General features: G+C 35.1%; 10 protein-coding genes and 2 long non-coding RNA genes across 20 annotated transcripts; 2 read left to right on the forward strand and 10 right to left on the reverse strand.

The window, feature by feature from the left end:
- On the reverse strand, window positions 1,029-5,202 carry LOC109716805 (tetraketide alpha-pyrone reductase 2-like). Its single transcript, XM_020242383.1, has 6 exons — window positions 5,013-5,202; window positions 3,496-3,668; window positions 2,650-2,838; window positions 1,846-2,008; window positions 1,408-1,597; window positions 1,029-1,315 (listed from the first exon to the last, which is right to left on the reverse strand). Exons 1-6 carry the CDS (start codon window positions 5,116-5,118, stop codon window positions 1,174-1,176), a joined length of 963 nt encoding a protein of 320 aa, XP_020097972.1. The 5' UTR covers window positions 5,119-5,202; the 3' UTR covers window positions 1,029-1,173.
- On the reverse strand, window positions 12,247-14,567 carry LOC109716158 (myb-related protein 308-like). Of its 2 annotated transcripts, none has more exons than XM_020241477.1 (3): window positions 14,216-14,567; window positions 13,197-13,326; window positions 12,247-12,765 (listed from the first exon to the last, which is right to left on the reverse strand). In XM_020241477.1, the coding sequence occupies exons 1-3, from the start codon at window positions 14,343-14,345 to the stop codon at window positions 12,336-12,338; spliced, it is 690 nt and encodes a 229-aa protein (XP_020097066.1). In that variant the 5' UTR covers window positions 14,346-14,567; the 3' UTR covers window positions 12,247-12,335. The 2 variants fall into 2 exon arrangements, with proteins under 2 accessions (XP_020097066.1, XP_020097067.1); XM_020241478.1 differs by having other exon boundaries at window positions 13,197-13,329; window positions 14,216-14,566.
- LOC109715977 (uncharacterized lipoprotein syc1174_c-like) lies at window positions 17,569-27,294 on the reverse strand. Its single transcript, XM_020241235.1, has 9 exons — window positions 27,124-27,294; window positions 26,907-27,044; window positions 24,412-24,528; window positions 22,986-23,114; window positions 22,147-22,326; window positions 19,533-19,673; window positions 18,708-18,896; window positions 18,011-18,082; window positions 17,569-17,927 (listed from the first exon to the last, which is right to left on the reverse strand). Exons 1-9 carry the CDS (start codon window positions 27,238-27,240, stop codon window positions 17,745-17,747), a joined length of 1,266 nt encoding a protein of 421 aa, XP_020096824.1. The 5' UTR covers window positions 27,241-27,294; the 3' UTR covers window positions 17,569-17,744.
- On the reverse strand, window positions 29,179-33,351 carry LOC109716200 (multicopper oxidase LPR1-like). 2 transcript variants are annotated; one of them, XM_020241530.1, is made up of 6 exons: window positions 33,281-33,351; window positions 32,543-32,813; window positions 31,590-31,939; window positions 30,839-31,510; window positions 30,302-30,746; window positions 29,179-29,264 (listed from the first exon to the last, which is right to left on the reverse strand). In XM_020241530.1, the coding sequence occupies exons 2-6, from the start codon at window positions 32,777-32,779 to the stop codon at window positions 29,211-29,213; spliced, it is 1,758 nt and encodes a 585-aa protein (XP_020097119.1). In that variant the 5' UTR covers window positions 32,780-32,813; window positions 33,281-33,351; the 3' UTR covers window positions 29,179-29,210. The 2 variants fall into 2 exon arrangements, with proteins under 2 accessions (XP_020097119.1, XP_020097120.1); XM_020241531.1 differs by having other exon boundaries at window positions 32,543-32,816; window positions 33,281-33,344.
- Window positions 36,193-38,506, reverse strand: LOC109716579. Of its 4 annotated transcripts, XR_002217972.1 has the most exons (7): window positions 38,446-38,506; window positions 38,244-38,348; window positions 38,073-38,168; window positions 37,901-37,984; window positions 37,682-37,815; window positions 37,543-37,603; window positions 36,193-36,495 (listed from the first exon to the last, which is right to left on the reverse strand). It is a non-coding gene; the product is annotated as an uncharacterized LOC109716579 (long non-coding RNA). The 4 variants fall into 4 exon arrangements; XR_002217973.1 differs by having other exon boundaries at window positions 38,073-38,162; window positions 38,244-38,489; XR_002217971.1 differs by having other exon boundaries at window positions 37,682-37,812; window positions 38,244-38,489.
- Window positions 46,025-54,165, reverse strand: LOC109715972 (multicopper oxidase LPR2-like). The gene is made up of 4 exons (XM_020241232.1): window positions 53,848-54,165; window positions 48,544-48,890; window positions 47,057-48,167; window positions 46,025-46,330 (listed from the first exon to the last, which is right to left on the reverse strand). The coding sequence occupies exons 1-4, from the start codon at window positions 54,127-54,129 to the stop codon at window positions 46,277-46,279; spliced, it is 1,794 nt and encodes a 597-aa protein (XP_020096821.1). The 5' UTR covers window positions 54,130-54,165; the 3' UTR covers window positions 46,025-46,276.
- On the reverse strand, window positions 61,098-80,508 carry LOC109715973 (protein AAR2 homolog). Its single transcript, XM_020241233.1, has 13 exons — window positions 80,292-80,508; window positions 76,124-76,206; window positions 75,821-75,878; window positions 74,733-74,792; window positions 74,444-74,573; window positions 73,027-73,253; window positions 72,330-72,422; window positions 72,186-72,257; window positions 70,953-70,985; window positions 69,299-69,439; window positions 68,945-69,001; window positions 61,554-61,643; window positions 61,098-61,431 (listed from the first exon to the last, which is right to left on the reverse strand). Exons 1-13 carry the CDS (start codon window positions 80,409-80,411, stop codon window positions 61,369-61,371), a joined length of 1,227 nt encoding a protein of 408 aa, XP_020096822.1. The 5' UTR covers window positions 80,412-80,508; the 3' UTR covers window positions 61,098-61,368.
- On the forward strand, window positions 77,602-79,657 carry LOC109715974. The gene is made up of 3 exons (XR_002217804.1): window positions 77,602-77,786; window positions 78,072-78,300; window positions 79,476-79,657. It is a non-coding gene; the product is annotated as an uncharacterized LOC109715974 (long non-coding RNA).
- LOC109716540 (heavy metal-associated isoprenylated plant protein 32-like) lies at window positions 98,661-101,397 on the forward strand. Its single transcript, XM_020242049.1, has 3 exons — window positions 98,661-98,891; window positions 99,011-99,086; window positions 99,832-101,397. The coding sequence occupies exons 1-3, from the start codon at window positions 98,853-98,855 to the stop codon at window positions 101,052-101,054; spliced, it is 1,338 nt and encodes a 445-aa protein (XP_020097638.1). The 5' UTR covers window positions 98,661-98,852; the 3' UTR covers window positions 101,055-101,397.
- Window positions 104,252-114,515, reverse strand: LOC109716004. 3 transcript variants are annotated; one of them, XR_002217812.1, is made up of 5 exons: window positions 114,307-114,515; window positions 114,142-114,212; window positions 112,323-113,119; window positions 111,819-111,919; window positions 104,252-105,395 (listed from the first exon to the last, which is right to left on the reverse strand). XR_002217812.1 is itself a non-coding variant. In XM_020241267.1 (4 exons), exons 1-3 carry the CDS (start codon window positions 114,384-114,386, stop codon window positions 112,329-112,331), a joined length of 942 nt encoding a protein of 313 aa, XP_020096856.1. In that variant the 5' UTR covers window positions 114,387-114,515; the 3' UTR covers window positions 104,254-105,395; window positions 112,323-112,328. The 3 variants fall into 3 exon arrangements, 2 of the variants coding, with proteins under 2 accessions (XP_020096856.1, XP_020096857.1); XM_020241267.1 differs by lacking the exon at window positions 111,819-111,919 and having other exon boundaries at window positions 104,254-105,395; XM_020241268.1 differs by lacking the exons at window positions 104,252-105,395; window positions 111,819-111,919 and having other exon boundaries at window positions 112,200-113,119.
- Window positions 116,480-122,728, reverse strand: LOC109716741 (exonuclease 1). The gene is made up of 12 exons (XM_020242296.1): window positions 122,621-122,728; window positions 122,456-122,492; window positions 121,849-122,023; window positions 120,695-120,773; window positions 120,437-120,481; window positions 120,205-120,354; window positions 119,994-120,108; window positions 118,876-118,976; window positions 118,173-118,270; window positions 117,996-118,088; window positions 117,461-117,660; window positions 116,480-117,045 (listed from the first exon to the last, which is right to left on the reverse strand). Exons 1-12 carry the CDS (start codon window positions 122,696-122,698, stop codon window positions 116,657-116,659), a joined length of 1,560 nt encoding a protein of 519 aa, XP_020097885.1. The 5' UTR covers window positions 122,699-122,728; the 3' UTR covers window positions 116,480-116,656.
- LOC109716455 (beta-glucuronosyltransferase GlcAT14A) lies at window positions 135,975-143,420 on the reverse strand. Of its 2 annotated transcripts, XR_002217927.1 has the most exons (5): window positions 142,574-143,420; window positions 139,110-139,185; window positions 138,906-139,021; window positions 136,640-137,675; window positions 135,975-136,425 (listed from the first exon to the last, which is right to left on the reverse strand). XR_002217927.1 is itself a non-coding variant. In XM_020241918.1 (4 exons), the coding sequence occupies exons 1-4, from the start codon at window positions 143,130-143,132 to the stop codon at window positions 137,158-137,160; spliced, it is 1,269 nt and encodes a 422-aa protein (XP_020097507.1). In that variant the 5' UTR covers window positions 143,133-143,420; the 3' UTR covers window positions 135,975-137,157. The 2 variants fall into 2 exon arrangements, 1 of the variants encoding a protein (XP_020097507.1); XM_020241918.1 differs by having other exon boundaries at window positions 135,975-137,675.

Consider the following 144,179-nt stretch of genomic DNA (forward strand, 5'->3'; position numbering starts at 1 on the left):
AGCACGATCGTGAAGGAGGTTGACGAAGATTCTCAACACCCAGTAGATAAGAAGAATATTCAAATAGTAAAAGATAAGAGATGAATAGATAAAGATTAATAAAATTATCTAAATCTCATTCTCTACTACTCTGTCAGTAACAGAGGAGAAGAAAGGAAGGGAATTTAACGCTCTTTCTCGTTACGAGAAAAAGACGTATTCCACGCAACGGAAGGGAATTCCGTTTGGCGTAAGAAACGGAACGGAAAAATATTCCGTTAGTTTCTTACGCATTAAGAAAGAGAATAAAAATAAATAAATAAATAAAATTAAATAAGTAAATAATAAAATAATAAATAATGATAAATAATAAATAAATAATTTAAAATTCAAATAGAATAAAATTCAAATTTTAAAATTTTGAGTTTTTTTTTTTAACTAACACTTAGGCCACCAGTAATGCATTATTCTTACTCAAAAGAGGACTCAAAAAAAAAAAAAAAAAGAAAACAAAAGAGGATTCAAACCTGGTTTCACCGCCACGAGTTGAGAGCACTAAACCAACAACATAAAATAGTGGTGGATCACCATATTTGAATTCGAGATGAAACTATCTTAACAATTCAATTTACTGATCGCTACAACAAGCTATGTTTATACGACGCTTTTTAGACAACGCTCTATTCTAGCGTTTTCAATATTTGGCATGTGCTGATAGTATGATTAAGCGTCGTCAATAAATATTATTTTTATTAAATACTAAATAAAAATTTTTCGACGTTATATTAAAGCACCGGTATATTTATTCCGACATGTTTATTTAACGATTTTTCGTGGAAGTTATTTCTTTGAAGCGTAGCTAGTTATTGTTTGAAATGTCTTTGGTGTAAGATTTTTTGTAGTGGATATATGCAACTTAAATAGTTTGTCAAAGTGATTTTACTTCATTTTCAAAGTTCAAGTGGTGAGTCACAACTTGCACTAAAATTCAAGAGAATCTGCATATTTTGCTCGCCTAAAAGTAACAGGCATGCAATGCATCATTCCAGTGAAATAGGAACTACTAAAATAAATCCATTATATTTTTTAGGTGGCCAAATTTGTTGGATGCAACATCTTTAACTAGGTCTTATACATGCTCTCTATATATATTTTGCCTCTCCATATACTTAATTGCTGTAACACCTTTGCATTCTACAAAAGCCCTTTGTCTTGGAAGCTCTTGATGCACTCATCAAACATTTGAGGGATTGAGATGAAAGGAGGGAACCCTAAGTTCCTGATCTTGGTTGTGTCCATGCTATGTGGATTGCTATCTCCCTTTTGATCCCCACACCTAGATATTCAAAAGTTGTCACTGAACCTCTAAAACAATAGGAAAAAAGAAGTTCAAAATATTGTAAAGGTTCAAAGGATTGAGAGAATTACTTTGTCGGAATCGGGTATACGGGGTATTTGGCCTTGATCATCTCCACAATTTCCGACCAATGCGCGACCGAGCCTGAGCAGATGAGCCGCCCCGAGGCTCTTCTGTCCTCCATGGCCAAAATGTGGGCTCGGACCACATCGTCGATATGGACGAACCCGATCGTCAAGTTAGGGTACTCAGTTAGGTCTCCTGCATGCACTCGAATCGAGCATCATAGTAAGGTTGGTACAAGTTTCGGAATACTATCTGTGTGATGCCTCAGGATTTAGAATAATTCTGTATATGAAATATAATAGGGCTAAATCTTTTAACCCGGTTATAACACTTTGAGCAATAGCTAGACCCAAGAAGTTAAGATAGTTAAGCGTACTAGAATTAGAATAGTTTTAAAATTAGTGATCTCCTGAGAAGCGGGGCGTCGCATGATGTGCTCATACCTTTCAATAAGGAGAGGATCATTAGGATTGTGCTTGTGGGCCGTGGTGCCAGTACTGGCCCGACGACGAACGATGGATTGACGACCACGAGATCGATGTTGTACTCCTTTGCCAGCCGCCATGCTTCTTGCTCAGCCAGTATTTTTGAGTACGCGTACCACAGCTGCCAATCGAAGAATTAAAAACGATTAGATTTGGTTCTCTATACAATTGAATAGTCCCAAATCAAAATATGTTGATGCTTGTTTAGCCTGACTAAAGCTTTTAGCTAGAATATTTTTTAGTAGAGCTGTTTGAAGAAGCACTAATAAATATTTTATATCAAAAAGTTCTACACTAAATAACTTTTGACTATAGATAGAATTAGAACAATCGAAGGGCCTTGTTGCTCTAAATATGGTTGCATTTTGGGACCTAAAGCTTATTTTAACCTTTTACAGTATACTTTTAAATTTGCAAAATGTTTGATCTTGTGTTTATCATGCAAAAAAGATACTCAATTAATTGATCCAAATAGCTATATATAACTTGAAATTAAGCAATTTGAATCATGTTAAAGTTACTAGTTACAACTTACGCGATTAAACATTTTCTCAATTTATAACACAACTATTGAAAAATGTTGAAAAATTGAACCACAATTATTATTTGTTGCCTCCGCTTGTAATCTTTGTGAAGAGAAAGATAGAGCTCTAAACTTAAACAACTAATATGCAACTACACAAATAATTTGCAAGTAATTAACATAATTGTAATTAGCTACAAAGATTAGAATACAACAAAGAGAATGATGAAAGAGCTTACATTGTATCTTTTGCAGTATTCAGTGTCACTCCAGTGTGACTCATTGAGTGGAGAGATTAGGGTTGCGTCGTCTCGGTATCGGATCGAAGAGCACGAAGAGGTGAGCACGACACGACGAACCGAGCTTGATCTCGAGCACGAGTCGAGCACATTTTTTGTGCCTTTTATGGCTGGATTGATCAGAGTTTCCTGCGATTTCGATTGATAATACAGTAATTAATTAACAAGACTAAATTTCCTCCAAAAATAACAAAATTAACAAGACTAAACAACAGTGAGTTTTCTCTCTTGTAGTGATCAGTAATGTGTTTTGTAAATTATGGATTGACATAATTGTTATATTTTTGTCATGAGATGAGGATATTTTTAGGAATTATCTTTTTCTAAATGGATGTTACTATTTTTATTTTTTTTCCAACTATTTGGGCATATTTATGCAGTAACTTTTGTAGAAGAATTTGTTTTTCTCAGAAATGAACTTTGAAACCCCAATTATTTCTTACAAAATAATTATTTTATCCCTTCTCCTATAAAATGATTCAGTTAACTAATGTTTAGGTTTACTTCAAATAGCACTAAAAGTTCATTATACTATAAAAGTAGATTTTTTTTTATTTGAATTAATTACACTATGCGACACCTTATCTTAAGAGTTTTTTTTAAAAAAAATTCCTACACTACTATTTTATTTTTTAAAAGGGCTAATTTCATACAGGTCCCTACAAACATAATGAATTACAAATATATTTCTGCATAACATGAGAAAATATTGATGTCCCAATTTTCTCGGAATTAATGTATAAGTAATTATTCCAAAAAAGAAAAAGAAAACATTGATGGAATGACCTGAACGTTTTGGTCATAGGTTAGGAACACCGGAGAGGCGGTGTGGAAGACGCCATCGACGCCGTCCACCGCCTCATCAAAGCTCCCCTCCACCGTCAGATCGGCTTTCACCAGTCTCAGCCTCTCCCTTGCTCCTTCCAGGCTCCAAAGAAACCCTACCTTACCTTCATCCTCTTCCAAAATGACAACCACAACATATATATATAACAAGGTTAAAATGTTGTTTAGATAGAGAGTTCAAATGAGATATGTCGGTCGAGACGTGCTAGGCATTGTCTTAAAAGTATGATTGCATCTCTACGGGCGAGACTCCGGCGATCACACTTCTCGCGGTACAATGATCACGAGCTAGTGTAGGTGCATCGACCTGGCTAGCCAAGATCGTGCCCGGCACGGCTTGGTTCATGCTCGTGCCGTGTGCGCGTGCTTGTGATAACTGGGTGACATAACAACTCTCTTTGTTACCTAAGAAAGTAATATAAAGATGTTGGAGAATATAAAATAATACTACAACTTATGAGTTTTCAGTGTGGGACTAAACTCATATATAGCAGTGTGACACCATTCGAATTTGGAATAATCTTATATACAATATATAATTAGGCTAAACTTCTTAATCTAATTATAGCATTTTGGGTGGTGATTAGACCTAAGAGATTAGAAAAATTAAGCATACTACAGTTAGAGTAGTTCTAGAATGGATGAACCCCCGTTTTCCCAGAAAGCAGAACGTCACAGTTATTAGTATCAATGTCAATCACCAGCCGGAAGTGTGAGATAAGTCTCGACTAAGTTAGGGCCATACAGCAGGTAGAGCGTGGCTCCTCAGCTGACGACCGTTGTGGGTCGATCAGCTAAAGCTAGCGAGACGGATTTCATATCGCCTAGCATCTGTGACTGTGTTTAAGCCTAACGAAGATATTAGGACTTAAAGAGAAGAGAAATACAACATTCTTAGAATTTAAAATAGCTCTATATATAAAATATAATAGCGCTAAACTTTTTAACCCGACTATAGTATTTTAGATGGTGATTAGATCCCAAAAAAATTAAGAGAGTTAAATAAGACTAAAGTAGTTTTAGAATGAGCGACCTCCTGCCGGGAAGCGTGCGGTCACAAGAAGATGATGCGCAACCACCGCTATAAAAGCCATTTAATTTTGCACCACCCAAAAGGCTCATAGGCGAAAATAAAACTTTTTAAATCAGATTTAAAATAAATACTAGCAAGTGGATTTCAAAATAGAAGCTCAAAATTATTGCTTTTCCTTCCCCAATATTATAGCTTGATCTTTAGCAAAAATTTTTGAGTTTGGACTATACACAGTATAAAGTAGAAGAAACAAGCTCAAAATGAGATCTTAATTACATTTCAATTTACTAAACCACACTTTACTGAAGATGATTATAGATGAAAGTGGAAGCAATAACTCATGAGTCCAAATGAACTCCTAAAAGATTCTGAGTTTAAACTTATTTTGAGGATAAAAAAGATACATGTATATACAAATATATACCTGGGTCTCTAACTGTGGCACGAACTTTGAAGCCCTTGGAGAGGAGGGCCTTAACAAGATAAGCTGCAATGAATCCCGTCCCTCCGGTCACGCAATATTCCGCCATTAATCTCCTTTCCCTTCTCTCTCTCTCTCTCTCTCTCTCTCTCTCTCTCTCTCTCTAACTCTTTACCATCCTCTTTAATTTGGGTCGACTATAGTGATGTGACATTTTATAGGAACATGTTGTATCATGGTTTGGTGATGATTTTGATTTTTATCAATTTTGTTGGGGCTGGTAAAAGTAATGATTAATTACATCCCAAGATGAGAGGTAGGTTTAGGTGTGGTGGGTCACGTGAAGAGACGCAGTGAGTTTGATATTTATCATTATCATTATTATTATTATTATTATTTTTTTTTTTTTTGAGAGAGAGGTAGCATACTAATCGCTTCGTTTATTTTATTTAGAAATAAATTTAGTTGGAAATGTGAATCAACTAGAATTCAAACTTGGGTCTCAGATACCAACCACCAAATCCTTTTGCCACTTGCACTAGAGATAGTCGGTTATATTATTATTTTATATTTTATAAAAGAAGTGGGTTTCACGGGTAAAAATTTCTTGGGCATCGTGCCCATAAAAAATAATTTGGGGTACTCCGGATGTCCGCCGCGTGGCACTGGACTTCCCGGATGGCTGCCACGTGGCACTCGGACACCCTCCAGGCGCGGAGGAATTCTACACTATCACACTTGCACAATGTCATCAATAACAAGTCAATCACATTCCTTCTTTTCAAACAAAAGTACAATAAAAATATTTTTTTATAATCATGATGGGACATATACCCCTAAAAGTAGACATTTGATTGATTTGTTACGCCATGACACCAATATACCCGTTGCATTCTAGAATTTTTCCCAGACGCGAAGCCCATCGCCCCGCTGCCCTTTTCGGAGAGTAGTGGGGTTTTTTTCGTTGCACCCGGTGTACTATTTTTTGTTTTAAAATTTTATTTTTTATTTTTAATTATAATTTAATATAATAGAGATATATTTTATGATATTTTAAAAAATAGATGTAGAAAAATTTTAACCCCTGAATTCTAAATTTTTTTTACAAATATTTTTAAAATGTCGTAATATATATATATGTTATATTAAATTATAATTAAAAAGTAGAAAAATAAAATTTTAAAGCAAAAAAACAGTGCACCGTGTGCACCCAAAAAAAACCCGGGGATCCCCAAATTGCTTTTTGTGGACACAGTGTCTATAAAATATTTGCCCGGGTTTCACTGCTCTCCAAAATCCAAACAAACACACCATTAATTAAAAAAAAAAAAAGGTAAATTTCAAATACCACTTCTGTAGTTTCGCGCGTTCTCATTTTAGTATCTTGTGTTTTAAAGTGTGTCAAGTTAGTATCCTGTGATTTCATTTCATTTTTATCTTTTCGTCAGCTTTTTCGTTAATATTTCGTTAAATTATATACAAAAACTTCAAACCTCTTATCTGGGTTTATCAAATATTCACTCAAATACTCTTTAATTTTAACTTTATCACTGATTTAACGAAAGAAGTTAGTAAAATCGATAATAAAAAGATAAAAATAAAATCACAGGACACTAAATTGATACACTTTAAACTATAAGCTACTAAAGTGAGAAAGTATGTAATCACAGGAATGGTATTTAAAATTTTCCCCCTAAAAAAAAAAAATACTATGCTTTTTAGACGATGCTTTCAGGCGTCTCTAAAATATAATAAATATTGACGTTTTGAAAAGTATCGTGGCTAAACCCTTTATTGTCTCAAAAAATAGAAAATTAAAAAATTTCTCGTCCAAATTAAAATTTTTTTTAAAGAAAATAATTTTTTACTATTTTCCAAGGGAGACAGTGTTAAATATAAAAATGTACACCGTTCTCTAATAGCTTAAGCTTTTAGAGTACAACGGTTGTTTCACATGGAATCAAAGCAGGAGGTCCTGAGTTCGAGTCACGCCAGGCTCCTAACATATTAATTTCCTCCCAATTAATTTAAGCCCACGTTATGGGCCGATTAAAAAGTCTCGAGCCCAGACGTCAGGGGGAGTGTTAAATATAAAAATGTATACCGTTCTCTAATAACTTAAGCTTTTAGAGTACAACGGTTGTTTCACAGACAGGTTGTTAGCTAACCCTAAAGTAAAATTGTTTGGAGACCTCCTCAACTTTGTGCCATTTTTGAAATGGGCCCTTCTACTTGTATTTTTTTTTTATTGACGTCCTATTAAATATTAAATTTAAAAAATTAAGTAATATTAGAAAATAAAAATTGACAATTTTATCAAATTTATTAATGATTCAACAAGTCTAATGACTTCATATTTTTTTTTTTAGCAAATAAATAACTATGTATAAAAGTTAAAGTAAAAAATTAAAATTTGAGAGGGTTTGGCGCAATGTTCCTTAAATCTTTATAAAGCTTAATAATTTGTTTTTAAACAAAATCATTCTTCATAATCTTATCTATACAATTACATAAAGCGACAATTTTACAAAGCTGACATGTTAAGCTTTCACTTAGTTTTGCCCCTCTCTCTCCATTATTGGGGCTCTCTCTTTCACTTCTCAACCATTCTAGAAGGTAATAATTATTTTCTTCCTATAACCCTTTCTTAGACAATAATTAATGAAGATGCTCGTGTTGGAAAAATACCGTACTGAAATCTGATTGTGATTATAAACTAACTAGTTTTGTGTGATAAAAATAAATAAATCAACTTACAGATAAACGCTAAAATTCAAATAAAGACTTTGATTGGTCTGGAAGCGAGCGAGGTACTGCCCTGAAATGTATTTCCATCCTTAATTCGTGCGGGATTTATCGAAAATACCGTCCCAAAGTACGACTATAATATCTCCTCCTACGAGTACGAACGCGGAAGAGATTGACAGGAACTCTTTCAACACTCGGTGATAAAATAAAAAAATTAAACAAAATAAAAATAAAATAGAAATTTTAATAAAGTTTCTTCTCTTTTTACTTCTCTCTCTACAACGTTCATGTACTATGAACAGTTGGAGAATTAGCCAGTTTATAAATAGAGAGTGGGTCCCTTGAAGGTGGAAATGAATGTTTCCACTTAATTAATCCACCTCATTAATTAAAATAAATAATAATAAACACTAATAAATGAGAATAAAAAATTAATAAATTAAAAATAAAATAATAATAATAATTAAAAAAATTTAGATTTTTTTTTCAACAGCCCAGGCAATAATTACTAAAGACCCTTCTACCCTACACAATAATAGTTCCTTCCAATCGCCTCATAGGCAATAATTACTTTAGAACCGATTGTCTCTAGAGCAAATGGCAAAAGGCTTGGTGCTTGGTTTTCAGGTCCCAAGTTCGAATCCTAGTTGATTCAAAATTTCAGCTAAATTTATTTCTAAATAAAATAAACGGAACAGATAGCATGCTATCTATCTCTCAAAAAAAAAAAAAAAAACTCTAGACCACACTTCTCTCTAGATTTCAACTTCCTTCTATTTATCTATCTATGAACGGACTCACAAATCTCCCACCCTGCAGCACCGTTCATTTTTGGAAAGCGTCGCTGCCGGAGTGGCGTCGCCAAGGTTGAGCTTTGGGAGCTCGGGAAAGGTCACTTCGACAAGCTTCTATCCTCCTCCAAGTTGTTGTCCTGCTCCGTGCGACTCTAGGCGCGCGATCCAAATTGGCTAGCTCCAGATATCAAAGGGCATTACCCTAGGTGCTTGCCTCGTGAGCTTCATCAACTCGATCTTCGCCGCATCGGCCGGAAACCCTTGAAGCGCCTTGCCTCTGTTGGTTGCTGGATCAGCAAGCTGCAACAAGTCGAACTTGGTGTTTCCATGGCATCATCCTACTTGCGATCGTGCCTCAATAAGATGTCGTTGACGTAGGGTCGACGCCCCTCTACATCTTTTTCTGCTATTGCACCCTCTCCCTCACTCTTTGCTGCAACTACCGCCTTGCCTAATACGCTCTCCCTCCCATTTGCCCTCAAATCTTTTGGCATCCCCGTTGTCGTCGCCATCCGCGACCATGCACTCTGCTTCAGTCTGACCTCTGCAATCTGTTGGATCATTAGCGCTAACCATTAATCCCAAAAACTTGAGCTGTTAGAAATATACAACTAATTCGCTTAAAACATACAAATACAGCGTCCGGGGGTCTCGATTGTGACTCGGCCCAACCAGCCTCACGCCACTTCGAACATGACTCGGCCCAATCCAGCCTTACGCCATTTCGAACATGGCTCGGCTCGTATAGCCTCCTGCCGCAGGGCTAGATCCTGGCCCATTTAAACCAACAATCTCTTCTCCAGCATTTGCACACATTTGCAGCATGCGGGAATCGAATCCGTGACCTCTCTGATACCACTTGTGAGATCGTTGGTGCTAATCATTAATCCCAAAAGCTCGAACTGTTAGAAATATACAACCAATTCACTTAAAGGATACAGATACAGTGCCCACAGGTCTCGACATGTGACTTGGCCCAACCAGCCTCACGCCACTTCGAACATGACTCGGCCCAACCCAGTCTCACGCCATTTCGAACATGACTCGGCCCATATGGCCTCTTGTCACAGGGCAGGATGCTGGCCCATTTAAGCCAACCCAATCTGTGCTATATTCAAGCCGGCGTCGGCGAATGTGTGGATGAGTTAAGAGAGCAGAGCGCACCGTCGATATGGGAGTGGTGGAGGAGGAGAAGAAAGAGAAAGCAGGATGAAAAAGAGAGGAAGAAACGATGAAGAGAAGAGAGACAAATAGGAAGCAAAAGTAGAAAAATGAACGAGAGAAAAAAAAAGAGAGAAAAGAAAAGGTATATTAGTTAGTTTTCTTCGGATCAAATCTGTAAAATTCAAAATAGTGGTCCTTTTTACAAAAACACAAAATAAGTGGACATTTAGTGCAAATTGGCCTAAATTTTATTTATTTTTAATTTAGTTGTACTGTAAATATTTATTTGAAGGAAGCGAGATGAGAAGGAGAAGAAGAAATGGCGAAGAGGAGGAAGACGAACCGAGAGCGAAAGGGGAAAAACATATCAGAAAATAAATAAGAGTATTTTAATTAATTTACTAAAAATTAGGACCAAATCTTTAAAATTTAAAATAGTGATCTAGTTTTACAAAATGCAAAATCGATAAATTTTTTATGCAAAGAGGCCAAAAATTACTTAGAAACAAATTAAAGTTAGAAAATAAATCAATTAACAAATAAACTCGTACCACCAACAATCATTCAAATTTAAATTTAATTTACATCCCTTCAATCACTAGGTAAATTATATTAAAAACTTACAAAATTTATTTTCAAAATATTTCAAATATTTCAGGCCAAATCTAATAAAGTCGATCGCTGATTCGAAAGTTCCAATATCGAAAAACGACTTTATAGTGCGGAGACCACCGTGCTTCTAAAAGCACGCATAAGTCTAATTGCATATATATAGAGAAAGAAAGTTGCGCTAGAATATTATTAATAGTATTTGTCCTCTTTTGCTATCAATTTTTTAGCATTTGCATCAATTCCTTTGATTATTTCTAACTATTAGATTAAATATTATAATCCAGTGGAGACCACTCAACCCCAGGATAACCACTCAATTCTAATAAAGGACTAATATCATTCTAACCCTACAATTTCTTCTCCAACGGTTAAAAACTTGATAGCAAAAAGAGTCAAATACTATCAATAGTATTCCAACCCAACTATATATATATATATATATATATATATATNTATATATATATATATATATATATATATATATATGAATTAAGCTAGAATACTTTTAGAACCACCAATCCCTTGGTGTTTCTAAGTTTCTAGCCCTTGAATCTACTCCTTAATTACTAATACCCATTGAATCAAACACTATTCCACCTACCACCACCTACAACCATCATCTCAACCTTACATCTCTCCATCCAATGGTTAAAAACTCAAAAGCACAACCCCCTTGGTGCTTTTGAGAGTATTCTAGCTCGACTCTCTCTCTCTCTCTCTCTCTCTATATATATAGAGTCCAGCTACTATACTTTTATGAGTATGATCGCCCTCGTACTCATAAGTTGTTTTCGATGATAGAACTTCCGAATTGACGATCCACACCGTTAAATGTTATCTAGAGCATTTAAAACTCCTAGAAATCAAATTTTATAAATTTTCGATATCATTTACCTTACAATCAAAAGGTCACAAAATTGATTAATTTTTAACGGCCAGTATAAGATATTTACTAGTTTAACGGTATAAAACAATCGGAATCGGTTGAATTTTTGATAGAAAATTATATTCATTACATAGATAAAGATCAATAACTCCGATCTTAAATTGAAGGATCCGAACATCCACTTTTAAGACGTCGTTCGATTTTGACCGTTTATTTTATACCTGCTTGATAAATTTTATTATGATTTCGAAAAATTACGAAATTTATTTTTTAAAAGTTTCAAATACTCTATATCATATTTAACGGAGTGGATCGTTGATTCGAAAGCTCCATAATTGAAAACAACTTATGAGTATGAAGGGCGCTCTATACTCATAATTGAAAACAACTTAATGGAGTGGATCGTTGATTTGAAATTTGATTTTTAAATACTTCAAGTGGTATCGATCATGTTCAACGGTACCGATCGTCGATTTGGAGGCTCTATCATCGAAAATAAATGGGTGGCAACGAAGCTCGTTTGCTATCAATAGTATTCTAGCTCAACTCTATATATATATATATATAGATTTTCTACTTTATTTATCCTATATGCTCATGGTATCCGTGGCCCTCTCTAATTAAGAAAGATCACCTCTCTTTTCATATTCCACTCCAGTATTATATTGCAACATAAGTTTGTTAGTTGGTTATTCTTCGGACCTCAAAAAATTTGGAATGAAAATAATATTCATTAGAATGATATTCATTGATTCTGATAATTGTTGTTTATTTTACAAGAATCATATTTCAATTCTCATTCTACTTTGGCATGAAAATGACTAAATTCTTTTATGCCCAATGTACGTAGCTTTGAATTTCATATTGATCTATTCCAAGTAAATCATTCAAAACTCTCTCTTACAAGAATCTCTCCCTCCTATCCCTTCATCACTCTCCTTTCTTTTTAATCGAAATATTTTCTCAAAAATCTTAAATGCTCATTTCGATTTTCATTCTACTATTGAACCAAATATTTTTAGATAATTCGTAATTTTATTTCTCATTCTGATGCAATCCAATTTTATTTTTATTTTTATTCCAATCATGAACCAAACATACCCTAACTGATGATCAGCAAATTTATCGAAACAAAAGCAGAGTTGGATTGGATACTTTTCCACCTTCTATGAACCCCTCCCACTCATTATTCTCCTCTACCTGCTGCTTCTCCTCAACTGCACTGCTATTAGAAGAAGGCATGGAGATCGTAAGATCAAGATTGATTTCCGGGGTCGCGCAAGCACCAATGTCTTCGAGGCAACTCTCGGCGTCGGAAATGCGATCACACTCGATGCATTCGCGTTCACGGTGTGTGGCGCGATCGTTGTTCGAAACGACCGTGTTGAGTGGTGGTCCATGGCGGGGGGAGGAATGGATCGGGCGCGTCGAGAGGCGGTGGTTGCTCGGGCCGATTCCCATGGTTATGATCTTCCTCTTTAGGTGAGAGTTCCAGTAGCTTTTCACCTCATCGTCCGTTCGCCCTGGAAGCCGCCCGGCTATCAACGACCAACTAGAACCAAAAGTCAAGTGTTAATTCGTCAAATTTTGATCAACTGAGAACTAAAAGTTAGGTGTTCGACAAATAAAATATCTAAATCTTTTGCCGAAATTTACAAGTATCGAGAAAAATCACTATAGGGTTTCGAAACGGAGAAACTCTAGTTCTCAATACAAAGTAGTTACTTAGATTTTAATGAAAGAGTCGTAAACACTTGTAAGAATAACACAATCAAATAACATTAAAATCGAAATCCCGCTAATAACTTTGTTTCATGGAACGCCTTCCTTCTGCTTCTTCAGTAGAAAAGCTACTCCCAAATCCTATGATTTCCAATTCTCGATAAAGAGTTTCGCTAATTACTAACGTCTCGATGCATTAAACGTGCGAATAATTGTTTCATTTAGTCCAAGATCGAAATCAAGTTAACATATATTAGTTACCGGTTTCCGAGCAATGCATGGAGCTTGATAATGAGGTCCTCTTCATCCTCATTGAAGTTTCTCCTCTTCTCATCGGGGCGAAGGTAATTTATCCACCGTATCCTACAACTTTTCCCGCACCAAAGCAATCCTACTAATCTCAATACATATATATTTAGCCAAATGATGAAACAATGTTAGTTGGTTAAGTAACCAAGACATATAAAATGCAAGAGAGTTATACACATTTATGATCATATGAGTAAATTATATGCACTGTTTGTCCCAAACCTTTACTCAAGTTTTAGTTTAGTTCTTATTCTTTTCATTAGATATTCATTACACTCTTAAATTTTCAACAGTGATTTACTTTAGTGTTACAAAGTTATTCTTTGCGTTTATACGCTCATGCAGTACCATAATCTATCAGCCCTCTATCTACCTCATACTTCCAAGATAACTGTTCAGTACGCTGTTACTCGATAAGTGGTATGGATTAAAAGATGTATGGTAAAATTAAGGGTTTCTAGCTAGATGCAAGTGCACGAATGTACAAATATTTGTCCTGTAATGCAAGTAAGTGCAAGGACTAATAAAAGTTTGACAATCAAAGTGAAACATGACTAAAGGTGTAATGTCCCGGTAGTCCCATATCAGATAGAAAATGAGATCGGATTGAAAATATAAGAAAATATAAGAGGTTACACATCCTAATAATAATAAGAAGGCTTATTTCAGTGGTTTGGGTCCAATAAATTATTTTATTAGAGGGTCAGATCATTACAGTTAGCATCCAGATCCCAAATCTCACATCCTAATGATAATTCTGGTTTATATGTCTGCGATCGAATTTGGATCTGATTTGGATCTGACGAACATGTCAGGATCTAAAAAAGAGAATTCTCATCAAATAACTGAGTTTATGCATTTTAAGCCGATGATTTGAGCTACATAAAGTTCGCAAACAATCTAATTTTCCATGAAAAGCCCTACAAGATTATGATGCTAGCATAACAAAATGCATGTTAATGGTGCAAAACCTGCTGCTCTAGGGAGTGATCTCCAGCAACCTTCCCCATGAACTCGGATACACTCCGCGAGCTTCTCATCCTCCGGCTTCGACGACACTCCCTTGTCCTTCTCTTGCTTATCACAAGAAGGTCTCCTCATGTTCTACAATAGAGCTGTTCATAGAGTTTAGAGAGAGAAAGAGAGGGGGAGTTGAGAGGTTATATATTGAGAGCTATGGAGCTCATGGGTATTTATATATATACATATATGTTGGAGACATGTAAAGAGATGTATATATATGTACATAAAGGTGTGAAAATGTCTAGGAAGAATGGTGGTTTGGGGCTGTTTTTGAAGGGAAGAGTGGTATGTTAGTTGTGTGTAGAACTAAACTTCCAAATCCTCTCCTTTTCTTTTGTGTGTGTGTGTGTGTGTGTGTGTGTGTGTGTGTGTGTGTGTGTAAAAAGGGAAGAGTGGTTTGTTAGTTGTGTGTAGAACTAAACTTCCAAGTCCTCTTCTTTTCTTTTGTGTGTGTGCATATATATATATATATATATATAGAACGAGGCTGGGATACTATCAATAGTACTAAATTATTTGTGCTATTAGGTTTTCGGCCTTTGGATTAAAAAATATGTAGTTAGGATGATGTGAGCCCCTTAGGGTTGAGTGAGTTATTGATTTAATAGTATAATCTAACGGATAAAAATGATCAGGGTTAAATATAACAGCGGAAAACTCGATAGCACCAAGCCCTTGGTGCTATATCGATAGTATCCCAGCAGGACACTCTCTCTCTCTATATATATATAGAGAGAGAGAGAGAGAGGCTAGGACTACTATATTTTTATGAGTTTAAGTCCCTTTGTATTCATAAGTTTTCAGCCGTTCGATAAAAAGATGTGTTGTTAGGATGATAGTGGTCCCCGATTAGGTTAATAATTGTCCCCTAGGGTTGAATAGGTGATTGGTTGAATAGTATGATGATCTAACGGGTGAAACTGATCAAAAGAGTAGATCTAACGATCGAAACCTTATAAGTACAAAGAGACCTATACTTATAAAAGTATAGTAGTCGAACACACACACACACTCTCTCTCTCTATATATATATAACTTTCCATGTAATGGACCCCCAACTCACTATTTTCGAAGATAGGTAGGTAGTTGGATAGATTAGGAATGCCAACAGGTAGGTTTTAGGGCAATTTTTTTACAAACTTCGATAAGAAATTGAAGTTCAAAACCGCATCCGAATCTGACCCGATAAAAAAATTCAAACCCAAAACTAAATCCAAATAAAATAAAAATAAAAGTTTGTATACGAAACCGAAAAACCGAGACTGACTATTTGATATACAAATGTCATATTGAATTATTGTTCACCGGAAAGAAGAAAAAACAGAAATTTTATTGCTCAAGAATGAGCAAGTTACAAAGACTAGAGACTCAAGCTTTTGTTTTTTTTTTTTTTTGAGAGATAAGTAGTACGCTACCCGCTTCATTTATTTCATTTAGAAATAAACTTAGCTAGAAATGTAAATCAACTAGGATTCGAACTTAGGTCTCGGATACCAACCACCATACCTTTTGCCACTTGCTCTGGGGACGGTCGATAGACTCAAGCTTTTGGCCCGGGTTTTTTTATTGTGACTTAACCATCTTAAAAGACACTGCGTTCGGCCGCTTGACTCGGGCCGCACTCGGACTAGACTCGGTTATCTCTCAGTTGTTATGTATATTAAGAACTAGAAAGAGGCAGGTGTGTGTGTGAGCGAGTGAGAGAGAGATCTATGTTTGAGAAGTAAATGAATTATTTACTTTCATGTTGTTATTGGTGAAGGGTATCTGAATCAACGATTGATATTATTAAATATGAACTAAATTATTTAAATTTTATAAAAATCAAATTTGACTATTTTACAATAATAATTACCTCGTGATTAAGAATGCAATCTGCACAGATCCGAAGGTGGGAGGGGGGAGGGGTCACCAACATCCAGCCCCATTTTTTAAGCTGGTCGCAACGGATTCGAGGCAAGTTGATTTTTATCTTATTTTTTATTCTCACTTACCACTCCATTCAGAGAGATCGGAATGTTTGACGGATCAAAGCGGATCAAGAAAAGTAAGAGGTCGTAGATTTGAGACAGGTTAGTTTCTTTTTCATTTTTGGCACGCATTTACTGCCCCACGAACTCAAGGACGGATCAGAGTGAGAGCTTTACCAACCCGGATCCATTTGCATCCCTACTTGTGATCAATTAATTTTAAATTCACTTACACAAAGGGGAAAATCAATCATATTTTTTCCAAAACGGGTAAGGGGTTTAAAGAAGTTTGTCGTGTAGTTACAAATTCACCTTATATTAATATTAAAAATTATAAATTTTGAAACTATTGAATAATAGACAAATAATGCTGAAAAATTACAATGTTCGATATCTAGAAAAATTAAAATGTCTAAATCAAGTTTAACACTACCGATTGTCCGAAATGATGCGAAAATACACTCTCAAGTTGTTGGATAAAGGAGATAGTGTAAGATAATGCAAAAGAAAAATCCTCAGTCAAGAATTTAAATGCTCATCGGTACGGGTTACAACCAATGTGCCGTATCGTGCTGATAAAATATTGGCAAGATACAATCCCGTGCTGATAAAACCCTCAAAACTATCTTTTCTTGAAATTAGCAAGTATTTATCATAATATATGAAGTGCACAAATATTCGACAAAAGAATATAATAAGCAATTGGAATATATCAGTTCTAATAAAAATAAATATTTCATGCTATAATGTGTCCATACACAAGTATTTTTATAACCAGTATATATCGGTATAGTGCAGTATATACTGTGACGTACCGTGCCAGTAAATTCTCAACACGATACCATACGACGACACCTAAAAAGGTTTTTTTTCTTATCTTACCTCACAGAAATTAAAAAAATGTGGATGTGGGGATAATGCCATCCACTAGTCCACTCCATGAGCCATAAGATACAAACAATGTTATTTATGTGGCAGCATTTGGATGATCAAAAAGCAGTTGTATGTCGCAGATTGATTTGCAAATAAATGCTAGTTTGATAAGCATTAATCTATATATATATATATATATGCTTGCACATCAACAATGCCATTTGAAGAGAAAAAACACATTTTTAGAGTCCAGCTTGTATGCTTTTAAGAGCACAGTGGACTTTGTACTATCAAGCCGTTTTCGACGATGAAACTTCTGAATCAATGATCGACTTCATTAGACTTGATTTAGAGTATTAAAAAATATTTAGAAAACAAATTTCATGATTTTTTGATATTATTTGATATTATTTATCTACGGTTGAAATAAAAATCTCACAAAAGGTGACGACACAATATTGAAATTTTAGATAGGAGATATGGCTCTTATTTTATATAATATAAAAAAATAATCAAAATTTCACATGATTTTAATATTTCTACATGATTAAAGTTGCAAACGGTTCACCTCTACCATTAAGCCACTTTGACAATCATGCAATTCAGAAAAGCTTAAAAACATAAATTCAGAGTTTCAAGAGTATGAACAAACCTTATCATGCACAGAGATATTAGTAGATGCCTTACAATTAGCTAAACACGATTGCGATTTGCGCCTGAGATTAGCAATCCCTTCTCTTCTGAGAGCTTTTGGGTCCACACCTGCTTTGTGAGCCGCGATAACCCCAATTGCTTCCCAATAATTCATCACCTTCACCTGAAAAAATCCAAACTTTAAGATATCTTTGTGTATGAACACCAAATTATTTTGACTATATGTACCAACAAGAGAATTCGCACCGCATTGATACTGAGCTTTTCAGGTGTGTCGTCGAGTACCGTTTCATTCTCTTGAACAGTTATTATCAGGGGCTGCAAATGTTCAGTAAGAACAATAATATAATTAAGGACCATAAAACACCGCGTATGTTTTAGAGGGATGAGATGTTCTAGTGATCTAATCCAATTACTCAATCCTTAATCTACAGAACAAGGTAGAGTTATCATCCTAATACAACTTTTTAACATGTAACAGTAATTCGAGAAACAAAAAACCCCTAATTAGGAAAGCTAATCTTGTTATGACTGGCCGACAGAGCGACTGATCGGTGAACTGCAATCTTAGATTCTTCAGAATCCAAAAAAGTTCATCAACCGGTCAACTGGATTCCTTTTGCTGGAGTTCACAATAGTCGGTCCCATCAACTGATTGTCAGAAAAAATATTTAAGAATGTACTGAACTTTTAGAGCTTGCTGCCCTTCCCACTACATTTTTCGCTGAGGGAAGTGCCAGCTGCTTTTAAACTATGAACTAAAACAACCATTCCCCGAATGGAAAATGCGACTTACGGTCTAAACACGAAGTAAGATGCAGGTTTTTATATCTCAGTAAAAGTCCAAATTGTGTTATTTGCAGTTGCAGTGGTATGAAGGACCCATTAAGACAAATCTCTTTAGAATTCATATTAGGCGAGGTGATAAATTACGACAGTTCACCTTGTTTTTATTTGCGCTTCGAGCAAAAGCAATAGCCGCGTCTCCTCCACAAGCATTGGCAGGAAGAATGACGCTATCGACATCACCAGCCACGACGCAGCCATTCGCAGAGGATCCCTGCCTCCTCATCACATACTGCGGGGCGTTGCTTAGCCCGGCGAGCACGCAGGGAAGAAATGTATATCCGATCTGTTACGAAAGAAAATTTGTGACGATAAATAAAAATTGCACGAATAAAAATACTAAAAAGCCCATCATGAAGCGTCGCATGCCTAAATGAGAAAATTTCGGTACCAACAGTTGACAATTAGCAGTTTTTACCAAAACACTATAAAGCTGTCATCAGAGAAATAAAATAATATAATCTGCAGTTTCAGGAAATTTAGCATATAAGATTAGATCGTACTTGATGTGCACAAAATGATACATGGACATGTAATCTTTGTCGGTTCGTCTATTTATTTTAGGATACTGACCGAGCATGGCTTTCATAGATTGACATCACCAACAAAAAGGAACAGCTCTTCAACATTAACCAACCAGTCAAGATAGAGCTCTATATAGCTCTTCATGACAGAATTGAGAATGAAATAAATAAATAATAACGAAAGGCGTAATCTCATTCTGAAAATCCAGGAAACTAATAGCTTCCTGTATGAAAATCCCAAATGACTAATGTTAGAAACATCAGTTTCTCTTTAGCTTAGTTATTCTCAAGAAATCTTCCCTCGTGTCATGGTTTATGATGAAGATCACGATTGTCAAACTTTCGGTTACTAATTTTGCATCGATAAACAAGTCATGTAGTGTAAAGATCTTACTGACCTCTTCAGCCGCAGATCTCGGGGACAGCGACGGACTCATAGGAAGAGGTAATAATGCAGGAGCATGGGCGCAGGGTATTCTGAATTCTTTCACAATAAGATGGCTTATAATTGCTTCGACTCCAGCCAACAAATCCACCCCCTACATTACATAAATACCATATGATGAAGCACTTCACAAATTTATCTTCATACCGCATTTCATTTTCAATTCAAATTAAAGTTCAATGCAACATAAGGCAAGTCCTATAAAGAAAATAAAAGTAGGAGCCCCTCTGAATGGACCCTTTAAATTTGTGCTTTGCCAAAGTTCTCGAATAGCTTCTCTACTGCAGAATGCAGAAGCTTCCAGAAGCCAAGCATTTGGCTAATATCTAGTTAGGAGATGTAGCTGTAGCAGGAGCTAAAATGAGATTTTTTTTTTTTTTTTTTGTCCCAAACTCACATATTACAATTTGGTGATTCTGCTCCTGTTGTTGTAGCGATAAGCTACCAAGGAGATTTCAATGAAAACCCTGTTAGTGCGTCTTCGAACACCACTATTTGAACAGTACTTCTACAAAAAGTTCCAACCAGAACAAAGAAACCTATTTAGGTCTATATATATAGCCCATGCCACATTGGTTGATTTTTGAACTGAAGATAAGTTCAGAACTAATTCAACTATTTTTTATCAACCTCTATATAATTGCTTTCCTACATATCTATCTAACTACATTAAAGGAGGGTTTGGGAGGACCACAGGGTGACACGTGTCCCCACAAACCCCCTACTCTCTTCCTCTAGGGTTTGAGGGGACCACAGGGTGACACGTATCCCCACAAACCCCCTACTCTCTTCCGATATATATATATATATATATATATATAGAGTCCGGCTACTATACTCTTATGAGTATGACTCTAATGAGTACAATCGTCCTCGTACTCATAAGTCGTTTGACTTATGATAGAGCTTCCGAATCAACGATCTATACCGTTAAACATTATTTACAGTATTTAAAACTTCTAAAAATCAAATTTTATAATTTTTCGACATCATTTACCTTACGATCAAAAAGTGACAAAATTGACAATTTTTAATGGCCGGTATGGGATACTTGCTAGTTTAACGGTGTGAAAGAATCAGAATTTGTTGAATTTTTGATAGAAAATTCAATTTGCTACCTAGATAAAGATCAATAACTTCGATCTTAAATTGAAGGATCCAATCATCCATTTTTAGGACGTCGTTCGATTTTGACCTTTCATTTTATGCTCGCTTGATGAACTTTATTATGATTTCGAAAATTTACGAAATTTATTTTCTAGAAGTTTCAAATACTCTAGATTATATTTAACGGAGTGGATTGTCGATTCGGAAGCTCTATCATCGAAAATAACTTATGAGTACGAAGGCTCCAATACTCATAAGAATATAGTAGCCCTACTCTCTCTCTCTCTCTCTCTCTCTCTCTCTATATATATATATATATGTATATATATAATTTCAAATTTTTTATATCAAAATTTAAAATTTTGATACTTTCAAATTTTAAAGTTTTAAATTTTAAATTTCATATTTTATATTTAAATTCTAAATTTCAATTTAACTTATAATATTTATTTCTAAATTTTAAACTTCAAAATTTAAAATTTTTAATTAATTAATTAATTAATTATATTAATAATTAGTTATATATAATATAATTAATTAATTTTATTACTAATACGCATAATAAATCACGTAATAAAATCTAACCCAATAGATGCAATTTTAATCACGTAAAATTTCGTTGTATAAAAAAAATACGAAATTTCAATTTCAGGAGTAAAATTTTAAAAATATAGTGTATGTGTGTATATATATAATTAATTTTATTAAACAATATCTTCTACAATTTTATTGTAAGTCTATTTATTGAATTTTTTAAAATTATTTTGATAAATTTATCTCAAATCCTTTTCATATAAATCTTTATAAAATGAATTGTTGTATAAATTTACTTTGCGCATATACCAATTTTAATGACTTTATTTAAATAGATTTAACTATTAAATTATTTTTATATAATTTTTATTTAATTAATAATTAGACTTACAAAATTATATAAAAATATTGAAAAAACTAAAATTTATTATAAAAATATTTTTATATCCGCAGCATCGGGCGGGTATTTCACTAGTGTTATTGATTAAAGGAAGATCATTTGCTTTCTACAAAGAAACTATTATGGTAATGTTATTCCTTTTAATAACATCGGAAGAATGTATTTAGATGTTTTCTTCTAAAGATCATCATACTAATTGGTCATGTCCCTACCAGATTCATGTCCAAATTTTTTTTTCAAAGTTGACAAAGTTGTGTCCAAGACATGCTGTGTATGTGTGCTAATTTTTGCACTGTCATGTTCATTTGGCATAACAAGCTCGTAACAAAATTGTGGCAAACAAAGTTTTACAACAAGGTGTGAAAATACATATCAATGTAAACGCTACCATATCTCATCACCAAGATCTATACAAAAACAACCATAAAAAAATTGTCCAAAGCAACTCTCTAAATTCAATAGATTGAATTTCAAAAGAAGATAAAAAGCTACTCACAAACTAGACCAGAAAACAATGAAAAATTACCTTCCCTTGTCGATAATTTTCCAAGTCCTCTGTATCATCATCATCTGGAAAGCGTGCCACTACTGCCACAGCGTTCACTTCTGAATGATTCACTAAAAAATCAACAGCTCTTAATAACGAATCAGAGTTCCCAATCCTCCCAGTTGATTTTCCACATTTCGGGTCAATCCACTTCTCAACCTATACAAGGTCGGCGTCACTTGCTTTCATTAAATAGTTCAATAAGTATTTATGTAGATGAATTTTAGTTACCATAAATGAGGTTTTAACATATATATGCAAATACCGAAGATTATATTCACCTGCGTGTAAGTTCTTCAAATAACGATTTTCATACATTCTTAACAAGTACTCTTGGAAACAAAGGTCTCCATACATATATCTATACCATGGACAGTACCAAGAGGTTACTCGGGCTTTCTAACAGACAAAAAATTAAAGAAACTGTTATTTCTGAGCTTGAACTAGTGTGAAATCGCCAATTGTCAATGATTAGCAAACAGTTGATAGATGTAGGGAAGGGGTATAGATAAGAGAGAGCAGGAATGTTACATAACTGAATGAATCTAGTATTATATGCCTCCTTCCCCTGCTCTTTCTAAGATAAGCTTTTACAGAAGTCCTTTTCAATACTGATAAATAACCAAGAAATTTCAGCAACCATACAAAGAAAAAAAAGACGAGAAAAAATGTATTCACATTTAGGCTTAACACACAAAAGTATAATATAATTTTAGTTACCATGACATCTTTACTTCTGAAATGAACATGTGAAAAAGTATAGAACAGGTAACTTAGGCTCATAGCCTCATAGTAGTTTCTTTAACAAGTTTGTGCACCTTCAGAGGAGTATCGGTAACGATATATTCAATGACAGGAAGGCCAAGTGCAGCTCTTGTGGCATCTGCAACCTGTAAATGGCGAACTCTAAGTTCTTCTTCAATTCCAGCATCCAGTACCAAACCTACCTAGGTGTGAGAGAGCAATTATGTTAGTTATGTACATGCCATAATATATAAATGAGCTCCGGCATTCACATTACAACAAATTTGCAGCATCGCATGTACGAAGAATCAACAGAACTTCATATCTGGAATTTTTGCTAAAAGCTGTTAAAGACTACATACTTTGGAGATTCTTTTTGTTGACAGAAGGATACTTTGGCGATTCTCAAATATCATTATAATTTGATTTGTGTTCAAAGATTTCGAGAAAACCTGCTATTATTGACCCATCATCATTTTCTGTTTTTAGTTGAGGGATAGACCTCAACAGATCATACATGCAACACTATCTTACCACTTGTGTCAAGTTATTACCAAGTTTGTATCAATTTTGTTGTTGCTTAAGAAGGCAACTATCAGCAAAGAGGTGCAATTTTTAGTGTATAGACAATAAGGTTGGTATTTGGGGAAAATGAAAATGTCACATGCATTATTTTTAAATGCTGGTGATACATATTTAGATCTTTGGCGAGTTTTGGAACAAATCAATAGTGTTAATTCCAAAGAAATAATTTTCTTTTTAAAGAATCTCTTTCAACAGTTGACACGATGCTAAACTGCTCTTAGATGTATTGAATACATCAAAAAAAAAAAAGTAACGATGCAGAAAGATATTAACTTCTAGAAGATACAAAAAAAATAGAAAAAATATTCTATTGTTGTAGCGGTTGATTCATCTTATTATCTCGCTAGCCTTTTCCTATTATGCTCTTGATAAACAAGTGTTTTTGTTTACTTCCTATTAGATATCTTCATTTATTTTAGTGGCATTATACTAGTTGTTGACGCTGTATCTTTCTCATGTAAACTAAGATGATAAAATATATGAAGGTCAAATTCCTGACTACTAGCCAAAGAGAATCAGGTTAATACAAATTTACTTGAAAGTTTCAACTTTAACGATTGTCCCTAAAGTTTGTCCTCGGAAACAGTAAATACTTCCATTAGTCTTCAGTCTGAAAAAAGATGCCACGTCATGTTCATCATCAGAGTTTGCTAAAGTAACAGTTCTTCAAGGACTCAAATTAATGAGGATGTGGATGTGGCATTGTATTGTTGTATGAATTACAAGCTAAGAAATGCAAATGTCCCAAATCTAAGAGTATTAGTGAAATTGAGGTCAAACTTCAGGGTGAAATTAGCCAAAGAGGAATCTACATATCTGTTGTGTACAACAATTTGTGAAGGTGAAATTTGAAAATCACAGCGTAAACAAATGGAAACATCTGAAGGAGTTGGTAGTCAAATGAGAATAAATTACCTTGTTTTGGTGAACAGGTTGAAGAGCCCAGTATCCTTCTGCAAATCTATCAAGAGCATATCCCTCTACATAAAGTGCATTTGGAATCGGCCAATACAGCATTGCCGCATTCAAGACCTGCCACGATAACAATTTGCGTTAGAAACATTCACAAGAATAAGAACTTCATTGTCAGTAACAGAAATTTGAATAGGAAACTTGTTAGTGTCTTCTATAGGTAATGAAACCTGCACCAACAGCAAAAATACTACAACAGAAGCAGGACAAATAACAACAGAACCTTTTCATAAGCAGGAACAGATTCTGTAGATGAAGGACGTCATAAATTTCGTGCAAAAAAAAAAAAAAAAAAAAAACACACGAAACTCTTGAGCGTATATGCTCTTTTTCAGATTGATACATACATAAAAAACATCCTTACATCAAACTTAACATAAAGAAGACAAATAAAAGAAGTTACAAGGTAACCACCCACTACCCTATGATGGCTCCTACAAAATAGGAAGTAACCCAAATCAAACTGAACAACAACAGCAAAGCATTAAAAAAAACATCTACCACAACAGCCTTGAACCAATCCAACAAAACTGAAGCTTTTTAAATGAAGTTCTAAACAACATTTTATTGCCTCGCTATCTTATGAAAGAAATTTGGCACAAAAAGATGTATATAAGTCGTAAATGATCGCAATTATTCCCTAACTAAAACCATGAGTTAGTAAAACCTGTACCTACCATTTGATTCCTTAACATGTCAACAATCCAATAATCAGCTTGCATCAAAATTCATAAATATATTCGTCAGCATTAACTTAAAAAGAAGTTTCGATTTTACTATCTGACCTTCCAAGATTGTACCATCCAGCATCACAGTATTATAACATTTTGCAAGAATGTTATGTGATATAAAAGAATATTCCATTACTCGATGGGATATACGATACAAAATCTACGAAACTAACTATGTCACTAAAAAGTTTAAGTTATTAGAGGACGGTGTTTTCATAGTCCTATATTCAACCGTTCCGGCCTTCTCTCATAGATTGGCTCATGATTTTTATAGGCCTATGATATGGATTTTGGATAAGGGCCCATTTGGTACTGAGGGTCGCCTAACGCTATTAGGCCAAAAGAAGCTGGAGCAAAAGCATGTAAACATATCACTTTTCGTTTTTTGATGGTACCGCAAAAATCATATCTAAACAAAACTAGTCCGACTTGCACGTGCATTACAATTTACAAAAACAAATGAAATATTCTCCTATCACACTTTCTCACCGAACATAACCCATCTACCCCCCGCCCCCCATCCGAAATGAAGCCTAAAGGGGAGAAAATCAAATGAAACTAGAAGTTTAGGTAGTAGACCCTAAACCCTGTGTCTCTAAAAGCTTAAGCTGCTAAAGTACGGTATTTTAATCCCTTTTACACTTAACAGAATCAAAACATTTAAACTTCAGGCCTCAATGGTTGTCTTTGCCGTCTTTTTATTTTCTTATATAGAATTTCTAAATGAAATAGAGCATAAGACAATGGCGGTTTGCTTGCAATCTTTATATTCAAGGTATTTATTTCGCAACAAAACCAAAAATTGGAAGTAACTTCTCTTTTACTTTCGAAATTTTTATTAACAAGATGTTATCCATCGAAGCGAAGACCCACCATGCATTGCAAACAATCCAATCATGACAACAAGAAGAAAGTCATTCTGCTTATATATAAAATTATATAGAATTAAGGAGCAATCGCCTATATCTAACAAATTAAATTTTGAGCACCAAAGTCTCACGCGCCTCATAGTTCGAGGACCAAAAGTGTAACTTATCCAAAAAGTAAAGAAAAAAAAAGACAGCAGTACCGAACGAGTCCTCTACTAGGGCTTTCAACGAGCCGAGCACGAGTGAGCTGGGGCTAGCTCCTGTTCCGCTCGTTTAATAAATGAGCAGAACACGAGCTGGCTCGTTAAATTATCCAGCTCGCGTTCGGTATGTTTATTAACGAGCCAAACAAGAACTAGCTCGCGAACAACAAGCTAGATTGTCAGCCCTACTACGGGGTGAAAAGTTGGAAGAACATTACAAAATTAGAATCTTAATTTAATAATTAAAATCCACAAAACATAGGTCTCTTTATATTTGGGCTGCCCTAAAATCCAAATAGTAAAAATTTATAATTATATAATATTCAATATTATAAATTTGAGCTATAGCCCCAGCTCGTGTTCAGCTCGTTAAGATTTCAAGCTAAAAAATTCAGTTCATATTCGGCTCGTTTATTAAATCAACGATTGATCTCGAGCACATTTTGAGCCGAACAGGAGTTCACTCGCGAACAGTGAGCTGAATTGCGAACCCTATCCTCTGCTATCCAGTACAAAAATACTGGCAGATAAAAAGGTTAGACAGTAAAATCAAAACATTTTTAAATTCTCGCGACTTCGCGAAAAAAAGGTGAGAGAGAGAGAGAGAGAGAGAGAGAGAGAGAGAGAGAGATTACGTTGGGATGGGAGATGAGGCAGTCGGCGACGGCGGCGACGGTGCGGGCGACCGGCAGCGCGTCGCCGGCGAACCCCCCGACGGCGGCGCCCACGCCGGTGGGGACGATCAGCACCGTCGTGTACGGCCTCTTCGGCCACTGTGGACGGCCAGGATGAGTCCACGTCAATTATTTAGTATTATTTATTATTATAGGAAATAATTTGAATCGCATATACCGTAGGAGAGGGAGCGAGGGCGCAAGAGAAGCGGCGGAGGGTGGCCGAGGACGGGGACGACGGACGGCTGGGGAGCGTCGGTCGGCGGAACGGACGGCTGGGATGGAGAGCTGCCATTGGAGAGCGGAGCTGTGAAAAACTCCCGCCGAGCAATTGAAACAGGGGTTTCTCAGGATAACGTTTATTATTGAGGAAAGAAAGCGGGCTGGAAATGGAAATCGGGCCGAAATTTCATTTTCGGAGCCCCGTACCCGGCCCGGTACAGAATGTAAATGTAAACGTTAGTTTCTTTTGGCTAAATTACATAAAACCCTCCTGTCAAAACCTAATTTTTCACCTTTCCCCCCTATCATTTAAAAACCTACACTTTGCCTCCTTATAAAATGAAAAATAAAAAATGTTCACTTCGCCTCCTGCCGTTAGTAATCCGTTAGGGTTCCGTTTATAAAATATTATTATTATTTTTTATACCAAAAATGCCCTCAGCCTTGAACATACTGAGAGGCAAAATGATAAGGGGCAAAATGGTCATTTTATCATCACAGTTCACACCGTACCCCCCTATGAACATTTTTTATTTTACAAGAGGGCAAAGTGTAGGTTTTTAAATGAGAAGGGGGAAAAGTGAAAAATCAGATTTTGACATAAGGGTTTTCTATAATTTAGCCTTTTTTTTTGGTTAATTTCATTCAGCTCCTGATGAATATATCGAATAGCAAATATATTCCTATAAAGTTTAACTTTTCATTATTTCTTTATCCTTATAAAAGTTCAGTGATATTCATATTTGCCCCTTTGGTTTATTACCATTAGAGTACTATTTATTTTTAAACAAAAGATAAGCGAAATGACATTTGTGTGATCACAAATATGTCCATCCAAAAATCACAATTGTTATAGTTATATAGAAACTTTCTCGTAAAAATCTCCAACGGTTATCTTCTTCTTTTCTACCATCACAAATAATATAAGAAGGGTAAAAAATTCAATTTACCTCATTTGCTAATTAAGTATTTACCTATAGTTAACTACAATTTTCTAATAGATCCTAATAATAAGGGTATATTTAAAAACGTTAGAATTTTGTAAGGAGTAAATATAAAAAGTTGAACTTTGTAGGGATATCTACTATTTGATATGTTTACAGGGAGTTGTATGCAATTAACCTTTTTTTTGGAATAATTTGTTTATGTACTCTTGAAAAGTTTCAAACTTTCTCATTTAACCCCTCAGAATGCTAATATAAAAAGTACCTTTTTAATGTTTCAAATATATTCCTAAAGTTAAATCTGATAGTGGACGATTAGAAACAATCGTTATCTCTATAAAATTATTATTTTGTCCTTTCAAATATACCCTTCTACCGTCACCAATTTTTTTATTTTCTCTTAAATTAGGAGCAAAATAAGTATTTTGACTTTTTACCATTTCAAATATACCCTTCTACGGTCACCAGCTTTTCTTATTTTCTCTCCAGTGGGCAAAATGTTCTTTAACTTCTTCTTAACTCTAACAGAAATTTAACCCTATTTAATCCGAGATGACTTAACGGATACTAACATAGTTATTTTTTAACACCATTTTTATTATTTTTATAAATTTTATAATTTTTTATGTCAAAATGAGTTGGCTATATACTGTACCACTTAATTTTAACCGGTATTTTTTAATAGTTTTTATATAAGATTGTAGTTTTATTGCCTACGGTGTAGGACTTGGAAAACAAAAAAAAAAAAAAGATATAGTTCAGTGAATATGCAAAATACAGTATATATATATAGTATAGTATAGTGTAATTAAGCCTTATACAAATTATAAACTTGCGTGTTTATAATGTAACAATCAACCACCAATCAAAATAAGCACAGCCATAATTAAGCTAACTAACAAAACAAGTCCAAGTCATTTTCAATCTCTTCTAGAATCTTCTAGAATCTTCCAGAGACATGCTTATTCCATGATTTTAAAACATAGCACACATCACTTATTCATACATAACAAGCAACACCAAATTAATATATATATATATATATATATATATATATATATATATATATATGATATTTTAATAACTTTAATTTGGGTGTTCAAGGAAGGATCTTCAATGGCCGGATCATAGCATTGTCTTCGTGATCCAATATCTGTTCAAGTAAAACACGCACGCTTGAGAGAAAGAAAGATCATACGTTAACAGTTCAAAATTTAAGATAAATATTTAAATATACTGTTTATTTTATAAAATTTAATATAGTATCAAAGCGAATCTTATCGAGTATAACGATCCGACCCGCTAGCAACAATAACTCGTTGGGCCAAACCATCGGCCCAAAATGCCAGTTATTATTATTAGCGTGTAGACCTTATATAAACTAGTCGAAATCAGGCATTACACCGTTATTATTATTAGCGTGTAGACCTTATATAAACTAGTCGAAATCAGGCATTACACCGTTATTATTATTAGCGTGTAGACCTTATATAAACTAGTCGAAATCAGGCATTACACCGTTATTATTATTAGCGTGTAGACCTTATATAAACTAGTCGAAATCAGGCATTACAAACTCCCTCTCTTTATACCCTGACGTCCTCGTCGGGTCCAAATCAGATCACAGACAGACACCCGCATAGCACTTAGCTCTCATACTTCCGGCTGATATTCGGCTTTGATATCAATTACAACGACCCAACCCGCTAGAAACAATAACTCGTTGGACCCAAACCACCGGCCCAAAATGCTTAAGGCTAGTTATTATAACAAGCGTGTAAGTCTCATATAAACTGATCGGAATCAATATCCCATCCGATGTGGGACTATTGGAGCGTTACATCGATCTTCTTGCTTTGTTTAATTCAGTAGAGAGATCCTATAATGCTTAATTTTTTTTGAGAACAAGGATTGCTTTTATATAATTAAACACTAACTTGGTTAGGCCTGGCCTATATATACAGTATTACTATTCTCCACGTATATTTTGCTCCGCCTTACTGATGAATAAAGTGTTGCTTAATAAAATATTATCTAATTAAGAAGAGTTATTAGAGAAAACCCTACTTGCTTAATAAATTAATGGCTACCGCGTATAGCGGATTATATATATATATATATATATATATATATATATATATATGCATACGATTCGAGAAGCATAGCATTTTTCTAAAATAAAATACGCACGTGACAATGGTAGACGTATCCCGGCTCGGCCGTGGCATCGAAGGGATAGGTCTGGTTTGTATCCACCAGCTTGAACGCCGCCACCACGCTCGTCACGAACCCAGGCTCGATCTTCACCACGTTCTTCCACGTCTTCTCATACTCCGGCACCGCCAACGTCGTCCCCGCCGCGTGCTCCGTAACGTTGCACTTGACGGCGTCGTTCGCCACCCTCATACAAGCAGTGAACTTCTGCAGGTCCAGTAGCTCCTGCACTTTGATCGCCTGAAACATCCCCAGGTGTATGTGTAGCGGATGGTTATCCCCCGTTAGGTTTATCACGTGCCACAGTTCCGTGCTACCGGATTTTGGCGTCTCCGTCACGGGGTCCTCCAGTCGTAGGCCATTGATGTATAAGTGTGTCGGCTCGCCGGACGCGGTCTGGTACTCGTACATCACAATGTACCTGTTAATTTCAAGTCCAGACATGACGGAGAGTGTTGATTGTTCAGTTTTTTAAGAAAAGCGGTTGTTCTCTGTATCAGTTATAAATAGTACCTAGTCATTGTTGTTGTTGGGTCCGGTGTGGTCACTGTTGCGTAGTCCACTTCCTTCTCTGGGACGGTCGAATTGTCCGGCGGGTCCATGTTCGACTTCGGTTGTACGATAAACTTCATGACCTTGCCGTTCAAGGGGCCCGCCGCGGTGCCGTTGGGGTACGGATACGGTGCGCTATTCAGGAGCTCCGCCTCTCCGGTGGGCGATAAGGAGAAGTCGATCACAACATCGGCTAGCTCGGCGGGGGCTAAAATGATTGTGGGCGTCGTGACGGGGGCAGAAAGATAGGAGGAGTCCGAGCCGACGACGTAGAGCGGGAGGTTGTTGGAGAGTGAAAGGTTGAAGTAGCGCGCGTTGCTGGCATTGAGGATGCGGAAGCGGTAGCGTCGGCGACGGACAGAGAGAAAGGGCCAGGCCTTGCCGTTGACGGTGACGGCCTCGCCGAAGTACTCGGGTTGCCACTGGGGGTGGATCGAGGGGACGTTGCCGGTGGCGTTCATGTAGAGGGAGCCATCGACGTTGAAGCTGCGATCGGCAATGATGAGGTGAAGGTCATCGTCGTTGCACGGGAGATTCATAGGATCGTCGACGGACGGTTTCTCAATGACATAGGCACCGAGGAGTCCGGCGAGGAGGTTAGCGCGAGTGAGGCCAAGAGCATGATCATGGTACCTGTCGAATATGTACTTCAAAAATATTAGTTTTTGATCATTTAAGCATACACAGAAGAACAGATGTACATTTACAGTACCAGAGATTGCCGGGCGGCTGAACGTTAGGGTACGTATACGTGGTTTGGGACCACTTGGGGCCAGTCTCTTTGAAATCAGCAGTAAACCAAGCGAAAGGGCTGCCGTCCGACTGCGGAGAGTGGACACTGCCGTGAAGGTGGACGACGGTAGGGACACCGCCGGACTTGGGAATGGCAGTGGGGATCGTGGGGTCCCATGAGAGGATGTGGGACTGGGGAAGGTGGTTCTCCCAGGTGACATAGAGGGGAACGCCGTGGCGGGCGGTAATGGTGGGGCCAGGAAAAGTAGCGGCCGTCAGGGAAGTTCCATAGACGAAAACCGATGTCGCAGGAAGGTCGCGATGAAATTTCTGCAAGATAATTAAACAAAATTAAAAATTTATGATTAAAGCATTTTGGTATAAAAAATTTATAGAACTTATCTGAACTATGGACCACTCTGAACTCGCTACTACCAAGCCTCTCATTTTGTTTAATGTGAGTCAGTCAATGGTATTTTGATCTCAAAATTTGAATGCATCATTTATCTTTATATATAGGTTTAATTAATATGCTCCATACAATTCGCACAACTATAAATTTGTGAGTTTAGTTAGCTTAAATTTTAAAGTTAAAGTACCATTGACCGACTAAAATCTATTAAATGTCCGTCGAAATTGGTAATCGGCTTCAATTTTGGGACTCTGATTCGTCTGTCTGTTAGATATTCCCTGCAAAAGATTTTTACATAAATTTGTGTATTTTTTTATTTTTGTTTGTGGTTTTTTTATTTTGTGTTTGCTATTTTCATTTCTATTTGTGAGCTCGTCGTAACAAAATCAAATAAATTTAAAGGTTTAGTAGTAAAATTAAAATTTTGAAAGAAAATGATTCATAGTTGTGATAAATTGTATATATGTTTAATACCAAAAGAAAATAATAATAGGGATGTGAATAGAAGATTATATACATACCCACATCTTCTGATACATGCCAATGGTGAGGTTGACAGGGACCGGGGAACCATTTCGCAAGTTGTAGCCATAAATTTTGGGCATTTGTGGGAGTGGATCCACATACATTTGGAGTGACCCAGCCACTTTTTGAAGAGTTTGTTGAGTCACAGGTGCCACTGTAGTTTGAGAGAACACAAGGGAAACTGCTGTTGAGAGAAGTAGTAATGTTGCTGCTTGTAGTGTTCTTGTCCCCATTTTCCACCTTTTTTTCTGGTTTTTTAATCTGGTTCTGCTTTAAAAAGAAGTTCATGAGTGAAAAGTGATTAGTAATCTTAATTATTAGTTACCATCTAATTAATTAAGTTTAAAGACATATTTGACAATTAATATACTTCGCAATTTCTCACCAATGAACCATGCATGATCATATTTGGTTTGGGGATTTGTTGGAAGATGTTAATTAATTTAGAGAGTTTTAGTTCCTGCAGTTATTTCGACTGTGTTTTCTGGTTAGATCGTTCTACTATTTGATCACTCTAATGAATATATATATAATATAGCTCTTTCTAAATATAAGCTCTACGCTGCACAAGATTTGATGTACAAAATGGTAGTAATTGTACTCTTTCTATCGATAGCAATTCATATCCATCAAATATATGCGTTAAAAAAAATTAAAAGAAAATATGACAAAAATATACATATAGAATAAGCTACAAATATAAATGAGAGAGAAAGAGAGAGAGAGAGACCCACCAAGCTAGAGAGAGAAATTAATTAGGTGGAAGGTGAAAGAAGATAAGGGGCGTGTGGCGAGCACAAGTCCAGTGCCTTGGTTGTTGAGCAAAGGCCCTCTTATATATATAGCCGAGGTGGTCATATATATGGAAAACAACTATACTTATTAATTAAATAATAATAATAAAAAAAGGGTCAATTGCATGCAGGTCCATGCAAACGAAGTGATTTGCAGATATATTCCTGTAAAGTTCAAACTTTCATAAGTTATTCCTACAAAAGTTCTAATGTCTTCAGATATGTCCCTACCATTATAATCCGTTAGAAAAGTTTAGTAGGCTAAAAGCTTTACCCGGATTAATTTTTGACATTTTTACCCCTCTTATATTATACTATTATAATTTTTAAAGGGACATATTTGTAATGGCAAAATTAAAAATATAAACAGTTTTCTAACGGTTCTCTAACAGTAACAAACCAGAAGGATATATCTGAAAATATTAGGACTTTTGTAGGGATAACTTATGAAAGTTGAGCTTTACAGGAACATATCTGCAATTCACTATGTTTGCAGAGATCTATATGCAACTAATCCTAAAAAATAGAAGAAAAAAAGAAAACCACTATACACCATTCAATAATTAATATTATAATAATATTGGAGAAAATTTTCATTATTATTGGACTCTAACCATTGTCAAATCCAAGGGGCGCTTGCTCTAGTTACAATTTGGTCTCAGGGTTAACCTAAAATTTTGTTTATATAATTGGAAAGAGATTGAGATGACAAGTCAACACTCTTATCCCCCTCTCGAAGGAGATTAAGGGCGAGTGGTTTGGTAATAGAAATTAAAGTTTAGTTATATAAACTACAACAAAAACGGTCTATAGCGACACTTTTAAATATAGGTATATGTCAAAAAAATGCTGCTAGCTAAAATTACCGACACTTTTAAAAAGTGTTGCTATATGTGGGGTCACTAGGTATATAGTGACAGTTAAAGAGTGTTGCTATAACCTAAAAGAGTGCTGTTAATTTACCAACACTTATTTAAGCATTTAGCAACCGCCGAAACTCTATATCGTTGGCTGCGGTGGCGGAGGAGGACGACAGGAAAGGCTCTTCGTCTAGAATTTCAGTGGATTGAGTGAAGAGAGAAGAAAAGATGGTAATTGATTTTTCTTTTTTTTTTCTTTTTTGTTTATAATCGGGGCAAATGGACTGGGTGTGGTGGATTGAGTAGAGTAATCTTTTATTTTGGTTGGATTGGGCTTTATATTTAAGCATTAGTAGATGTTTTTTTAAGTTTTAGCATAAATGGGACACTTACTCAAAAGTGTCCCAAACATGTGTCCCTATAATCTAATTTTGTTGTAGTGTATCGTGAAAACTTTAGTTTGTGAACTCTAATTCAGCTGTTCGGTGCGGGGAATTAGATGAGTATATAAGTAGGTTTTTGCTGGAGAGCAAAGTCGTTTGATTTTGCTATTCTTCGAGCAAAGCCGTTTTGAATCTGGTTTATTGATTTGGTCTTTGTTGAACCCTATAAATATTACCCTAGGAAAGATTGAACCTGATACTTTAACAAATTGAAACTTGATCAAATCGGATTAAATTGACAAGTAATGAGCAATCAAATAGTTTGACCAATTCTCATCACCATTTTCTCAATCTTTTATATTTTAGGATGGTACACCAACTCCAGTACAGCTATGAATTGTACTTAATGGGTGGCCCAATCACATGTTAATTCTACACTTAGAATCAAGGGAATCAAAAGGGTTCACATTATTTTAGTATACAAGGTCAACTTGAACCATTTTTATTTTATTCAGAAAAAAAAAGAAAAGCATGAGCCCATATATATGTATAGAAATTTAAGTACCTTACGCAAGCTATGCATGGAAATATCAAGGCAAATGCATATGGGGGGTGGACCCACCATGTTTTTTGTCTTGTTGTGTATTTAGTCTTAAGCTCTCTTTCTTTTTTTCTTTTTTTTATTATTTTTTGTTTGAAAGAGTGTATTAAGTCTTAAGCTCTACCTAACAAGCAACCCTGGAAGGGTCCATGTGGGGTTCAGTTGGATACAGTTTTATTATGGCAGGGTTCCACACTTTGAACATAATTAAGAGCAAGGGATTGTTTCAAAGCGGAAAATAGGCAAGCGAGAAATTTATGAGTTTTGCAAGCTCAATTTCATTCTCCATTCTACTGAAAATAGGGGACTATTATCATCTTGACCGCACATCTTTTTATCCAACGGCCGAAACTCGATAGCACCAAACACTTAGTACTATCGATAGTATAGTAGCATATATATATATATATATATATATATATACAGAGCTAGGCTGGTATATTATCGGTAGCACGAAGGCCTCCGTGCTACCAAGTTGTTTTCAATGATGTAGCTTCCAAATCGACTATCGGCTCCATTAGACTTAATTTACACGTACACTATTAAAAATATTTGAAAATTAAATTTCATAATTTTTCGACGTCATTTGGCTAGTGATCAAAAGGTTTCAAAATTGATAATTTTAATGGTAGATGTGATGCATTTGTAAATTTAACGATGTAAAACAATCCAAATCAGATAAAATTTTTATAGAAAATTTTTTTTACTACTTAAAGTAAGATCAGTACCTCTTATCTTAAATTCAAGCCTTCTATCATCATTTTTTATGAAATTTTATTTCCAGCCATTCATTTTTAGACTACTCGTTTGATATTTAAATGATATCGAAAAATTATAAAATCTAGTTTTCAAATACTTTCAATAGTGTAGATCAAGTCTAACTGTCACGACCGGGTTTCAGCAGAAGTGTACCCGATACATGCACAAACCCGCCATATACCTACAGTATACAAGGCGTCTACTAAAATCATGTAAGGAAAGAAGTGATCAACAGAAGAATCTAACCCAATATCAGAGCATAGGACATATAAAAGGTACTAACAGCTAGCAGATAAATGATACAACTCCACTAAACAACAGAAAGTAGAAGCATAAAACTGTAAAGTACAACTCTTTACAACTGATATACATCACAGTGTCACACAAAACTATATACAAAGGGTACGTAGTCTCTCTATACAGTGGTACACATCACCCTCGTCGACCCCAAAATCATAGTAGCGGAATGATCACCTAGTAGGACTCCACGCTACGCCTAGCTAGACACGACTCCCTTGCCGCGATCCCTAGCCTCTCCCGTAGTGGATGGCTCTGTAAACAAACAACAACAAAAGGCGTGAGAACTGTTAAACAATAGTTTCCAGTGGGCAAGCCGCCGACCTCCGCGGATTACACCACTAGGTTTATGAGGTATGAAAAGAAACATGTATATCCATTGCATAAAGAAAGAAATAATGCTGCAAACAACTAGTAAATATTAAAATTACTAGGTTCTCAATATCATAGTAATAACCCACAAGTGAAAACTATGCTATGCAAGTAAGCATGCTATCTAACTCATGAATGCGCACTATCAAGTAGTGACTAATAGCAACACAGCTTAGTACTTGTTCAGTTCATATGGATCTATACCAAGTAATCCAGCTTGCGCCGCGCCTAATGACCCCGTGGTAGTCAACACTCCCCACGGCAATCCACTTCGGCACCCAATCCCGCACGGGCGAGCAATCTATCGCGTAGGCCAACTCCGGAGTGCCGGCTTGTGGGGAGCGACCCTTACAAGCATGTGCGAATGAGCACAATGGCAAGCAAGCATGATCCATAGTTCACAAGTCCTCAATCGTCATGTTTCAAACATGAAAAGATCTCTACCGACCTATAGGTCGGAATCTAAAGATAATAGAAAATACTAGTATCAACTAGATTATGCATTCAAAGGAAATTGACGCTAGTGTAAACATGTCATTCGCATTGGTAACTGGTCTACACAAGTATGTTAATTGTCAAGTTATGGATTTCATATCTTGTTCTCTACTTAATAGAGATATACTGGTTCATAACGTCTAATGACAATCAGTACATTGAGTCCTTCTTTATTATGCTAATAGCATAAGCATATCTAATCGAACTATGTGTTTACATACAAGGCTGAAAATTATTAAGCATGCTATATAATGAACTAGCTCTCAATCCACTACTTTATAAGATTCTACTTCGACAGTATGAAGCAAACATATTAGCTATCTTAACCATATTGCACATTGTGAGTCTAATGACACCGCAATATTCAAACCACAATTTTATAGCATTGTTAAGAACATAGAGGGAAGCCATTTATTCCGATGAGGTCAAACCCACCAAACAGTTAACGCCTCTTGTCAACTCCGAGAATGAGGATATCTACAGGACTCCAAGTACCCTAGCAAGCAAATCAAAATCAGCTAGGAGCTTATTTCACATCTCTATGCCAAAGTACGCACAAACCTCACATACTCACCTAGTTAGGCAAGACTCCCATTTAAGATTGAACCCAGGTTGAATCTTCTTTACTTAAGGTTAGAATACATTCAATCTAACTCTTAGTAAGCCTCAAAATCTCAGCCAAAAGGTCTCACACTAGCTGCAACCCTGCTGCGGACAATCACCAAAAACAACATTAGTACACCTATGCAACTACATAGTATAGGCTGGAATTTTACTTGCGTGGATTCCCAACCTGGAATTTCACCTCCTACAAGTCACAGTATACCCAAATCAGCTCCCAGGGGTCTCTATACTCAGCTCAAAATAAGTTTCCAAGCTACGGAGCACATATACTAAAATCAGCCCCACTATTCATCATTATTTCTAATATAGTGTCAACATAAGGCCAATAATTAATTACTCACCTTCTCAAAGCTTCAGCTCAACTTCTCACCTGGATTAGAGCTGAAAACCAACACCAACCTCTGATTCTACAATGGCTAGAGCCTTCTCTACTTCAGCTAGCAACAAAGAAACCCAAATACTACTTAGATCCATTACTATGCCTCAAACTAGTGAGTAATTGAGTAGCTTACCTCTCCAAAGCATCAACCCAGCTACTGTTGTGCTCAAGGATGCGAAACACTCCTCAAAACCCCTTCTTCTTCCTTCAACAACAGCTCCAAGGCACTCCCAATCAACTAACATCAAGCAAGGAGAAGAAATCAAGCTTAAACCATTGATTTCTTTGTAGAAAGAGAAAAACCCTAGAGAGAGAAAGTGAGGAAGGTGCAAAACCCTTTTTCTGAGCTTTAGTGACCCTCCAGCAACTTCAGGAGTCGTGCTGGCCTATTTAGAGATAAGGTTGAATGCCAAAAGACCAAAGAAGCCCTTGCTGCCACGAAGCAGCTATGCTGGTACCGGTACTGACCCACTCAGGTACCGGTACCCTGTGCAGAATATAGAATTGGCATTTCGCAATGCACTTTCTTGCTTCGGACAATCCAACCACTCTACAAATTTATCAAAACCTTACTACCACTCATTAGAAGATGTGGGTTATCTCCAATTACTAATTCCACTCTTGAACTTCGTAATTTGCCAAGTTCAGAGTTCTACACTAACGGAGCCGATTGTCGATTTGAAAGAGGCATCATTGAAAACAACTTAGTAACACGGATGCTATCAATAGTATATCAACCTAGCATATATATATATATATATATATATAGTCCAGCTACTATGCTATTAATAGTACGAAGCACTTGGTGCTACCAATTAAGTTTTCCGCTGTTAGATCTATCATTTTGATCATTTTCACACGATCATACTATTCAACCAACCACCCACTCAACCCTAGGGGGCCCACATCATTCTAACCGCACATCTCTTAATCCAATGGCCAAAACTTGGTAGCACCAATGACTTGGTGCTATTAATAGTATATTAGCCTAGTTCTATATATATATATATATATATATATATATATATATATATATATATATATCACCCATCAATTTTGATGGATGGTTAGGATGAGAGAGAAAAGAGAAATTGGAGAAAAATTTAAAAAGAAGAGAAATTGAGACATCTAATTTAAAATTCAAATTTAAAATTTAAAATTTAAAAGACAAATAGGTTAGAATTTTTTTTTTCTAAGAAAGTGGTAGAGGGAATAGGAGTGAAAGCGAATTTTGAAAAGATGCATGATAAAGTAAATTGGACATTCTTTAGATAATGGAATTGTGGGGTTTCAACAACAAATGGTGCGGATGAATACAGCAGCATATTGGAAATGGTAAAGTAATTGTGATCGTAAATAGAGAGGCAACAAAATAGATGAAGATAAAGAAACAGTATAACAGAAAGATTTGCTATCCCTTATTCTTTTTTCTAGTGGAGGAACATCTAGCCAGAATGTTAGAAACTGCATCGAGAAATAACTTTATTATAAGGATTGGAACCACAGAAGACACCTGGTGGCACCATACGACACCAGCACACCACCGCTAACCCGCACCACGAGAAAATGCATGCCCACGTAGTGGGGTCGCTGGTCCCGCAAACAACAACAACAGTGCACCACCGCTAACCCGCACCACGCGCTTCGCCACCACCGACCACTTTACCCCCGTATTTAACATCGTTTCCTCTCGTGGCTATCACCCCAGCCACGTCAGCATCTCTCTCGTTAGAATTAACGGTCCTACTCCTCACGCGGGGTTGAGTTTCCATCGCCCATCCCCCTTACAAAAATTATGAGTTTTTTTTAAAAATTTTTCTTTTGTGTTTTTAAATTAAATAAATAGTAGGAAAAGAATATTCGTATTGTGCGAAACATTTGGGAGATGGCTCCCTTGGAAAAGCATCCAATCAGGATTGGCGAAAGTGCCACGTATACACCTTTTAATCCTACGTGGGCATGCATTTCAAAATGAGAGGCCCAAACAAGGCGATAGATGCGTATATGGCTCTTATGCAAAACTGCATGATGGATACACTCGTGAATGATAAATTAATTGCTTAAAACCTACAAAGAAGAACCCAAATTTACAATGATCTCAAAATAAAAACCCAAATACATGTAGAAAAAAGACAAAAAAAAAAAAAAAAGAGCTCACATATGGACTTTTCAATGAATGTGCCATGTTTATTGGCATATTCTATATCAATTCGCAACTTGAGAAAGAAGAAGATCTAGAAATTTATTTGTAGCGTGCAAGAGCCATTACATAACTTTCAATTTTTTCAAAACTCTTCAATAAGCAAATTTGTATATGAAGGAGGAAATAGGGTTCAAAATTTTGTAGTTCTACGTAAAAATTATTATATGTATATAAATAGTTGATTGAGAGACTTATTGTCTGAGATTTTATTTATGGAAAAACTAGTTCCATCTGTGTTAATACATTGTGATAGCACTGCTGCTATTGGTAGAGTAAGAAATCGTTATTATAATGATAAATCCAGATCCGTGAGAAGAAAATACAGTACTGTGAGATCATATATGAATAATGGAATTATCAGTGTAGATTATATTAAATATACTGATAATTTCGCTGATCCATTAACCAAAGTCTTGGAAAGAGAAAGGATCTGAAGCACATCGAGGGGGATAAGGTTGAAGCCCATAACATCATGAACCACGTATGAGGATACCCAACCCGATGATCAGAGATCCTGAAAATTGGGTTCAATGAAAAAAACGAATCATATGATGGTCATAAAGAATGCACAATATATAGATCTATATGATCGCATCTTTACCTATCCCTATGGTGTGGGTACATTCATCCTGTAAAAAAAAGAGGGTTGAGCTTTTGCTCTTATATGTGGCTCTTATGAGCAGGGTATTAGAATTACAGGAGCACCCTTGACGGATATCACCTATGTGAGCATGGAAGTGAGCCTGCTTCCTATGAGAACGGACTTATTCTAAAAAATACTCATAAAAATCAGGATCGGCACAAGGCGGTAACGTGCTAGCTAATAAAGCTCATGTCAACACCTGGATTGTTATATGTGGGCAGTGACTTTCTATTTTTCCTAAGCAGCCAAAATTCAAGTCTGAGACCACTTTAGCTCTGCAGTAGAGATTACTGTTTCACTAAGTGAAGGTTCAATGCAGAGCACACCTTCATTATGTATAACGGTCTATCTTTGGCGATCAAACTCTCTTATATTTTTAATAACAAAATGAGTGGAGGAATGTTGTTATATTTTATTATTAATTACGAAAATTTATTGAGTTCATGGTTAGTGAAGTTACAACTTCACTTTACTTGCATTCAATGTAAGCTTTTTTACCCTATGCATTACCTACATCAAATGAGTTTATGTTAGTATATTGAAACTCATATATAAAAGTTTGCAATTAATGGAGTTTTAACATATGTAAACTCCTAGCCATTTAATTCATGCATCCTTCGTAACTTATAGGCCAAAGGAGCCTATATATAGAGGGCTTCTCTACTTCACACAAGACAAGAAAAAAAAAAGATAATAGTTTTATTTTACTATCTCTTGTGAGAGAGAGAAGATCAAAGGAAGGTGTTATAGCTTTGGGCTCATCTACTTGTGCAGAGTCGGTGAAGTCACATGACGAGGTCGAGCCATTGTATCCTGGAAGGACAAATCAGTGCTCTGCTGCATCGGTTCAAAGACTTTGTCAACCGCAGAGGGCTTGAATCTCCTTAAAGAGAGCGAGATATCCGTGCCTCGGCTTGATCGACTCGTTGATACTTTTTAAATTATTTTGTAGCTAAGCTCTATTTTTGAATATATACACCAGCATAGACCGTAAAACGTATCAAGGCATTACGGAGGGACTTCTTCTAGAAAGATAGGGAGGAGAATAGAGGAGAGGCTTGCTTGATAGTCTGGAAAAAAAGGGAAGAATGCTAAATTTGGCCCCGTTGAATGATGCTCTACTTGTTAAATGGTGGTGGAGGTTTTTTCCGGAGCAAGATACGACACGGAGTAAGCTCATCAAAGCTAGATACTACAATAGAAGGAAGCCTTTGAAAGAAGCGTAAGCCTTTAGTCCGACCTCAATGATAGAAAGGTGTATTAAAACGGAAGAAAGTATTCAAATGTAGTGAGAGTTACACCTTGGAGAACAGCCTTTTTATTGACCTTGGTTTGACAGGTGTAGTGTGGACTTGCTATCATCCCACTTTCTCGATATTTATGATAAAGTTATGAATAAGGGTATTAAACTCAATGAGTGCTCCAACAGTGGTGGTTGGAGATAAAGGAAGATCTTAGAGGGGTTTCAATTAAAGTCTAAGAACGACGGCTCTAAAATCCAAGAGTTCAAGGATAAGATCAACGGTTACTTTTTTACAAAGTAGGCTTGATAGTGTGTAATGGTATTCGGACAAAAGAAACAGGTTCACGGTTAAGTCTATGTACAAGATGCTTAGTGATGGAGAGCTTAGATGTTAGGATTTGGTTAGACTTATAGTTGATTTCCTAGTTGGATAAGAATTAATATTTAAATCTATTGAAGATAAATTAAGATTTAAATATTAATTAAAATATAAATCTAATTAAATTAGGATAAATATTTAAATCTATTGTTGATAAACTAAATATAAATTTAAATATTATTTGGAATAGGTATCCTAATTAAACTAGGATTTGGATACGTTCTATTGTAAGTATTATATAAGCATCATGTGGGTTGCTTTTAGAAGATAGTACCAGTAGAGAGAGAGAGAGAGAGAGTCTCTTGTGGTGTTGTACCATAGAGAGAGTTGGCCATGGTTGCATGCACCTAGTGTATGGGTGCGTTCAACGAGAGAAGTCTTTTAAGTTTATAAAAGATGAAAAGAGGGTATAAGAGATTCAAAAAGATGGCTCAGGTTTGAAGCTACTCTGTTACAGAAGATGAGCCAAGTGTAATCTTCTCTTCGTTAGTAAATTATTTTATCCGCATATTTTCGGTTTGATTTTTTTTTCTCTTTTGTGATTGTGTCAGCTTTTACCAGATCAATAGCAGTCGGTATCAGAGCTGGCTGCGTATTCTCAAGATCTGGTATCAGGGGGAGTACTAGATTTTCAACAATTGGTATCAGAGTTTAAGGTAGTCGATCTATAGGAGAGATCGACGGAGATGGCCACGAAGTTCAAAATCAAGAAGTTCGACGGCAAGAGCAATTTCGACTTGTGGCAGATTAACGTACGGACGATCCTCGTACAACAAGAGTTGGACGAGACATTGAACAGAAAGAGGCGAAGTCGGCGGAGATCACGGATATGGGATGCAGTGGAAGGCGCTGAGTACGCTTCATTTATTATTAGCAGATGAAGTTCTTTACATTGTAGCCAGCAAGTCGACGTCAGCGAAGTTGTAGAAGAAATTAGAAGATCTGTACCTAACCAAATTCTTGACCAACAGTTTGTATCTGAAGCAATGACTATTAATGTTGCGGATGCAAGAAGTGACGAGCCTACATAGGCATCTAAACGAGTTCAACAATGTGGTTGTCCAATTGACTAGTATCAGAGTCAATCTGGATGACGAGGACAAGGTGCTGATTTTATTATCTTCACTACCGGTGACATATGAAAATCTGGTGACCACGTTGCTTTGTGGCAAGAAGACCATAAGCGTGGAGGTGGTCGCAGCAACGCTTTTCTTGAACGATATGCGGAAGATGACTCAGGAGTCTGACACGCAGAATCGTGATACTGCTTTGGTGGTGCGAGGGAAGAAGGAGGTGACAGCATCGGCGACCAGAGATCAATAGAAGAAGCCGCAATCTAAGGTGGAGCTATTGTCACAAGAAAGGGCACATCAAGCGCAGCTGTCGGGAACTTCAGAATGATCTGAAGGAGTTGAAGCGAAATAAAGAGAAAACTGCCGTGAATCAGGATGAGAAGATATCAGTAATAGCATAGGCGGCAGAGTCAGAAATGATTAATTCTGATATGCTATATGCGGCGACAAAAGGTGCTAAAATTTCAGATGATACGTGAGTGTTCAATTCGGTGTGTTCCTTTCACATATGCCCAGAAAAGAATCTTTTGCCACCTATAAGGCGATCAAGGGTAGAAAAGCTCTAATAGGGAACGGAACGGTGTGCAAGGTTATAGGAGTTGGCATAGTAAAGATCCCGATGCATGATGGGGTCGTGAGGACGCTGACTAGGGTGCGACATGTTTCTATCTGAAGTGAAATTTGATCTCGTTAGGCCCATTGGACTTGAAGGTTTGCAATTTTTCGACTTCAGGTGGAGCTATGAGGGTCCGAAAGCAAAATCAGGTCGTATGCGAGGCGAACAAGCGTAGGAACTTATATGTTCTGAATGGGAGCACAATCAAAATATAAGCAAAGTCAATTTGGGTTCCAAAAGTTCACGGAGGTGGAGTTGCTAGAGAGTGAGCGGCAGATGCAGTGACATCGAGCAGAGGAAACAAGCTCAAAGTGGAGCTTGCATGGTGAGCTCGATGCAACGGTTGAAGGCTACAAATCCAACTAAGGTAGAGATTATTAGGATTTGGTTAGATTTATAGTTAATTTTCTAATTGAATAAGAATTAATATTTAAATCTATTGGATATAAATTAAAATTTAAATATTAATTAGAGTATAAATCTAAGTAGATTAGGATAAATATTTAAATCTATTATTTTCTTTTTCTATTATTGATAAACTAAATATAGATTTAAATATTATTTGGAGTAAAAATTCTAATTATACTAGGATTGGATACGTTCTATTATAAACATTATAAAAGCAACATATGGATTGCTTTTAGAAGATAGTACGGGAGAGGGAGAGAGAGTCTCTTGTGTGGTGTCGTACCAGAGAGAGAGAGTTGGCCATGGTTGCATGCACCTAGTGTATGGGTGAGGCCAACGAGAAAAGCCTTTTAGGTTTATAAAAGACAAAAGAATGATAGGAGAGATTCAGAAAGAGGGCTCAGATTTGAATCAACTATGTTACAGAAGAGTAGTAAAGTGTAATCTTCTCTTATTTAGTAAATCTTATTTTTATCCGCATATTTTCGGTTTGGTGTTTTCTCTTTTTTGTGATTGTGTAGCTTTTGTTGAGGAAACGAGTTTACGGTAAAATCTGATTTAATACTTCCGTTGCGGAATCCCAACAACTGGTACCGGATCAATAGCAGTCGGTAACAGAGCGGGTTGCAGATTCTCAAGATTTGGTGTCAAAACGAGTACCAAATTTCCAACATTAGAGACACAAAGGTTCGGGATGTTTAGAAGCTTGAAATACCTACGAAAGTAAAGGGATCTTTATGTGGTTGGCCCTTAGGAAAAGCATCCCCCAAAAGAATAACCTTATAAAGAAGGACTGGTCAGAGGATCAGATATGTACATTTTGCAGAGGCAAGACTTCCCTAGAGCAACTGGCAAAGGGTTTGGTGGTTGATACCCGAGACCCAAGTTCGAATCCTAATTGATTCACATTTCTAGCTAAGTTTATTTCTAAATGAAATAAACGAAGCGAGTAGCGTGCTACCTATCTCTCAAAAAAAAAAGAAAAAAAAAAAGATTTGAGACAGTCGATTGACTCCCTTGTGTATATTGTCAGTTCTTGCTAGTGCAATATTTAGACGGAGAGTACAAATCAACAAATAAAACGGATGTTTGATTCTTCCAGAAACGACTGAGGAAGAAGAGGCCTCCCTAGCTAGGAAGCAAGAAAGGGACCGATTGCCTTAGCGGCACGCTAGTGGACAATCTGGTTCAAAAAAAATAATGTGATATTTAGACAATTCAGTTCGGATCCAACACTGGTCATAGGAAGAATTAAGAGTATAGTGCGCGCGACAACCTCTTTTTGAAAAAACATCGCTCGAATATATGCACTTGTTGTACTCCTCTAATTATCAAAATTACATCTTTTGTAACGCCATGAAAATTTTCTAGATGATATAGGAGAAACTTAATTTGAATGTAACCCATGCAGCATCATCATATCAAACACTACAGTGGTAAATGTACAATTTGCCCTTCTATGTACTCCCTTTATTAAGTATATACTGAGAAAAATACGGTAAATAATTAAGTTTTTGATTTTACCAACAAAGGCAACATGAACCATCGATCGATTACACCTGAGCAAAACTTGGAGATCCAAATAGCGCACGATTATTTAATCAATGCACAAGCTTAAATGGTCTCATCATCTCATTGTCTTCATGATCCAAGATCTACAAAATATTATAAAAAACCAAATATAAGTTAATCAACAGCATACATATAGATGTATTATATAAAAATAGTACTAAACATAGAGTGGTTGTGAAAATAATTTGTGCTAACTAGGAGTGATTAACATAGCAGTAATTAATATAACATCTCATTTAGTATCTACTACAAACTACTGTGATTGCAAAAACAAAGTGCTACTTTTACATGCAGAATATGATATAACATGTATATAATAATAACATGGCATTCTAATTACTTTCATATTGTCAACTTCTAATGCAAATGCTAAAAAAATTTTGGACCGATTGATTAGATATAATTAGAAAAACAGTGCAGTTGTAATTATATGCATCTAATTATAATTTGGACGAAAGTAGTATAAAATATTATAACCATAAATAATTTGTTTGATTGCATACAGTTGAAAAGCATATTTTAAAAATTTTATCAATTTATATATGTGGTGGTGAGGTTATCTCTAATATAGAAAAAAATATATATACTTTTTATTTAAAAAATAATTCAAAAATTAAACTTTTGTTTTTGCTTAAAGTTGATTTTTTTAATTTGCTGCAGTTGAACTTTCTCATGCAGTTTTTATTGCAAAAGATAGATTCAGACATATCAAACTAAATATCGAATTTGAATCTAAACGTAATTGTAACTGCAGTACAGTTACAATTATATTAACTATATGTAATCAAAAAGCGAAGAGATAAACTCACATGGCAATGGTAGACGTAGCCGGGCTCGGCGGTGGCGTCGAATGAATACGTCCGCTCCGTCCCTCCGAGCGGCTTAAACCGGACCAGGATCTCGGTCACGAACCCGGGACGCATCTTGAAGACGTTCTTCCACCCGCGCTCCCACGGCGGCACCGCGCGGCGCCGCCCCACCGCGTGCCGCCCCACGCGGCACCGCACGGCGTCGTTGGCCCTCATCATGCACTCCTTGAAGCCCTCCACGTCCACCAGCTCCCGCTGCTCCCGCACCGCGAACACAGCCAGGTGGATGTGCAGCGGGTGGTTGTCGTCCGTCAGATTGATCACGCGCCAAATCTCGGCCGTCCCTTCCCCCGGCGTCTCCGTCACGGGGTCGCCATACGATTTCGCGTTCAGGTAGAGGTGCGTCGGGTCCCCCGTGGCGCTCTCGTACTCGTACATCGTGATGTACCTCGTCCGCGCCGATTCCGCCACGTCGGCCGCGGGATACCGTAGCAGCGACCGCGGGACACGGGACGGGTCGCGCCTGCGCTCCCTCCGCCGTCGGATCACGAACTTCATCACCCGCCCGCTCAGCTCGTCCGTCGGATCCCCCGACGGGTACGGGTACGGCGCGTCGTTGCGGAGGATGACGTCGTCGGAGGTTGACTTCGCGAAGTCAACGACGACGTCGGCGAATTCGGAGGGGCCGAGGAGGAAGCTTCTGGAAGCTTCGGGCCTCGGGAGGTACACGGAATCCGAGGACACGTGGACGAAGGGGAGGCCGTTGGAGAGGGAGAGGCGGAAGAAGCGGGCGTTGCTGGCGTTGAGGATGCGGAGGCGGTAGCGGCGGCGGCGGACGCGGAGGAAGGGCCAGGCCTTGCCGTTGGCGACGACGGCGGGGCCGAAGTACTCGGGCTGCCACTGCGGGTGGATCCCCGGGTTGTCGCCGGTGGCGTTCATGTAGAGCGCGCCGTCGGCGCGGAACGCACGGTCGAAGAGGACGATGTGCCGGTCGAACTCGTGGCCCGACGGGAGGCCCAGCGCCGCCTCCTCGGGGCCGGAGACGCGGTAGGCGCCGATCAGGCCGGCGAGGAGGTTTACGCGCGTCAGGCCCATCGCGTGGTCATGATACCTGGTGAATATAAAAATAAGGATTTAAAGTGTCGTGACGTGCCGAAAATTTATCAGTCTGGTACGTACATTACCATACACGTGTCGGATTGTGCCAATATATGCCGATTATAAAAAAATACATGTATACCTATATTTTTTAGCAATAAAATATCCTAATTAGTATTTTTATTAAATTTTTTAAATTTTATAAAAAAAAAACCTACTTATTAATATAATGAAAAAAGAGTTTTGTACTGTGTCATCTGTACGGAGGTTGTATCTTTCTAATATTCTGTGATCCGTATTGATACGTGCTTAAATTCTTTGAATATAAAATTTCATAATTCATAACAGCATTCAACGGTAGTTTAAGCTTATGGACTATTTTCTAGTACCAGAGATTGCCCGGGGGCTGAGCGTTGGGGTAGAAATAAATAGGCGAGGAGAAGTGAGGGCCGGTGGAGGAGAGGGAGGAGGTGAACCAGGCGAGGGCGTTGCCGTCGGAGGAAGGGGGGTTGATGCCGCCGTGGAGGTGGACGACGGTGGGGACGCCGGAGCGAGGGGAGGCGGTGGTGATGGTGGGGTCCCACGGGAGGAAGTGGCGGGACGGGAGGTGGTTGGTCCAGGTGATGTGGGTGGGGACACCCCGGAGGGCCTCGATGGTGGGGCCGGGGACCGTGGCAGTTTCTCTGGACGTGCCGTAGGCGAAAACCCGGGAGGGCGGGAGATCACGATGAAATTTCTACCAAGATTAAAAAATTAAAATTATTATTATAACATAATCAGATAAAAGATACTTAATTAAAGTAGTCTCTTGCTGAGAACTGATTATTATTATTTTTTTTCTTTTTTTGTTTTACGACACGTTATTAAAATTGGCATATAATTCTTGTACATTGAATTACCCTCAAATCGACTCGAAATCCAAACTATTCAAGTGTGATCAAATTGAAACAAAATTCAAATCCGAACAACTCAAAACTCAAATCTCAAACAACCTCGAATGGCAAATGGCCCCGATTAATATGAACTCGTAAAGCGACGTGATTAAGATGAAAAAGTGTAAGGACGAGAGAAAAGAGTAAATAATTTTTTTCTAAACTCCAAAAGCTACAACCGATGCCGCCGAGTTGGTCGATTCGGACCAACGAAAGATGGGAAAACAAGACAGGCCAAAAACCCAAACGAAATTAGACCCAATTATGGCCCAACTTATGCGATTTGAAATAGGATTTGATTAAACGGCCCTAACATTGCGCTCGGGCCTTTGTTTTGTGATGTTTAGTCTCAATTCGAAAATAACTTTTCAAATCAGTAGTTCTGGGCCAATTAAGTTTGCAATTCAACATCATTTTTGGGGGACAAATTTGATCATTTAAGTCTTCGGATTGTCGATCTTAATTATTAATTTACTATCTTAGAACAATTTTATTTTCTCTCACTTTTGCTCTTTTTTGAATCCGAATTGGGCTAGTGTTTTTTGCGTTTATCCTAATTTGATTTACATAATTTTAGCTTTTGGAGTTTAATAAAATTTGTCTTTTCTTATAAAAAAGTTTGTCATTTCTTATAAAAAATTTTTGATCCGAATTGGGCTAGTCTTTTCTTATAGAAAATTTGTCATTACCTAGCGGTCGAAAAGATTTAAAATCAATGACTGAAAATAAAAATCTCACAAAAAGTTATGATCTATTACTAAAATTTTCGATCAGAAATAGTGATCTTACTGTAAATAATATAAAAAATTTTCTATCAAAATTTTATCTGATTTGAATACTTTTATACTGTTAAACTTGCAAAAGTATATATATCAACCATTCAAAATTATTGATTTTGAATCTTTCGATCGCTAGATATATGATATCAAAAAATTACAAAATTTATTTTCTATATATTTCAAATGCGTCAGATCAAGCTGATTGTCAATTCAAAAGCTTCATCATCAAAAACGGCTTACGAGCACGGAGATCTTCGTACTCCTAATAGCATACAAGACCTATTATATATATATATATATATATATATATATATATATATATATATATATATATATAAAATTCAGCTCCATCATCAAAAACGATTTAGGAGCACTGAGGCCTTCGTCCTATCAAGTTATTTTTTAAGATTGAGATTTCGAATCAAAGATTAGAACGGTTAAAATTGATCTAGAATATTTAAACTATTTAGAAAATAAATTTTATAATTTTTAAAAATTATTTACATAATAATCAAAGGATTGCAAAATTGATAGTTTTGAATGGGTGATGATCTAAAGCGATCCAAACTGTTTGAATTTTTTATAAAAAATTATTTATACTATTTAGATAACGTCTCATAACTTTATCATGAATTGGAAAAGTCTAACCTTTATTTTTATAAGGTTATTCATTTTTTGACTCTTCGGTGGACTTAATAATGATTTTTAAAAATTACAAAATTTGATTTCTAAATATTTCTAATAGTATAAATTAATTTCAACGGTACCGATTATCAATTTAGAATATTGATCATCTAAAATGATACTTCTATACTCTCTCTCTCTCTCTGTACATATATATTGTTTTAAGCTTTTGGATTGGATAGGTTTCAGTAGATATCTTCCAACCAACAATTGATAGCAAACACCGACCGTCCCTAAAGTAAGTGGTAAAGGACTTGGTGATTGGTATCCGAGATTTTAAGTTCGAATCCTAGTTGATTCACATTTCCAGCTAAATTTACTTCTAAATGAAATAAATGAAGCGGGTAGCGTGCTATCTATTTCTCAAAAAAAAAAAAAAAAAAAAACAATTGATAGCAAACTATGGGGCACTTGAGCCCTCAAACTTTAATTTATTATAACTTCAAGCTCGAACTTTCAAAATCATTGCAACATTTCATAATTCAATTTAGTTGACTAAATTCTAACGTATTTGTTGATATAAAAGTGATGTGACATCTTAATTGTTGACGTATTATTAATCACAATACTATTACATCGCAGCTATATTAGCGATGTATTAATATTAGTTTAGTTAACTAAATTCAGTATAAAACTTGATTACAACAATTCTTAAAGTTTGAATAAAAAGTAATGATTTAAAAATCAGATCGAATAGTGACCCGAAAATATTACTGGGTCAAGAATCACTGGTTCAACTAATGGGTTAATCACTGATTGAACCAGTGACGTCGCATAACGTCATATATATTTAATTTTATTATATTATATAAAAATATACATATATTATTATTTTAGTACCATATTTTAATTATAAAATACTAATTTCTAGAATAAATTAAATAGTTATAAGGTTTCAAGTTTCACTTTTTATAAGATTAATTTATGCTAATAGAAAATAAAATCAATTAAGTTGATTTTAAGCCATTGGTTTTTAATATGACTTGAAAAAAATCCCACGAGCTTAATTAAAATCGAATCGGTTCAACAATTAGATGGTTGAATCTATAGGTCCGAACAGCTCAAAACACTTTTTTTGAATTTATTCGGTTCAAAAATTGAACCGAAAGCTTTATAAATTGGATCATGGTCGGACTGGTCGAACAAATCATCAACCAAAAATTACAATAAGTTAATTAAAGTTTGGAGACTAAAATGTCACCAGACTCTATGAATGTCAATGGGCAGGGATAACTAAAACTTTATCCGAATCCAAACTCGAGCTGAGCGTATTTATCTAAAGCTAAACGAATATAGTTTCGAATACAGATATAAAAAATAAAATCCAACGGATTTAGATTCGGGTACGAATTTTGTCTGTATCTAACCCGAACCCGAAACCGGAATTAGTTTTATATTATATAATATACATAAATATTTGATGTTATATTTGAATTTATATTTTAAAAATTTAAATTTGATGTAATATATGTTTTGAAATATAGTAAAAGAATAACTATTTCGAATTCAAATTTTTCGGTTTTGATTTAGATCGAATTTTTAAAAATTCGCCCCAAATTCAATCCGTTCAACTTTAGGTGGGACCAGAATTTCCCCGACAAAAAAAACCCACTAGTGGCAGAAAACTTTTCCTGCCAGCTTTTCTGTGGAGGCCAGAGCCGTTTGAACAAAAGCAAGAATTGGGACCATTTCACCACCTAAAAGAAAACTAATGTGATTATGAGATGTTGGAAGAATTTTTTATTCTCAAAACAAAATTGTTCTGGTTAGATCTATTAAACTTTCTTAGTAGGGAATTGGCATTGTATTTTCAGTTGCTTCAGCACATAAAGTTTTTCGAAATAAAAGGATGAGTCCGACTACTACTGTATTATCAGTAGTACAGAGATCTCCGTGCTACTAAATTATTTTCAATGATGCGATTTTTAAATCGACGATCGACGCTATCAAGTTGTTTTCAATGATACGGCTTTCAAATCGACGATCGGCTTCGTTAGACATGATCTACACTGTTGAAAATATTTGAAAACTAAATTTTATAAGTTTTCAATATTATTTACCTATCAAATGGATAGTTTAAAAATGAAGGGTTGAAAATAAAAAAAAATCATAAAAATTGGTGATAACAGATTTAAATTTAAGATCAGAAGTACTGATCTTACTCTAAATAGTGAAGAGAATTTTCTATAAAAATTTTATCAGATTTGAATTATTTTACACCGTTAGATTCACAAACGCATCACATCGATCATTAAAATTATCAATTTGAGATTTTTTAATCACTAACCAAATAATATCGAAAAATTGTAAAATTTCAAATACTATCAGCAGAGTAGATCAAGTCTAACGAAGCCGATCGTCGATTTGGAAACCACATCATTAAAAATAACTTGATAGCACAGAGGCCTCTGTGTGGTCGATAGTATAGCAACCTAGCTCTCATAGGATATAGTACTAGGTAAAAAAAAAAAAAAATGCTGTTTCAGTTGTGCAATAAGAAAAAACATTAATTATATGAAATAACTTCAACTGTTGATTTTTTTTAGAATTAAAAATTAAGGTCTTGTTTGGCATCAGAGAAATGCTATTTGTAGAGCAAAAGTTGATGGTAAATCATATGTCCAATCCATGCGAGAATTTAGACAACTTTTTTATACTTTACTATTAGAAAAATAAGATTGTTATAGCACTAGCGTCAAAAATGGACTCTCTAATTAAGAAAATATAAAATTTACATCTATTTTTGAGTGTACAAATATCATCGATTTTAGTGTTATCACTTTTTTTTCTATATTTTAAATACAAATTATAAATAATGGTATAAGCCGGCAGATTGATTTCTTCCTTTCATTGTTATTATATATTAGCACACACTCCGGCCAGGTGAAAAGTAATAATTGTTTTAAAAAAATGTAAATTTTTTAAAAAAAGTTACATCAAATTGTGATATTTTTTGTCAAAAAATATTTTGCATTCAAAAATTACAAGCAATCCATTATCCATTCTCACAAAAATTCTATTTACAAAAATTAAAATAAAGAAGGACAGCAAGAATGTCAAATAATTAATGACTTAAAACTTTTGTCCTTAAATTCGAAATCTCATAGGGTGAAATAACCGCTTCTTTTATTTTGAAGTTAAAAGATCACTAACCGACTAAAATCAAATAAATTTAAAAAAAATAAGATTGTAAGATCAAAACTTTTTAAAGAATTAGCTAGTCAGATCAAAATAAGTGTTAGTTAAGTTTAAGTTTTGTACATTTTATCTTTTTTTTAATAAGAAAAAAGGTACATACCCAAGTGGTGTCATACATGCCGATGGTGAGATTACCGGCGACCGGAGCACCGGCGGCGTCGAAGCGGAAGCCTTGAAGCTTGGGCATGTCCGGCAGCTCATCCACAAACATCTCTAGCTTGCTCAGCCTGTAAAGGCCATTTTTCTCCTCACTTGTACCCTCACACACTACTACTCCCTCCACTATTATTGTTACTATTATTACTAGTACTGCTACTACTGCAGCTAAGTGTATTGGTATCAGTGAAACATGAGAAGAGGGAAGAGGCTTCTTCTCACCCATCTAATGCTCTCTCTCTCTCTCTCTCTCTCTCTCTAGAGACCACCTTATATATGGTGTATAGATAGAGAAAGAGAGAGGGGAAAGGTAAAGGTGAAAATGTAAAAGAAATGCTTATTGTATATTCAAAAGTTGTGCGTAAATCATATATTCAATTTATTTACTTTTTTATTTTGAAAAAACTATTATGAATTTTAAATATTAAAAAGAGTAATTAAGAATGTGATAACTTTAGTGTAACGATTCGATCCGCTAGCAATAATAACTCGCTGAGCCAAAATCATCGGCCCAAAATGCTTATGTCCAGTTATTATTATTATGGTGGGGTTCTCTTATATGCCCAATGACAACGTACCAAATTCTATCTGATCTGGGACTATTGAGGTGTCACAAGACTCCCTCCGTTTAGGCCCCGATGTCATCGTCAGTCTTAAAAAGACACACAGCCCAAAATTATCAAATGATGTGATACTTGTTTGTCTTGCTAGTTTTTGTCATTCCAATTCTGACTTAGTCTGTCATTTTGATCCTGACTCAATCAATCAAGACTTATCTACACTTCCAACTGGTGAACCAGTTCTGATACCAAATGTCAAGACCTGACGCGCAATAATAACTCGCTGAGCAAAAACCACCAATTCAAAATACTTAACCCCAGTTATTATTATTAGGATGGAATCATCTTCTATACCCAATGACAATTTCAATCTCATCCGATGTGGAACTATTGGGTGTCACATTTAGTAATAAAAAAAAAAAGTTTGGATAAAGAGAGGGTAAGATTTACATTCACTTTAGATGTACCAGTAGTATTGCTAAAAATATAACTAGGACAACCTCAACTACCCGACATGCACTTTGAAATGAGTAGTGAGTACTACTGCTATAGTAGGTTTCGTAGAAAAGTGCGGGCAAAAATTATTTACAATATTGTTCTTATATATTGTTAATATTTTAGGATCACGATGCAAAAAAGTTTGATTGGTTATTGATGCATCTGCAACTTGCCCTGCAAACCTATCAACAACGTATAAAGATAACATTTTCAAAAAATTTAAAATATTTTTCTCTTAAAATATTGTTATTATATATTATTGATATATTTTTATATATGCATGCTATGAAAAAAAGTTTATTTTACCATTGACATAAGTTTCTCTTTAGGCAAAATATTCTTATATCTATATCTTTCAACTTAGCCAATTTCTTATCTTTCTTAATAATTTAAATTATTCTAGCTATTAATTATATTAAATATAATGATTCTACTTTTTATTAACTATTAAATATTTTAATTGTATTTGTTAAAAAAGTAACTAAAGCAATAAAATATTAATTGAGTAAAGCTGCAACAAAAAAAAAAAAAAAAAAATCAGAAATGAGAAACTTAGAGAAAGAAAATGTTGAGGGCCATTTTAAAAAATGCCTATAGTTGAGGGGGGTCTCCATGCCTTTCTTTTTTTAAAAGAATATCTCTTGTAGATTATACACCCCCATCTTAGAGTTGATAAAATTTTAAATAATTTTTAACAAAAATAAAAAATATTGATGTGATAAGTAAAATATTATTAGCCATAGAATAGAGTGGATGTGAGATATATATACATATCCCAGGCCACTTTAGAGTGTATATGTGGCATTGTTTTAAAAAAAAAAAATCAATGATAAATATATAAAAGTGGGGTGTGTGAATTTAGTGAGTGATGATTGGGACTGAGGGGATTTGTAATGGGAGGCGTGAAGCACAAAGTTGGTGGGAGTCGCTTTTCAGAGTTTTTTTTTTTTTTTTTTTTTTTTTTTTTTTTTTTTTTTTTTTTTTTTGAGTTTGTTATTTTTTAAGGATAAATTTTAAATACTCCTCTTATGATTTCACAATTTTTCACTTTAGGAGGTGTTTGGATTGACGTATTTATAGATTCAACGTAAGTCAAGTGTAGTGGTGTTTGAATTTTTCTGAAGTGTGATTATTTTTTTGTTGTTTGTTTTGACATAACTCGTACCGTCTGAAAGTTAAATTCAATCACTTCTATTGTTTATTTTGATATAATTTGGTGCTGGTAAAATTAGTTTTTTGAGTTCCATTGTTTGTTTTGATGTAAGTAAGTGAATCTCATTATCTCCTAAATATAGTAGTAAATTTACCGCTATAAAATTTAATCTATTATATAATTAATTTTTTTATTATTATTTAAAGATCATCCTAATTTATTATAAATAAGGTAATTCTAACCCATTATAAAAGAAGTAGAGTTTAGGTTTTACTGTTTAATAAATTTTTTAGAGGAGGTTGAGTGTAGTGAAAGTCGAGTTCGGCACTTTAGAGGAGAAAGTCGAGAATAGGTGAAGTGGAGCTCTAACATAACTTGAGTTGCATTATATTTTTCACTTACATCAAAACAAATAACAGAAGTGATGGAACTTGAGTTCCATCACTCCACTTACACCAAAACAAATATCAAGTTAGTTCATGTGGTTTTGCACTTTCTCACTTTAGTACCTTATAATTTAAAGTGTATCAATTTAGTACCCTATTGTTTCATTTTTATCTTTTTATTATCGATTCCACTAATTTTTTTGTTAAATCAGTGACAAAGTTAAAACCAAATGGTACAAAAGTGAATATTCGATAAACCTAGATGAGGTATCTGAAATTTTTTGTATATAACTTAACGAAATATTAACGAAAAAGCTGAGAAAAGATAAAAATGTAATCATAGGACATTAATTTAATACAGTTTAAACTACACGGTATTAAAATGAGAAAGTATGAAACACAGGGGTGGTATTCGAAGTTTACCAAAAACAAAAAAAAATTACAAATAAAAAAAGGTGGTGGGATCACATGCTTTGGCGTATCTGATGATTCTGATCCTGCACATAATCCATCGCTACGCATAAGCCACGTGATTCCCTGTTTGAACGTTTCCACCAATTGGTACGACCATGCCGCGTGGCATATCCTAATTGGCTCGTCAAATCCGTTATTTGGTCCTAATTTATGAGTACCTCTTTCGAATTTTTTTTAATTTATTTTCAAATATACCGCTTTTCATATTTACTCCTAAAAAATTTAAGCGATATAAACTTACCCTCCAAATTTTTAAATTTTCTCAAACATATTACTAAAATTAAGTTTTGTATGTTTAGAAGTGGTGGAATTTACTCTTCAAAAATTTTAGCTTTTTTTAAATTTATCTCCATTTTTACTCAGGATTAGACTGAGAATGGATTTAACTTCGGGATAATTTAGGATCAGTTGATGGAATAAACTTATATAAATAAGTAAAAAAAAAAAAAGTTTAGGGGGTTAGGATTCATTATTTAAAATTTTCAGGGGTATATATGATTATTTCTTTTATTTAACATACTAAGTTCTATGCCAATAAATTAAGGTATTTTTAGGCTTAATAATTATACTATAATATAATAATATATTTTAGGGTAACTTTCATTTCCTACATTGTACTTTATTTTTTTTTGATGTTTTAGAAATACTAAACTAATTTTGTTTTATTAATCTCTATATTATAAGCAATAAACCTAATATGTAAGATAAATGTTAGCAACCCCATTAGAAAGTATGCGTTCAAAAGTAACGTAACATATATTCAGCCTATTTTGAATACCTAAAATTATCAGAAAAGATGATGAAAAATAATTCGATAGAAACTTTTACTAAATCTATCTTAATTAGGAGCTCTTTTTGTTTTTTTTTCTTTTTTTTTCTGTTACTAATTAACTAGTGCATTTTAATAGAACTATTAGCTTCTATCTAAAACAACACGTATGATACAATATTATAAAGATTGACGAGAAAAAATATAGTATAATTCTTTAAGAATAAAACTTAGTACTAAATAGTGAACGAAAACAAATTTATTGTGTTTGTAGAAAATTGCTAAGAATAAGATAATACAATATAGTGTTGCAAATAAAAATAATAGTAAAATAGACTTTCTCTCTATATAAAAGCCTATATTTTTACTGGTTAATTCCAAAATTGGACTTTTGTTATAATGCTTAATTATTACAGCAAAGCGTCATACACATAAATAATTAGTACCAAGCCCCCTTTTTTTTTTTTCTGGTTTGAATGAATTTTAGTACTTGTATCGTTAGGGATGCAAATGGATCAACGTCGGTGGAGATCTCACCCCGATTCACCCTAATTGGGCAGTAAGTAAAAGCCAAAATTTAGATTAAAAAATTCACCCCCAATCATCTAAAAAATATAGCGGAAGATAAGAAACATCTTTTTTTCTCCGATCTGTTATGGTTCCTTAAAAATTTACTATAAATATGCTCCCATCCATATCCATCCTGAATGCAGTGGTTCGTAAGGGTGGAGAATAGTATAAAATTCAATCCATCTCGAATTCACCTCGACCCGCAATAAAAATAGGGTGGAGGTAGGGGGGTCATCCCGCCCCTCGGATTCGCCCTGCTTGCCCCCACTTCCTGCCCCTCAGATTCACCCTGCTTGCCCCCACTTTTTGCTCTTGGATTCGCCCCATTTGTATCTCTATGCGTCTTCCAAATATTTTTAGTTTTAGCATTTTATAGACTAGAGCTCACCATTTCATCCCCCACTCATCTAATTTTGAGATTCCTATACGATCAAATCTTACAAACCAGGTTTTGTAAGTCAATTTCATGTAATTCACGGCCTACATAACTTTTGCAACCGACATTATTTAGAACAGTTGGTAGCTATCCTCCTATTGAGCAATATGAGTCTTAGTCACAGATTCATATATATTTCGAACAAACATGTGCGTACAAGTTAATAATAATAATAATAATAACACAACTTGATTTTTGATGTGGTCACATGATGAGCCCTTTGGGATTGACTACTCTTTCCTACATGTGTGTTGTGTCTAAACCACAAAATACAGAGAAAGGTTCACATTTCAAAATAATAGATAGCAACTATTGCACTCTTACATGTAAAGGTGACAGTGGACCCCACTTTACCCTAATAAAATGCCAAACTCACGCATTGTCACATGATAATTATTTGATAGAAAATAAAAGAGTGGATAATTAAGGAGCTCAATTGACTAGAATGAAAATTAGAAATAAAAATTTTATTGAGACAGTTTTCAAAGTAAATTAATATCATTCACTGTCTATTACGTGGATTATACGTATCTCAAAGTATGATAGAACGGCTGATGGAACTGTCTCATCATAAGGATTATCTTCATAAAATTTGTGTCCACCAATTATAGTTTTTTAAATCTAAATTATTAGTTGTCTAGAAATTAGGTGTTTATATATCGATCGGCAATCACACCAGGAGTTCAAACTTTTATGTGCGCATTTAAATTTGAGACTCATACTTCTGATTTTGAGCCAGTATATAATGTTGGGCTATGGACAAGAAAGTTTAGATAAAAGAGCATATGTATTAAAAAAAAAAAAAAAGGCATTATTTTGAAAGGAAGGGACAAAAAAAAGAAAAAGAAGATTTGAGTAGAGACTGTTAACTATACCTTTTTGTTTTTGTTTTTTTCCTTTGAATCTTCATCAATTTGTGAACCAAAACTACTTAGTGACATGTTTGAAAGTTCCAGAAATAGCACCCTTCTTTATCTTTATTTGAATGGCTTTTTCCTCTTTGAATTGCCTCAAGAATCAAATCATGGAAACAAACAAACAAACAAAAAAAACAAAAAAAAAGAAAAAAAAATTCTTTAATGATTGAGAATCTAAGGAGATTATTTCCATTGACAAATTGGTCATCTTATAGTCCACAAAGGCAATGGAAAATGTATGGGATCTCATCAACAAATGCTTGGAAAGGCATTTCCATGAGATTGACCCTTGCTAACATTTAGTATTTGACCCCACTTTTGTTGATGCTTAATAAATGTCATAAAGTTGAAGATACAAGTCTTTTTTCATTGGCCTAAATTAATAAAATATTTTGTTTACTTTTCTAATGTGGAATAATCATGGTCCTTCTCTACTTTACTAGTGCTATCATAGTGGAAGATATCTTTTGCAGATGCATTATGAATAAACCTGCTCAAATAAGCACTAAGACCTAAAACCTAATTAAGTATGCTTATTCCAAATGTAACCCTCTAATGCTTTACACTTTAGATAACATATTTTATTTCCTCTGAAACTCTGCTTCTTTAATGCTATAAAAAAATGATAAGAAGCCCTTTCAAATGTTTTGGATAACATGAAATGTTTTTGGAACTTCAGTGTTTGAAGAAGACAACCCCAAACTAGGGTTAACAATTATTTGCTAAATTTTCTTCCAATAAAAACAATAGAAGCAAAAGGTTTAAAATAGAACTTCTACTTGAATAACCCAAGTAGGTAATCAAACACCCTTAAAAGTGTATTAAAGTATTTAAAAGTCAAATTATCTCCCACTCATTTCCTCCAAAAATTTTAAATTTTTAAAAAATATACAGAACTTATCTGAATTATGAACCAATTTAATAAAAATCCTAACCGCCCGCATAAATAACCCGAAACAATCATAACAATATCGTAAACACACAAAATAAACTTGACGAAAATAATTTACCATTTTCTAAAAACAGTGAATATTTCACCGTCTTCAATTAATTTATCACGAAAGGGGCCAACATACTACCGTCTTATAAATTAAGCAGCAAACATAGGGTTATTTGCCAAATAAAATTTTCAAAATATTATTTCCTCAAATTAAACATTTGGAAGATTATTTATGAAATAATGTCCACAGTAGATAGCCCAGTTAACAAGCACATGTGTCTCCTGATTAAGAGTACCTGACTATTGCATCTTAGAGTTGAGATGAGAATAACTGCTTATAAACATTGAGAAAAGTTCTCTAAACACAAATCAAATATCATGGAAAATGAACTACAACTTTTTACATCTGCTTCCTAAATCTGTTGGTTTCGGATGATCGGACCATTTGACGTAGCGAAACAAACAAGCCATAGTATACATGCACCAAGATCATCGACAAAAATATTCTCAAATAGAATACCAAACCAAATGGCATCTTATCTTGTTACAAACACAACAATTTAGTAACACTACTCTTAAATGCAACTCCGTCCTGCATCGGTTGTTGGTCATGTTCTAAACAAAGAACCAAATAACTGTAATATTATCTGAAGGATATATGATACATGATGATGTTAGCCATGGAAGCAAGGAAATATTTGAACAAGATGCAGTTCAAAGAGATCGTCTGAAGTTTGTGGTGAGCATATAACCTCTTGGGAATTATAGAATCGATGAGGTTCCAATAGAATTTGATTCATCGGTAGATACGATAACTGGGGCGAACTGCAGAAATGAATACATTATATTAAATTTGCATAGTAAGTTTAATTTTTATTTTTAAAGAATAACTATAACATGATAACAAAAATTATTTAATTAGGCAAGATGAGATCAGATCACTTGACCTCGTCGTCATCTTCTTCCATGAGATCAAGCGCATTATCCTTGAAATCCCATCCAAATGTATTTTCAAGCAGTCTCTTCAGTTTTCTCGTCTGCAAGAAAAAGAGTAAACGGGCATCTCAAATAAGGGAAATAAATTAGAAGGTAAATGTTCATGATAATTAGAAAGGAAATTCTCAAAGTGAAATGTTTGAGATTTCATTAAAAGCTACTAGTAATCATAGTGGATAAGACATCTACACTAGAATGTTGAGCCGTGTGGCGTTGTATTTTAGAGTCCAGCTTGGGTGCTTACAGAAGCACCAACTCCTTGGTGCTATGTTCTAGACCTTGGATCATGCACAATAGGAGACCTCACTATGAGCCACCATTGTCGACGTTCGATCCAACGGCCAATGGCCCAAAGGGTTGATCCAAGAGCCCAAAACTTAGAAAAGCCAAGTCCTTGGTGCTTCTAAAAGCATTCCAGCTCAAATCTTATACTCTATTCTAAAATCATTTTGCAAGTTTGGACCAGAAAATTTAGTTCACTTCATCGAGTTTATACAAAAATGTCCATATTTTATCGTAAAATAGAAAGTTCGAGCATATCATCTATTAAAAATTTGATAAAGCCAGCCCAAAACCTTACTCTTTAACTTGCCACAAATGTTATTTGTTTCTTAAACTCTTCATCTTATTGCTATTATATCAGCAGTCATATTCTGTTGATTCGCCACTGCCAAACACTTGGAAACACAAAACTGTTGCAGTTCTTATAAATGCTCTCCACAAAAATTACCCATAAATTAAGGGGCATAAATTGATAATGTAAGCACCAAAATCATCTATGTACTTATACATCTAGCTTGGTTTTTCGATAATATGACCTCTAACCGCTCTGCATATCGAACAATTTAGCCACGGCACTATAAGAAAAAGATTTCGACTCTTTATTATTAGGTGTAAGGAAAATTTTAAAATAATATATTTTGTTTATTGTTTTTAGTGAATGGATGTGATTCTTCGTGAAAGGATGCAATCCTTAGTGAATGGATGCAACTCTTAGTGAATGGATGCAACCCTTAGTGAGTGGATACAACTCTAATCAAAGGGTATGACTCTTAGAGTGAAAGAATGTGACTTTTAGTGAAAGAATATGATATGAAAAGACACATCTTTATAGTGTGTCTCTTCGTACATATGCCCGTTGGAATCAATGGTTATATTCATTGAACTTGATTCATATAACTATTTGGTAGTTATGATCAAATGAAAAGTCACAATCGAAAGGTCACTTCACGAAACACCTATTCATGAATAGTCACTTCACGAAACACCCTTTCGTGAATAGTCACTTCATGAAGCACCCGTTCGTGGCCTATATAAGTCCATAGCATTGGTTGCAGAAGGAGACAGACAGAAAACAGTTGAAGAGTTGAAGTCTTCATTCATAATAATTCCATTCTTGTTTTATATTCTATTTCTTTTGACAACTTAATCGAGTGAGTGCTCAAAGGCTCGACTTCGTGTGTGCAAACGCAGTTGAGGTTTACGCTTCATTGTATCCTGGGAGGTTGTTCGTTGACCCGGTGCACACCAAATTGTTAGAACGGTGGGGACGGATTAAGCCTTAAGGAAAGTGGCATTGCTACACGCCTTGAAGCCTTTTTAATCTTTCTATTTCATACCTTTATCACAATCTGTTCCAACAATCTTAAGGCTTAAAACCGAAAATGTCGACTGCTACTCTACGAGAGATGGCAACAAACTTTATGAGACTAGAAAGATTTGATGGCATGGACTTCAGACGCTGGCAGAAGAAATTATTTTTCCTTCTGTCGACTCTCAAAGTTGCTTATGTCCTCACTACTCCAAGACCAGAAGAAAACGATGATGAACCTGTTGCACAAACTCGTACAAGACAAAAATGGGATGAAGATGACAATATATGCCGAGGCAATATTCTAAATGCTATGTCGGATGCGCTTTTCGACGTCTATCAAAATGTGAAAACGGCTAAAGAACTGTGGGAAGGCCTTGAAGAAAAATACAAATCCGAGGATGCCACAAGTAAGAAGTTTCTTGTTAGCAAATTTAATAACTATAAAATGGTTGATAGTAGATCTGTTCTAGATCAATTACATGAAATTCAACATATTCTCAATCAATTTACTCAACATAATATGAATATGGATGAATCTATAATTGTGGCCTCTATAATCGATAAACTTCCTCCATCATGGAAAGACTTTAAGAAAAGTCTTAAACATAGAAAGGAAGAGATTACTCTTAAAGATTTGGCTAACCATCTTCGCATAGAAGAAGAATATCGTTTGCAAGATAGCAAAAAGGAGCAAGATGCTCAGAGTGCCAAAGTGTATGTGACGGAAGATGAGTATAGTAAAACCCGTCAACCCACAAAAGAAAATCGAAAGAGAGCTAAGCATCCGATCAACCACAACATGACAAATAAGAAAAAGAAAGGTGCATGCTTTCATTGTGGTAAACCAGGCCACTACAAGAAAGAATGTCGGTTCCTCAAAAAGGAAAGTGCACCGGATTCCAAAAGAAATTTTGTGGCTATGATATCCGAGGCTAATATACTCGAAGATGACGGAGCTTGGTGGATTGATTCGGGTTCCACAAGGCATGTGTGCAAGGATAAAAGTTTATTCAAAACTTATGATGCATTGGAGGATGGAAACGTTCTCTATATGGGCAATTCTTCAACAGCACAAATCAAAGGAAAGGGCAAGGTGGAACTCGAGTTCACATCAGGAAAAACTCTCACTCTCACCGATGTGTATCATGTACCTGAAGTTAGGAAGAATCTTATTTCAGGAAGTCTTCTTAACAAATTTGGGTTCAAACTTGTATTTGAGGCCGACAAATTTATTTTGTCGAAGGGTGGAATCTTTGTGGGAAAAGGATATTTGTATGAGGGCATGTTCAAACTCAATCTTATTAATAAAATAAATATTTCAGCCTATATTATTGACTCTTCTTCTTTATGGCATAATCGTTTAGGACATGTTAATTATAGAAAATTACAAGATATGGCTAAGTTAGAGTTAATTCCTAATTTTGATAATAAATTAGAAAAATGTAATACTTGCATGCTCACTAAAATTACTAGAAAGTCTTTTCCTAAAATTGATAGATGTTCTAATCTACTTGAGTTGGTACATAGTGATGTTTGTGACTTGCATGCTTCTCCTTCTATTGGTGGAAAGAAATATTTTGTTACATTTATTGATGATTTTTCTAGATATAGTTATGTTTATCTTTTGCATTCTAAAAATGAAGCGCTAGATAAATTTAGAATTTATAAATCTGAAGTTGAGGTGAAATGTGAGAAAATGGTCAAATGCCTAAGAACAGACAGAGGAGGAGAATATTATGATCCTTCATTTTTTGAGTCCATTGGTATTATACATGAAACCTCTGCACCTTATACTCCACAACAAAACGGAGTTGCAGAAAGAAAAAATAGAACATTAATGGAAATGGTCAATGCTATGCTTTCTAACTCTGGGTTAAGTTATGGATTTTGGGGCGAAGCTTTATTAACAGCTTGCCATCTACTAAATAGAATCCCAACAAAAAAGAATGATAAAACTCCTTATGAATTATTCAAGGGAAGAAAGCCCAATTTAAATTATTTAAAAGTTTGGGGTTGTAGAGCTATTGTGAGGGTTCCAGAACCGAAAAGAAAGAAACTGGGTGAAAGAGGAATTGAGTGCATATTTATTGGGTATGCACAACATAGTAAAGCATACAGATTTTACGTGATTGAATCTAATGACTTCATTGAGATCAACACAGTTTTTGAATCTAAAGATGCTATATTTGATGAAAACAGATTTGTATCAATTCCTAGACCCAAAGAACTTATTGTGAGTAAAGAACACTCCAATGAGAAAAATGATGTTGCAATTGAAACCCCAGAACTTAGAAGGAGTAAAAGAGTTAGAATTGCTAAAACATTTGGACCAGATTTTTATACTTTTCTTGTTGAGGGTAGTAGAGAAATGATTACAGAAAGTTTCCAATTTTGTTTAAACATTGACTCAGACCCCACAACATTTGAGGAGGCAATGAAATCTCCTGATGTCGCTTTTTGGAAAGAAGCGATAAATGATGAAATGGACTCAATTATGACAAACCAAACATGGAAATTAGTTGATCTTCCTCCTGGATGTAAACCTATTGGGTGTAAATGGATTTTCAAAAAGAAAATCAATGTAAATGGCACCATAGATAAATTCAAGGCAAGACTTGTTGCCAAAGGGTTTACACAAAAAGAAGGCATTGATTATTTTGATACCTATGCACCTGTTGCCAGATTAGCGACTATTAGAACTTTGATTGCTCTTGCTTCAATGTATAATTTGATTATTCATCAAATGGATGTCAAAACAGCATTCTTAAATGGAGAATTAGATGAAGAAGTTTATATGGAACAGCCCGAGGGCTTTGTTGTTCCTGGACAAGAGCACAAAGTGTGTAAACTTATCAAGTCGTTGTATGGGCTTAAACAAGCACCTAAACAATGGCATCAAAAGTTTGATCAGATTGTTCTTTCCAATGGTTATAAAATTAATCAATCTGATAAATGTGTTTATAGTAAATTTTCAAATGGTAAAGGTGTTATTATATGTCTATATGTTGATGACATGTTAATTTTTGGCACCGATGTTCAGCAAGTAGAAAATACTAAAAATTTTTTATCTTGCAATTTTGATATGAAAGATATGGGGGAGGCTGATATTATTTTGGGAATTAAAATTATTCGTGAAAATAATGGATTATTTTTAACACAGTCTCATTATATCGAAAAGATTCTTAGAAAATTTGGTTATTTTGATTGTACTCCAGTATCAACTCCTTTTGATCCTAATCTAAAACTAGTTCGTAATACTGGTAGATCAATTAATCAGTTAGAATATTCTAAGATTATTGGAAGTTTGATGTATGCCATGTCTTGTACTAGGCCTGATATTGCATTTGCTGTTGGTAAATTAAGTAGATTTACTAGCAATCCAGGTAATGTACATTGGCATGCTATTTACAGAATTTTGAAATATTTGAAAAAGACAATGGACTATGGAATTTTCTATAGTGGATATCCAACAGTATTGGAAGGCTATACAGATGCCAGTTGGATAACAGATCAAGAAGATCATGCATCCACAAGTGGGTGGATATTTATATTAGGTGGAGGTGCGATTTCTTGGGGTTCTAAGAAACAGACATGTATAGCGGACTCTACCATGGCAGCAGAATTTATAGCACTAGCGTCTGCTAGTAAGGAGGCGGAATGGATAAGGAATTTATTATATGAAATTCCAGTTTGGCCAAAACCAATGCCGCCGGTATCGCTACATTGCGATAGTGAAGCTACGCTCTCAAGAGCATATAGTCAAACATACAATGGGAAGTCAAGACATATTGGATTAAGACATAGCTATGTAAAACAACTGATATCAGATGGCATAATTACCATTGATTTTGTAAGATCAAACCAAAATCTTGCGGATCCGTTGACTAAGGGACTTCCAAGAGAATTGATATTCAGGACATCGATGGGGATGGGTCTCAAGCCCATATTACAAAGTCACCAATGATGGAAACTCGACTTAACACTTGAAACATCATCAAGTCTTAAGTTCAATGAGCCAAAGTACATCATATGGAGTGATTGCAAGCACTATAATATAAAATTTCCATCCCAAGTAAAGTGCTTGGTATCCGTATTGAAAAGGGAAGGTTGAACTAATAAAGTTCTTAATAGACCTACAGTAGTATTTACTGAAGTGTTAAATACGGGACACTTCTGGTAGAGTCTACCTATATGAATGTGAAGTGTGGCCGCTTCTAGGAGTTAAGGGCTTGACTCTAACAGCATTCATGAAACAGGATGCGGACACAAGGCCATAAAAGTGTCAGCAATAAAATAGAGCACTCGACTGATTATAAATTTCTATGTGTGAGATATGTCCGGTTAGTCGAAAATAATTGTTGGTTCAAAGCTTGTCTACCATTCAATTATGACTAACTTTGATGTGTTTTCACTAAGTGTAGGTTCAAGTTTTAATACACCTACACCTATGCATACGGTTTTGTCAAGTTGTCAAGAATTTTGATTTTGATTTTTGATTTTGTTTTATTTTGCTTTTTGATGTATTTTTATGTATTTTAAAATTTGGTGGGGAATTGTAAGGAAAATTTTAAAATAATATATTTTGTTTATTGTTTTTAGTGAATGGATGTGATTCTTCGTGAAAGGATGCAATCCTTAGTGAATGGATGCAACTCTTAGTGAATGGATGCAACCCTTAGTGAGTGGATGCAACTCTAATCAAAGGGTATGACTCTTAAAGTGAAAGGATGTGACTTTTAGTGAAAGAATATGATATGAAAAGACACATCTTTATAGTGTGTCTCTTCGTACATATGCCCGTTGGAATCAATGGTTATATTCATTGAACTTGATTCATATAACTATTTGGTAGTTATGATCAAATGAAAAGTCACAATCGAAAGGTCACTTCACGAAACACCTATTCATGAATAGTCACTTCACGAAACACCCTTTCGTGAATAGTCACTTCATGAAGCACCCGTTCGTGGCCTATATAAGTCCATAGCATTGGTTGCAGAAGGAGACAGACAGAAAACAGTTGAAGAGTTGAAGTCTTCATTCATAATAATTCCATTCTTGTTTTATATTCTATTTCTTTTGACAACTTAATCGAGTGAGTGCTCAAAGGCTCGACTTCGTGTGTGCAAACGCAGTTGAGGTTTACGCTTCATTGTATCCTGGGAGGTTGTTCGTTGACCCGGTGCACACCAAATTGTTAGAACGGTGGGGACGGATTAAGCCTTAAGGAAAGTGGCATTGCTATACGCCTTGAAGCCTTTTTAATCTTTCTATTTCATACCTTTATCACAATCTGTTCAACATTAGGTTCAATTTTACACTAACTAATCTAACAAAGATTATATTCCATAACCTAGTCTTCTTATCCAAGAAGATTAATAATATGTCTTATTTCCAATGCAAACAACGTTGTTTATGACAATAAATGCTGTGAGACCACATCTTCACTAAAGCCTACTAACTCTATCAATAATCTAGAATACAACTTATAGTGCAAATACGGCATAAATTTTGACAGAAAATTTTGTTCGAAAAAAACTTCACGATCTCATCCTATCTAAAACTTAAACCCCCAAAAACAAACAACATCAAATGGACAATTAAAAAGTCATAATAGAAGAATGATGTAAATTGCAAATATTAGGAACGCCAAACTATATCTGCCGCAACTAGAATGAGAAAAAAAAAAAAATTTAAAAAAAGAAGAAATTCTGGAGTAAAGGATAGAGAAGGAGATTGCATTCAAACCCATGATAGAAGATCTCCATCTACTACTGGTGATTCCAGCACTACAGGGAAGAAATCCTGAAAAATTAAATAAATTGAATTGTTAATGAACATCTTGACAGATGGACATTGAAGTCCCTTGATTTAAAGTAAAACACTTGACAAGTACTATAGATTGCAAATTTAACTAAGCAAGCGAAATATTACTGAATATACAGAGTTAAAACAATGAATTTTAAGCAGAATTAATTTATCGATATTTGTAATAAATAAATATCTACAAAATGCTGTTTTTCAAGTAATGTAGTGAATAATCAAGGCAAAAAGTTGCAGTCAAGCATAAGGTTTATAAACAATTTAAGTCGAAAGAAGTACCTTGCAAAAATGGTAAAGAAAGGTGTCCTTGGAGAACCATGAATCATCCAAGAACACAGAGATTCCTTTAGACTGATCATTTTCATTGCTTCGACTTTTCTGAAAACCGTGCTTCAGCTGATGGTAAAGCACCTTGATAAACTGCAACGAGTGTTTTTGCACTCAATTACATGGATGATACACGGTTCAAATAGCAAAAAGGAAAGTGAGGGAACATCAGAACAAGATAGTATCTTCATAATTATTATGTGATTTATCAACAAGACAGAGACTGCTCAATTAATGAAAATACAACATGGAATGAGGAAACACATAACACTTGATAAAAGGCTTAATTACATCATCCTACACTGTGTGTTAGAGGGTTTTTTTTTCACTTTCTACACTGTACTATTTCTTTTTTTCACAGACACCACTAAAGTATCCTTTTTTTAATCAATCTCTACACTATACGCAACAAACCTATAATTTTAGATGAAAGCTAACAGTTCTGTTAAAAAAAGCACTGGCTGAAAGTAACAGAGTATATAGTCGACCCATTTTGACATGAAAAAATAAGAAAACACATAAAATAGCAAGGAAAAAAAATACAAATAACTTAATAGAAGCTTTCAATGAATCTATATTGGACACTCATTTTGCATTTTTCCTACTATGTACTCGGCACCTCCTAATAAAGTTGTTAGATTTTGTCTACAATAATAGATTTGTTAATAGCAATATTGAGATTGGTGAGAAAAAGATAGTTTAGTAATATATATGAAAAGAAAAAAAAGATAGTACATGATAGAATGTGAAAATAAGTCTAAAATATAGTGTAGAGATTAATAAAAAATGATAGTTCAATGGTGTCTTTGAAAAAAATAATAAATAAAATGTAGCGTATGAAAATAGGACTAAAGTATAGTATAGTAGGGTGTGATTAAACCTTGATAAAATGATATTTTGCTGGCATAATACTAAGTCAACACAATAAAGAAACTAGTCATGGAACCTTGCATCTAAAGTTCTTTTATGGACACTCAACATACAAAAATAAAACATAGAAAAAGTATACATCACTTGATAAAATGATACTTTGCAACCATGATATTAAGTTCACATGAAACAGAAACAAGTCTGAAGTAAGGAGCAAGAGAATCAAAGAAATTAAGCGGTAAGGGTATCTACTTAGTCCAGCTCAACAACCTCTTACCTCAAAGTTTCCATAACTATCTTCTGTAATTAAATAGTAGGTCAACAAACTCTAAAAGATCTAAGGAAATTTTAACTACATATATTTAAGCCATTGAATGATAAATCATTAACTGGAAGTAACTACCTAAATGAAATGTGAAGTTTAATTATTTGATCAATAAACTCAAGTATCGGGAAAAGTTAATAAACATAACCGGAAACAGCAGAGGTTCTTCTATTTTGGGACTCTGAGATCAGTAACTATGAAATACCTTCATTTGTCAATTTGTAACTCATAGACACGTTATGTGATGTAAATATTGTTGAAACAAATATTTGATGCTCCCAGTCCCACAAACATAGCATGCAAATATCTAACAAGCATTTCTCATGTTCTGACCTTTGACAATATTGCTCATAGGCAATAAACAAAATTTTGACTACAGAGAATCTCATGAGGACAGGAAATGATATTTACCTTTGTGTATAGATTTGTTCTTGTATGAAGAGGCTGCCAGGAAAGGGGATATAAGAAACAAAGAAAGAAAGAGCTCCTTAGGGTAAGGAAAAGCAACATGAAAACACATAATTAATACAGCCTACTAGAATTTTCTTGCTAAATTATGAACACATGGAACCTATTTCAATGTTATAGAATGACAAAGCTGTTATGAGAAATAGCATAATTCATGAATGCAGTGGGTTCTTTTATCATACTAACATGTTTAGGATCTTTTAAGTTTTTCAACGATTGAAGCATTGTAGAGAAAATCTCTCAGTAGCCTAAATCAAGCATTTTATACATGATAAATCTAAGTTGTAACTGATATTCAATCACTTTATTACTTTCTAACCCAGCTTGACATCCTCCTTTCGATCATTTTTTTATTCTTCATATGTTGGTTTCTAGTTGCCCAGCATTTTAATCAAAAACTGCATTGTAATAATTTTCTCGTGTCTGAGCCTCTGAGGGTATATGACGTTCACTTAACCACCAAAGACACGTCTCCATATTAACCATCTAATTCTAATTCTTTGCTAGCCTCCCTCATTAACAATCCTTTATTGTCAAACAATAGATCCAAGATAACAAAATTCTCCTTCTTAGGTATCTCCCATCTAACAAGGACTTTTTTTCCATTTTGATGTATAAATATATACCAATAGTGCATTCCACATATGCAGCGCAAGATCTACTTATTATGAAACACATAGCTTCTATGTTTCTTCTAGACATTCCTAGCTTAGTAAATGCAAGCTCACGCTGACTGAAAAATATGATCCCATCAGCAAATAACGCATATCATGGGACGTCATCTTTCATACAAAAGGTATAAATAACATGCTCAGCTGGCTAACTACTAGAATTTTAGAACATAATTAGATAGCATATTTCATAGAAACATCAAACCAGCAATAATATGCATCTTATTATTAGCTGAAAAATGCTGGAATCAAATGGTCTCTACGTGAAAGCAAAATCTGTGCACAATGATTTTCGTTAAATTAGAAGTATGAAAAGAGAAGTGAAAAGCAAAATCTGTGCACAATGATTTTCGTTAAATTAAAAGGATGAAAAGAGAAGTGAAAAACCTGTTGCGATAAATCAAAGATAATATGACATGTAAATCATTATCACCCAGAAAAGGAAAAATAAAATAAAATTTTGGTTAAAGTTTCATGATTGCTAAAAAGTAGTATCAATACTTACAGCCTCACTGCAGCTGAATAGAAGGCTAAGTAATGCTTTCCACTGTAGAAAAGCCTCAAGAGACTGCCCCATCTACAAGTTTTAAAGTGTTACCAAATAATAGTATAATAATAAATTAACTCCAAAACATACACAGATACCTACCATAAATGCTACAAATGCAAACTGCAACTCTCCTAATAGTAGATCTTCTGAGCCTCCATAGTCTTTTGTCAAAATAGTTTCCAGCAATCTTGTCTGAGAAGAAAAAATTTCTTTGTTCATCAGTTGAAATGATTATTCAACTAGAGGCGAGAACTCAGACTTCAGAGCCAATTCAAAAGCATAATGGTGAAACTTCCTTCCAGAAAAAATTAATATTAACAAAAGCGCAGCAAATTCAACAGACGTCAGTTATAATCTAGTAATTTTGTCGATGTATCAGCAAGCAAGAACTCAAAATTCAGAATAAGTGGAGCAAAGTATAAACAAGTATCGGTTTGCCCTGACTTTTCGAAGAGCTGCTCTGCTTCAAGAACTGACAGCTAGATTTTTGGCAAACAAATAATTCAGGAGCTTTTGCTTGAGGTAGAAGCTGAACTTAGCTTTTGAACCCAAAAGCAGAAGCTCCAGTTGAATCTTCTGCTTCTGCCACAATAGGATTCTGCCTGAGATAGTACAAAGGAAAAGCTCTGAGTGCTATTTCAAACAAATATAGTTGGCAGCACTTTTGTGGAAGCTCCGGCCAGGATAAACTAGCCCCAACCAAATTATTTGCTCTTAGATATCAAAAAGTGTAATAGAAAATCAACACATTTTAACTCTGCCTTCACAGAATCATTATGGATCAAAGAAACATTACTTTGTCAAGATTCAGAGCTGTAAGCTCCTCTCCTGATAAATCCTTATTCTTAACAGCATGAGGAATATTAGTATAGTAACACCCTTTCTTCTGAGTTTCTTTTGTAGTATAATTTGAAAACTTGCTTTGCCTAAGCTGCTCCATCAAGCGTTTCTCCATAGCTGTTTTAGGAGCTTTGTCAATCAATCCAGACTCGTATACTATTGCAATTTCTCCTCCAACAGGTTCTGCAAATTATATCAATAAGCCAAGCTCTAGATTATATAAAGAAAATAGCAAAACATAAAGAAAATGTACCCTAATCTAATTAAATCATGTCAAATGGAAATACAATATATCAGTAAAAACAGAACAATTTGACATCTACAAGAAATATGACTTCCGAAGATGAGGAACAAGTATTGACACAAAGAAAATTTCTCTCCTAAAGGTGCCTTTTTAGTGCAGTTAGCAAGCTAATGCGTAGGATAAATATGAATTTTTTTTATAAATAATCCTATCAATTTTTACAATTGTAAAAATAGTTTTTTAAAAAAAATAATTATAAAAATAGACCTCTAAATGCGGTGAATGATTCACCGCATTCATTACTCCTTTTTAGGAGTAGAAAAAGAATAAAGCCGGTGAACCATTCACCGCTTTTACCATCGTAGAAATATAGAAAGAAGTAAAAAAAAGAAAGAAAGCAGTGAATGGTTCACCGCTTTTAAAAGCGGTGAACCATTCATCGCTTTTATAGAACCATATTTACAAATAAAAATTTAACAGGCATATTTTTAGAATAAAATTTTAGGAGAAGACTATTGCACTAAAAAACCCGATAAATATTGCTATAACCAGTAAATAATATCCCATTATTTTGATTGAACTTTATGGATCCTACTATATTACTGCACAACAATTTTTTATCAATTTACTATATTCCTTGTGATTCATTAAACTTTTAGAGCAAATCAAAGTCTTTTAAGTGTAAAGGGTGAGCGCAAAAGAATATATGCATTAAAATCAATTTGTCTTTGTGATGACTAACAAGTCACATTGTTTATTATCTTAACCCAGTTTCTTATTCATTTGATCAAACACAATAGGCGATATCAAAACAATTTGTACTTGAATCAAACACATAACCAAAGCCTTCTTTAACAAATGTGATCAAAAGACTATTGCACTTTCTGCTGAGAGTCCAGCATGCATTTTCAATGTTGAATACAGAATTGTACCAAAAAGTGTTGTTTTCTCTATGTTGCATAAGATCATTGTCTCATCACTATTAAGTAAGCAAACACACAAGAAAAGAAAATTGCAGCAACAAGCAAAGTTAGTAATAAACCGTGTAATTTCAAACTTTGGTAATTCCAATGTAAACATTTTCTTATTAACTTCAAAATTATTATACTACTCAGCATTTAATTCATACCAATACGTTCAATGATGGTTGGAGTTATGTAATTGGAAAGCTGCTTCCACTCTCCATAGTGGTCTAAACTATAGGGACCAAGCTGGTTATCAAACTCTAACCGTTTAACAGCTTCCGAATACCTGCATTCCTATAAGGAAGTTCATTTCAGTGCCATAAACTGTTTTTAGGTCAGCAAAATAATCACAATATGCCTCTCAATAAAAATTAATGATGATATAGAGTACATCATATCGCAATTGCGTGTTTTGCATGGAGGACAAAATAGTCACTTAAGATAGACCACAACCTCATCTTCTGATACTTTGATCAACCTCTCCTCTTGCTGATGCCACTTACGAATTACTACCTGAAAAAACCACATACATTACCAAATCACTAGTCATGCACTATGATATAATAGGAAGTACCTTAGTATATTTCTTATCAGAAGTACCATGTAATTTGCAGAATAATTGCTATTATTCTTTTTTAATTTTTTCTTTGAAAAGTTGCAACAGGCAATACTTTTTTTAGATAAAGTATTATATGGCCTAGTTGATCTTTAGAACATTGAAATTCAACACCAAGTTGCTGTTAAATTATGAGAAACAACCTTTGTTCTTCAAAAGCTCCAGTGATCAAATAATGGTGTTTTTTAATATTTATATTCAACATCCCCCCTCACGCCTCCGCTCGAGACATTTTGATAGGCCAAAAACATGGACTTCAATTAAATAGGAGGAAATTACTAGGAGTCTGGCGAGAGACTGACTTTAAAACCTCCTATTCTGATACCATATTATCCAAAAGACCAATCTAGTATGAAACAGGACTAGAAATATGTATTAACACCCCTCCCATCACATGCATGATCGATATGAAATGCACATGGAATTGATAGGTGAGGTAGCAGACGATTAATAATGCAGGAATTTGATCCATCAAATGTTAAAGGTAGGGTAAGAATCCAAACCTCACAGAACAAAGGGATACAGAATTGGCTCCAATACCATGTTAAATTTTGCGAAGCACCCGTTGTTCTCCAACAAATTAAGCAATCGGAGAACGGTGTTTTTAATATTTCTATTCAGCAGCTGCACTCAACATATTTTTCTAGGCATTGTGCAATGCAATTGAAAAGAGGTTTTTATGTTTTTCTTTACTTGATAAATGCTGCAAGAATGTATTACTGGAAACAACAAAGAAAATAAGAAACTGATTCACTGACTAATTATACCATAGAAGTTTCATATCAAAGTTCAATACTGGCTTGCAGAAGATAAGAAAAGAAGATCTTTGTACATGAAAAATCCGATAGAAAGAAATATTGCTTGATTTGCTTCGTAAATATAATCAACTAGTATAGTAAGGAGTTGGAATGGTGAAAATTAGTACCTCAGCTGGATGAGTAGTAAGGAAGAAGCCTACCATTGGCGCAAACTCATTTCCTTCCCTGCATGCGTAGTTGCAAAATAATGTACCAAAAACTGCATTAAGGAAACTTCAAGACAATAGGAATAAAATTCGAAAGAGTTGAAGAAAGAAAAATAAAAACAAAGGAAATGAGCCCCGTAAAGATTACACAAGGGCAAATTAAAAAAATTGAGAAACACCCATTGAAAAGATGAGCAGAAGGTATAATCTTTTAGATAACAGAAACTGACAAATTTAAACAAGTAGCTAGGATATCAAACTTACTTGCTTGAAGAACTATAGTAAATAAAATGAGGACCAGGTGGGATCATTTTTATACCCTTAAACTTCGGTCCCGTAGAAAACAACTGGAAAAACAAGAGAGACAATAAGTTTAATAATTAAAACAACGCAAATTAGTGAATATACAATAGCTCAATACAAGTAATCTCGGATCTGCTATTCAAAATGAAAGGTTAAAAAAAACAATAATTACAATAACACCTACAAAAGATGTCCTGTCGATAGTTTACGCACAAAACAACTGAATCATTTACCCAGTAAATGTTCATAAAAAGAAAGATCAATCACAGTAACAGGATAATAACTAATAATAACTGTTAGGTATCACATTCAAACAAAAGTAACTGTTAGGAGAACTACATTGGCAGCCCCCAAACTTTAAACGAAGTTTCATTTTGGCCCAATGAACTTAATGCCCCCTAAACTTTTAAAACAAAGTTTCATTTTGGCCCAATGAACTTAATTCCCCTAAACTTTTAAAACAAAGTTTCATTTTGGCCCAATGAACTTAATGCCCCCTAAACTTTTACAAATATATCAATTCACTCATTTCATCATCTGATGCTGAGTTCATTGACCGAGAGATCACATGTTGGCGCTAGACCAATGTTTTTCGACAAAATACTCAGCATCAAGAGATTCATTTCCATTCGAAGAGGGTATGTACCGTTAAAATGAGCTTCGATCCAGGAATTTGAAGCCTTTGGTGCATACATGACTTCAAAAGACACTTTCTTTCAATTCAAGTCATTTTTCCACCAGTGGACTTAATGGCTGGCATGAAATGAGCCGATATGGTATAATTTTAAAAATTCAAGGAGCACCAAGTTTGCTATAGGAGAACAAGGGCATAAAACTAGGCGTCACGGATACTGACACAAGACACGACACAACTCGGACACGACGACTCGGCACCTTTCAAAAAAATTAGACATGATCACAGAATGGACACCACTAATAAAATATAATATTATTAATATAATAATATATATTTATTATATATAAAATATTATTTTTGGTAAAATATTGTTATATTTCTCAAACGAGTGAAAACTAGTAAAATTTTTCATTGACAGTTCATATATTTTAAGGAAAAAAATTCTCCACCATACATAATTTATTTATATTGTTTAAAAAGAATTTGTATAAATTCATCAAAAAGCTAAAATATTTATCATTTTACATTATGTATGCATAAAAAAAGTAAAATAAAAATATGTATATATATCTATGGATCGGTACTGGACGCGTATCCAAGGAGTGTTCACATTGGACATGACCCCACCATAGACACAAGCGTGTCCGTGTGTCGGACACGCTGTAGTATCCTTGGGTTTTCTTTTGTTTTTCTTTTTTTCTTTGAGTTGGTAAAGGGCATGGTGGTCATTTTGTTGTGATAAGGATGCCACCTACCCTTTTCATGTTTATCCTCTAAATTAACTAAGAGTGTGCATGTTTTTCTCTCTCTCTTATACTTGACCGTACGCAAGGAGAAAGAGAACCCGGTTGGAGCTTGGATCGACGCCGACGTCGCGCCGCGGTGCCGTTCGAGTGTGCGTTCGTCATCGTAGCATCGCGAGGAGGCCGGGCGAGGGTGCGATTCCGCCGTTCTCGACGTCGCACCGGATTGGGATTAGCTTTCAAGGTGAGTTAATCGTCGGTTTATCTTCTAAGTATATAGATTGTCGACATGTGTTGTTGATAAACTTGCTCACTATCATAGTTGAAATACTTGAAACTTGGGATAAGATTAAATTAACGTTTGAAATTCCAAATGCAACTATTTCTTTAACAAACATATGTCCCTGAACGTAATCCTCATTCTATCAGCTTTCATCACAGAAATGCATGAAATATGCATGATATAGATAGCACCCCATATTTTACTAATATAATCAATATCTTGATTCTTCTGATTTTTAATGAACAGAGAATTAAACCACCAGAGAAATCAATTTATCCTGGGGTTTACAGTAAGCATTGCCAGGTTCCATCATTCAAATGCATAATCAACTAATGTAAAAGACCTTGGATGCTCAAACCAAGTTCAGAGAAAGCAGGGAACCATGAGTCGCAGTCAAAAAGAAGAATCCAAGGCTATACTGCGTCAGCACAACACATATTACTCCGGGCCAAATGGCAATAGTGGCACATGCGTGGTAGGCAATTCTTGATAATAGTACATGAAGAGTCCTAGATCACCTATTTCACCTAATTAATTATCAAAATTACCACTTCATAGAAGAGATACTCACCTTAGAAGCAACAATTTTTTTACATCTGAAAGGACAAAGATGCACACAAAGGTATCTTTATTTACTTACAAGAGTGAAACATTGACAAACTGAAGAATCAGAAATTGAAGTAGGGAATATATTACTTTCGTTAGTTGAAACTATAGATAATTTTCTTTTGTACAATTTCAAGTGCTCCAAATCAAATGCCGTATTGACGTTCAGTTATAATTATATATAATAATCAAATAGTTTCTTAATGAACCTATCTCGGTTCATGAATTTTGGCATATTTACATGTAGAATCTGAATTTGAGCTTAATACTGTGACTATCTACTTGCACATGTTGGACTTGGATATGACTTAGGAGAAAACTGCGATTATGATCTGTCATATGTTTAAACTACCTGATTTAGCTCTAGGAGCCGTTATTATTTTGTATCGCCGCAGTATCGGCGTGGTGGATATCCCAGGTGTTTAGATTTCAGTTACGCTCGTGCTGGGATGTCGAGTGTATTTTTACAGTAGCATTCAGACTGTTCCGTACTGTTAGGGGCCGTCGGGGTTGACGGTGAACCCATATCGCCGCGTCAGATTGTGCCGAAGAGACGTGACCTGTTGATTGTTAGACCAGCTGGACCCTGTTACTTGACTTGGACTTGTGAGAGCCGGATTGAGCTCGCCAGAGATACGCTGCATACTCGGTTGGGTAGCTCCCACGAGTGTCACTCCGGAGACGGGCGTTGTACTTTCGCGTTGGTGTCGTTCGTGCAGGTTGGACTTGCTCTCTACGAACTGCTTAGTGTGGAGGTAGCTATATAGTCACAACCGGGCGGGACGGGTGTGTTCACAGTCCCAGGGACGGGTATGCTTACAGTTCCAGTGAGATTGGGTCAGGATTGACATTTACTACAGTTGGTTAGTGTACAGCATGATAGTGTAGTGGCTTGTAGCTGTAGATTTTCTTCCAGCATTTTCTACTGTCCTTGCTCCCTTCTGTAGACTTAGTGGGTGAACCGACGTTGTTGAGGGCGGTACCCACTGAGGACTACTTGTTTTTACAGTAGTTCTCACGCCCAGTTTTACTCTTCTTTTGCAGAGCCATCGGTTCCGGCTGCTGCATCTTCTGAGGCAGATCATGACAAGAGCATTGCGAGCTAGAGCCCTACCCGACGAGTCGTCGAGATAGAGGATCACCCGCTGCAGGTAGTGGTATTTGTTGTTTTTATTTTTGAGAATTCGTGTACATACAGATGTTTTAACTCGCTGGAGCGAGTACTTGTTACCTGGATGCTATATATGTATATGGAACTTCCTTTTAGTTCTACCTATTTATTTTCCTAACAGCTCTATACTACTGGTTGTAGTATTGTATGTTTTACAGATACAGCTACGCTTCGTATACAGGAAAAATTTTCTTGTATACGGCGGATTTGTCGGCGTGCCCGGGGAATGTGTAATCCGGGGCGTGACACACACGACGCTTATAAAAGTGCCCGTGATACATAGGTATAAAATGAGAGATTACCGGTACAATTTACCCATTCACTTAATGACAAAATTGAGAGAATACCAGTGCAACATTACTCGCTTATTAAAGTACAATTATCAAGTCCAAATATGGGAATAGTACGGAGACTGTGGACACATTTTACCCTACAGTAACAAATCTTTGCTGCATCTAACTTACCACCTAAACAATGATTCAAATCGCAATGCCAACCCACCACAAAACCTTGTTCGTTTAACTCAAAATTTGACTTAAAATATGCGTAATCAACGGGCAAATGATCAAATTTAACAAAAGTGAGGGTATTCTTGCGGATTAAACTGATTATCGTTCGTGATCATCGAAATTTCAACACTGTGGCCTCGTTAAGGAAAAAAAAAGGAAAATTAGGGTTTTGTAGTCGACCTGGGTGTCGATGCCGAGGAGGGTGAACGGGGGGACGTCGAGGAGGAGAAGGGTGGCGCCCTTCTTCACCAGCTCCAGGGCAGTGTCCGGATCCATCCCACCTCCTGAAGCCATTCTCATTCATCACTCATCACTTTTTTTTTAAATTTATTTTCCTTCACAATTTACAGCCAGAGAGAGAGAGAGGGGTTGGGAGGGAAGGGAGGGGAAGGTACCAGAAGGTTTCACGTGGTGTGGGCTGCCAGATGAGAATTTTTTGTAGGCCGTGAAGGCTGCCAACAGATCGTGTTTCTTGGGCCGGGCCACTGCAGACTGACAGCTGTTCCGGACGGATTCTGATTCCGTGTGATGAGACCGATCGCTTAGTTTGACATTGAGGTCCATATGATGTTATTAAATAAAATGGAATTGGAATAAAAATATATTGAATTTTATATTTCTGCGTTCTTCGGTGAGACCGTAAAAAAAATATCATAACCAACTCATCACGATATGCGGAACGCAATATTATGTACGGAAACAAATAGGGCATTTTCCCATCGTACTTTCTTACCGCACAGATAATGCAATCTCCTCGCAATACCAAACGAAGCCGAAGGCTATTATGTAACAGCTGTAGCAACACAATATATACCAGTTATTCAGTGATGCGAGATTCTAGAGGAGATTCTAAAGATAGCTCCTATGGTTGGTTTTGGCTCCTGCCAAATCCGTTGGTAGCACTTTATCCCGTATAGCACTTAGCACTCACAAGCTTTAATACTAACCGTAACAACCCGACCTGCTAGCAATACTCATTCGGCACAAACCATCGGCCTAAATTACTGAAGTCCAGTTATTATTATTAGCGTGTGAAGCCTTATATACACCAATAAGAATTATTTTTCCATCTAATGTGGAACTATTGGAGCGTTACAATAACCAGCCAATCATATCTCTCAATTTAAGAGAAGAGTATAATAAAAATATTTTTCTAAAAATTATGAAAGGATAGGCAAACCTTGGAGGAGCTATTTGATAGGTTGGAGAACCACATCAGCAATATGACTGCTATATTCTAGACTTTTTCCTATGATCCTGATTAAAATTTTAGAGTGTCGAAAAAATATGAAAAAATATTTTTAAGAAAAACATATTATACGAAAAATTATTTTTCCAATTTTTCATTCGTATTATTCTAAGGAAAATAAGTTTTATGAAAAACTTTTTACATATTTTATGAAAAACTAGCATTTTAATTTTTCTGAAAAACAACATCTGAAAGATGGAAATGTTAAATTTTCATGTAACATGAAAAAAAAAATTTCTGAAAGTACTTTTTTCTTTCAAATCAAATTGGCAAAAAAATGGAAAAGAAGTCTCCTAAGGGCGTGTTTGTTTCTTTGAGAAATATCCCAGAAAACCTTTTTAAAAATATTTCGTGTGTTTGATTCGCAGAAAAAATAAATATTTTGAAAAAATTATTTTTCATATTTTATGGAAAACTTTTCTTTTTATTTTTCAAGTTTTTTTTAGAAAAACAAAAGTTTTTTCTCGTGAACGATTTAGAAAGTAAAAAAGGAAAAATCTTTTTTTCTAATATATTAGTGTATGTTTTCCACCCAATTTCTAATTTCCACCCTATCAAACCATCATTCCTATCTCCCTAAACTATATATATGTAAGAAAGAAAAAATTAAATTAAAAATATAATCATCTCCATATCTCCACTGTTTTCATTTTTTTGTCATACTATTTTATTTATACCAAAATATAATTAAAAATATTTTCTTTTCCACAAAACATTTTTTTTCGAAAAATAGTTTTCGAACCAAATAGGCTAACGGTAAGAAAGAGAAAATAAAAGAAAAGGATAGAAATTCTGTAAAAATTAAGTACTTCACTATTTAGAAACATAAATTACTGATGCATTCTCTCTACTCTGTCTTGGCTTTAACCAACCCTCTATTTATAGGCACAAAATATATTGAATTTGACCAATAATAACTCTCCCACTAAATATATATTAACTCACCCACTATTAATATATTGAATCAAATCCACAAAAACTCATATATTAACTCATCTAATATCACATAGTAAACAACCCTTATGAATGTAAGGAGATCTTAAAAATTGCCCATCACCCTTGAATTTTCGCTGGCAACTTTTAGAGCCATTAAGCCCAACAGTTGCATGATTCTTTATCTCTTACAATAGCTATTGGATTGGTGCACATTTGACCACCCATTTGGGTTAGAAACTTCGGCCGAGCTAAAAAATCGCTAAGTCCCTGAAAGACAGCTATTCAATACGGATTCAGATTTAGATTTGAACAGTGCAATGCAGATAAGAATCTTAGGAGATGTCAAAAAAGCAACAGTGCAATGCATATAAGAATCTTAGGAGATGTCAAAAAAGCATGAAAAAAAAATAAGAAAATAGGCTAAATTACAGAAACCCCCTGTCAAAACCCGATTTTTCACTTTTCCTTCCTGTCATTTAAAAACCTATACTTTACCCCCTTATAAAATGAAAAATGTTCACAGAGGGGTATGGCGTAAACTGTGATAATAAAATAATCATTTTGCCCCTCACCATTTTGCTCCTCACCATGTTCACAGAAGAGAAGGCTGAGAATATTTTTGGCATAAAAAATATATAATAATATTTTATAAACGGAACTCTAACGGATTATTAACGACAGAGGGCGAAGTAAATATTTTTAATTTTACAAGTGGGCAAAGTGTAGTTTTTAAATAATAAGAGGGAAAAGTAAAAAATCGAATTTTGACAGAAAATTTTATGTAATTTAGCCTAAAAAATACTATTGTTTATGTTTTTCTAAAAGAATTCTAAAATGAAAATACTAGATTTTTATGAAATATGAAAAAAAAAATAAAAATACTTATTTTGCTTCGAACCAAACGGGTGAAAAATTAATAAAGGAGTTTGCTATGAAAAAAATGTTTTCCTTGAAAAAAAAAAGAGAAGTATTTTTACAAGGAAACAAATAGCTCCTTAGGACGTCTTGTGCCAGTTCTCATAAAATCCAAAACCGAGCCCAAATCAAAAACCAAAATTTAAATATGTACTCGAATCCGAAAGGACAAGAAAAATTCAATACTGAAACCGTCCTACTAAAAAAAATCAGAAACCTGTACCCAACTATTTAAACCAGGACATTAATATATTTTTACTAATTATATTAAAGATCTAAAAAATTATAACTATTAGATATATAATAGATTTTTAAATAGGTTTGATTTTTAACAGTTAGGTTTTGGATTTTTATCCCCATAATTGAAAGCATCTATGTTTAGTTTCAATTACAACCATTTTAACCGGATTCAAGTTCGGGTAAAATATCAGACATCCACATCCATGACATCCCTGGCTATGCTAGCTCGTGTTTTTTAGTAGAAATGCAAACGTAGCGGATTCAAAGGTGGGAAGGGTCCTCGCCTCCGTTCCCGTTTTCTTGACGAGTCAGAATAGATTCTGAGTGAATTGATTTTTATTCTATTTTTTATCCTGACTTATAGTTCTATTCAAAACAGATTAGGACAAGAGCAAAATAATAATAGATTTTTATCGGATTGGGATGATCAAGGGAAGCTAAAGGTTTTCCGCCTCAACTTTATCTTTTTAACGGATCAGGATGGATTCCTTATGGATTTTTTTTTTTTTTTTAATCTTTGAAACTCACTTATTGTCCTATTCGGGACGTATCGGAGCGGGAGTTCCACCGAACGAGATCTTTTTGCATTTTAGTGTGAGATTTCAGGTAATTCTATATATTTATGATATAATAGAACTAAAATTCTAAATCCAGCTTAACTATTTTGGACGGTGGATACGCCCTAGAGGCTAAGAAAGTTAAACGTGGTAGAACGGAAATAGTCCTAGGATGGATGATCCCCTGAAAAATTGGGGCATCACAGTTAGTAATAGAGCCAATTACTAGCCGGAAATGTGAGATAAGTCTCGATTGAGCCAGAATTATACAGCGGGGAGAGCGAGACTCTCATACTGTTGACTGTTGTGGGTGGAGTGCAACTCACCACAAATTCGGTTTAAGCTAGCGAGACAAGTCCCATATCGCCTGATACTTATAAGTCTAAGCCTAACGAGAATGTCGGGACTTAAAGAGAAAGAGGAGGATGTGAGACCCCAGATAGTCCTGTATATAAAATATAATAGGGCTAAAATTCTTAACCCAGCCTAACCATTTTGAGCGGTGACTAGGCCTAAGAAGTTAAAAGAGTTAAGTATGTTAGGACAGAAGTAGTCCTATGATGGATGACCCCCTGAAAAGTTGGGGCGTCACATCCAGTTAGAAGAAGGGGATGAAATCGAGTTGGATATGGATTGGACAGAGAGCCCAATCCATATATATATATATATATATCCATGCTTTGACATCAAATTTGGAACCAAACCGATACAAATCGAGTACTTAACAGATATATAAAACCAAAAGCAAAAGGAAAGAAAACAATTTACCAAATTTCTAGAATTTGCCAAAAAATTCTAAAAATTGATAAAATTGCATTAAAGAAATAAATTAGTTAGTTTGTTAACTGCCTAATTAACCTATTAGATGTTTAGTGGATTTGCCCAAGGAAATACTCTATGCTTATAAAAAGACAAAATGCAACATGTAATTTTGAATTTTATAAATACGAGTGTTATTACTTCTATATAAGTAAAACTAAACTGAGGGTCGCATTTCACATCCGATCATTCTAAGAGCTTAAACTATTAGATAACGATAAAACATGTGGAAACTCATGATGGTCCAATAATAATTAGATGTTGTGGGTAATAATTTCGCAAACATAAACTCAAATCATGATCATGGTGATGGTGATGATGGTTTCATTATTCCTCTCCTAACTGTTGTTTAGCTAATGGCATATTATTTTAAGTGAACTTTAATTTCTCTAAACAATGTGGCCTTTTGATCACTTTGGCCTTAACCTTTTCTGCATAAACTCTTTTCCCTTTAGATTAATGTATGAACATCACCAATCACAATCCTTTAGAACCCTTTTGTTCAATGATAATGTCAATATATAGTTTAGTTATTAATTTCAAGCGCTTTCGACAAATCAAAGGTTTAGCTATTGATCCTCACAACAATTCATGTTCTCACTATCATTTTATAGCTTGATCGGAACGGTTTGAGAAGCAATCAGTTTTAACTTCAAATAGGGATTTAATCACCAACAATTAAGATCGCGCGGAACCTCGAATTCAGAATGTAGAAACAATGAAAAAGGAACCTTAGATAATCACTATTGATCCCTGCTGCTGAAGCTATGGGGCTTCCTCCTACAATTTGTGCTCTAGTTAACTTCATAACAACAGCCCAAGAACATGAGGGGAAATTAGCTCACTATAACAAATCTCATTATAAGGACACTTATTTGACGACGAGTGAGAAAAGAGCCCTTACTATATATATATATATAAGGATCCGATTCGTTAACAATAATAACTCGTTGGACCTAAACCGCCTTATAAACTCTCCCTATTTAGACTCTGACATCATCGTTGGGTTCAAACTAGAACAGATAATGTATACCAGAATTATCAAACGATATGAGATTCTAGAATTGACTTCCTACGAGCTCAAGAGGTGGCTCCTACCAAATCCATTGGCGGTGCACTTTGCCCCGCATAACACTTAGCTCTCACACTTCTGGCTGATATTCAGTTCCGATACCAATTGTAACGATCCGACCCGCTAGCAATAATAGCTCATTGGGCTCAAACCATCGGTCCAAAATGCTTAAGCCCAATTATTATTATTAGCGTGTGAGGTCTTATATACCAATTAGAACCATTTTTTTCATTTAATGTGGGACTGTTGGAACGTTACAATATAACAAATACAAACATTTTAAAAAGCATCGTTACATGATCTCTTCAACGATCTCTATCATGTCAAATCAATTCACTGAAAGATAAATTGTTCTATTACTTTTAATTTTTTGCCGATTTAAAAAATCCGAATTAAAAAAAAACCGACCCTTAAAAAGTGTTGAAATCTATCTCACCGAAGCATAGCATAAATGTTGGTATGTAGTTGGCAACTTTTTTTTTGCCAAGCTTATTAATAGAAAGGTAATTATTGAAAAAATATATATTTAAATTTTTAATTTTCTTGTAGTGTACTTATAAATCTGAAAATTCACATGGAATTAACCTTTTGTTGTAGAGAAAACTAGCTTGTTTAATTCATATTTTTCTTTTGAGTTGAGCTTAATTCATCTCTCCTAACACATTTTGTAAATAGATAAAAATCCAAAAAAAAAAAAAAAAAAAAAAAAAAAAAAAAAAAAAAAAAAACTGGAGCTAGCTTTTGCAAGAAATTGGTAAGAGATGCAGAGCTTGAATAATTTGGAGCTTCCACTATTGTTCAAAGAAAGTGGTTGACAACCATGCTTCTCCTACTATCACTACCTAAATAGTAAAAGTGCACTTTATTGAAGGGTAAATTACACTTTTGGTCCTCAAACTAGATGTTTTCGACACTTTGGTCCGCAAATTTTAATTTATTGCGATTTCTGACTATAGACGTATCAACATTTAGAAGGGTTGTTTGGTTCCTCGAAAAAGTGTGGAAAACTATATACAAAAAAAAAAGGTTTTACATAGAAAACACTCTTTTTCTCAGTTTTCGACTTTCAGATAAAATATTCAAAAATATGAAAACACTACTTTTCCATAAAATTCGGAAAATTTTTTTTTAGAAAAACTACTTTTTATAGGAACCAAACGAATGGAAAATACTTTTTCAGCGAGAAAACTATTTTTTAGAATATTTTGGGGGAAGAAAACACCTCCTTAGTCTGCTAAATTGTGTTATAGAATTTGATTGCAGTAATTTACTAAGTTCGAGCCAAAAATTATAGAAAATTAAAAATTAAGGATGAAAGTGTCATGCACCTAACAGTTTGAGCACCAAAAGTGTAATTTCCTGCCTTTTCTTCTCTAGTCTTCTTCTTCTCTACAGAAAGTGTTCAACGACATCAGTATCTGCTTTGTACAAAGAAACAGTCCTTGAACTGGTCCAATCAAATTGCAAAAAAAAAAAAAAAAAAAAAAAAAAAAAAAAAAAAAAAAAAAAAAAAAAATTTTTTTTTTAAAAAAAAAATTATAAAAGAAAATGAGCAACTGGGCCTGCTGTTGTGTCCACAGAAGCTTCTGCTCATCTGCTTTTTTGGTGGAATGGTTGGTGGAAGCATTAACAACATTGCCACAATTTGCCAAAGTAACTTTTCAAATATAAGCTTCAAAGTTAAAACTTTTTTACTTTTTACAACCAAAATAAACTTATTTCAACTACTATTTTTAGAAGAGATGATGTATTGGAACTGTTTACCATTTTGAGTACTGTAATATGATATTATTTACAAGTATATGTGATGTTTTTAAATTTAGTGGGTTTGTTAGTTCAATACCCACCAAACAATATCATAAGTTAGTGGATTAAATCGCTAAAAGTACATGTATAATTTAAATATCTTTCTTATCGAGGGTTTTTTTATAAAATCACCTTCCAGAAATTCGATTTTGGCAAAATAACCCTACCAAAATTTTATTTGTAAAACTAACCCTCCCTTCGCCACGTGGGCGCCACGTCAGGGATTCCTCAAAAAGACGGTGAATCGTTCACCGTCTTTGTAATTTTTGTTGTAAAAGCGGTGAATGGTTCACCGCCTTTAGAAGACGGTGAACCATTCACCGCCTTTAGTACAAAATTTCCCTTTCCGCCCTCTCAAGTCCGCCGTTTCTGTACCCTCGAGAAGACGGGGAACGATTCACCGTCTTATCAAGGACACCATATTATGGACTTGGAAAGATTTGCGTAGAGTAGGAATTTGTACTAAAGACGGTGAGTGGTTCACCGCCTTATAAAGACGGTGAATTCACAACAAATATGAAAGACGGTGAACGATTTACCGTCTTTTTGAGGAATCCTTGACGTGGCGCCCACGTGGCAAGAGGAGGGTTAGTTTCACAAATAAAAATTTCACAGGATTAGTTTGGCAAATACGAAATTTTACAGAGTTATTTTCGAAAAAAAGTCCTCTTATCAATATCATACACGAGAGCTTCACTGTTAAAACTTACATATTAATAAAGTCTTACTAAAAATATGTTTTGCTTATAGTATTGTATTTGCACTTTGAATCACGCTTTAAGTGTCCAGATAGGTGAAGCCAAAGGAATTGATTAGAAAAAAAAAGGGAAAAAATATATAAATATATATATGAGTAGGGCTGCTTTGCTCTCAGGAGCATGGAGGCCTCCGTGCTCATAAGCCGTTTTCGATGATGAAATTTTCGAATTGACGATCGGCTCCGTTAGACTTGATCTAGGATATTTGAACTTTCTAGAAAATGATTTTTGCGATTTTTTGATATCATTTACCTAGTAATCGAAAGGATTCAAAATCAATAAGTTTTAATGGTTGATATCTGCCATTTTCAAGTTTAACGGTGTAGAAGTATTCAAATCAGATGAAATTTTGATACAAAATTCTTTATACTATCTACAACAAGATTAATATTTCTAATCGAAAATTTTAGTGCTATATCACCACTTTTTATAGGATTTTTATTTTCAGCCGTTAAAAATTATTGATTTTGAATCCTTTCGATTGCTAGGTAAATGATATCAAAAAATCGCAAAATTTATTTTTTAGAAACTTCAAATACGCTAGATCAAGTCTAACGGAGCCGATCATCGATTCGAAAATTCCATCATTGAAAATGACTTAGGAGCACGGAGGCCTCCGTGCTCCTGAAAGCACAGCAGCCATACTCTATATATAGAGCTAGACTGGTATATTATCGGTAGCACGGAGGCTTCCATGCTACCAAGTTGTTTTCAATGTTGCGGCCTCCAAATTGACGATCGGCTCCGTTAGACTTGATTTACACTATTAAAAGTATTTAGGAACTAAATTTCATAATTATACGGCGTCATTTATCTATCAAACGAGTAGTCTAAAAATAAACGGCTGAAAATAAAAATCTCATAAAAAAATAATGATAAAAGACTTGAATTTAAGATCAGAGGTACTGAGCTTACTCTAAATAGTGAAAAGAATTTTCTATAAAAATTTTATCAGATTTGGATTATTTTACACCGTTAAATTCACAAAAGCATCACATCTACCATTAAAATTGTCAAATTTTAGACATTTTGATCACTAGCCTAATGATGTTGAAAAATTATGAAATTTAGTTTTCAAATACTTTCAATAGTATAGATCAAGTCTAAAGGAGCCGATCGTGGATTTGAAAATCGCATAATTGAAAACAACTTGGTAGCACGGAGGCCTCCGTGCTACTGATAGTATACCAGCCTCTCTCTCTCTCTCTCTCTCTCTCTCTCTCTCTCTCTCTCTCTCTCTCTCTCTCTCTCTATATATATATATATATATATATATATATATATAATTGGGTTGGAATACTATTTGCCATCCAGTTTTTAACCCTTGGATGAAAAATTATAGGGTTAAGACAATAGTGGTTCCCTAAAGTTTGGTGGTAGTTTTCCTAGGGTTAAGTGAGTGATTGGTTGAATAGTTTGATCTAAAGGATGTAATTGATTAAAGTGTAAATCTAACGACTAAAAATTCAATAGCAAAAGAGCCCAAATATTATTAATAGTACTTCAGCTCAACTATCTCTCTCTATATATATATATAGAGTTCAGCTATAGTGCTTGTAAAAGCACCAAGTATTTGGTGCTGGTAAACTTTTTACCGTTAGATCTACACCTTTGATTATTTTCACCCGTTAGATTATACTATTCAACTAACCACCCACTCAACCCTAGGGAGGTCACATCATCCTAACCGCACATCTCTTAACTCAATGGCAGACGCCCCTAAAGAAAACTTTATAAATCTTTAATAGTTGCCCTTCTAAATTTAACTTACTATAAAATTCCATGAGTAATTATAAAAAGAAAAAAAAATAGAAATAACATCTAACATATATACCCTAAAAAATTTTAAAAATATTTATATATCTCTGATGGACCAAAATGCCCTTATTGCTTTTCAAAAGTTCATGCAGATATTCCCAAATTTCTACGGTATACTAATGTATTTAGTAATTTCCGAATAAATTTAAAAATTTTGAATAGTAATTAGGAATAAATAAGCAAAAGCCTTAATAATTTATGGTAGTCATTTTGCCCTTTTAAAGCTTATATGTATCCTTTTTTTTAAATGATATTTAGGTGATATTTGATCATTACATAACCGCCGCTTACGAAAACATAAATATAATTTAAAGTTAAGCGGCTAATTAAAATGAATTTAAGCTTTTGAGTATTACTACTGATCTTTCAAAATATAGCCTTCATATATTGTCTATGGATTGTAAGTACTAACCAATTATTCTAAAAACATGTACTGATTGGAAGGATGTACCATTAATTCTAAAAGCTCGAGCTGTTAGAAATACGCAACTAATTCACTTAAAGCGTACAAAGACAGCATCTATGGATCTCGTTGTGATTTGGTCTAACCAGCCTTATACCACTTCAAACATGACTCGATACAAACCAGCCTCACGCCATTTTGAACGTGACTCAGCTCAACCCGACCTTCCGCCATAGGGCGCAAAATGTTAGTCTCTTTAAACCAACATTATTAATATGTTGACGCTCGTATTATGAAGAGCTTTTATTATCTCATGCACTGATTCTAAATATGCCACATGAATTTACTAATACATGGACAATAATATTTGGAGAATCATGTTGAAGATAAGTAATTAAATTAACTATTAAACATCGTTTTTTGACATCTAAAGTTTTTAGGGAACAAAAACATAATTACTAATTTATTTCACATTATTTCACATAAGTCATGATTCCTACTAGTCTTATCCCAAAAAACTCTTGGTCTTACTTAATTTCATTCCTATTTAATTTACATTTCCATGGTGGGCTTATTGTGAAGTCTCAAGTTTTAATACTAGAGAGAATATTGAATATTAAATAATAAAATATTATTATTTATCGGCTTAAGTTTTTAGAGGCAAAATGATTATTTATATGATATCAAAGCAAAGCAGGAGATTCTAAAAAAAATATCACATGTATACCTATAAGTAGGTATAAATGTTACACTCCACTGATCTTAGGGTTTATATACTCATTGTGGGTTTTTAGTGTCAGAAAAAAAAATTTGATAATGTTAGGGACAGAACAATTGCTTTTGCACAGTTAGGCAGTGTTTGGATTGAGGATAAGAGGAGGGATAACCCCTTATTCCCCTTTATACCCAAATGCAAATTTTTTATTCAAGAATAGTAGTTCTCGGTTATCTAAAATAATCTGGTATAACTATTCCGACCAACACCTTCATTTTTTATATATAACTATCTACTATTTTTCTTATTCCATATTATCTATTCAAACGCTATTTTTTCTTATCCCTGAGAACAACCTAATTTTCATCCAAACGCTATTTTTTTATCCCCATATTTGTACCTATTCCTATAATAGCTAGTTCTTGCTTATGCCTGAACCAAACGCTACCTTAGGGTCTACGGCCGAATTTGATAATTTAGTAATTAAAAGCACCTATTTTGCAACTTGGAAAGTCCCAAAATTTAACGCACTTTTAATTTTCTCCTTTTTTATGCTGTTGGTGTTAGTTAAAAAAACTCAAAATTTTAAAATTTGAATTTTATTCTATTTGAATTTTAAATTATTTATTTATTATTTATCATTATTTATTATTTTTATTATTTACTTATTTAATTTTATTCCTTTATTTATTTTTATTTCTTTTTAATGCGTAGAACCTAACGGAATATTTTTCCGTTTCCGTTTCTTACGCCACGGGAATCCCCTTCCGTTGCGGTGGAATAACGTCTTTTTTTCTAGTAACGAGATAAGGAAGGCGGTTAATTTCTTCCTTTCTTCTCCTCTGTTTCAGGGGACAAGTAGTAGGAAATGAGATTCTAAGATAATTGTATTCTTTCTATTATCTTTATATTTTTACTATTTGAAATATTCCCTGGGGTGTTTGAAAGGAATGTCTCGTCAAAACCTCCCTTCACGATCATGGCTCACAGTGGAGGAGGAAATTCCGGGTCGTATCTTTGGGTGTTATTTCGGTTAATCCCGCACGTAAGGACGGTGAAATACGGCGTTAGCGGCAGTGCCTCGCACGCTTCCGGATTAAGATTCAAATCCTTTATTTGGATATTTGCGTTCTCTAAGTTTGAATTTATTCTTATTACAAAAAATTTAAGCTTAGATATAATCACAATAGATTTTCGTTTTGCGGTTTTGTTTCCAAACACGTTGGCGGTTGTCAAACATCTATAATAAATATATATATATATATATATATATAAGGAGAGAGAGAGAGAGAAGCGAATAGAGAGGGAGAGAGAGAAGAGGAGGAATGAGAGAGGGAGATGAGGAGAGAGGGGTAGAGAGGGAGAGAGAGAGCAGAGAGAAACGGAGGAGATGAGAGGAGAGGAGAGAGAGAGAGAGAGAGATGAGAGAAGAGGAGAGATCGAGAGAAGAGGACGAGAGTAGGGCAGACTACTTTGGTAAAAGCTATCATGGGTTGTGATACTTTGGGTTTTCCCGTTGGATGGCGGGAGGAGATTGTGAGGTGAAAATGGGGCGGGGGGGGATAGGTGGGTGGTGGTGGTAGGTGAAATTAGGTGTTTAATTCCAAGGGCTCTTAATAATCAGAAAAGTAGATTCAATGGCTTTAAAAACCTTTAATAGCACCATTGATGGTATGATACTTGTAAAAGTCATAAGCATTCAAAAATAATAATATATTATATATATATATATCTATTATATAATTATTGCTTACTATACTATCAATATATATATAATATTATATTATATATATTACTATATAATTATTAATATAATATATATATTTATATTATATATTATATATTATGCTATATACTACTCAAAATAGTACCGGAGCCCTCGGTACTATTGGTTTTCCGCGTTGGATAACAGCGATGGCGCGGATTAGGATGATAGTGATCCCCGGTTAAATTGATAGTGGTCCCCTAGGATTGAGTGATGGTTGGTTTAATAGTATAATCTAACGGGTGAAAATGATCGAAGGGTAGATCTAATAGTAGAAAACTCAAATATCAAGAGCTTGATACTATCGATAGTATAAGTAGCCGGACTATATATAATATATATTATATAGAGTGAGCCTACTATGCTATCGGAAGCACGGAGCCTTCCGTGCTTCCAGCTCGTTTTCGAATGTTGCGGAACTTTCGAATCGTCGATCGGCTCCGTTAAACTTGATCTAGAGTATTTGGAGTACCTAGAAAATAAATTTTAATATTTTTTCATATCATTTGCCTAGTGATCGAATGAACTCAAAATCAACAAATTTCAATGGCCGTAGTGAGCCATTTGCAAGTTTAACAGTGTAGAAATATCCAAATCACGTGAAATTTTGATAGAAAATTCTTTATTCTATATAAAACAAGATCAATATCTTTGATTTAAAATTTTAATGTCATATTATTATATTTTGTAAGATTTTTATTTTCAGCCGTTGATTTTGAGCCTCTTCATTCACTAGGCAAATGATACCGTAAAATCATAAAACTTATTTTCTAGGTACTTCAAATACTCTAGATCAAATTTAACGGAGCCGATCGACGATTCGAAAGTCTCAATATCGAAAACAAGCTGAAAGCACGGAAGGCTCCGTGCTTTCGATAGCATAGTAGCCTCACTATATATATATATATATATATATATAGCATTAAAAGAGAGAAAATTAAAAGTGCTTTAAAATTTTGGGACATTTCAAAGTACATATTATGCGCTTTTAACCACATTAGCACGCTATGCCTTTCATCTTATAAATAGGTGTATAGATAGTAATGCTTGTTAATTTATTTATTTTTAGTACACATCTTGGATGTGTGTGTGTGTATAAACATAGTGCTAGTATAGTTATTCCCAAGTGTACCCTACAATAGGTATGGCAATATCATTATTACACGGTAGTCATTAATTACTAAACCCCACATATATTACTATTAAACTCTAAAATTACAATCATTATATCCTAAACCCTAAGCTCTAACCCCCTTTGTATGATACCAACTAATCAACAACATAATAACATACCCAAAAATGAGACACTCCAAATATTTCTCTTTTATATAGAGAGAGAGAAAGAATTAGACTGGAATGCTTCTAATAGCACTAAGTCATTGATGCTATTAAATTTTCAGCCATTTAATGAAGGAATGTGCTGTTAGGATGAATGGTTGAGTATGTAGTTGGTTGAATAATATGATCTAACGGATAGAAATAATCAAACTGGTAAATTTAACGGTGAAAAACTTAATAGCACCACGTGCCTGGTGCTATTAGAAGCACCCTAGCGGACTCTATATATATAAAGAGAGAGAGAGAGAGAGTTGAGCCGGAATGCTATCTACTAGCAAACTGGCTCCGTTGCCACCCATTTGTTTTCGATGATGGAGCCTCCAAATCGGCAATCGGTATCGTTGAACATGATCTATACAACTAGAGCATCTAGAAACTAAATTTTATACTTTTGCGATATTGTTCTTTTGTCCATCAAGTGGACACAAAAAATGAGTGGCTGAAAATAAATATCCTTTAAAAAGTAATGATAGAAGTCTTGTAATCAAGATCAAAAGTATGGATCTTGTTCTAAATAGTTTAAAATTTTTCTAGTCAAAATTTAATTGATTTGAATATCATTATACCGTTAAACAAGAAAACATTTCATATTGACTATTAAAATTATAAATTTTGAAACCTTTTGATCATTAGATCAATAATGTTGAAAAAAATTAAAATTTAGTTTCTAAACACTTCAAGTAGTATAGATCACGCTCAATGATACTGATTGTCGATTTGTAAGCTCCATCATCCAAAACAACTTATGAGCATGAAGACCTCCGTACTTTCAAAAATATGGGAGGCTAGCTCTCTCTCTCTCTCTCTCTCTCTCTCTCTCTCTCTCTATATGTGTGTGTGTGTGTGTGTAAAATTAATGTGAACTAGGCTAGAATATTACTAGCAGCACCAAGTTATTGATGCTATTAAGTTTTCGGCCCTTAGATGAAACTATTTGCAGTTAGGATTATAGTGATCCTCTAAGATTGAGTGGTTGGTTGGTTGGTTGAATATTATAATCTAATAGATAAAAATAGTCAAAAAAAAATAAATTTAACTGTAAAAAATTTAATAGTACTAAATATTTGATGGTATCGATAGTATTATAGTCAGATTCTATATAATCTAGTATTTTACAAAATCTGAAGAAACTTTATAATATTTTTCATTAGAATAATAGAAAAGGCACATTGGGCTAACAAGCATGATGTGCCAGGGGGCAGGTCCACACAGTACAATTCCTTTGGGTGCAATTGCCAAACCCTAAGTCAAGCAAACCGGCAGAAAGATGGACAAGTCTCCTTACAGCCTACCTATGCCCTATTACAAAAATGAAGGGCAAGGGGAAGATGGCATGTCAAGTCACTGTTGCTTTTGCCCCCCCCTTTTATTCAATGAGTAATTCCCCTTCTCTCCCTATCTCTCTCTCTCCTCAGTATTAGATGTCAACATCACCCCCTCCCTCCCTCTCTACATTTGTTTTGGCCGTTGGATGGCTTTTCAGAGGCAAAGGTTGGGGACACAGTCATATAGTATGATTTTACTGGGGATGTATTTTCATGGGTACTCTTCTTCCCTTATTGTCGAGAAATTTTACACTATCACACTTACACCACGTCATTAATAATAAGTCAATTATATTTCTTCTTTTCAAATAAAAGTGTAATAATTTTTTTTTTTTATAATCATGATGGAACATCTATCTCTAAAAGAAAATTTTTGATTGATTTGTTACGCCACGTCACCAATATATTCGTTGCATTCTAGAATTTTTCCTTCTTGTCCTCTCTCTCTCTCTCTCTACTCTCTAGGAATTATTGCTTAAACCTAGTGCAGTCTTGCCTAGGAATGCGCACGGGACGGATTTCAATCGGAATGAATTCTGAACAGTTGCGAATTTTTAACGGATCGAAACGAATCAAAAGGAAAAATACATCTGTCGTCTCCAACTCTATTTATTTCAAGACGAATTATATTTTCCTACAATTTTGATTCCATTCGGGATGGATCGGCATAGGAGCTCTACCAACCTAAATCCATTTACACTCCTAATTTTGCCCTTTTAGCAAATTCATGTACCACTTTCTTCACTGCGCGCGTCAACCAGTTAAAATTTTTTATAATATTACGGATGTCAAACATATTAATTAACAATATATAAAGAGAATATTCTATAATATTAGTAAATGTTTGTTAATAAATTCATATAATCCGGTCAAAATATCTGCATTGATTAGCTAGCTAAACAAAGCGGTTAGCATTATAAGTTTCAGTACATTAGTAACATGTAAAGTTTTTTAAGCTTATAACCATATTCTTCTATTTTAGATATTGTATTTAATAGCTATAATAAATATATTGATATGAGAATCTAATTTGATAAATATATAATCTAAAATATTTCAAAAGCTTAAGTGTTAAAGGTTATAAACTTTGAGAACCTATTAATAAGATATCACTTATTTCTAAAATTTAACAGTACAAAAAACAACATTGCTCAATTCATAATAAATAAATAGATGCCAAAAAGTTCTTATTTTTAATAGAAAAAACTACACATATCACCCCTGTGATTTCACACTTTCTCACTTTAGTATTCTGTGCTTTAAAGTGTATTAATTTAGTACCTTTTGGTTTCATTTTTATCTTTTTATTATCGATTCCATTAATTTTTTTTGTTAAATCAGTGACAAAGTTAAAACTAAAGGATACTAAAGTAAATATTCGATAAACTTAGGTGGGGTATCTGAAGTTTTTTGTATATAATTTAACAAAATATTAACGAAAAAACTGACGAAAAGATAAAAATAAATCATAGGATAGTAAGTGAGAAAATGCGAAATCACAGAAAATTTTTGAAATCTTTCCTATTTTTAATATAAGATATTTCGAACATTATATAAAACAACCCTCTCTGTACCCATCCACCTCCTGTTTCTCAAACTCCCTTTCCTAGGAAAAGTATAAATTTTTTTTTTGAAAACAAATATATTTATGATAACTTATTTTTCTAACTTTTTGGCAGTTTGTTTTCAAAACATTAGCTTTTTTTAAAAAAGAAATTCAGATTTCATGAAAACCTTTTTTTTTATTTTTCAATTTTTTTTCAAAAAAACTAAAACACTAGTTTTTCATAAATTTTGAAAAATTATTTTTTAAAAACACTATATTTTTTAACAAAACAGGCAAAAAAAAAAAAAACTTAAAAATAAAGATTTTTCGTTTTCAGAAAATTTATTTCATACTTTTTCTAAAAACTAAATCCTATCCAACACCACCTCCGAAGCCCTCCTCTGAACCCTCCGATTGATCGTCGGTGATAATTTGTAAAACTTTGGAGAGAAATATTCATAATTTGATGTGTGTACATGGACCTATATGCAATTATCCCTATAAAATACATCTAATAAATTAAATTGTACTTTAAAAATTTGTTATAGTAGAATTGTACCGAAAAAGCGGTGTACAGTGCATCAGGTGCATGCAATAGTTCCTACTCCATTGCCTCACCAGACAATGTTATAGGGAAACTAAAAAAAGCCTAGTTTGTTTATTCTACTATTCTGTAGCAGAAAGGAGAGAGACCTAGCTAGTGAGTGAGTGTATACATAATATTTCAAATAAACATGAGTAATATTATCTCTATATTACCAAATATATGCACCACTCATTCAAAGATCATTCTTTTCTCTCGAAACGTAGAAAATAATCTGATTATTTTGAAAGAATTGAACAGGAGCTGTACGAGGTGAAAATTTCATGCACGGTTCTGTAAAGTGACAGTAAGAGTGACTTATCTATCAACTTTTTTATTATCACCTTCAAAAAATCAAGCTCTGCCTTACGTAAAGTTGCCAGAGTACGATTAATCTCTGAATTTGAAATTACTGCTTATAGTATTGGCCATAATTTACAAGAACATTCTATAGTAACTTTATAATTTTTTTTTTTTTTTAACTATACCTCATTTGAATTTTTATGAACTCAAACATCAAAAAAATGTAAGATTTACACAAATATATATTTATTTATATATTTATACCTGTATATAGAGAGAGAGATGTATAGATAGTATTTTTCTAATAAATACATAATTATTGTGGGACAGGGGGGAGAGAGAGAGAGAGAGAGAGAGAGAGAGAGAGAGCTCACCCATGTGGGGGTGTTTAAGTTAGATATATAGAGAAGTGGGGGTTTGTGAGGAAGAGGAAGAAGGGAGAGGAGGCTCTTATGCTAGAAAGAAGCCTTCCATGCAACCCTTTTCCCAACCATCTTAGTTCTTTCTCTCTCTCTTTCTTTCTCTCTCTCCCCCTCAACTCTTTGATCTTTGATCTTTGATCTTTCAAACAGCAACAGCAAACAGTAGTGGAAATGACTAAAGATGAGGACTTTAAGCTCCTTAAGATCCAGGTTTTTCCCTCTCTCTCTCTCTCTCTCTCTCTCTCTCTTGATCTTGACATCTCACAGTGTAAGTTGAAAGCAAAGGAGAATAATGTGAAGGTAACAAAACACTTGCTTGTTTCTTGCAGACCCATTTACTCAGAGTGAACATACACTGTGATGGGTGTAAGCAAAAAGTGAAGAAGCTACTCCAGAAGATTGAAGGTACCCAACACCCAACTAGCCCTTTTCTTTTTTTTCTTCTTTTTTTCTTTTTTTTTTTTTTCTTTTTTTAGGTTTCCATTTCCCCCTTCTCCTTTAAAAGATTTGTTTGTTTCTTAAATCATTTTTACTCCATTTTTTTCTGTTCCTTTTACAGTCCATTTTTCCTTCTTTTTTTTTTTTTTTTTTTAACTGTTCTAACATCTAGTTGATATTATTAGTTGCATGCTAGAGGTTTCTACAATTTCCCTGCTCCTCAACAAAAAAGTGAACTTATTTATCTAGCTACTAGTTAAAGTAGAAAAAAAAAAAAAACTGTTTCTGTTTAGGAACATGTATATAGATGGAGAAAAATAGGCTCTGATGAGAAAATGTTTCAGAAATTTTAGTGCTCACTGAAAGAGGGACTGTTATTATCTCTCTGCTTTAGCTTTTCTTTTCTTTTCTTTTTTTCTTTTCTGTTTTCCTCTCCAAACCAGCCAATTAGTGCTTACCAATTTAGACACAAAGGTACAATTACTTTTTCACTTGCTTTCCTGAACTACTCTCATTTCACTTTCAACTTCTTGAGCACACCTAAAATCTTGAAAGTGAGGGGCAGGCAGCAGAAGAAAAGGACTCTGATCAAAAATTAACTTAACTTGCCTATCCTTCCTTATAGTGATTACTACCACCTTAAAATTTTGCCCTAAATTTAAATTTTTTTTTTTTTTTTTGGGGGGAAAAAAAAAAAAAAAAAAAATCTCAGGGGTCTTCTCAGTGCGCATAGATGTTGAGCAGCAGAAGGTCTCAGTGACTGGGACTGTGGGCTCAGAAGCTCTGATCAAGAAGCTGCTGAGAGCAGGCAAGCATGCAGAGCTCTGGTCTAACAACAGCAAGAACAGCTCCCAGAACCAGCAGAAGCCCAACTCCCAGAAGCAGCAGCAGCAGAAGCAAAATGGTCCTCCCAACCTCAAGGATTGTAACAAGAACAACAACAGCAGCAGCAACAACAACAAGGATCAGGCAAAGCAAGGGCTCATGCAGGGGCTCAAGGCCTTCAAGAACCAGCACAAGAAGCAGCTCCCCTCACTGAGCTCTGATGATGAGGATTTTTATGATGATGATGATGATGATTATCTGGATGATATTGATGATGATGAGCTTAGGTTTCTTGGGGACAAGATGAACCAGTTTAATTTCCTGAGGCAGGGGAATCAACAGCAAGCAGGAAATGGGCAGAAGAAGGGGAATGGGAATGGAAGTGGTGGGAATAATAATGGAGGTGGGAAAAAGGGGGTTGGTGGTGGTGGTGGGAACCCAAATCAGAACCAAAATCAAGGGAAAAATGTGAATGGTGGGGCTGAGCAGAAAGGGGTTAACATTGCTGCAGGAAATGGCAAGATGGGTGCTAATGCCCACTTTGGGGGTGGGGGGATTAATCTGAATGCTGGGGATGGTAAGAGGATGATGACTGGGATGAATGGGATGGGTGGCATGAATGGCATGATGGGTCTTCATCATGGGCTTGGGGGAAATGGCTTCTATGGCCATGGGGCCCAGCAACAGCAGCAGCAGCAGCACCACCAGTTCCAGCAGCAGCAGCAGCACCAGCTCCAGCTCCAGCAGCAGCATCAGCAGCATCAGCAGCAGCAGCAGCAGCAGAACCCCATGATGATGAACATGAACATGAACATGGCCCACCATGCACCAGCAGCAGCAGCAGCAGCTGCACCACCCCCATCAGCATCCATGATGAACAATCTCAGGGGCATGAATGGCAACATGATGATGATGCATGACAACAGATACATGCAGCAGCCCCAGATGATGTATCACAGGTCCCCTCAGATCCCACCTTACACTGGCTACTACCAGTGCTACCCAAGCCCCTACTACTACTACCAAAACAACAACCACCACTCAGAGACTGGTGATTATGGTGCCCACATTTTCAGTGATGAGAACACAAGCAGTTGTGTGGTGATGTAAAAGCATAGTGATAGAGAGTGAGAGTGAGAGTAAGAGAAAGAAAGAAAAGAGAGAGAGAGAGAAACAAGAGGAAAGAAGACATGGTTGGTGGTGTTAGTAGTTCTTACCTTAATTACTCTTCTTCTTTTTTCTTTTTTACTTTTTGGTTTTTCTTTTAACTGTTTCTTATGGTTTCTTATGGATGTATGTTGAACTAAATGGGGGTGGGGGAAGGGAGATGTTTGAAAGTGATGGCACTATGGATATTTTACCATGAAACAGTTGCTAGATATATTATTGTAAGATTTCTGTCTTGTGCTTTCCACTGTCTGTGTGAACACTGACTGACAGCCTTTTGTTTTTATGGGTTTGGGTGCTTGCATTTGTTGGGACTTCTCTAAGCTCCAATTATCATGACCTTGTTATATTATTTAAAAATGTGAGCATGATCCATGAGCATGCACTGAATGAATGATCAAAAACAGTTAATGCTTCTTGTCCCTACTTTTTCTGATTAGGTAGGGAGTAATTAGAGATTGACACTAATCAAGGCTTCTTGCTCCTGCTCAATAGCATATATATTTTTTTATTTTTTTGAAGTATAATATTGAGAGTGGTGTTATTTAAAAAAGCAAAAAAAAAAAAGGATAAACTTCAATTTCAATTTGTCCCATGTGGTATAGCCTGTTTTAATTTTGCCATCTTGTTGTTAAAAAAATTGCAGAAAAAAAGGGGATAAACTTCAATTTCAATTTCTCCCATGTGGTATATAGCTTGTTTTGATTTTGCCATCTTGTTGTTAAAAATATTGCAGTTAACTATACTGTGATTTTATTTTTGTTTCAACGAACAATCTATTGTCAAATAGATTAGTAAAGTAAAAAATTTTAAAAATCATAAAATGGTATCCTGTTTAACAATAGATTTTTATAGTACAATAAAAATAAATTCACAAAATAATTAGATATAATTTTTTAAATCACAGAATAGCAAAGTAAAAGTGCGTTATACCACATAAGGGCAAATTATAATGTTTATCCAAAAAAAAAAAGAATATTAATATTTCTCTATCAAAAGTATTTTTCTACAGCAAATTCAAAATTTTAAAATGGAAGATTTTGATTTTGAGGCTGAAAATCTTATTCCAGTTTTTCATTGTAAATTTTTCTATTTGTGAAAAAGCTCTATTTAAAAACGACTATAAAAAAAAAAAGTGGAGTGTGGTTGAAATGTGTAGTGGGCCCAAAGAGACACAGTAAAGATGCGGAGCTTTTACTCATTGAAGTCTAAATGTGGGACCTCTATGTTGAAGTTTCTACCTCTATGTCGGTAAAAAATAAATAAATAAATAAAAATTATTAATAATTTTTAAAGGGTATATCTCATCTAATAAAAATTTCCTATTCGTTTAAATAAAAATTATCAATTGTTTTAAATTTTTTGCGTATGTCTTTTAAAGAGTATGCATCTAATTAAGCAATATTTTTTTAAAATGGTAAATTGCACCACTAGTCTCTAACTCTAGCTAAAAATTAATTTTGGATCCTCGAATCCACACTTTGAGATCTTGAACTTTCAACAATGTTTCATTTTAGAATATTTTTGAAAAAGGTAAATTTTGCACCACTATTATCCACCTCTCACTGAGAAGGACTTTTTTCAAAAATAACCCTGTAAAATTTCGTATTTGCCAAACTAACCCTGTGAAATTTTTATTTGTAAAACTAACCCTCCTCTCGCCACGTGGGCGCCACGTCAGGAATTCCTCAAAAAGACGGTGAATCGTTCACCGTCTTTGATATTTGTTGTGAAGGCGGTGAATGGTTCACAGTCTTCATAAGACGGTGAACCATTCACCGTCTTTAGTACAAATTCCTACACTGCGCAAATCTTTCCAAGTCCATACCTCTAGTTGCATTCCTCCTATTCTCAGTCTAGAAGTAGTTGATTGGATATGATATGGCCCTTTCACCTCTAATAGAAGTGCCATATTCAATCGTTGTTTGCCTATTCATAGTCTCAAATGGGTTCTACCTCTAGGTCTCTTTTCGCCCATTGTAAACATCATTCAATAGGGGAAATGTGCTAGGCAATATGCCTTTTCTAGGGCAGAATCGTTTTGTTCCACATACGAGCGGTCAAAAAATAGGGTGACGGCCAATCCTAATCTAATACAGTGGAAGTATGAAGCTAAGCCTAAAATAGAAGAAAAGAAAGAAAAGACTACTCTAGCATATTGATTTTCATCATAAGAGGGATCCCATGTCTCAAAATTGGAGGAAGGATAGCTTGGATAACCTGTCTGCTCTCCCAGAGAGAGCAGGTTTTCGGGCAAGAAAAAGTTTCAGCAAGACAAGATTGAGGAAGATCAGTCTTATTATATCACTGTCCCCAAGAGAATGGGATATTCTTGTTTCACCGTCCGTCCCTATTGAATGAACTTGCAACTGAAGCAACCCCACTTTCTCTTTTCTTTCTGTTGATAGCTTTTCCCCAGAGGAAAACTCCCTTAGTAAGCACTCGCTTGAAACCTAGCGTCGACAGAGATAGCAAGGGATTCCAATCTAGCTCTTTTGATAGCCCGTTCAGTTCCATCCTCGTCTCAGAAAGGGGTCATTTCTATAGAAATATAGTAGCAGTTGATATTTGTTGTGAAGGCGGTGAATGGTTCACAGTCTTCATAAGACGGTGAACCATTCACCGTCTTTAGTACAAATTCCTACACTGCGCAAATCTTTCCAAGTCCATAATATGGTGTCCTTGATAAAACGGTGAATCGTTCCCCGTCTTCTCGAGGGCACAGAAAAGGCAGACTTGAGAGAGCGGAAAGGAAAAAGGGCGGAAAGAAAAATTTTACACTAAAGGCGGTGAATGGTTTACCGTTTTCTAAAGACGGTGAACCATTCACCGCTTTTACAACAAATTACAAAGACGGTGAACGATTCACCGCCTTTTTGAGGAATCCCTGACGTGGCGCCCACATGGCGAAAGGAGGGTTAGTTTTACAAATAAAAATTTCACGGTATTAGTTTGGCAAATACGAACTTTCACAGGGTTATTTTTGAAAAAAGTCCCACTGAGAACTCATTTTGGTCCCCGAATCCACTGATGAGATCTTAAACTTTCAACAATCATTTCATTCTAGTCTATGAACTAGCAAAAAAATAAAGCTCTCATTGTAGTTCTTCCCTTGCAGAAAAAATTATTTCTTGCATCTATTAATCACATGTTTGTACACTACAAATTTCGCTGATTCTCGATCTAACTGAGACTTTTTCAATTTAAAGGTTCTATTTCTAAATAGTAAAAGAAATACCATTCACTGCAGAATAGAATTGAAATATAAGATGAAATGAAAGACATGATGATACATAATGTATAAATATATAAATATACTCAGTGTAGGCAATAATTTAGAAAAAAGCATTTTATACACCCCAAAAGGGGGTGTATGATATACACCTTATCCATCTAAAAACGAAATAATTTTTACTAATCATATCGATGTGACTAGCAAAATAATTCTCATCGTAGGATGAATGAGCTGTACATCATATACCCTTTTTGGAGTGTATGTGCAGCAATGCTAAATAATTTACTCTCAATAGCAATAGTAAATATGGTTTAAGGATTAGAATAAAGTTTTTTCAATAATTAAAAATTTAAATTAAAATAAAAAAATTTAAGGACCTAAATGAAAATTTTCTCTTTCTGAAAAAGCTCATCTGGGACAAAAGGGTCCTTAGTCAACACTCAACAGTGGGTTACTTACTATCACACTGGCACAATTTTGTCCCATGCATGCAAGGATAGTAGCAATAGCAGGCCACCTCTCCCATGTGGACAATGTATAATTTAATGAAAGTGGATATGATTAATGTTTAGTACCCATCTTAGACTACACAATTACCAAGATAATTTTCTAGCTAAAAATTTGACAAAGAGGAGTGGATGCACCAGAAGATTGGGGTTTTGTTTAATAGAACTTTACATTGGGAAAGGATAATGTGTGAGGTAGTGGAAATGCTTTAAATAAGATGCAACATGCAGACCTGCAACATGATATTATTTAAATGCAGTGTGATGCAAAGATGGTCAACTTAGGGCATGGTGCAGATCCATTAGTCCAGAAGTAGGTGAACTATGTGGGGTAAATGAATTCCAGTTCCAGGGGCATGGAATGGTAGATTGGGAGGGAAACCATGATGAGATCAAGATACCACTGTCTTTAATTTTGAAAAGAAAATATGCTATACCTAGTTGGATATGATGCTACACAGCAAACACATACTTCCCCTCACCTTTCTTATCTCTGGTCAGCTCATCTACATCTGTTTGGCCCACTTTTGCTTCTGCTTTAATCTGCAATCATTTTTAATAAAATATTAGTGAACAGAAGGTGTTGGAAGTTTCTACTACCATACGAAGCAAAAAATAAGATATTAAGCTCGGAAAATAGAAACTCTACTTAGAACTTTTACCCAGTCTATGAGTAGATGTGAATAGGATAATCTAATAAACTACTTCTCGCAATAGTTCTATCGAAACAACACTCTGTCGAATAGTACTATAACCTTACAATAAAGTCAAAGAGTCTTAGTTTTGACATGCCTAATGAGTTTATATTTTACATATACAAAAGTATTTTTAAAAGCAATAGAGAAACAACAACTACATAAAATAATTGATTCTTACCCTAAGGGGGCTTTGAAGTTAAGGAGCTTACACGCAGCTTCCAAAGATACCCCCAAAAAACAATAAGTAATGCTATCTATTATCTCTAAGATGTCATATTTATTTTACACCCTATCTATCCAGACGCTAATATTTTCTCACTTCAAGAGTAGTCCACTCTATTTGTTTAATATTAAAAATCTAAAAAAGGCTTGTAAACTCTTGGATGGGTGGGTGTAAAAATTATGCCATACTTTTGGGTGTATAAATAGTATTGTCCAAGGGGAAAAAAAAAAAGGGTTTTAAATAGGGATGACATAAATGATAGAACATTAAATGCTTCACAGTTTACACTAAGGACCAGGTCCATAAAATAGTAAGGAGGGTAATTACTCCCACATTGAGAGAGAGAGAGAGAGAGAGAGAGAAAAGAATAAGAAGAGTAATTTTCACCACCTACATTCCATGTGACACCCACACACTACAATCCACAGCACTGGGGCAGGGTAGGAGAGACATGGGGACCAAAAAGAGGGAGGAGCAAAGGGACAAAAGCTGGAACTTAGCTAGAGAGCATGTAATAACACAAGAACAGTAAACCACACACAGAAAAGATCTTCTTTAGACTTAGTAGGCAGCTTTAGTATCATTAGAGGGTGTTGTCACTTAACTTTATAGTACAAGGGAAATGATGGTTGAATAGGGAGGAGTGACTGATTTTTTTTTTTTTTTTTACTATTTATTGGTGAATTTTGAGACATCAAAGACTGGCCAGTAAAGAAGCACAGACCAAAGCCATGCCTTTTTGACTAGCAGGTTTCAAGCATGCACAAGACATCTCAGTGCTGCTTACCATGAAACAACTTTCCCATTCAAAATCAAACTAATAATAATAATAATAATATGATCTTATTCTGCAGGATAGTGTTTCCTATATCAAGTAATATTCAGAAATATTTTTTATCCAAATCCTACCAATAAATGATCTCTGTAATATATTTAGAAGCTTCAAATTAGAGCTTCATGTTAATATCTCAGAATCTTAATTTTGCTTCTTGTTGCAGCAGCATCTTAGGGCATTTTCTATTCTCAATTATTGTACAAAATGTGGCCACAATTTAAAAATGAAAGAGGAAATAGAGCCAAACAGGGCACGAAAGATATTTGATCCTGTTAGTGTAGTGTAATTTGATAAAGTCGCTTCAAAAAGTTCTATTAGAAAAAACAAAAGGATTGTAGTAACTTCTACTAGGAAAAACAAAAGGATTAAAGTAACTTCTACATTGTAAGATTTAGAATCTAATTTCTAATTTCTACTGCTGCAGAAACCTCCTTTTTTCACCAAATGCTCAATTAAACAAGAGCTCTTATTAATATTACTCAAAATTTTCAAATAATCTCTATAAAAAAATCATTTACATGGAAGATCAAATTAGGCCAAACAAGCTCACTGCCTAAGGTCGGTGTAATAAACTACTTACTCTGTGTGAACACTCATTTTACTCTATCAAATGTTACTATTACTACTCATGATGTTGTATTATTTATGACATTGTGGGCTCCAAAGGCCTGACACATAATTATGGACAGCTCACCTAACAAAGTGCTTTTTGAATTTCTTCTGAATTACACAAGCCACATCATAATTCAAGATAAACCTTAAAAACAATACAATGAATCTATTAGAAGCACCAAAACCCTGAATCATTTGCATAAAGCATAAGTAATCTTTAGCTGATGATAGGAGTAGATCAAATTTACTAAATCTGATCAAATTTTATCAGTAAATAATAAACAAAATTCAATAGATTTATTATTTGTACATGTTCTATCAACAACATTGCCGACTTCAAAACAAGTATCACCAACTCCAAAACAAGTATATCATAAGGATCAAACACGCGACCAAACTAAACTATGATCCAAATGCAAATGTATAAAGAAGCTATGTGTGTCCTATAGTGCTACTTCGAAATTAATCATGAGATATACAAGAAAACCCTAATTTGCCACCCCATAGAAACCAAGCATCCATATGAGGTTAGAGAATCTTATACCAAACAGTTCCATTAAAATACAACGCAGCTTTAAGTGAGACAACTTGTGTGAGTAACTAAAGCCACTTTGATGAGAGGCATAAGCTCACCTCCTTGCATGATTCAGATGAAACTTCCTTATACCTTCCTAAAAGCAAAGCTAATAATATTTTTTAATGTAGTTCTAAAAGAGGTACTAGTTTCACAGTACAATCCTGATTCCACAATCAACCAAATAATATAAAGTTAAATTACTTTGCATTTGGTCACTACATTTCCCAACCATATGAGCTTTAGGACAACTAGATCACTATTCAAATGTAATCCAAAATAGTATTAAATATTTTTACTATCTAATGTAATGGGTAAACAAGCAAACTAAGTGTTGCTCAAAGGATCTGAATGTCGTTATACCATATATGCAAGGATGAAATGGTAACATCATTCTTCGTCATTTATCTTTCAAGTGAAAATTGTCACTACTCATCAATAAACAACACCCAACAGCTAGTCACAGGCCCTCCTACTGTGAAGCATAGAGAGTTTGAACGAACACACTTTTGTATGTATGTAGATGTTAAACCATCTCTAATATTACAAAAACACCCTGATCTAGAACTCGTGTGACTCCTAACTAAAAAATTTAAGGCTCCAGTCTGTAAGACAATCTTCTTTTACATATGTATATATATTTTAAACAAAATTGAAAAATAATTTAGTCCTCAAAAGAAACAAAAACAAGTTGGAGTGTACCTGTAAAAATTATGCTACATTGAATATAATAGAAACTTAAAATAAGAGGAAACTGTTGATATCCAACCTGTTACATGCACACCGACAATACGTGTCATGTATCCTTTCATAATTATATATAAATTTACTAATACAGCATAACCATGCATAAATGAAGCTTATATTGGTTAATAGCATTTGAAGAAACTTCTCCTTACAGCTTGCATTATCATCAGTTTCATTACTTAAAAAAATTTGGCACCATTCTGAACTCTTCTTTATCAAATCACGTTAAAGATATGATATGAATAAAAAAAATATCAGATTGATAAATTATTATGACCAGTAATGGAGTAAGGACACACAACTTGTGTCATTATTTACTCAATCATATATTTCTTGCGTCCTTATTGAAGCAAGGCTTAATTTTTCAGTATAAGAGAACAGAACATTATCACCATAGAAGTTATTTCAGCATTCAATGTATCATTCTTCCCCTATCTATTTCATTGGACCACCGCATCAATACTTCCCAAATTCAAATAATTAGTGGTTAGGATTTCACAATCACCGTTTCAAAAAGGTTTGGACAAGGAATAATTCAAAGTACTAGTCTTTAATTAAAATACCGGTGTTCAAAATTAATGGCCGTTCAATAGGTTTTTTTCCCTGCGGACAAACAGAAATTGTAATGAAATGCTACTTGATCATAAAGTTCTCTCCTACCCTTGAGTCGACAAATGGACTTCTAAAAATTATGAAACACTTAGGCATTAGACTCCATAAAGAAATCAACAGGGTAAAAGAACCAAAATGACCGACTTACATTCTCCAGTCTTAAAAAAAAAAAAAAAAGCTTGCCCCCTAATTTCTTAAACCCAATATTTAGGGTGTGCAAATTCTCACTACTACATGGTCTAGTTATGAGGACATACACTGGATAAATCATCTGACTTTGAAATTGTTATTCTTGTGTTAATACCGTGGCACTCTAAGCAGTTTAAAAGCTCCAGAAGACATCTTTTCACCAATAGATGATACATGCCATTCATAAACATCACATTCTCATTAAAATGCTTCATAGTATCAAATGATTAATCTATCAAGCAACACTGGACTTGCATAATGTATAAAAGGATAATAAAACTAAATATTTCAAACATAATTTTGGAGTGTAGCCCCCTAATACAGATGCAAAATGCTTTACTATACATAAATGCTAAAAAGAGAAAATTTCTTTTGGTCTTCCCTGGTTTAAACGCATGCAATAGACTAAAACATTATAATGATGGTGCAATGGAGGAATCACAGATATCCAAGTATTATTAGAACATCTAAGCAATGATACACATTTACAAGAATAACTTTGAATCAGAATATCACAAAATCTCTCTCAGATAGACAGAAACATGCAGAAAAATATTAATATGTACTTTTGTAAAGAGAAAGATAATGAAAGAAGATCAAGAGAAACACAAAATAGACCCATAGATAATCTTCAGCAACTTCTACATAAATGCAAGCAGATTGAGAATCAATGAAAATAAAAATATTAACTAAAACATTCCTTTCACAAGTAATTGAATTTCTTTTCAACTCTATCAAATATACCATAAACACATCTGATTGACCCAGTCAGATGAGTTCAAATGCAGTCATGCTAGCACACAAAAGTACATGTTTGAGAATTAAAAAAAAACACCGATGAGGAAGTGTAAATAAAATTATAAAAGTTACTCAAACAATAATTATGAGAAGATTCAAAAATGAATTTCTTGAAGAACAAGTTGCAGATCTTCAATCTATCACAAACTTCACAACTTATATTAGAAGGGAATAGTAACGCAAGAAGCATTGCTCTCAAATAATAAAGGCTTTTGATGACACTACCACAAATAAATTCACTAATAAAACAACTGTGACATGCCATGGAGTGAAAGTGCAAAAATTGTCTTTTTAATTAAATGAAATGGCCATCACAAGCAAGGGAGGAGCCAGAGTTTTGATGAAGGAGCACAACGGTTAACTAACACTGCATGAACTTACAACAAACTCTACATTGCCATTAGAAGAGACTAGTTAACATTGCATAAACGTTGTTAAATACTTAAATCCCATATTGTTTAATACTTACAACCAAGGTTTAAAGTGCCGTGACACGGGAGCGTGCCGTTACGTCCCTGGCACGGTACGGCACGGGCACGCTTGCGTGCCGACACGTGGCACGCTTGCGTGCCGACAGATACGCATGACCTCCAACTGGCACGCTTTGGCACGGACTTATTTTAGCTTTTTTGGTTCCAATAAATTCTTATAATATTATTTTGAAATATTTAAACAAAATAATATGAATATTTACTATGTATATCTTACTATACTCATCAATTAACATGCATGAAAGCTTTTTGTAAGTAAAATACAACTATATCTGATGTAGAATAAAAATTAAAATATAATAATAAAATTCACAAGTACAATAATTATTTAAATTTACATCTTTACATAGAGATGACTGCTTAATTTCACATAATCGTCGCGCTGGATCATATGGCATATTGTTATCTGCAGATACAAGATTTATTTGACAATATTGATATAAGTATTGCTGGTATTGTGAGAAATTCATATATTCCCAATATTACATCTATATTTTTTGTTTTTTTATTCTTTTTAAAAATATCTGATCAAAATTTGTTTAGGAAATCGATTTTTGTTCCTTTGATCATTCGAAAGTTTTGCGTGCGACAAATTTTGATAAAATATTTTTGTGAAGAAAAAATGGATGTCTGTTGTGGATCGTCTATGTCAATTAAAAATTTGCTCATATATTGATAAATAAGAAGTTAAAAAAAAAGGTATCTGTCAAAAAGCAAAAAAAAATTGAAAAAAAGACAACAGAGTGAAAAAAAAAAAAAAAAACAATATAGATGGCTCAAGGGGGGGAGGGGCTCCAAACCTAGAGGACAAAAGAAAAAAAAAAACCAAAAAAAAAGAAAACAGGAGATCCCAAACCTCGGGGGGAGGGGGGGGGCACGCAGGTGCGTGCCGCGAGACAGGGGGGGGTCCGAGACCCCCCCTGTACCGTGCCCCCTTCTTGGGGGCACGGTACGGCACGCCCCCGTGCCGTACGGCACGGGCGGCACTTTAATCATTGCTTACAACAGGAAAGAATTTAATATTCTTGAGCAATGCTACTTTGAAAGGATTTATCCTGCAGTTAAGAACATAATTGTGCATGCACATGACCGTATATAACACATTGTCCGTCACAAATTCCAGAAAACAGAGCATGATGATAGAGGAACTAGAGCAGTTTGCTACACGTGAAAGATATGAAACATACTCTACAGAAAAATTTGTGGTCTTGTCGCCGTGTCGGTCTCGATGAAGGTATCAACCCAGCAGGAAAATGACTGCGGGTAAGTGTAATTTTTTTTCTGGCACCTGTAAGGATGATAATATACTTTGGGATTCAGGGGAAGCTGCACTACTATTTTTATCACCCCTGTAATACAAGCACTTCCAAGTAATGTTTTATGTCGCTAAGCAAATATGCGCCATCTGGATTTCTATTAGATCAAACAAAGGACAGTAACTATATATGCTGAAAAATTGATTAACGAATATTTAAGATACTATAACAAATATTAAGATACTATATAAGTGAGAATTAGATGGGACAGTAACTATACTATTAGAGCTATGCCGCATTTTGAAGCAATGATTTTTCTTCTCTGTTATAGTTGAAGTGTACATTTCCTTGAGATAAATCTTCTGATCATAAGTAATATTCAAGCACTGAAGTTACGTCAGTAGCTTAAAACAGAAGATGCTAATAGTGAATTACCTCCTATTAACGCCTCTCATTTTTTCTCCGCCTAGATTGAGCTTTCTGCCACTTTTTCCTCGAAACAAATTTACTCTTCGGCTTTAGCTTCATCTCAGGCGAAAATTTGAAATTCGGATCTCTCATGCGCGCCTGGATATCCTTAAAAAACTGTATATTAAGCTTTTTTGGTCCACCCTCTCTTAGCTCTGCATATTCTGGTCCCGATACAATATTCTCAAAAGCACCAATCAAAATATCTAAATCAGTCATTACATCAAATACATTTATGTAACGCCCATCAGGCCCTTTCTTTAACTTTTTAAGTGCATTTTCCACTGCAAGCTTTCTAGCTAGCTTTCCTGGAGAGAGCTCAGGGGGTTCCTTTTCAGCTTTTAACAACTCCGAAATGGTGCGGTATTTTGGTGTCTCCTCAAATTCAAATATTTTATCTATATACGGATCGCTTCGCTCATTAGGGTGTGCCTCGGTAGGTATGTCATCATCATCATCACATTCACTACCACTCCATAGAGCTTTCTCTTCATCACTCTCGGAGCATATACTCCTCAGCTCATCGCTGTCGTCGGCATCAATTAGGTTTGCATTTTCTTTGGCTTGCTTTTTCACTTTCTTAATCTCCCTCTCTAAATCAGTACGATTGGCACCCTTATCTTCTTCATCTTCCTCACTGCCAGTCCATAAGCAGTCCTCCTCATCGACATTCTCTGCCCAAGCTTTTCTAAATTCTTCATCGCCGGGTCTTTCTTTACGAAACAAGTCATAACGTGAGCGCTCGCGAGCATAGGTTCGTGATCCTGAAGAAAGAATAAAAGGGCATAAATAAAATTCAAATTTAAAAGAAAACAAAAGAGAAAAATAACCAATATATGAGACTCAAAAGGAGGACCACATAAATGGAACAGAATTGCCTCATGGCACAGGAAAATTGCTGAGCATATAGTAGCTGTGCAAAAGCTACTGCATAATGATTTTGATTCTAAAGAATGCAACGGGAAGAAGTAGCAGCAAAATATTCAGTATGAGGCATCGATCATTTAGTATACAAGGATAAAAAAAGACATTAAATCATATTATGGAAGGTAATAAATACGTTAGAACAATACTAAGACTGGTTGCTTGGCTCATTAAGAAAATCTACTGCCCAAAATTGAAGACAATATACTTTATCTTCATATCAACCCACTTCATCTAAATTTCCATTTGTTTTGGTCTTTGTCATTTTGAAATAGACATTTAATTATAATTCTTTTAGTTGAGACCTCTGCACAATTTCTGATTCTTTTCATTTACATTAGAATCATCAGTTCATCAATTAAGTAGAGATTTTGTTAAATTTATCGATAATCCTCTTAAATTTAACAGTCATGTATGCTATCAGGAACTGCAAATTTTGTTAACTGTTAAGGACCGACAGCTTAAGGAGCCATTAATTTTAACGAACTTCCAATTCAACTTGGAATATAATTCAAAATAAACAAAAATAAAAGTTGAAGGGTCAATCAAAAGAAGAATCGTGGAGGGTCTAATTCAAAATGGCTTGTTGTATCAACACCATTACACTTCTATTATTTTGTTCCCCCTTTCCCATGATAAGATAACCTTCAAAAGCTACGCATTTTCAGAACCACACAGGAATTTAGTCGAACACCTAGTAAACTACAAAGGCTAATATAAATTACCACAAAAATCTATAACATTAAACCCAAAATTACACATATAATAAGCTTTCCAGGAAATGGTATTCTCCTTCAAAACAAAAAGCTTCAACCTTTATCACTAAAAATGCAAAAACATTTTTAAAAAATAGCACCGGTACCTTGAATGGTGGGAACACAACACGTTCTACTACAAATCTCAACCGATGGCGCCGACATTGATACTCCCAACCTGAGATATACATATATACATAGTTTAATCCATAGAAATTGGATTTAGAGAAATAACAAAGAATAGATCACAAAAAAGGCCAAAAAAGAGTGACCTTTGAGAGGCCGAAGATGTGATCAAACGAGGTCGAACGCTACGAAGGAAATGGCGCCCACCGAGGAGAGCTCGAGCCATCCCGCGCTCGATTGCGTGGGCTCATCGAGAGGATCGAGCGCGTCGTCTAGGGTTTTTGAGATGGGCGAGGGTTTTTGTTCGAATTGGGAGGGGGGAGAGTGTGGAAGAGGGGTTTTTCAGTCCAATAGTTTTCTCCTAAAATTTTATTCTAAAAATAGAACTGATAAATTTTTATTTATAAACATAGTCCTATAAAAGCGGTGAATCATTCACCATTTTTAAAAGCGATAAACTATTCATCACTTTCTTTCTTTTTCTCACTTCTTTCTATATTACTAAGATGAAAAAAGCGGTGAATGGTTCACCGCTTTTTTTTTTCTATTTCTAATGAGGAGTTATGAATGCGGTGAATGATTCACCGCATTTAGAGATCTATTTTTATAATTATTTTTTTACAAAAATTATTTTTACAATGATAAAAATCGATAGGATTATTTATAAAAAAAATTCGTGGAAGAGAATTGCGGGAGAGGAGGGAAAAAGAAGCGGTAGAGGCCGGTCCGGTTTGAGGGTGTCGCTGAACCGGACTGGTTCGAGTGGCTGAACCGGGAGAATTCAAAAGTAGAGGAGACATTAGGAAAGCAAATGGGGCGGATCCGGGGGCGGGATGGTTCCCTAACCTCCCGCTCCATTTCGTGTCAGGATAGGATGTATTCAGAGCGTGTTATTTTTTATTTTATTTTTTACTCCCACTTACTGTCTCATTCAGAGTAGATTTGGGCGGGAGCGAATTTTTGGCGAATTTTTGACGGATTAGGACGAATTGAAATAAGAAAAGAGTCCTTCTTCATTTATTTGACTGATCGGGACGGATTCGGAACGGGCTATATTTTTCTATATATTTTGTTCCCACTCACCGCCTCATTCGGGGCAGATCGGGGCGGGAGCTCCATCAACCCGGATCCATTTGCATCCCTAGAAGACATATCTATATTTTCCGAACACAATAAGAATCCTTTAATCTGAGTTATAGCTCCACACTAGCATGTCTTATCACATAAAAGATACATTTGTTAACTACAAACTATAGTCCACAAAAATAACAGTGTGATGTCACAATTTCTATGTACCATTTTGATGGTCCAAATGAAATACGAGTTTCAGTGTGCCGTTGAAACTTTTGTTATTTTAATTTTACTGGCTCCACGATTCACCCTCACGTTTGTGTATAGAACACATGTCTTAAGATAAGGTAGTATGATAAATTATAACAAATATTGTGAGATTAAGCATTAGGACCTGTTAAATAAGATGAATATTGTCTAAAAATGTGAAGAATCACCTGAAATCAACAAGACACAAACCATTCTAAACTAAAGTAAATGTAACATGTCACTATTATCAGATAAACTACTTAATAAAAATGGTTAAAGTCAAGTTATAACATTTAGACAGCATCTTTAGCTGATCAAAATAAACTAGTCGTCGAGCACGAACGCAGCTCATGAACCCTAATTGCCAAGGCAAAAGGCTCAGAGGTTTCAACTTCATTAAGAAGCAACCAAAATGTTTGATAAACAATGAGTTTACAGCTTTGTGACAAAAAGCTATAACTAGTTTTCGGGCTCCAAAAGCTAAAGCTTTACTTTAAAACTTTCGCTTTTGCTGAAAATGTTGGTTGTGCTTCTTTATAAAAATCAACTAAAACAACATTGCTGCAAAATATCAAGTCAGGAATGTTTAGTCCATTGTCCTTCTACAAAGTGCTTTTTCATAGAGCTGTTCGAGAAGCACTAATATAATTTTTTTTAAAAAAAACCTTTGCAATAGCTTTTTTCTGCAGCAAAAATAGAAACTTTGAAATAGAGCATCCGCTTTTGCGCCCATAAGCACAGCTTATCACTACATGCTACTTGCAACATATCAACCATGCAGAATCTGACTGTAATCACTAGATATACAGGCCGACGATAGATCAAAGCTGCTGTAATCTACAGCACAACAGTTCAACACACAAATGTCAAATTTGAAAAGGTTTTTTTTTTCCCCTCTTAATGCAGTGAAAGTCCCAATACATACAACAATTGAAGCCACTTCCCCATGCTCAATCATAAGAACAAAACAGCAGCTCAATAAATATTGTTCAGATGTAATTAAACTGTTTCGTAATGATTTTCCCACACAACCACCACTTGTGATGTTACATTTGCATGATGATTCGTCAGCATAAATAATCAGCTTCGAATCTCAAATAAAGAAGGGCTAAATTAGTTTCTTACTAATAAAAGATCTAAGAGAGCTGGATCCTTAATTTATCCAGGATAGTACAACTACAATCGCCGAAAAAATTTAAGAATACCATTTCTCTCACTTTTCGCATTACTTCGGCCATTTCTACTTCTAGCTTTTTTGGAGATCTCTTGTTTGTCGATCAAGAGTTTCTTCATAGGCTTCGACTCCACACTCTCTTGCGACACCTGTGACCACACTGTGCCAGCCTGTTCGACGTTAGTCAGTACCGAAGCCGACTCAGTAATGTTCTGTCTCTCCTGTTGTTGATTCTCTAACTTCCTCTTCTTAAATGGATTGTTCTTGGGGATTTCTTTCCATTCTACTTTGTTCTCTACCTCTTGATTACATCTGGATGGCGCAATCAATTTGGTTAGTGCAAGAGCTTCTTTCATGTACTTGTTTTTGTCCAAGGAGATCTCGTCAATAGCTGTCGACAAGGTAAAGAGACATAAGATCATCAACATACCGAAACATAGCACAAGAATGACTATAATTCTAGTCCCTGCATCTTGTTACTTTCTTACTTTCTACTGAACTTCTAGTAAGATGTATTCATCCAATCGAAGGCTTAAGTTTTCGCTCGATTACAAAGGTTAAAAACAAAATCATCAAAATTAGAAAGGTTAGGACCAAATCATAAACCATTATAAGACCCACATGTAGTGAAAAGTTTCTACATTAAATAGAATGAATACTACATCTAAAAGGATACACAAAAATAAGCACATCTACATACAGAAAAGTCGAATAGGACAATGAGCCTATAAAGATGCATATAATTACCAATAGGTGGTTGTTAAATTTGCCGGTTCCAATTTAGAAAACTTCAATCGTAGACTTGCCTATGATATCTTGGTTTCTTGAAAGGTCCGACAAGATGGTGATGCAACTCTCTTCTGCTGACGATGTTTGTGACTCATTTTTGTCGATGTGATCGAATGCTGCGCAGCTTTCAGCTGCAGGAGTTTGGTTAAATGCCTCCATGGTAATAGGATTTAAGTTACCTTCAGCGATAGCAGCGGCCATTGATGATGGAAGCTCTCTTTAGCCATTTAGAAATGATAATCAAGGAAGTACAGTTCATATCAAGTAAATAATAACATAGCTAAAATCCTAATAATACCAACTAAAAAGATAACTCGTAGAACTAATCCGTATTGTTTTGATATGATGCAGATAAAAAAAAATTAAAAAAATGCAGTAACCAAATCTACCTGAAATTATGCATCTCATTATCTTATAAGTAGGGAGTAAGTTTTTAAATTAGAAAAGGTAATTGAGCACCATATATATAAATACAGAGTTTGTAGGGTTGCATTTGCATATATAAACATCTGTAAACTTTATTATCATGACACCAATTTTGGTGAAGGATACGGTCCAAGAAGATCGAGGTCTCCATTTAGATACTGTAGATATTTCTGTTCCAAAGGCTTCAAATGTTTAAGTGCTTTAGTTTCAACATCATATCTGCATGAGTTAGAGAATGAAATGCAAGCTCGAATACTTGAATTGGATTAATCGAATTATTATACACATTAAACAATGCCTTACATTCTTGCATGGTGAAAGATTGCAATGGCCTTTCCGAAAGAATCAGAGTAATCTTCTGGTACTCTGTACTTTTTATCGAGTTTCAGAACTGATAGAACCTGCAAGAATTAGAATAGTAAGGAAAATAGAGCATCACTGCATATATAAGCAATATTTGACATGTGATTGAGCTAAACTTAAAATCAACAGAAACATGTTTAGAGAACTTATTTAGTTTTCAAGCATAACATACACGAGCAGTGTCAGACTTTGATCGTTCCGATGGTTAAAAGCAATGGTGCGATATAGCGGTTTACTTTAGAGATTCTATGCTAGTTAGTTGGTGCATCGAGAGGGATGATATTGGAAAAGCAAAGTTTTTATATATTAAAAGGATCTTAAATTTGAAGAATCATATCACAAAGATTGGACAATCAAAGATTTTAGAACATAAATGCGTTCTCTAGTTGGTCCACTTCTAAAATTCGATTAAGCACTTGAATGCAGGAAAGTTGGCGGCTTTCCACTATAATGCATAGCATATGCCTCTGTAGTTAATCCGAGGGTGAAAATGCACAAACAAGTTTTCATTTATGTAAACATCACTGGTTACATGAATTTTTATGCGCAAATAAAGTTAAACATGCTTCAACTGTAATACCAGATTTATGAGTTTCTATAGTACTTATAATAAGGAGAAGCATCAGAGAACAAATAATCTTACACGATCTAAATTCTTATACTTCGAGACCAAGCTATATGCTCTTTTAGTACCTATTCCCGGAATAGAAGGAAGAAAATCACAACCAGCTAGGACACACATTCCTGTCAAAACACAAATTATTGTCACATATAAGCATAGAGAGAGGTTCTCCTGTGCAATAAGTTAACACGTTTGTATAAAAGAAAAAGGAAAAGCAAAGACAACCATTCTGATTTCAGTTGTAAATCCTTCACATAGCACAGCAAGTCGTACAATCCATCCAGTATGTATCTAACATGCCATTTAAGCAAAGTCCTTATGATGTGAGAAGTTTTCGGAAACATATTCATGGACAAAACAACAATTTTTTTCAATGTGCTTGGCGTGTTGAGTTGAATATCGAACTCAACATTTTTTGCTGGGCCCATTAGCAACCCAAAACTGCAGACAAACATGTATCGCCAAGAGCAAAGACATGTTGGCTTAAAAAGGCCTACATTTTGCCTACATGGCAAAGGCCAGGTTGGGCTAAGTGACAATCGAGACCCGTGGACGTTGTTCCTGTATGCTTTAAGTGAATAAGTTGCCTCCTTTCCAACAGCTCGAGGTTTTGGAATTGTGGTTAGCGCCGACGATCCAAAAGTATGATTGGCTCAAAGTTAGGTGATGCCCAATGTTTTGAATCAGATGCACCAGGTGATGGTTTGATGTTGTCTCCCGGAAATCTACTTTAGCTAATATGCTAAGAAGGGTTCATGCACCATGACTACTAGCTGATAAAAAGTTTGAATTTCTATATTTGCGTGTGATGAGAAAAAAAAAAAAAAAAAACCCTATTAAAAATCACCGCCTTTCAATATATATGCTATTTCTCTTTCTGGTGATCAGAGAGCTAACATTGCAAGATAGCTAGGCAGTTTTACATGAAGTTGGCGAGAGAAATGCTAAATTCAATTAGTGCAAGAATTACAACCTTTGAGAACCAAACTTATGGTATAAATGTAATTAAGAGAAAAACTAAATAAATTTATTTTAAGTAACAATAGCTTAAAAGGTGCACTTTTGCAGATTTTTAAGAGTTACAAGGTTATAAATAATTAAACCACCACTTTATTTTGAGTGTTAGATTCAATATTCACCTGTGAACATTTCTTTATCAAAATGCTTGAAGGACAACCCCTCAGTGACAGCGCTGAAGATTCTATCCATCAAAAACTCTTCACCATTTCCAAACCTATCCATTTTAAATATGATCTGCGATAAGCAACATCAACTTCATTTATAATCCAAAAACTTTAAAAAAAAAAAAAAGAAAAAAAGGAGAGAGACTAATGGTGCATATATTCTCACTGATTTGCAACCGTAAGCTATCAAGTCGCTGTCTTCGGTTATAACAGCAGTAATGCCGCCTTGATCAGCTTCAAGAGTAGCAAGATATGCCAATTGCGCGTCAGCTTCATAGGGAGCAACTACGAATTCTACACTTTCCGACCTTAAGATCTTAAGAAGAGAAACAATAGATGATTTAGAAATAACAATGCGGCAGAAACACACTTGATTAAGAATTTCTTACAAGTATTACCTGAATAAGTTGATGAGCCATTGATGGAGTAATCTGAACAGCTTTCTACAGGAATGAAAGAAGAAAAGTTCCAGTCAAGAAAAGATCAGAAAAAGGCACAGCATCGTTTACTAAAGATTGATCAAGCTTCTCGTCATTTGAGCAAGAGAATTAAATTCGTGTGCGTTGATTATTATTGTTTCGTTGAAGGCTATTCAGATGCACTTCGGGTTTCGAAGGATGATAATAAAAAAGTAAACAAAGCTTAGAAGAGATTACTCGAAAAAATTCGACTGCAACGCCGACATCTCCTTCCTTGAGTTTCTCATTGGCCTGCACAAGATTAGCTTCCCTTCTCCTAAATCAGCAGAATCATAATAAAAAATGAGCCCAAATGCACATCAAATGCATTCAATTCTGATAAGCATGCAACGAATTTGGATGTTTAGTCGAAAAAAACCATGAATGAAACAGTATAAAGTCCAAGTGTGGCATACATTATTAGAGACTTTTACACATACATTTCTCTAAAATAAGATGAATAATGTACATACACCCCTGAATGTTGATTCCAGGATTTTTACTGTTACAACTTTTGAGCTCAAATATTTGTTATTTTCTTTCGACTGCCGTTACACGATCATTTCAGATATAATAGGACTAAACCTCTCAACACAATTATAGTATTTTTTGTGGTGGTTAGAACCAATTAAATTCAAAAGGTTAAGAAAGTTAAGCGTGGTAGGGCTAGTGTAGTTTTAGAATCGGTGATTCCCCAGAAAAGCAGGAAGTCCGAAATCATAATTGGTATCAAAGCCAATCATCAGTTGAAAGTGTGAGATGAGTTCTGACTTAGCTAGGGTCATAAAGCAGATAGAACGTGGCTCCCCGACTAACGAACGCCATGGGTAGAGAGCGGCTGCCTACAAGGTCGACGAAAACTAGCGAGACGATTCTCACATCATCTGATGCTTGTGAGTGTGCATGAGCTTGACAAGAATGTCAGAGCTTAAAGTGGGAGAGAATGTGACACTCCTAAAATTTGAAATAGTTCTATATATAATGCATAATAAAACAAAACCTCTTAACTCAGTTATAGCATTTTGGATGATAGTTAAGCCCGAAAGGTTAAGAAGATTAAGCGTGCTAAGGTTGGTATAGTTTTAAGGTAGCTAACCCCCCTGGATAGCGAGGCGTCACAATATATCTTTGGAAATGACGTTTTTACAGTACATAAGCCTAAGGTAATATACCTATTGAATCTGTCTACATTTGATCATCAATCCATTGGCTCTGATAACACATCAATTAGAACTCATCAAAATTCAAAAATATAAGCAAATATATTTGCTTGTACCTATTAGCGTAACACAAACAATCATACTCTGAATTCCGAAGATTCGTCTTTAAATAAACACCACACAATCACTTGCCTGTGGCGCTCGTCCTCGGTAGCCGACTTGGACGGAGTATTACCGCCGTCGAAAACGACCACCGGAATGACATTATAATGCCGAAGAAGATTAATGTGATGCATGAAGTACTTGAGATAACGCTTCGCGACGTCGCATTGTGAGCCGAGGCACAGCTCCATGCTGCAAGAATAAGCTGCCGAAATTCGCAGAATGAACCTCAAATTTTCCTAATTTCTCCACAAACAAGTAATTTACCTTCAACTATAGTTCGAATTTTTTCGATATCTGACGGAAAACCCACTGACAGTTAACGAAATCTGCAATTCTGTCAGCAATCTGATTTTCTGCAAAATATTCCAGAAAATAGTTTTCTGACTGAAGAAGTACTTTCTGTCTTTTTGGTTTCTACGAAAAATAGTTTTTGTAATCGTACTTCAAAAAAAAATTCTCGGAAAACAATTTTCCAAGCTTTTCGAAGGAATCAAGTGTTCAAAACAGTTAAATTCAATAGAATTAGCACTAAATTTAACGCATTCTATAATAAAACAAATATGAGGGGCTTATTCAAGCGAACCCATAGTTGAGGGGCCCTTGTGCATTTTCTTTCACAGATTAAATCACTCACCTCCCTTGTGCATCCATGAATAAGCATCAATACCAACCTAATAATTCCCAACAAAAACCAAAAAAAAAAAAAACAGAAAAAAATTAGAAAAAAAAATGTACATTAATCAAAAGGGAAATAATAATTAAAAAAAAAAATCAAAATGTTATAGCTGGATCATCTTACCCTCTTGCCCGAGTATTTCTTGATGTGGACGGGCTCGATGAAGGGTCTCATGAATCGGAGGAGATTTTGAATACCCATTTCAGAGATTTTAGTTTTTATTTTTTAAACTTTTTTATTTATTTTTTATTTTTTTAAAATTTTTGTTAATGGAGAGAGAGAGAAGCGAAGAGAGCGGAGGGAGAAGAGGAAGAGGGGGGGAGGGGAAGACAGCCGTGTAGGGTGGCTTACAATATTGATTTTTTTTTTTTCAAAAAAAACAAATGGGTGGAGATGGCGGGCGGGTTGCAAATGGTTTTCCCGCGCTAAATATTTTTCAATTTCTTGGCTGGGGGTAAGAGCGGGCGGCAGTCTGCTGTGCGGATTTTTTTTTTTTTGGNNNNACAGCTAAGTTTAGATTTTTTTTTTTTTTTTTGAGTAAACTTTAAATGTCATCTCAGTATTTTTGCATTTTTTTACTTTAGTATTTTATTATTTAAAATATATAAATTTAGTACACTGTAATTTTATTTTTTTCTTTTTATTAGTTCCGTAGGTAAATTTTCATTAAATTATATACAAAAAATTTCATATGCTCAATCTATAGTTTATCAAATATTTACTTTAATACCCTTTAATTTTAACTTTATCACTGATTTAATAAAAAAATTAGTGGAGGAGATAACAAAAAGAGAAAAATAAAATCACAGGATAGGTAGTCAATAATTATATTATTTCAACAATTTTATTTAAAAATGAATCAAATTTAATAGTTTTAAAAATTGTTCTATAAATAACTTTTTTAGCTAAAAAATTAAAAATATAAATGCATCACTTAGCTCTACAGATTTAATTAGTATATTTTATACGATCTCAAAATTAAATTTCATAAAATATAAAATTAACTTAAACTCCATCAATATTTCTTTTTCTTTTTAATCTATAATCTATATCTAAATGCCAAATATTATAAAATAAACATTTATATTTAATACAAATAGTTTAAACTATTAAAAAATTATTTATATATTTTAAATTTTTATAATAATAAATAAAAAATAAAATTGGACTTAAAAAAGATTTTAAATTTTTTCTCCATATATAAAGAGAGGAAAAATTGAAGGAAAAATTAAGGCGCCTCATGCCTCCGCCCCTGGGCTCGTGCCCGCTTGTTCACGGCTGCGCCCGCGCTCGCCCCGCTCCCCTTCTGTGCCACATCTCTTAAGCAAACTGAGGATTCTTATATTTATATAGATAGATACTAATTAGTAATGCTAAGAACAAAATAAAGCATCAATAATAATAAACTAAGCTGTAATATTAATTATAACTAGTATTTATATTTTATTTAAGTTTAATTTGAGCGGGGCCTAGAATTAATGTAACAGCCAAAAATAAGCTGAATTTTTCAGCTCATTTTTATTTTGAATCAAACAAGAGCGGGCTCAAACTATTTTTAAGTCAATTCAGAAGTGGCCTTTTCTAGCTCATGTTTGACTCGTTGAAAGCCCTAATATCTCTATATCCATCTTTCCACAAACTCATCCCAAAGTCCACACCAAATTAAATTTCTTAATTTTAGTTTTGTGAATTATATATGCACATTCATTTAGTAAAAATACAAGTTCTAGATAAATTTTTAACAAAATCATTTAAAATTTAAACAATTTAAATTATTTTTTAGGTAAAAAGAAAAAAGTTTAAAGTAAGAGTTTAAAAAAAGTTATTGGGTTGTGCTGGCCCAAATGGCACATCCAACATGGGCCATACCATGCCAGCGGGCTGCGAACCAGTCACTACACGGGTTAGGAATGCCAGTAGGTACGAATATCCAAAATTTTATTCGAATCCAAATCTAAACGGGGTAGATATATTCGATACTAAATGGATATAGTATCGGATACAAGTCTAAAAAATCAAAATCTAATGGATTTGAATTCAAGTATAGATTTTGATTTTTTCTATATCCGACCAGAAACCGAACTAGATCTGAACCTAAATTAATTAACATTATATAAATATATGTGAATGTTTGATGTTATATTTGTATTTGTATTTTAAAAATTTAGATTTAATGTAATACTAGTGGAGTTACCCGCGCATTGCGGCGGGCTGATACTGTAAGAGACAGAAGATTGACAAACTAAAATATTTTAAAATTTTTTCACTTGTCATGAGAAATCAACAAATACGAATAAAAGATATAGAACGGATTTAGCAAAATTTATAATTTTAGCAAATAAATTACACGCAATAATAATAAAAAAAACAGCAATAGAACACTACTCCATATACACCTTAATTGTGTTGCTGATATCGGAAAGGCGAATCTTGATCTCCACTTCTCATTCGCCGCCATTGTCAGCGTCGAGTTCCTCTTTAATCACGGTAATACATATCTTATTTTATTTATTTTTTATAATATTTATTTGTTTAAATGACAATGAATGTGAACATATTAATTGAGAAATGGACACGTGGGAAGACGAAATATCATGCGGATATAAAAGATAATAAATTCGATCATTAGGAATTAGCAAGAAGGCAAGAATGGGAGATGAAGGTAAGGATGAAGGAGACTTTGCCATATGGCAAAGTTTATGAGGAATAATGAATAAATAAATAAAAATAGAAGATATAGATATAGATGTGTTGAAATACAGTAAAGATAAATAATTATTTCGGGTTCGGATTTTTAGATTCAAATTCGGGTTTCAATTTTTTTGCTGAATTCAAATTTGAATATGGATTTTCAAAATCCGTGGAATATGATGAGTGAATTGGACAAATATATATAAACATTATTTTTCACATCTTAGCTTACCAAACCTTCATCATGTGTACTTAATGAAGGACAAATGAATATTTCATTTCAATAAATTATTTTTAGGCAAAGTCTTCTTAAAGTACATACATGTTTAACATGATATAATTTTTTTCATTATAACTATTAGCTATTCAAATTCCTATAAAGCCATTATAGCTAATAGTTCCTTTGTAGTTTGGAAATCAAAATTGTCTATATTAAAAGAGAGATGGAGAAATATTTGCATTGTCAAAATAAGTAAACAATATTAGCAAATTTTTATCAAAATATTCATACCAAAATTTTGGTCACTTCAAAATATGGTTTAAATGTCTTTTTCGATATTTGTGAATGGATAATTGGTAAATCTATATTAACTTCTCACATTATTGAATTATTGTGAATAATTCCAATTACAAAAAGTAATTATTATCTAGAATAGGGCTACTATACTCTTTATAATCATAAGTTTTCGGCCATTGAATGAAGGGATGTGCGGTTAGAATGATAGGGGTCACTGATAAAGATGATAGTGATTTCTTAGGATTAAGTTGGTGGTTGGTTGAATAAGATAATCTAACGGATGAAAATGGTCTAGGGAATAGATCTAACGGTCGAAAACTTGTGAGTACAAAAAAAAACTATACTAATAAGAGTATAGTAGCCAGACTTTTATTATCTAAAAGTATGTTACACAATTAGCTTAAAAGTATAACTTTTTAAAACTTTATTTATGCTCTTCGATAACTAGGCAAGTTAATAGCAATGAACGTGCTAAAAGATATTTATTTTCTATTTATAAATTTATGGTACCAAACTATGATGTGCAGTTCTCATTATCTTCATTTTAGATGAAATATGCAATCCTATTATACATGCGTTGCAAACTACGCCTATATTGTAAGCATATAATTACTAAAATTTGAAAACTCAATAAACTTCATATGATGGTTCTTCCTGTAGTTAGTTTAATCCGTAATAGATATTTCATAATCAAATTTTCATGATGAAAAGTAATTTGTCGAAATAACAGTGTAGAAATTGATGATAATTAGAAGAATGCAACTTAAGAATAGACAGTAAGGTCAATAAATAGTTAATGATAATTTATTACCTAAGTTTGGTAGAATACTGGTGGAATTCAGTAGATTTAGAGATAATAATTTGTATCACAACTTTGTATGACTGGACAAAAGCTGCTGTTGACATTGTACATGATATTTCATACATATTACTACATTAAGGTGTGTTGGTTAGTTGTCCGCCACCAATGTAATTAGTATATATATTATGAACTAGATAAAGATTAAAAGAATATGTTTCTTAATTATAGTTTCATCACGGTTGTAAAATAGAAGTTTTTAACATTCTTTCAGTTCTTCAAGACTATCTCTTCCTATAAATTCTTCAAATTTAGCAATCACGTATTGTGTAAGTATTGTGATGGTGGAATCTAACAGGTAGGGGTGGCAATCCAGCTCGCTGTTCGCGAGCCAGCTCATGTTCGGCTCGAAATGAGCTCGAATTAGCTCGCTCGTTTAGTAAACGAGCCGAACACGAGCCTGGATTTTTCAGCTCGTTTAATAAACGAGCCGAACATGAGCTGGGTCAGCTCGCTCGTGTTCGACTCGATAACAGCTCGAATACATATATTTTATATTATATAATTTATTTAATTATAATTTTATATAAAATAAATATTATATATAATATAATATTTTTATTATTTAATTTTTAGCAAAATAAAATATATATGGCGAGCTTAATTATAAAAAGACTCATTTATATATAAAAGTTTTAACTATTAAATCAAAGCTAATGGATAAGATTTTATAAATTTATTTTTATATATATTTTATTTAATTTTTTTTAATTTATTGTTCGTGTGGCCAGCTTGTGAGCCAGCTCGTGTTCGGCTCGTTAATAAACGAGCCGAATACGAGCTGGATTTTTTCGGCTCGATACTCTTTAACGAGCCAGCTCATGTTCGGCTCGTTTAATAAACGAGCCGAACACGAGCCGACCCCAGCTCGCTCGTGTTCGGCTCGTTTACACCCCTACTAACAGGTGACATTTTAGTAGCTACAGGTAAATTAAGTCCCAGACGATTAATGAATCCTCATATTTTTCGGAGGATAGATTATTACGAGAGTTAATTACTTGGCATTTTGGCTAGTTTGCGAAACAAAAATAAAACAACTGCAAAATTTACAAAACAAAAGATCGTCATTAATTTACAACTTACAACTAATCACGTAACTTATTTCTATACTTGCAATTTGTAATACTGTGATGCTTCAGCAATTTCAGAATATCAAAAGGGCCCGATCAGAGCCGCAACCGCCTGTGATGAGGATTTGCTTAGGCTCGGATAGCAGCGATGATGATCGGTTTGGGAGCTCGGTATGATCCTCTCACAGAGACTCCATTAATGGAGCAAGAAGAAGATCCAAGGTTTTGGGGTAGTAGAGAGGAAGAGTGGAAAGAGATAGAGAGAGAAAGAGAGAGAGTTGAGAGGAAGATGATGAAGTTTGAATTTTCCAAATAGTAACTGATTATGTTACATTGGTCCCTATTTATACTGGTAATTTGACGACTAAATGGTAATTTTGGAAAGAATAGGGATCAGATGAGATCCATTACAAAGTTCATGGGCTGAGTTGGGCCTTTACCACCGCCTGGGCCTGGGCCTCCTATTGAAGCGTAACGGGTCAGATCTAGGACGTTGGAAGGTAGGGGTAGTCCCGATCCGTCACTGTTAATTCAATACCCAACCTGGTAGAAAATTTAGAGACCCTTAGTCTCCTTGACCTCTACGTCCTCTTTATTCCTCTTCCCTTTTTCTTGCTGGGCAAGCTACCTCCTGTCTGTTCCTTCCTCCTCGGTCTTCTCGCTATTCTCATCTAGCACCTTCCCTGGAATGCAATAGCGATGGCCGACCCCCTTCTCTTTTGAACCTATACTCATGCTGGAAGCTGTTATGGATCTGGTCTCGTCTCCTTTCCCTCCAGAAGCTAAGTATCCTTCTCATTTTTCCCATTTTATTAGCAAAATCCTTATCACTATATTGTTGAGTAATAATATTTTTTTTTTAACAGGTATTACAATACCTCCCTCTCCAGAAGATCCTTGTCCTCAAGGATCAAAGCTTGGAAATTGACTCTTAAGAGCCTAGTAATCCTGCCATGTTGCAGAATCCTTGCTAGAGAGACTCTGCTTAAGCAAAGATACGTGAAAAACATGGTGTATTTGGGAACCCTCAGGTAACCTTAACTTCTATGCTACCGCTCCTATTCTTTCAATGATTTCATAGGGTGTAGTATCTAGCGACCAATTTAGGATTTGTCCGGGCAGCCACAAAGACTTGTCAGTACGGTTGTAACTTCAAATATACCCAGCTTCCCACGTTATACTCTTTCTCTCTTTTATGTTTATCAGCTTGCTGTTTCATCCTGTTCTGAACCATATATAGCCGGTCCCTTAATTCCCTAGTCAATTTCTCTCTTTCCTCTGCCCAATTTTTAACTTCCTGGGTGGTATTTGTTCTCACCGCAACCAATATAGTATTAGGGGGGTCTATACCATAAAGAGCCTTGTAGGGAGTCATTCCCAATGAAACATGGTAGTTAGTGTTATACCACCATTCAGTTAAGAACATATACTTGCACCATTTATTTGGATTTTGATAGCACATACACCTTAAGTATGTCTCCAAACATCTGTTGACTCTTTCTGTTTGCCCATCTGTCTTGGGGTGATAGGAAGTGCTCATCTTTAGTTCAGTACCTAAGAGTCAGAACAACTATTTCTAGAATTGGCTAGTAAAGATCTTATCTCAATCCGATACAATACTCCAGGGACACCCATGCAACTTGTATATAGTATCCATAAAGACTTTAGCCATATCCGTAGTCGTGTATGGGTGCTTCAAAGGAACTAAGTGGGCATACTAGTCAACCTATCAACTACCACTAAAATTGTGTCTTTACCTTCGGATTTAGGTAGTGCCTCAACAAAGTCCATACTGATGTCTTCCCATATTTGATTTGGAATTGGAAAGGGTTGCAAGAGTCCTTGGGAAGCTTGATTATCTACCTTGTTTCGAGCACAATTATCGCAATTGCGGATCAACTCCTCAATTTGTTTCTTCATGCCTCTCCAGTAGAAGTGATCTTTAATTCTCTGGTAGGTATGTCTTACTCCTGAGTGTACCCCGACAACAGAATCATGGAATGATTTAAGTAATTTATTCCTTAGATCTCGAGTTTCTCCAACACAAATTCTTCCTTAAGATTCCCTGGTGGTAGAAGTAGGGCACATGGGCCTCAGGCTGTAAAGATATCTCCTTAATAAGTTGTTCATAGTGGGAGTCCCCTTTATAGCTATCTTGCAAGTCTAAAATCCATGTTGGTGCAATGGTTGTGATTGACAGGGCATCTGCAGTTAAATTCTCCTTCCCCTTCATGTAGGCTATAATATAGTTGAATCTCATAAGTTTTAGTCTACCTTTCTACTGCATAGGAGTTGAATCATTCATGTAGGCTGCATTAGTTTTTCTTCTTGATAGGGCATCCGCAGCTAAATTCTCCTTCCCCTTCCTATAGGCTATAATATAGTTGAATCCTATAAGTTTCAGCATACCTTTCTGTTGCATAGGAGTTACTATCTTCTGTTCTAAAAGATGTTTAAGACTTTCATTATCAGTTTTGACAATAAAACTTTCAGTCATTAGATAATGTCTCTATTTCTGTGTTGCAATCAAAATAGCAAGAAATTCTTTCTCATAAGTGAATAGCCCTAAATTTTTTTCTTTAATAGCTTTACTGAGGAAAGCTATTGGTCTTCCTTCTTGAGAAAGTATAGCTCCTATTCCAACCCCACATGCATCCACTTTCAGGGTAAAGGGTTTACTGAAATCAGGCATTGCTAAAATAGGAGCTGCAATTATAGCTTTCTATAAAGATTCAAAAGCTTGTTGTGCCTCCTTGAACCACTGAAATTGGTCTTTTTTGAGTAGCTCAGTTAGGAGTCTACTGATAGCCCCATAATTCATGATGAATTTCCTATAATACCCCGTTAATCCCAAGAACCCACGCACCCTTTTTACTGATTGAGGAACTGGACAATGTATCATTGCTTCGATCTTGGCCGGATTTGTAGCCATACTATTTTCAGAAATAATGTGACCCAGATATTCTACTTGATTCTGCCCAACTGTACATTTACTTTTTTTTTTTGCATACAGTTTATTCTTCCTTAACTCATCCGACACCACTGTTAGGTGTGCCACATTTTCTTCTACTGACTTACTATATACTAATATGTCATCGAAAATTACCGACACAAATTTTCTTAGGTAAGGATAAAAAACCATGTTCATAATAGATTGAAAAGTGGCAGGAGCATTTGTAAGACCAAAAGGCATTACCTTAAATTCATAGTGCCCATGATGTCTTCAAAAGGCTGTTTTTGATATATCCTCTGCATGTACCCTGATCTGAATGATGGTAGCCCGATCTCAAATCCAGCTTAGAAAATAACTTGGAGCCACCTAACTCATATTGTAAGTCATCGATGATAGGAATAGGAAACTTATCTTTCATGGTGAATTTGTTCAACTGTCTATAGTCAATGCACATCCTCCAGCTACCATCCTTCTTCTTCACTGGTAATATGGAAAGGTTGTTTTTGATTTCCAACAGAATTCTATCACCATAACAAGTTCTATCTGGTTATATGGAGATTGAGAAACAAATTAAAGAAATGCTATCGTCCTCCTTCATTCAACCTAGTAGTAGTCCGTTTGCTTGGTTGTTTTTGATTTTCAACAGAATTCTGTCACCATAACGAGTTCTATCTGGTTATATGGAGATTGAGAAACAAATTGAAGAAATGCTATCGTCCTCCTTCATTCAACCTAGTAGTAGTCCGTTTGCTTCTCCGGTATTACCAGTGAAGAAGAAGGATGGTAGCTGGAGAATGTGCATTGACTATAGACAGTTGAACAAATTCACCATCAAAGATAAGTTTCTTATTCCTATCATCGATGACTTACTAGATAAGTTAGGTGGCTCCAAGTTATTTTCTAATATGGATTTGAGATTGGGCTACCATCATTCAGATCAGGGTACATGCAGAGGACATACCAAAAACAGCCTTTCGAACACATCATGGGCACTATAAATTTAAGGTAATGCCTTTTGGTCTTACAAATGCTCTTGCCACTTTTCAATCTATTATGAACATGGTTTTTGATCTTTACCTAAGAAAATTTGTGTTGGTAATTTTCGATGACATATTAGTATATAGTAAGTCAGTGAAAGAACATGTGGCACACATGACAGTAGTGCTGGAGGAGTTAAGGAAGAACAAATTGTATGCAAAAAAAAGTGAATGCACATTTGGACAGAATCAAGTACAATATCCGGGTCACATTATTTCTGAAAATAGTGTGGCTACAGATCCGATCAAGATCAAAGCAATGATACATTGGCCAGTTCCTCAATCNCATCATGGGCACTATAAATTTAAGGTAATGCCTTTTGGTCTTACAAATGCTCTTGCCACTTTTCAATCTATTATGAACATGGTTTTTGATCTTTACCTAAGAAAATTTGTGTTGGTAATTTTCGATGACATATTAGTATATAGTAAGTCAGTGAAAGAACATGTGGCACACATGACAGTAGTGCTGGAGGAGTTAAGGAAGAACAAATTGTATGCAAAAAAAAGTGAATGCACATTTGGACAGAATCAAGTACAATATCCGGGTCACATTATTTCTGAAAATAGTGTGGCTACAGATCCGATCAAGATCAAAGCAATGATACATTGGCCAGTTCCTCAATCAGTAAAAGGGGTGCGTGGATTCTTGGGATTAACGGGGTATTATAAAAAATTCATCAGAAATTAGGGGGCTATTAGTAGACCCCTAACTTGGCTACTCAAAAAAGACCAATTTCAGTGGTCCAAGGAAGCACAACAAGCTTTTGAATCTTTACAGAAAACTATGACTGCAGCTCATGTTTTAGTAATGCCTGATTTCAGTAAACCCTTTACCCTGAAAATGGATGCATGTGGGGTTGGCATAGGAGCTATACTTTTCCAGGAAGGAAGGCCAATAGCTTTCCTCAGTAAAGCTATTAAATGAAAAAATTTAGGGCTATCCACTTATGAGAAAGAATTTCTGACTATTTTGATTGCAACACAAAAATAGAGACATTATCTAATAACTGAAAGTTTTATTATCAAAACTGATCATGAAAGTCTTAAACATCTTTTAGAACAGAAGATAGTAATTCCTATGCAACAGAAAGGTATGCTGAAACTTATGGGATTCAACTATTACAGGAAGGGGAAGGAGAATTTAGCTGCGGATGACCTATCAAGAAGGAAAACTGATGTAGGGGCGGCATTATCAATCACAACCATTGCACATGCATGGATTTCAGACTTGCAAGATAGCTATAAAGGGGACTCCCATTATGAACAACTCATTAAGGAGATATCTTTACAGCCTGAGGCTCATGTGCCCTACCCCTACCACCAGGAATTTAAGATACGAGAGAAGAATTTGTGTTGGGGAAACTGGAGATCTAAGGAATAAATTATTTAAATCATTCCATGATTCTGTTGTCGGGAGACACTCAGGAGTGAGACATACCTACAGAGAATTAAAGGTCACTTCCACTGGAGAGGAATGAAGAAACAGATTGGGGAGTTGATCCGCAATTGTGATAATTGTGCTCGAAACAAGGTAGATAACCAAGCTTCCCAAGGACTCTTGCAGCCCCTTCCAATTCCAAATCAAATATGGGAAGACGTCAGTATGGACTTTATTGAGGCACTACCTAAATCCGAAAATAAGGACACCATTTTAGTGGTAGTTGACAGGTTGACTAAGTATGCCCACTTTGTTCCTTTGAAGCACCCATACACGGCTACGGATATAGTTAAAGTCTTTATGGATACTATATACAAGTTGCATGGGTGTCCCCGGAATATTGTATCAGATCGAGATAAGATCTTTACTAGCCAATTCTAAAAAAAGCTGTTCCGACTCTTGGGTACTGAACTGAAGATGAGCACTTCCTATCACCCTGAGACAGATGGGCAAACAGAAAGAGTCATTTGAAGACATAAGGTGTACGTGCTATCAAAATCCAAATAAATAGTGCAAGTATCTGTCCTTAGCTGAATGGTAGTATAACACTAATTACCATGTTTCATTGGGAATGAGTCCCTACAAGGCTCTTTATGGTGTAGACCATACCACCCAGGAAGTTAAAAATTGGGCAGAGGAAAGAGAGAAATTGACTAGGGAATTAAGGGACCGGCTATATATGGCTCAAAACAGGATGAAACAGCAAGCTGATAAACATAAAAGAGAGAAAGAGTATAACGTGGGAAGCTGGGTATATTTGAAGTTACAACCATACTGACAAGTCTCTGTGGCCGCCCGGACAAATTCGAAATTGGCCGCTAGATACTATGGACCCTATGAGATCATTGAAAGAATAGGGGCGCGGTAGCATACAAGTTAAAGTTACCTGAGGGTTCCCAAATACACCCTGTTTTTCACGTATCTTTGCTTAAGCAGAGCCCCTCCACCAAGGATAAGGTGTTGCCAAATTTGCCTTTAGTCGGGCAGGATGGTCAATTGTTGGCAGAACCGGAAAAGGTGTTGGCGAGGAAGATGGTCAAGCATGGAAATTCTTCTACTACGGAGGTCTTGGTGAAATAGAGTAATCTACCCAAAGATTCTGCGACATGGCAGGATTATTGGGCTCTTAAGAGTCAATTTTCAAACTTTGATTCTTGAGGACAAGGATCTTCTTAAGAGGGAGGTATTGTAATACCTTGTTAAAAAAAAAATTTATTACTCAACAATACAATGATAAGGATTCTGTTAATAAAATGGAAAAGATGAAAAGGATACTTAGCTTTTGGAGGGGAAGGAGATGAGACTAGATCCATAACAGCTTCCAGCATGAGTATGGGTTCAAAAGAGAAGGGGGTCGGCCATCGCTATTGCATTCCAGGGAAGGTGCTAGATGAGAACAACGAGAAGACCGAGGAGGAAGGAACAGACAGGAGGTAGCTTGCCCAGCAAGAAAAAGGGAAGAGGAATAAAGAGGTCGTAGAGGTCAAGGAGACTAAGGGTCTCTAAATTTTCTACCAGGTTAGGTATTGAATTAACAGTGATGGATCGGGACTACCCCTACCTTCCAACGTCCTAGATCTGACTCGTTACGCTTCAATAGGAGGCCCAGGCCCAGGCGGTGGTAAAGGCCCAACTCAGCCCATGAACTTTGTAATGGATCTCATCTGATCCCTATTCTTTCCAAAATTACCATTTAGTCGTCAAATTACCAGTATAAATAGGGACCAATGTAACATAATCAGTTACGATTTGGAAAATTCAAACTTCATCATCTTCCTCTCAACTCTCTCTCTTTCTCTCTCTATCTCTTTCCACTCTTCCTCTCTACTACCCCAAAACCTTGGATCTTCTTCTTGCTCCATTAATGGAGTCTCTGTGAGAGGATCATACCGAGCTCCCAAACCGATCATCATCGCCGTCATTAATTTACAACTTACAACTAATCACGTAACTTATTTCTACACTTGCAATTTGTAATACTCATGTAATTGAATTGTATACTTTATAAATGCATTTTATTGGATTTAACATGTATAACATTGAGTAATATTGCCTTGTGAACTCACCAGTGGTTGAACTCCACCTAAGCTCTAGCTAGGTGCAAGCAGGAGTAAGTCAAACATAATGTTACCGACTGTCCCTAGCGCAAGTAGCAAAAGACTTGGTGGTTGGTATCTGAGATCCCAATTTCGAATCCTAATTGATTCATATTTTCAGTTAAGTTTATATTTAAATAAAATAAATGAAACAGATAGCATGCTACCTATTTTTTCAAAAAAAAAAAAAAGAAAAAAAAAGTCAAACATAATGTTGAATCCGAGCATATTTGTTTAGCCCGAATCTTGCTAGTGCCTGCCGAGAAGATAAAGGGGCAATTTGTTTTTACGATACAAAAAGACAAAATATACTCAAATATATTTTAACAAAAGATCATTCCACTGTTACAAGGTTTTGTGAGAACCAAGTTTTTTTCACTTAAAAGTTGTTTATACAAAAATACTATATCACTTTTACTTTATAACGACAATGACAACTTACTTCATATATTTTAATTATTATGTTTGTATCGGTTTTGTGAACTACAAAAATGTTTACTCTAAAATTAGGCACATGGCTAGTAATTTAAAAAATCGGCTTTTCGAAATGTAACTGACTCCAATAAATTCAAACTGTAGGCATATTTTTGGGAGTCTAATAAATTCTTTTTTTTTTAAGGAAAAACTTAAGAAATGGACCAAATATAAATGGATTTCAATTGCAAAATTTTCATTCAACGTTGCACAATCAGGAATGAAATATTTTATGGTCTGTAACAATTTCTCCCATTTGCTAAAACTTACTCTACTACCCTGGTTCGATATTCAAATAAGTTATTCAGTAATAACTCACCTAGTATAAGACTTCTGTGATTAATAGTAAGGGAATTAATTTTTGCTTCTTAAGAAGAGTAAATTTGGAGAAATACATCAAACGAATGTTCACATATCCAAACAAGGTGATGTGATAAACAAATGCAGATGGGAAACTGATCACTTGACTGCATGTTTCCACAACTACAACTCATCCTGTTTGTCCTCGCACCGTCAAAAATAATGCAGTATACTATCATTCTGCTTGGATGTTGAGCAGATCATGTCACCAAAGTATCTATCACCTGAATTACCTGCAGATAGAACTGCAATAATTGGACCATTTCTCCATAGGTACATAATCAGTTGATAAGACAAACTGATCATACAAGCCGCCTATTGTTGCTGGAGCTCCAAATGCAAGCCACGAATGATCTCCGATCGACTGGATCGAACCTACATCACCTCAGTAACATGCAACCACTATCACTTCATCCTGTGAGGTCCAAAACTGCGAATCCATGAAACAATTCCATGAAAATCTTGTTTTTTCTCCTTATAGAAAGATACAGGTGCGAAACAATCACTTAACCCCGAGCCAAAGTGGAGAGCAAGCATGACAAATTCAGAAGCTTCTAGTGACATAGAAAAAGCATGAAACCCCGCTTTTGCTAGGGCAAAACAAACAATTAACACAGATGTGGTATGGCAGATGATTTCCTTACAGTAACTCTCGCTAGGTCGAATTTGGCAATGATGCCTTCAGCCAGTTAACATAGATCGACGACGCAGTATGGAAATCCACGTGAAACCCTGCATAGACCATCGCAGTTTCCGACTAGCAAACACTATCAAAAGATTCTGTATATAAAGCTGTATTAGATGAAATTCATAACGGCAGGACCAAAGTATGCAAAACAAAAAGCCAAGAAACAGTTCTTTTCCCCCTCTTTTATCCCATGCTTTCTGTATAGAAAAGTACATCAATTCTCTCCATTTCTGCTATTGACAGTAGCCCTAACACTTTGGCAGCAACTCCCCCACCCCAAAAAACGAAACACCTTATTTGCTTCTAACAACAGTGGGCTTCTGACGCATGATATCACCATCAAATAATCACATGCTAACTCTGAAGCCACAACATAACAAGAAAAAATAATGGAAAAGAATTATCACCATCATTGTGGTTGCCGTCGTTGAATCTCACCTCCATTCCCGGCTATCAACCTACGAAAGTATAATACTATTGCTTGCACGAGTGCAGCCCACGCTTTGGCTCTTCTAAAAGCTCCTTAATTGATTGTTTTAGTTTCTCAGCTTGAGGGCTCGGCCTCACAATATTAACATTGCTCCACTGCGAACAAGAATCGCTCCACCAGCTCTTCTTTCCCGAGCACCAAGCACCAGGGATGGGCCTGTGCCGCCGTTTTCCAAGTATTTTCTCGTCGATTTTGTCGAGCACAGGCTCCTTTTCGCGGAATTGTCTAGCAAAGGGGGCTCCACTCTCTACCATACCTTCAAAATCAGTTACATTCAGGAAGTGGGGCTCCATTTGAGGTGGGTCGTCCCATACCATATACCTTAAATCGGTGTTCACCGTTTTGTTTTGGAAATCTGGGGAGTTGCACATGACTGAGTGGAAATAGCCTTCTTGGGATAGAACAACATTCGTGAAGTACAAAAGAAGGGTTCGAGGAAGGTTGTCCCAACCGAGAATGCAATACTCTATAAAGCGCCTGCTTAGAATGACCCACGGAGAACCTGTTAAAAAGAGAAGTCTCTAAGTGATGAGAGAGAGAGAGAGAGAGAGAGAGGAATTTGAATATAAGAGTCTCCCTGGTTTGGCTTCTAAAACGACTTTTCTACTCCAAGAAGTACGACCATTTTACCAACAGGATTTCTAAGAAACAAAAGTAGAGAGCTGGAACGAGATTTCTAAGAAACATAGCAGAAGCACCAATTTAAAGCTTAAAACCTAAGCCAACCCAGCAATAATAGCTACGTAGGCATAGGGACGAATGGGGTTTATCAAAGTGTTAGGTTGATATTGACAGAGCTGCAATTGTTAAAAAAATAAAATCTTCATTTGAGCCTCCTCACAGTGACCATGTTTGGTGAAGTTGCTTTGCAAACCACAATTCAACTCTGTAAATATCAGTACCCTTATGAAAAAATTGTTAGTATTTATTTCAGTAGCTCTACTCAAATAGCACTTCTACGAAAGCTTTAAGCTAGGTTACACGGACGCAGCTCAAAGGAAGCTGCGTCCGTGTCCGACACACATTACACTCGGGATGTGCAGCAATGCTCGTCCGCTGGATATCCTGAAATTAAAAGAAAAAAAAAGCATGGAGAGGATTCACTACTTCTAACGTTACTGCCTGCACCTGGTGCATTTCTATATATACGAACTACAGCTAATATTCGATACTTAATATTATAAAATTAAAATCTAATTTGATACATGTGATTTATAATATTTATAAGCCGCATATATAATAATTGCAAGTTCAAAATATTTATTACTTAGACATTAAGTAGTTCCAAAAATGAACTATATTAAATTATAAAAAGTTATCGTCCAAAATCTAAATTTCTGATATATAATTTTTTTAATATTATAGAATATGCCTAATAAATTAGATTCTAACAAACTTTTTGATGTGTGGCATATAAGATGTACTTATACATCAGATGTAGGTAATAAATTTCTTCTTAAAAGGATTGGTTCAAGCTCGAACTTCGTTGGGTATAGAATTAAAAGTTATTTATCATTCAAGTTCAAAATATTCTAGTATCATATAAATAAATTTAGATTATTATATTAAAAATAATATTTTATTTGTGCCCCAGCCATGTTCATGTCCTACTTTTTTCGAAGTTGCCGAGTCACCCCATATCCCGTGTCTGTGTCCGTGCAACCTACGCTCCAAGCAGGCTAAACAGTCCAAAAGTTATAGCATAAAAGAAAGGTGGGGAAAAAGGGAATGCCTGTGAAGAACTTAAAAGCATCCGGAGTTGCTCGCTTCTCTGAGGCTTGGAAGTACTGATTCCTCCCCGCCAAGTAGATGCCAGCATCTACTATAATTGGTTGAACTCTCTGAAATCTGCAGCAATGTAGTTACTGGTAGTTAGGAAATAAAGGCAGCAACTTACTACAGAAGACGGAAGAAAAAAATGGATAAATAGGCATACTCTTTCCAACCAACGTCGCTACTGTGATCTATGAAGTTGAGATCCCTTGGCACAGAGGAGAATACATGAATTAAATCTGCGAAAGGAAAGATAACAACAGATCATTTATTTTTGTCAGGACAACCGTAAAATGTGTACACTGTAATAAAAACGTGAATCTGAAAGAAATCTCTGACCTATTGATTAGCATACAACACAAAACACAAATTATTCAGAGCCCTAGCTTGCCAAAAAAGAAGGGGCACACTACTTAGAACATCAAAAATTTATGTCGAGAAGAAACTTAATGCAGCATGACAAGTACAAATACATCATCTTTATGGAAAAAAGATTCAACAAAATCAATGTGCATATGGTTAGCTGAGAATACACGCTAAGCTAAGAGGAGAATACACAACGTGGATTATATTATCTCTGGAAGCCAAAAAGATAGATTTAGCTACAGCAGTTTAGCTATTAAAATGCACAAATCCCCTCTGGAGCTTTCCAATGAAGTAAGAAGCATAAGCTTCAAAGTTCAAATGGAGTTTTTAGTCTTTCGGTTCAGAAACTCATTTGGGCTTTCCAACTCCAGCCAGAAAGCTGTGGACTTCCTATTGGCCAAACAATAGACTTATGCTCCTCAATCAAGGGCTTGCTAGGTTGCAAGTAAAATAATTGAAAATGTGTTTTAACCGTTTTTCAAGGGAAGACTGTTTTCTGTAATTTGGCCCATGAGAATGAAATTTGTTTTCACTCGTACAAGTCTGGTGTCAAAGAAAAGGAAATGGAAGCAATAACTTTAATGAATACGCAGGCAACTCTTGTGCTAATTCCTGTTTTTCCTACTATTTTTTTACCAGGAAAAGAAAAGGTAAGTCTTCCCTAAAATCTGAAATATAGCTTTTCATAAAAAAATAGGCGTCACTTAGTTGTCAGGCTGGATGCGAATTACAGTGTCTTCAACCTGAGTACTTGAGAAATACTTTTCCAAGACTCTTTTATGTGGAAGGAAACAGACTCTAAGCTTTTCTAAAAGCAAGGCCAAACAAGCACTAAAATAATAAATAAAAGAATATATCTTTATTTCGGGTATATGTACTTAAAACAATGAAGATATTTTTTTCTTACAACTATATTTTTATAGCACCAGCATAAGTACCACAGACTGGACCCTTACCAGCAACTGGTAAGTTAATAATGAATTGATCTATCTAGACAAAAAAATATATATATAATGAACAACACAGCAAATTGGAAAGTTCAACTAACAGTAGTACTGGCAAATAAAGAAAATTCATACTACTTGACGGATGATCACAACTTTGTAAAATGCTGACGGAAAATATATAAATAGAGAAATCATCAGCTATTACGAGTAAGAGTTCATTTGTCGCAGTTCAAATGAAAAGGAAGAAAGAACATCATCACTTCACAAAAGAATTCAAGGAAATCTACTAGTATATGGGAATGACTTTCTTAGCCCATCGACTGACGTTTCAGTTTGTAAACATCAGTTAGCATAACTAAACAACAAAGCTTAGCATGAAGAGCTAATAAAAACAAAGACTAAATAAAAACAATAAGATAAGAGTAGAAGCAATGTGCTAAGTAGATAATTATCTTAAGCCTAAGATGTCTCATATTTTCACCATAATCATCCAAACAAGGGAAAAGTTATAATTGCTATGTCTTCCATGATGCACTACATTCTATGCTGAAAATTTGTCAAGTAAATGAACAAATGAAAGGGAGATTAGAAGGTTAAATAGTAGAATGTCTTTAATTTGTCAGACATATTTTTCAACCCAAAGAACAATCAAGATTCGTAACTTGATGCAGATGAAATAGTCAATTCCCCTAGGTTGATTTTGCATTCACTATTCATGTATAAGGGTAAACCAGAATCTGCCTACCTGACATATAAATATTCAGAATATCAGCAGACAATCCATAATAAATCAATCAAACATAAAGCATTGAACATGCATAAGCATGCCTCCATTAGATCCATAATGAATTTGTTCCAAGTAGCCCAAAGTTTACACTCAGGTAAAATAGACTTTGCCAAATTATCCATGATACGCTAGTAGCCCCATTCATACTGGTAGAATCAGCTCCCTTACCCACCACAACCAGTTAGGCATACGCATCTACAAGTAGTTCAACATGCTAACTAGTGAGACCCCTCTTGACGGATCCAAGAGAGTCTAATCATCTGATGGACAACCTGACAATAGAGACATTGCTATTTTTGAAGAGACAAAGTACTTACTTTTATGAACTTCAGGATTTGGAATCTTTAGTATGATTTTTTATTCTTTTCAGGATCTAAAGTCCCTGCCATAACCTTATTTTGCTGATCAAATTCAGAACTATTACGGTGATTTACAAAACCCAGATTTAAAAACATTATTTTACAGCTGTACGGTTGGTCTATAAACGGCAATTGTGGAACCATTAAATAGTATTGTTATATTGATATGTGGTACACATTATTTAGTTTGCTGCAACTACATCAATCTTTATCAAGTCCTGCTTACTCTCCTTTTATTCCTTTCCCCTGGAAGCTTAATTTCCTAGGCTCCTAGTACTATTTCATAATGAAATTTCAATAGTCTCATATCGTTCCTCTCCCACTCCCTACACTCTGTTTAATTATAACCCTCAAGCACCCAAGGTTACATCAACCTTGACCAGCATTTGAAATAATTAATAAAGTTTATTTGTCATCCTAAACTTGATATACTCAATATATTATTACGCTTAAAACCATTTAATTCAGCTGCCAAGTGCCAGGACTGCATTTAAACCTAGTCAAATAAGAGATGTAAAAGAAGATATAGTTTAAGGACAACAAAACAACAGCAGCTTATGCAGAATTCATGCACAAATTAACATGAAGTAAAATCCACAAACTTGAAATAAGTACATGATAACCAAGAACTCAAATTAGCCCTGAAATAGCCAATAATTCGGCCTACATCGCACAAACAGAGTGTGCGGCTAACAAGGAAAAGGATCTGTTCTTGTTGTAGTCATTAAACAAAAAAATTTGCAGGCACAACAATACAGTAGCGATTATATTACCCAAGGATGCTAAGGACTAAGAAATGGCAAAGCAACTAAAATCAAATATGTATTGAATACGAGATTAGTAGATTACTCTCACTGACCCTCCTCATCAAATGATTATACTTCCGGCATCATAAGCATAGAACACACCAAAACAGAACTTCAGATCTAAATAATTATCAAACAGTTGCTATCAAAAAGAAGCAGAAAATTTGTTATATCATATCTCACACGGCCTATGACTAAATATAGGAATAAGAGATCAGGAGATCAGGATAATTGCCCATGAACATAAATCCATATATTGACTCTTTCAAAACAACAGAAAAAAAAATCCCTTAAAACTTACATAAGAAAGATATGAACTACTAATCATTTGCAACAATAGGACTCGGATGAATCGGGCGTACCGTCCTGCGTGACGAGGGGATAGTCAGCGGCGCTGAGTGTGACGAACCAGTCCCACCCAGGGTCGAGCCGCAGGAGCACGGCGGCCGCGCGGAGCGTGGCAGCGAGGCCCGAGGAGCCCATGTGGGTGCCGGCGGCGGGCCTCCCGACGACGTCGACGTTCCCGAAGGCCCGGACGGCGGGGATCGCGCGGCGAACGGTGGCGGCGAGGTCGGCGCGCTCGGCGTCGGGGGCGTCGGCGGAGAGATGGAGGACGTAGCGGTTCCTGGGGTGGTACACGGCGAGGAGGAGGCGGAGGAGGCGGCGGGAATCGCCGCGGGCGCCGGAGAGGAGGTAGGCGAAGGAGGGGGGGTGGGCGGCGCCGCGGCGGACGTAGGAGGGCGGGGGCTGGGTGGAGAAGAGGGCGTAGGAGGCGGAGAAGCCGGAGAGAGCGGAGAGGAAGAGGAGGAGGGAGACGAAGGAGACGGAGACGAGGGGGAAGAGCCACTTGTCGGCGGACGCCATGATCAACGAGCATGGGATCAGGGCTAGGGCTCGGGCGCTAGGGGATCGGAGGGGCATCGGAGAGGGCCACTGGCTAGGGTTTCGGCGACGGAGAAGGAAGCCATGGGCGAGGGATCGGAGTGGGGGTTAGGGTTAGGGTTTGTGGCGATCGCATCAGAGGGATTGTCTCTCTCTCTCTCTCTCTCTCTCTCTTTCTCTCCCTACGTCGCTTTCGTGTGAGAGAGGGAGGAGAGAGCAGGGGTACGGAGTATTCAGAGGAGGGAGGAATCGTCGGGAACGGGGAGAGAGAGAGAGAGAGAGAGAGAGAGAGAGAGAGATGAGGAGACAGGGAAACGGACGAGGACACGGCTTGGGAAACGGGAAATGGGGCCCTCTGGGGAAACGGATTTTTTTTTTTTGGGTATTGCGAGAATGTATGAAACTACATTGAAGGGATCAAATTCTCTGCACCCGGTATATAAACTCCAATGAAATTTGTTTTCAATAATGCCGCTTTCAAATTGACGATCAATTTCGTTAAATTTGATTTACACTATTGAAAATATTTTGAAATTAAATTTCATAATTTTTCGGCATCATTTATCTATCAAACGAGTAATTTAAAAATGAACGATTAAAAATAAAAATCTCATAAACAATAATGATAAATGACTTGAATTTAAGATCAGATGTACTGATCGTACTCTAAATAGTGAAAAAAAAATTTATAAAAAATTTTTCTGATTTGGACGGTTTACACCGTTAAAGTGACAAACGTATCACATCGACCATTAAAATTGTCAATTTTGAGACATTTTGATCACTAACCAAATGATATCAAAAAATTATAAAATTTAATTTCTAAATACTTTTAATAATGTAGATCAAGTTTAACGGAATCGATCGTTGACTTGAAAGCCGTATAATTGAAAACAACTTGGTAGCACGAAGACCTCCGTGCTACTGATAGTATACCAGTCAAATTCTCTCTCTCTCTCTCTCTCTCTCTCTCTCTCTCTATATATATATATATATATATATAAGTTTGGGTACAATCCTAGGGTGCTACTATCATCCAAACTATACATGTTTTCATCCAAGAGCCAAAAATCTAATATCACTAAT

The sequence above is a fragment of the Ananas comosus genome, linkage group 10 (assembly GCF_001540865.1).
Source record: "Ananas comosus cultivar F153 linkage group 10, ASM154086v1, whole genome shotgun sequence".
Taxonomy (NCBI): domain Eukaryota; kingdom Viridiplantae; phylum Streptophyta; class Magnoliopsida; order Poales; family Bromeliaceae; genus Ananas; species Ananas comosus.

Bases quoted from the DNA above. Each gene is read 5' to 3' on its own strand.
- LOC109716805 (XM_020242383.1), bottom strand. From the start codon at position 5,118: ATGGCGGAATATTGCGTGACCGGAGGGACGGGATTCATTGCAGCTTAT. The intron at 2,839-3,495 runs GTCATTCCATCA...TCGAAATCGCAG, and splicing joins CCTATGACCAAAACGTTCAG to GAAACTCTGATCAATCCAGC. The intron at 1,316-1,407 runs GTAATTCTCTCA...TTGAATATCTAG, and splicing joins GTATACCCGATTCCGACAAA to GTGTGGGGATCAAAAGGGAG.
- LOC109716158 (XM_020241478.1), bottom strand. From the start codon at position 14,345: ATGAGGAGACCTTCTTGTGATAAGCAAGAGAAGGACAAGGGAGTGTCG. The intron at 13,330-14,215 runs GTTTTGCACCAT...TATTGAGATTAG, and splicing joins ATCACTCCCTAGAGCAGCAG to TAGGATTGCTTTGGTGCGGG. The intron at 12,766-13,196 runs GTAACTAATATA...TTTTGGTTCTAG, and splicing joins CATGCATTGCTCGGAAACCG to TTGGTCGTTGATAGCCGGGC.
- LOC109715977 (XM_020241235.1), bottom strand. From the start codon at position 27,240: ATGGCAGCTCTCCATCCCAGCCGTCCGTTCCGCCGACCGACGCTCCCC. The intron at 19,674-22,146 runs GTAATTTTTCAT...TATGTAATGTAG, and splicing joins AAAATTATCGACAAGGGAAG to GGGGTGGATTTGTTGGCTGG. The intron at 18,083-18,707 runs GTGAACTGTCGT...GAACATTTGCAG, and splicing joins GAAGCGCAAATAAAAACAAG to CCCCTGATAATAACTGTTCA.
- LOC109716200 (XM_020241530.1), bottom strand. From the start codon at position 32,779: ATGGGGACAAGAACACTACAAGCAGCAACATTACTACTTCTCTCAACA. The intron at 31,940-32,542 runs GTATGTATATAA...ATTATCTTGCAG, and splicing joins GCATGTATCAGAAGATGTGG to AAATTTCATCGCGACCTTCC. The intron at 29,265-30,301 runs GTGCGTATTTTA...TTACTTGAACAG, and splicing joins GATACGTCTACCATTGTCAC to ATATTGGATCACGAAGACAA.
- LOC109715972 (XM_020241232.1), bottom strand. From the start codon at position 54,129: ATGGGTGAGAAGAAGCCTCTTCCCTCTTCTCATGTTTCACTGATACCA. The intron at 48,168-48,543 runs GTACTAGAAAAT...TATATTCACCAG, and splicing joins CAGCCCCCGGGCAATCTCTG to GTATCATGACCACGCGATGG. The intron at 46,331-47,056 runs GTGAGTTTATCT...AATATTTTGTAG, and splicing joins GCTACGTCTACCATTGCCAT to ATCTTGGATCATGAAGACAA.
- LOC109715973 (XM_020241233.1), bottom strand. From the start codon at position 80,411: ATGAGAATGGCTTCAGGAGGTGGGATGGATCCGGACACTGCCCTGGAG. The intron at 73,254-74,443 runs GTATGAATTAAA...TATAATTTGCAG, and splicing joins AACCATCATTGAACGTATTG to AACCTGTTGGAGGAGAAATT. The intron at 69,440-70,952 runs GTAAATATCATT...CACTCGTTGCAG, and splicing joins GAACAAATCTATACACAAAG to TTTATCAAGGTGCTTTACCA.
- LOC109716540 (XM_020242049.1), top strand. From the start codon at position 98,853: ATGACTAAAGATGAGGACTTTAAGCTCCTTAAGATCCAG. The intron at 98,892-99,010 runs GTTTTTCCCTCT...TGTTTCTTGCAG, and splicing joins TTAAGCTCCTTAAGATCCAG to ACCCATTTACTCAGAGTGAA. The intron at 99,087-99,831 runs GTACCCAACACC...AAAAAATCTCAG, and splicing joins GCTACTCCAGAAGATTGAAG to GGGTCTTCTCAGTGCGCATA.
- LOC109716004 (XM_020241267.1), bottom strand. From the start codon at position 114,386: ATGGCTCGAGCTCTCCTCGGTGGGCGCCATTTCCTTCGTAGCGTTCGA. The intron at 114,213-114,306 runs GTCACTCTTTTT...TGTATATCTCAG, and splicing joins ACATCTTCGGCCTCTCAAAG to GTTGGGAGTATCAATGTCGG. The intron at 113,120-114,141 runs GTACCGGTGCTA...TTCTTTCTTCAG, and splicing joins TTGTGTTCCCACCATTCAAG to GATCACGAACCTATGCTCGC.
- LOC109716741 (XM_020242296.1), bottom strand. From the start codon at position 122,698: ATGGGTATTCAAAATCTCCTCCGATTCATGAGACCCTTCATCGAGCCC. The intron at 120,482-120,694 runs GTAATCTCTTCT...TCATTCCTGTAG, and splicing joins TTGCAGTCGAATTTTTTCGA to AAAGCTGTTCAGATTACTCC. The intron at 120,355-120,436 runs GTAATACTTGTA...TCTCTTCTTAAG, and splicing joins TGGCTCATCAACTTATTCAG to ATCTTAAGGTCGGAAAGTGT.
- LOC109716455 (XM_020241918.1), bottom strand. From the start codon at position 143,132: ATGCCCCTCCGATCCCCTAGCGCCCGAGCCCTAGCCCTGATCCCATGC. The intron at 139,022-139,109 runs GTATGCCTATTT...ACATTGCTGCAG, and splicing joins AGCGACGTTGGTTGGAAAGA to ATTTCAGAGAGTTCAACCAA. The intron at 137,676-138,905 runs GCATTCCCTTTT...TCTTTTTAACAG, and splicing joins TGCTTTTAAGTTCTTCACAG to GTTCTCCGTGGGTCATTCTA.